A 144179-nucleotide genomic window follows, 5' to 3' on the forward strand; every position below is an offset into this window, starting at 1 on the left:
AGCATTTCTTCCTCTCTCCTCCACCTCCATGTGCAATATGTAACCCTCACTGTTCACCATCTCTTTCTCTTATTCCTTCAATTGCTGCAAAAGGAATGGGGAAAAAAGAGAGAGAGGGGGATCCAGGGTGCATCTTTCCCACCCTCTCTACTCCCACATCCAATATTTCTCCCTCTCTCACCCCCCAGACCATGTCCAGCATCTTTTGCTCCTGCCCACCAGCCCCATATACATTTCTCCTTCTGTCACCCCTCTTCAGCACCATGTCACATCTCTCCCTCCATTCCCTCCACCACTGTCCAACATTTCCCCCTCTTGCAACCCTTTCAATCTGTCCCACTGTTCCCTCTACACCACCATATCCAACATGTCTCCCCCATCTTTCTCTTCCTCATGCATCTCTACCTCACTCCTCTCCCACCATGTCCAATTCTCTCCCTCCCTATGCCTAATTATTTCTTCCTTTCCCCATGTGAATTATCTTTCTTTTCCTCTCATATACCCATGCCTAACAATTCTCTCCCCCACCTCAGCATCTTTTCCTCCCTCCATCTAATGTCCCAAGTTTGTGCCCACTTCCTCCCTCCTTTCTGTGTCCCAAGCTGGTGCCCTCTCCCTTTCTCCTTCCTTCCAGCCTTTGTTCCAATTTCGTGCCCCTCCCATGTCCAAATAAGTTCCTTTCCTTTGTACTAAATTCATGCCCCCTCTCTTCCTTTCTTGTCCCAATGTGCGTGCGCTCCCTCCCTTCTGTGTCCCAAGTTCGTGCTCCCCTCCTGCATGTGTGTACCAGAGCCATCCAAGTAAACCCACCTTCTTTCCTGTTTTCAGCCGCACTTGCTTTTTCAGATAGCTGCAGGTAGCAGTTCCTCCATACTGCACTTGGCTAACCAGGAAGCCTGTTTCTAAGTCAGCTGTGGGCAGCATACAGGAAATGCTGCACATGGCTTTGTGAAGAAGTGTGGTTGGAAGGCAGGAAAAAGGAGGCATTGCTTGGACGTGTGAGATAACACACCCACGGGAGCCCCTCAAGAAGTGCTCCAATCCCCATGTAATCCCTGTAGGATACAGTGGCATACCAAGGGAGGGGCGGGGGAGGGGCGGTCCGCCCCGGGTGAAGCCTTAGGGGGGGTGCACAGCCGGTCAGGTCCAGAAAATTCTACCGGGCCAATCAGCCTGCCTCTCCCCGACGTCAATTCTGCCGTCGGAGAAGAAGTTCGGGCCAGCCTATCGCTGCCTAGCTGGGCGGAACTTCCTCTCCGATGGCAGAATTGATGTCGGGGAGAGGAATGGTGGTCGGCCCAACGCAGGGAAGGAGAGCTTGGTGCGGCAGCGGCTTTGGGGCATGTTACCCGATGGCGTTGACTTGGGGGGCTGATCCCCGATGGCAGCGGCAATGGCTTGGGGGAGGGCAGGGAGAAAGAAAAAAAAGGGGGCAGGCAGGGAGACAGAAGGAAAGAAGGGAAACAGAAAAAACGAAAGGGAGAGAGGAAGAAAAAGTTGGGGGAGGGAATGAGGTCTGGAGGAGAGGAAGCATACAGGCTGAAAGAAGGGAAGAAATATTGGATGCACAGTCAGAAGAAGAAAGTGCAACCAGAGACTCATGAAATCACCAGACAAGGTAGAAAAAAATGATTTTATTTTAAATTTAGTGATCAAAATGTGTCTGAATTTATATCTGCTGTCTATATTTTGCACTATGGCCCCCCTTTTACTAAACCACAATAGCGTTTTTTAGCACAGGGAGCCTATGAGCGTCAAGAGCAGCCCTGGGCATTCAGCACAGCTCCCTGCACTAAAAACTGCTATTGTGGTTTAGTAAAAAGGGAGGGGGTATATTTGTCTATTTTTGTATGGTTGTTACTGAGGTGACAGTGCATAGAGTCATCTGTTTTGACCTCTTTGAAAAAAACACAGAATAGGAATGATAATTAACATTTTCTCAGCGTACAGTGTGCTTTGTGTTTTTTTTTTAAATTTTATTGTTGATAGATCATTTTGACTTGGTCATTTTAAAAGTAGCTCACAAGCCCAAAAGGTGTGGGCACTCCTGAGCTAGAGCGTTGTGTGTTTCTGCCGTAAAGGTCATCTCTGACGCAACCGGAAGTTGCATCAGAGATGACCTTTATGGCAGCCATATGCAACTACAACGCTCTGGCTGCTGTAAGAAGGCAGTTTAGACCATCGCCTGTTGTCCGGGCCGGGGGGGATGGGGGGAAGAAAGCGCCACAAAGGTAAGGGGCAGGGAGGGAGAAAAGGTGGGGTGGAGAGGAAAACACGGTAAAATAGAGGGGGGAGAAGGACGCTGAAAGCACATGGGGAAGACAGAGTGGGAAGAAGATACTGAATGGAAATGGGGAACAGAGAGTGGGGAGAAGATGCTGAAGGGAAATGAGGAACAGAGAGTGGGGAGAAGATGCTGCAGGAAAATGGGGAAGAGAGAGTGGGGAGAAGACACTGGCAGGGAAGAAGACAGAGATGCCAGACTATGGGAGGAGTGGAGGGAAGAAGATGGGTGCCAGACCAATTTGGAAGTAGGGAGAAAGGGAGAGGGACAGTAACAGAGCAAATGGAAGATGCAGAGAGAAGAGAGACAGTAGATGGAAGGAAGAGAGTAACAAGAAGATGAGGAAAGCAGAAACCAGAGACGACAAAGGTAGAACAAAAATTTTCTATTTATTTATTGCTTTAGGAGACATGTGTCACTGTTTCTGTGTTGCATTGTATGCAGAATCCAGCTTCTTGCTGGTTCAATTTAACCTTTGTCTATGTATTTCTATTTCATCCACCCTTTTACAAAACTGTGGAGCATTTTTTAGCGCCAGCTGTGGTGGTAGCAGCTCTGATGCTCAGAATTCTATAAGCGTCAGAGCTGTTACCACCGTGGCTAAAATCCACACTACAGTTTTGTAAAAGGGGGAAGGGTTAGTTTGTGACATATTCCATACTAGGCGAAGGTGTTTTCTGTGTTCTGTGTGTTCGAAAGACATGGTTTTCTGTTAGGATTGACGGTGTAGGATTGATCTGTACTAGTCTGGCTTGTTTAGTTTTACAATGGGTGTATTGATGTTGTACTGCTCACTGCAGTATGTAAGATGCTGCCTTTTCCTGTGACATGTGGCTTGTTACTAAAAATCATGTTTTTCGTACAGATGGGGGGGGGGGGTGCCAAAAAATGATGGGCCCCGGGTGTCACATATGCTAGGGAGCCATCTTCTGGACTTTTTTGAAGCGTTATTTTTCGCTTTCATTAAGACTGATCGGTCGGGTCACACCCTGATGTAGCCTGTCGGTGAAACGCTGGCCTCCGTTGGTGTGCCGATCAGCCCTAAGATAAGTGGGATTTTTTCCTCTATCAGAAATTTTGTATATGTGAAGCATAGTTTTCGCTCAAATGTTCATAATGCTCACTTTTAAATGAAGGTTTTGCCTGTGAGGTTACCGCTCAACCACCTTTATATCCACCTTTGTGGTGGTGGGAGGGCTCTTTCTAAGGCTTTTTCCTTCTTTTGGAGCAAACTTAGAGCTTTACTGGCTTCTCATTACTTCTGCAGAATTTTACAACTATAACATCTTTCTACTACACCAGTCTTCAATTGAAAGAGTTGTTTTCATATACATTGTTTTTCAATACATCTGAGTTGTTCACACATATGCTAGGTACACCACAGATTCAGGGGGATCCCCATTGACACTGCTCTCTAGTACACATCTCACCATTACTCTCTTAAGAATGTATGGGAAGCCCTCCCAAACCCATCAAAAACCTACTTGCTTACATATAAGTGATACCAGCTGGCATAAGGGCTGTTGTTATGGCGTAGAGTTGGAATATGGACCTGACCCCCTTTTCTATAGTCCACTTCACTGACCACTAGGCTACTCCAGGAACCAGGTTGCTGCTCTAATAGGACTGGCCATAACATTTGAAGCTGTGATACAGGCCGGTATGTACTGTTTCTTTCACATCTTTGGGGGTGGAAGGGGGTGACCATTGGGGAGGTAATGCTATACTCTTCCCAGTGGCCATCTGGTCACTTAGTTTTTGGGCACCTTTTTGGCCCTTATTCATTATTGAAACAGGTGTAGCCTCAAACATCCAACTTTTGCCCTGGACATTTTCTACAATATTCCATTATTGTAAAAAAAATAAAAATAAAAACATCCAAATCACAAGCCTGCCCTAATCCCACCCAAACCATGCCTCTAATATGCCCCCTTGGGATTTAGACGCACTGCATACAAACCTGTCTAAAAAAAATGGGTTTCAATAATATCAATTTGGATAGTTTGGAGAGAAAAAAAAGTTCATTTGCCACTTCATGACATTCTTTGGACATTTTTTTGTTTTGAAAGTGAGCCCCTTAGTAATTTGGAATAATTTTGTGTTTACAGCAAATTTTATCAACTCACTTGTCTTTCCCATTTCCAGATTATTTATATTTTTAGAAGTCCCAGTCCCAGTACAGAAACCTATTGCATGCCACTATGCACTTCCCTTCATGGAAAATTGCCCATTTAACCATATTCTCTGTTGTCTATTTTTTAACACAGGATATTGTCTATCCCTTTGCTTTCCCAGGCCTTTCATATAGTTTAGGCTAGTGTTTCTCAACTTTTTCAAGCCAAGTACCCCCTAAGCCTAACAAATACCAACAGAGTACCCCCACCCAAACTCCACCTGACCCACCCAAACCCCGCCTCTGACTCCACCCCCATAATAACAGTACTAATTGTAATGCTATTTCTTCTATTTATTTTTATAAACAACCAATCTCAAACTCAATGAGATTGGTTAATTGAGGAGGGGTGGAGACTGTTGAGTACAGGGTAATGGTCACTGATGTATTCTATGGTCTGCACTGTTTTATTGTTATAGTGATGTCTGTCGTTGATGCGAGCTGTATGTTTTATGTAATTTTATATTTTGTATTTAAGTGTATAACTAGCCATGGTTAAGGGCAGGAGATAAATAAACAAATAAATCTCAGCCAAAGTCTTGGTTTCTTATAAACTTCTTCCATTAATTTTTTTATATACAAACAATACCGTATAACCTTATTAACAATACAGAATAGTAACCACAAAATTAAACTACATATAAAAAAACCAGTTATGTTTCACTCCCATAAACTAAACTGTCTGGCCTCTTGCCAGCTGGTGTGTTCTTACTGATCATAGTGACTAGTCTGATTCCTTTTTACATTTTCCCAGAGAAATAAAAGATAAGTTGGTCGGTCACCATGGCCACATTCTCTATGACTGTAGGCCCACGTCTGTTCTTACAGTTTTAATGGGAGACCTGGGCTTGTTTGGATGAAATAAGCATTTTGAATCTTGGTTTCAATGTACTAATTCCCACAATCAGGTCACTTTCTGGACACAAGCGGTTTCTTATTTTAGATTTGAGAGCTGTTAAATGAGAGAAACTGGTTTCACATAAGTAAGTAGAAGCAAAAGGGAGAAGTTCAGTAAGAGCCAGTTTTCTTAGCTGTGGATATTCCCTTTTCTGTTTCTGCCAAAATGCTGCAGTATTTCTCAGGCCCTCATTTTGCACGGTTTTTAGTGTACTGTCAGAAGAAAGTTCAAACAGTTTTTCTTTTTGCTTCATCTGGAATCTCTGCTGCTTCAATAGCATGGCCATCAAAAGGATTCAGAATCCCAAATTCCACATCTCTCCCTCCATCACTATGTCCAATATTCCCCCACCTTGCATCCTCTTCAATCTGTACCTCTCCACCACCATATCCAACTCAATAAACAATCTGTGGAATTTATTGTCAAATTATCCACCCATACCATGCCCCCTAACACAAAAGGCACTTAAACCACAGCAGAACCAGGTTTGATTTCCACTGTGGCTCCTTGTGACTTTGGGCAAGACACTTAACCCTTCATTGCCCCAGATATAAAACTTGGATTGAAAGTCAACTAATGACAGAGGAAGTACCTTTATGTAATATAAATATGCAATAAAATAATAAATATAGGGATTAATATAATTTCCAATTGTAATAATAACTTAAATCACAGTTCTTCAACCGCCGGTCCGCGGACCGGTGTCGGTCCGCAAGAAATTTTTGCCGGTCCGCGCAGGGCCGGCAAGATTGACTTACTTCAACTTCCTGCCGGTCTGCGCAGGGCCGGCAAGATCAACATCTGAAGTCTGCGCTATATAGTTGCACGGGAACAGGGACGACGGGCATCCCGCGGGTTCCCCCTTCGGGTCACGGGGATACCATGGGGACGTCCCCTAGGGTCGCGGGGATCCCGTGGGGACGTCTCCGAGGGTCGTGGGGTTCCTGCGGGACTGGATATACTCAGTCGCGCGGCTTTTCTCCCTACCTGCTCTGCTTGCAGCACAGAGTCGAACGGAAGTCTTCCCACGTCAGCTCTAACGTCGGAGGAGAGGGAGGGCTTAAACAAAGCCCTCCCTCCGACATCAGCGCTGACGTCGGGAAGACTTCCGTTCGGCTCTGTGCTGCAGGAAAGGAGAAGAGTAGCCTCGCGGCTCGAGTGGCGTACCAAGGGAGGGGGGGCGGTCTGCCCCGCCCCAGGTGCAGCACAGCCGGCCAGGTCCCCTTACTTTTGTGGCGCTTCCCCGACCGACAGCCCCGGTCCGACAACTCTCTAGTCTGCGCTGGGCCGGAGAGATCTTGGGGAGCCTCCGAAAGTGGCTTTCTCCCCTCTCTGCAGCTCTCCTTTACTTCCCAGCGCAGCGATTCACGAAGGCAGCCTCGGGGCTTTTGCTGAGTCGCGGCTGCCTCTGATGATGCAACTTCCTCTTTCCTCAGAGGCGGCGCGACCCAACAAAGGACCTGAGGCTGCATTCCTGAATTGCTGCACTGGGAAGTAAGAAGAGCTGCTGGGAGGGGAGAAAGCCACTATCAGAAGCTGCTGGGCAAGGGAAAAAAAGGGCTGCTACTGGAGAGGGAGAAGGAGAGATGCTGCTTGGAGGGGAGGAGGGAAATGAATCTGGGAAGCTGCTGGGCAAGGGAAAAAAAGGGACAGCTGCTACTGGACCTAGAGGGAAGGAGAAGGAGAGATGCTGCTGGGAGGGGAGGAGGGAAAGGAGTCTGGGAAGCTGCTGGGCAAGGGAAAAAAGGGACAGTTGCTACTGGAGAGGGAGAAGGAGAGATGCTGCTGGGAGGGGAGGAAGGGAAGAGAGTTACTGCTGGACAGGAGGAGGAGGGAAGGGAGAATGAAAAAAGGAAGGAAACAGCTGGCAGAGAGATTAGAGGAGGGGAAGGGGAGACACAGACATGAGAAAGTAGAGAGATTGATGATAGGAAGGGGTCAGCAGAAAAATAAGCAGAGGGACAACGATGATAGATCTGGTGTAGGAGAGATAAAAATGAAGAGAGCAATGAAGCTGGAATGAATCATGTAAAAAGGAGAGAGGGGTACAAGCTGGATGGAAAGGGGAGAGGGGCATAGAAAGAAGACAGATACCATATGGAAGGGGGAGAGGACAGACAGTGGATGGAAGGGGCAGATGCTGGATTGAAGAGACAGAGAGGGCAGACGCTGGAAGGAAGAGAGTGAAAAGAAGATTGAAAGCAGAAACCAGAGACGACAAAAGGTAGAAAAAAATAATTTTATTTCTATTTTGTGATTAGAATACATCAGATTTGAAATATATATCCTGCTAGAGCTGGTGTTAGACATAACTGGGGACTGCAAAACCCAGGAAGTGCTTCTTTAGCTTCCAGCTGGCTTAGGGCGCTCTCTGACCAGGGGGCAGTTGCCCTAGTTGCACTCCCCTAAAACTATTCCTGTCATGTGTGACTGCAGTATTCTGTTAGCATGATATTTCTGTGTAGCATTCTGTAATAATTTGGCTTGTTCAGTTTTCTTGATAGTAGATGGGATATATGTGAAGGGGAGGGGAGACAGGGGTTTTGTTGATCCTTGCTCTGAATTATTTGTATTTATAAAATGACAATTGTACAGAATATTGTTTCTTTTTATACTTTAATAAAATACATTCAATATAAAATGATAACTGAGGCTTGTGTGGATGGGATCAGATGATTTGTGGGGACCGAGCTCGCGGAGATGGGGCGGAAACGGGGTTTTTAAATTTTAGTCCTAGTAGTTTGCCGGTCCACAGAATAATTCTTTTTTTTCTGCCGGTCCACGGGTGTAAAAAGGTTGAAGAACACTGACTTAAATAACTATATTCCTATCACATTTTTTTTAAATAGTTATATAAATATGCAAACCACGTCAGTTGCAATGTAACACAAAGCTCATTTCTAGTAGTACTAAGTCAATTATTATCGCACTCCAAATGGTCGCAAAACATCATGTTCCCCTTACTTGTCTGAACTGCAGTTGCTCCTCAGCCCCCACCAGCACTCCTGAAATGGAGCCCACACGCTGCACATGGCTGATGCATAAGCCTTCTCTCCGACGTCAACTCTGACGTCAGAGAGAAGGCTTCTGGGTCAGCCACTTACATGCAGCACCTGAATTGCTGCATGCACTGCCCACTGCAAGGAATGCTGCCAAGGGTCGAAGACTGAAGGAGCAAGTGCGGCTCCAAGAAGGTTGTTGCGGGAGCGGCAGGCCGGAACATGGGATCCTGGGTGGCGGCAGCGGCAGATGGATGGGCAGAAATTGGGGGCCAGACCATGTACCCCCAACAGACGGCCCGCGTACCTGTACCACGGCTTGAGAAACACTGGTTTAGGCAACATATCATTAGGTAATTTTTCTCAGTTATACTTTTTAGTCTCAAAGGCGGTTATTTTAATTCATTTTATTTTCTTGGCATGATTTATTAAAATTATTTTATTATGCAATTTTTGTTTCTTAGCTGCTTTGATGCCACTGGAACTTGCAGGATATCAATATATAAAATATAAAGAATATAGGGGTCCTTTTATTAAGATGCGTTAACCCATTTAGTGCGTGCTAAATGCTAAGACATCCATTATATTCCTATGGGCATCTTAGCATTTAGCACATGCTAAATTGGTTACCACACCTTAATAAAAGGACCCCACAGAGCAGGGGTAGGGAACTCCGGTCCTCGAGAGCCGTATTCCAGTCGGGTTTTCAGGATATCCCCAATGAATATGCATGAGATCTATTTGCATGCACTGCTTTCAATGCATATTCATTGGGGAAATCCAGAAAACCCGACTGGAATATGGCTCTCGAGGACCAGAGTTCCCTACCCCTGCCACAGAGAATCAAAGAACAGAGAAAGAAGAGGAAAACTGAAGGATCAGGAGAGGGTGAGGAAGAGAAATAACCGCCTCACAGTCCACACCTCCTCTCCTTCAATCCCTTATTTTCTTCCATGCACTGTGGGCAGAAGTTAGATCACTGCTTTCATTGATCCCTTCACTCATTTTGGTACCCTCACTGTTTCTTGCCCCCTCCTCCATCATTTTCAATCTTGTGAGGAAAAATATAACAGCAGTGCAGCTCCACAGGTCATGTCCACCCCTTCTATTGCCTGGGGCTCCTGTGCAGGTTTTGAACATTGGGCTAGATCAGAGGTAGGCAATATTAGTCCTCGAGCCACAGGCAGGTCAGGTTTTTAGGATATGTCTGTGTATGGCCGTTTGGTGGGGGATGGGCTGGGGAGGGCTTCAGTGGCTGGGAGGGTGTAGATGGGCTGGAGTATGTTTTAACAGAGATTTCGGCAGTTGGAACCCAAGCACAGTACCGGATAGAGCTTTGGATTCTTGCCCAGAAATAGCTAAGAAAAAAATAAAAAATTTAAATTGAATCATGTTGGGCAGACTGGATGGACCATTCGGGTCTTTATCTACTGTCATCTACTATGTTACTATGAATATGTATGAGATGGATTTGCATGCATTGCCTCCTTGAGATACAAATCTATCTCATGCCTATTTATTGTGGATATCCTGAAAACCTGACCTGCCTGTAGCTCTCGTGGACCGGAATTGCCTATCCCTGGGCTAGATGCACAAAACATGGTTAAGACTGTGCGGGTCACTGTGGGCCAATTTCTAAACAGCGATCGATGTTCAAATGGCTGCCCATGGAAATGAGCTTTGTGGAGGGCAGTAGTAATCCCATCACTTAGAAACCAGCCCGTTTGGGGAAGCCCGAACAGCTGAGTGGCAACGGAAGCCCCATAACAGTTTCCTGCCACTCAGATTTGGGGGCTTCTTTTTATGCCCCCCCCAACCAAAATAGAGGCAGGAGGGATGCCCACACCCTCCTGGTGCCGTGAACTCCCCCCTTGCCAAACCGCTCCCCCTGCAGGATCCCCTCCCTGTACTTCAGTAAAAATCAGGAGGGATGCCCACTCCCTCCTGCTGTTGCAAACCCTCCCCTGCCAGGACCAGCTGATCCAACCCCTCCCCAACTTTACAAAACATGAGGATGCTCCCCAAACCAACCCCCTGCACCTCTACATTAAGATGACAGCAGGAAAGATGCAGATTCCCTCTTGCTCACAGGCCCAACACTCTAAAATGGGCTTTCCCCTTCCCGGTGCAAACTGGGATGCATGGAAAGGGCCATAAGGCCCTGATTGGCTCAGACGCCTAAGGCTCCTCCTAGGGGAGGGGCCTTAATAATCTGAGCCAAGCAGGGCCTTAGGCTCCTCCCTCTGTATGTCAGCATGCAACAGGCAGGGGTCCTAAGGCCCATATTGGCTCAGATGCTTAAGGCCCCTCCCTGAGTGTGTTTGAGCCAATCAAGGCCTTAGGCCCTGCCCATTGCATCCTGGGATACAAAGGTAGGAGCATAATGGGGAGGGGCCTTAGGTGGGCTCATACACCTAAGGTCTCGCCCCTCGAAGGGTCTTAGGCATCTGAGCCAGTCAAGGTCTTAGGCCCTTCTCCATTCATCCCAGGATGCACCATGAAGGGGAAGGCCTGCTACTCTGGAGTGGCAGGCCTGCAAGCAGAAGAGACTGGGCATCCTTCCTGCTGTCATCTTAATGTAGAGGTATGGGGGTGGTTTAAGGGGTGTGGGGGCATTCAATGGCAGGAGGGAGTGGGCACCCCCTGCCAATTTTTTGTAAAGTCAGGAAGGGAAGGGGTTGGTTTCAGGTTCTTGGGGGAGATCAGTTCAGCGGGTGGGGGGGGAGGTAGTGACAGCAGGAGGATGTAGGCATTGCTCCTGCTGATTTTTATTGAAGTATGGGGAAGGGGTCCTGGTGGAGGGGGCAGTTCAGCTCGGCAGGGTTTGTAAAGGCAGGAGGTAGTGGGCATGCTTCATGCCACTATTTTGGTTATGGGGGTTGTCAGGGGCTCACATTTTTTTTTTTATAGGGGGCAGATATTGTGTGTGAAAAAAAAATGAAGAAACTGTCAGATGTCGTTTTTTTCAGGTCAGCATTAGCGACTCACTTATGGCATGCAATGTTAGGCCATCAATCGGATGGCTCATTTTAATAGTAATGAGGTCATTTGAATGCCAGAATTGGAGAATGTAAGACTGCACGAAAACCACTGTGAGCTGTTTTGAGAACTAGGTTGGCAAATTCCATTGGTCGCTAAACCAGTCAAACTGATATACAGTACTTCCCCGATATTCGCGGGGGTTCCGTTCTAGGAACCCCTGCGAATCTTGAAAAACCGCAAATACGGTTTTTCGTGGGCGAGACTGGAGAGGGCAGTGGGAGAGGCAGGAGAGAGCAGCAGCTGGAGCGCCGGTGAGTGAAGGAAATACTCACTGTATGCTCCAACCGCCTCTTCCTGCACTAAAATTAGGCCTTACCAATCAGGAGTTGCGTGTCAAGCAGCTCCTGATTGGTAAGGTCCAACTTTACTGCAGGAAGAGGTGGTTGGAGCATACGAGTGATTTCCTTCACTCACCGGCACTCCAGCTGTCCTATCCTGGTCGGTGGTTCATGTTAAAAAGTACCGTGAATGAGCAGGGCAACACTGTAGTGACCACTGATACATGATCTGAGAGTTTTGTGCATCCTGCCCATCATAGGTGCAGGGAGGAGTGAGAAATAGGAGACAACTGCTGCTGCCCAATTCCATTTCTAGTGGTGATTATGCAAAGATTCAGGAATTCAACGGTACAGCCTGGATTTGTTGCTTTTCCCACTGCTGTAGAACGTCTCTCTTACTACCAAGTGCAGAGTATGCATTATAATTAAAAACATGTATAGATGTCACCCTTGGCTTAGTTTCTACATTTCAATGCACTGTGTGCAGTAGAGAAGATTTTAGATTAAAGTACTGATGTACATGAATTCCAGGACATATCTGCTGTTTATTCCACTGCTAGAGTGAAGGATTGTCCTGAATGAATACCGACCTAGCCCCAGTTAAATTTACTGGCTTCATAAACTTTCTTCAGTAAAAACATAACACAGCTGTTTTGGCAGACCCCACTTTATAGTTTAATAAAAGGACTGTTCAACAAGTAATTTATAGGGATAGTTGTATGGCTAGCTAGTTTATCATAACAGCACTGGAGAAAAAGGGTCTGGCAAGTGTGAGAGTCTATATCTCCTTTCTAGCAGCGCACTGCAGGGCTGGATTTTGTGACAGTGACCAGGAAGTTGTGGTACTATCCTTCTTCCATGAAAGCAAATCATCAGTTTTAAATGTAAGTTTTAATGTACTACTAGAAGCTATGGGGCTCATTAAAAAAAAAGTCAAAAAGTGGCCTAAATCACTACTTGGACGATCAAAAAGCCAGATCGTCCAAGTACCGATAATCAAAGCTGGTTTTAGATGTATCTAAAACCAGCTTAGGCCTTTACCCTGCCTATAAATGCCTAGAGCAAAAAGAGGCATTTTTAGAGGAGGGGAAAGGGCGGGAGGTGGGCCGACCTAGACTGGTTAACAGGTTGCCCAGTCGGAACTTATAAGTTTTGACTTAGACCAATTCAAAACAGTTATAAGTTCCGAATAAGGGCCGCTGAGCTGATCACAGCTGCCATGATCAGCTCCGTAGCCCTGGCAACCTACTCACCCCCCACCGCAACAATCACAGCAGGAGAGATGGCTTATCTCCCCTGCTGCGATCCTCTCCCCTCCCAAACTGCCACAAATCACGGCAGGAGAGATGCCCAATCTCTCCTGCTGCAGTTCGCAGCAGTTCAGAGGGGGGAATCGCGATCGCAGTAGGGGAGATGGCTCATTTCTCCTGCCGCAATCCCCTCCGAACTGCCACGAATCACGGCAACAGAGATGCTCAATCTCTCCTGCTGCAGATCATGGCAGTTCTGGGGGGGGGGGGGGGGATCGCGATTGCGGCAGGGGAGATGAGGCATTTCTCCTGCCACGATCTTTGAGGGGTGGATTCTGTAACCGGTGTTGTTTTTGACAGACGCCAGTGACAGAATCCAGCTTTTAGGTGAAGGACTAGCCCCCTCCTTCGCCTAAAAGGTCTTGTTTTGGATGTTTGGGACTTGGGCTATTTTTGGGTTGATAATGTGTTCTAAGGTTAGACATAGTGGTGGTCTGGGCAATTAAACTGCTGAACATAGATGTTGTTTTTTTTTTGAGAATGAACATTTTCCTTGCTGCTACTTTCAGCGTTTAGTGCCTTATGCCAAAATGAGACTTATTAAGCCCCTCGACACATTCTGGCTAATGAGTTCAACTATGATAAATTCAAGAGCAGTGAGGGAGAGTATCTATCCTGGGAATTAACTGTAGGACAGTATGGTCGGCCTTTTCCCTATCTACTGTAATACTCTATATATCAAATATTTGCAAGCTATGGCCCACGAGCCAAAGCCCATCTATAGAATGTCTTCTCCACCCCAACCCCCCAGCTGTAGTAAACCTCCATGCATTTTGGGTAATTCCATGCTTCTCCAATCCTCCGTGCTGCTGGCCGCATGACCTGCTGCTCCTATGAATTTTGAAAAAGTTTACAGTGATGAAAAAATCAAAAGAATTTTTTAGAGAAGTAATTACAAGTCAGAAGGCAGCCATGTAAAGGAAAGACAAGTTACCATGCTCCTTTATCAGCCGCCCCTGCCCCAAGCAGAAGCTACACTTGGCTGTTTTCAGTTCTGTGGCCTGTGAACCCAAAAAAACACAGCAAGGTATACTAGCCATCAATCTGAATGAAAAAAAAAGCACAAAACAGAGGATGAGGTAGGGGGAGTTTTCCTGAGAAGATGGAGTGAGGAAATATGTGGACAGGTGCCAGCGAGAAGAATTTTCCCTCCTCAACTGTGCTGACCCCTATCCCCATTAGCTTCAAACATCATTCACTTTTCTAACCACTGTCAAAATCAATCAATTCTCTCATCTCTCTTCCAGACCTTTTGCTCTCCAGCTTTATCCTCATGGCCTACAGCTGTTTGTTTTCTCACCCCCACCTCTCCCATTAAAAACAAATACTTTGTTATGCGACAGTCTACTCATTCTAGCCTTCTATCGTGATCCCCTATCCCAGCTGAAAAATACTTGACTGTGCATGAGTTATAGTCTTGAAATATTTTTCTACTTACGTCACTTTCCCCTTATATGGATTTCCACTGTCAAATGCCACTTCCAAAACTAGAAAGTATACATGCAGTTAAGATGATGAAATACTTCACAGGAAGGGGATCTGGATGCAGATCACCATTACCTTGTTTCCCCCTTATATACCACAGCCTGGGCTTTCTGTACCTCACATTTATGACCAACTTTTTTTCCTTTATGCTGCTCAGCAGAGCAAAACAACCCCGTCCCTCCCTCTGACTTTGCAAACAACTCAGTCTTAAGTAGAAAGGGATATTCCAGCCAACTTAGAGACAATGGGGCTAAAATAATGGTAAGATTCCTGCAAATTGTTGGCTTGCATTGGTGGCATGGGCATTTGATAATCACTAGCCCCTTCAAAGAATAAACACACTATGGATAAAGTAGTCTCCCCCCCTCCTATTGAAAATCGAGTTGTTTTGCTCTGAAATGGAGTTTGTGTGGCCAGTGGAGGTTGGTGATCTTTACTGCAAGTAGAGAGGACCTCCAGTTCCCATCTCACGACCCCTGGCTCCCTAGGAAGCTCTTGCTCATGCTTCTGGAAATAGCCATATAGCAGTGATTGGCACCCATACCGAGTTGCTTAAATGAACAGCATTATACCAGCAAGAACTGGAAGACAGCCAAACACAACTCTGGAAATAACTCTGAGAAGCATCTTTTCCCAGAGGACAGGAGGTCCATTGCATAGCAGAACAAAATTTAAAAAAGTCTCTTATTTCTCTCCTCTCTGATAACCCAAATTCTTTTACCCATCTTGGTGTGCTGGGACTTTCAGCTTTGCATAGATCTATGCCACAATACTGTACATTCTTATGTTTTGCTCTGTGCAAATTCCAATCCCTTCCAGTGCTATCCAGGCAAGCCCGCTCAGCTTAATTAATTCTATGCTTTGGTAATGTCCCACTTTGATGATTGCAGTTATCTATTCTGGTTTTCACCTAGCTCAAGTGTTTACACAATCCATTCCAAACAGTCATACATATTTTCAGCCATGCATACAGGCCATTTCATGTAACACTGCTACTTTACTGCAAACACTGGCTCCCAGTACAAATGTGAATTAAATTTAAACTCATTCTCACATATTGGGCACTCTACTTAGGTCACCAACTCTACCCCAAGTTCGCTTCGATCCTCTTAGAACTTTCACTTAATCACTTCCGGATCTACTGTGCTTGTCTTGATAGTAACTGTTCCTGTGCTGGTTTTTTTTTATACCACACCTTTGCTATGGAATGGGCTCATTCATTGATTGGAGGTGTATTATATAGGGTCGTTCGAAACCTGAAAGACTCTCATATTCATCAGGACTACAGGAGACCATGATTCCGGGGCAATCCACTGGTTTGGGATGTTGTCTGTTTCCCTTTCTTTCTCCCCCTACCCTTTCCTGGTTGTCTATTCCTAGGCTTTCCCTAGCTATTCTTCCCCTGTTCCTCTAATGCTCTGTTCCACTTTACTGTCCTATTAATTTATTGGTGTTCCTTTCCTTGCTTTTGATTACAGCCTGTACGTATTAAATATGAATGAGAGAATGTGAAAACACAAACTAACAGAAGAAAACCTGGAATGTAAGATTATTTTTATTTAATCAGCATAATTTTTTAAGCTCCATTTCTAGCCTCAGTTTAAAACAGTGCACAGCGATTAAAAAAAAAAAAATTACAAGAGAATCATTGCAAGAAAAAAAGAATGATAAAAACCACACAAAGCAACATTTGAGCATAAGCATTGATGGCTTTCGGTGCAAGCAAAGTACTGCACACCTCCCCCCTCCTTATTCCCCATTAACAAGTTTAGCCAGTCGAGAACTGGAATTCATCACAATATATCCAAAAACATTTTAAAAAATGAAACACAAACTTACTGGTGCACAATCATTAAATGCACAGAAGAAAAACAGAAAAACAAGAAAGAATTTTACAGGTTACATAGTTTATATTTCCTAATATTACTTTTTCCTTCATTCTGTCCAGCATGGAAAATTAAAGACAAAAGAGACCTTTCCCAAGAGGGCTCTGGCAGTAGGAGTTTAAAGTCGACGCCGGCGACCAAGAACATTTTAAGCAAGGGAAGCCCTCTCCCTAAACAAAATGTTTGTCAAGACAGAACAGAGGGGAGGGGGACATTGCAAAAAAGAAAAGAAAAAAATCAAACACAGATTTGCAACAGAACCTTCACAATAAATATATTGTTCTTGATTTCTAGATCATCTTGTATCCACACAGGATCCAAAAGTGCTTTGTGGAATGAGCAATTACATTATTATACTGATCACATCAGAGTAAACTGAGGTATGGCTCTGCACGTGCTCTGCCCAGGCTCAAATGAGAGTTGACAGGCAGAAACAGGATCTAATCCCAGCAGTTCCTAAAATCGTCACCTTAAGTGCAAAGCAGTAGGCCACACCCACCCCTCCTGTCATCTGGTCAAGCAGGCCCATCATTAGGCCTTCTTGAGCCTCAAGTAATTTGGGGGGGGGGGGGGGAGGGTGTTAAAGCTGGTGGTGGAGGAAGGTGGCTAAGTGAGCAGGGATTTCAGCCTTAAACATACTCAAGTTAATTTTCAGATGACATCAGCAGCCAGCCCTCCGATGAGGCAGCCCTTTCGTAATGGCCATGTATTGGTGCTCAAAACAGTTACTGCTGCCAATGAAGTGGTGACATAACATGCTGGCATCCTGGCCCTAAAAAAAGGAATGTTGCCTTCCTCCCCACACCCAGGCATTCACTCCTAATCACAGTTAAGAACGAGCTACTTAGAACATAAGAGCATGGCAATTATGAGAGACACTGCCTTCTAATAGAATACTACCTCCCTCCGCCTGAAAACACCTAACTTCTCCTGCCATGTTTTGACAGTGGCTCCCTGTTTATCGTGGGAGAAGTGCTAGTGATAAGCTTAAAAACAGAAATGCAGCAACTCTTCCAATTTTGAGCTTAAACAAAAGATAAACTATTGCATACCCTGACTTTATAAGTACAGAGCGTTGCAAAATTGCACTGAGCATCTTTCTCAACATTTCCTCCAACTTGCACTGACTTTCCTGTAGCACCTGGTCATATCAGTAAGAGGTAAAATAAAAATAAAATCTCCCTGATGGCTATAGCCAACATAGGCACTCAGCACCAGTACACACACAAGTGGACTCCTAGAAAAGGCTACCAAACTTAAAAATACACATTTACACACTTGAAATGCATGACCACATACCTAGACAGGGAGGAACATCTTTCTATACAAATGTACCATGCTACTATACATGATAAATGATGAAATTTGAAATAACAAATGGTCACCTCATCTAAGAATGGTCACAACTTCCCTCTCCCCCAATAGCATCCTGCAGGCATGGAAAAGTCTTTGACAGCAAAAAATCAAGCACGCATACAGCTGTGACAAACTGCTTTCAGATTACAGAAAAATAAAAAAAAAACAAAAGCTGCTACAATAATCGCAACTACAAAAATATGTAAATATAGTGTCTCAAAGGCAGCCCGTTACTACTGACTATGTAAACTGTCTCACTGCACAGCAAGTTAGATTTTCCCCCCTGAAGCATCTGTTTTTTTATGGTGAAACAAGGCTTCTTGCTGTCGGGAGTTTCTTGGGAGTCAGATGACGACGATTAAAAAGATTTGAAATGTCCACAGCAATCTCTAGTGATTTCAGATAAGTTGCCTGTTTGTGCATGTCAGCAGCTGCTGTTTTCACTCAGAAACTAGCAGAGACATTCAGAATGGAGTTTTTTTGGCCCATGATAAGAACGGGCAGCTTTGTTTTACATGTTGTAAAGTGCTGCCGGGATATGTACTTGAGGTTTTTCTCTCTACTTAATTGCAATTCCTATAGTCACTAGTAATAGGCTGCCTATGAGACACTTATTGTATTTACATATTTTTAAGTTATGTTACTATTGCATTAGCATAGTATTATAAGCGCCTCAGCATTTCCCTGCCATACAGGTTAAAAATAATAATAATTTCCTCATTAACAAGTATGCTTCTGTTAGCTTACCCTCTTTACCAAAAAGCAGTAAACAAATAGTACTAATCACCCAGAAATTCACCTTTCACACAGAAGAGAGACAGAATGGTCAATGGTGTATAGTTTTAAACTGGGAATCCAAATCATGTTGATGATCACATGACAGGTGTGTATGTGCATGGGGGGAGGGGGAGATAAGGGGAGCAAGCGGTATCCTTATTACTTTCAGAAACACCACTAAGTGCAGTTGAGCACAAAAAGAAAACCACACACACCACAGAAAACAAGAGCAGGGCTGGTGCCCTTTTCACATCTGCTACTTTCACATTTAACACTCAGGTTTCTAAAAGCCTAGCTTGCTAGGCAAGAAAATGGTTTTAGATCTATCAAAAAGCTGCAACAAAAGCACTGCAGGGCTTTCACTTCTCACAGCAGCAACTTAGGGGTGGGTAAATATATATATATATAAATTGCTTCTAATTCTTCATTAATCAAGCAACCCCAACACCCTCTGCACCTGGAAATATAGCATGAGGAAACCACTGGAAACCTGTTTGCCACCCCTGTTTGCTCCTTGATAAAGGATGCCAAGCTGCTAGGAACTTGGTTGCAGTGCTATCTGCAAGCCCAGCAGTGACTGAGCTAATAAAGCTCTCTTTCTACTGCAGTGCACCCTCAGAGCTGCAAACGCAGATGTCTTTCTATGGCACACACAGTATTACCCTCCAGTGACAAATATGCTTACAAACACTCCACCCTTCTTTTTCAGGATGCGGTGTATACCATTTCTTTCACATCATCTGTTTCTGTTTTACAAGTACAGTACACAACATTTTAAAGCACAACCAAAGCAGCTTATTTAGCAAACAGAAAAATATATACCTTAAATCATCATATATATTTGTATTTCTAACATACTTTCTTTAGCTTAAAATAGCCTCTAATACTTTCAGCAAGTAATTCTATTCCAAATCAAAAAGATTTTGGGGTCCTTTTACTAAAAGTGTGATAAGCACTAGCACACTTGCCTACTCTGCAGGGGGGGGGGGGGGAAGTGATTGGGATTTGTATATCTCCTTTTTGTAGTTATACAAAAGTGGTTTATATAGAGGTACTTCAAGCATTTTCCTCATCTGTCCTGGTGGGTTCACAATCTACCTGGGGCAGCGGAGGATTAAGTGACTTGCCCATGGTCACAGGGAGCAGGGCTTTCCACATATTGGCATATGCTACCACGTACTAAAAAAGATTTAAATTTTGTGGTTACTTTGGCATGTCTGCACTAATCACCACCACATTACCGCACACTGGTTAGTACGGGATTACTACGTGAGCCCTTACTGCCTGCAAAATGGGTGATGCTCACACAGACATTTTCAATGGCTGCATGCTAAAGTCAACATTAGCGTATAGCCACTAAACTGAAGAAAAAAAAAAAAAAATAGAACGATTTGCCATTTTACTGGTGCAGTAAAAATGGCCTTAGCATGCAGAAAAAAATGTGTGCAAAACATTTAAAATAGGAATCCATTATTTTCTTTTAAGCCTTTCAAAGTCATAGGATATGAGCTTTCAAATCTACATAGGTCTCAATTTTCTTTCCTTTAGTTAACAGGTTAAGATCCAATTTCTCTATTTTTTAACACACTATTTATAACTTTTTATAGAGGATTTTGTAAAGGTATTAGTGGGTAACAGGTCTACATGTCAGATAGGCTTCCCACATGGAAAAAGCAAAATTATCCCCTTATTGTGCACTAAAAGAAAAGATACTTACCTAATATTCTCGCATGTGGGATTCCCAAGCTGCCAGGATCATGGCTCTGAAGTAGGATAACGAATATACGTATAAACATGAACCTGGTGAAACCCAAGAAGGTTGGAGAGAAAGTTGGTGTTATGAAAGTAAAAAAAATTGTGCAGAACCGCTTGTCCAAACTGGTGTGGTAAAATCCTTTCATGTACCTGGCTACAAAGGAATGAACAGAAAGAGATTTCTTGTCCAAGGGAGAGTGAAATGCACTGATAGTGCTGAGATGTAATCAAACTGAGCTGGTTCTTAGACCAGACACAGAGAGGTGAAGTGAAGAAGGTAGTCCAGGATGGATGGGAATAGATATGTGACTGGTTCAAGAGAATATTCCGCACACCAAGAAGGTAAGTGTTTTAGCAAAGCTACTTTATCAATGGTATAAATAGCTTTCTTAGCATCTTAGACATGGATCACATAAATCTGAATGCCAGCATAATAGAGAAGAGCCTTTTACTTTTTATTCTCTTCAGATGTGCGCTAAAAGATGTGCTTTGTCCTGTAAACTAAAGCTAAAAACAAATAAGACAAAAGTTTTATGGTTTAATAATCCGTTATCTTTGGTCCCTACATCAATTACTCTGGAATCTGCAGCTTCTCTTAAAGTTGAAAAAACAACCAAAGCATTAGGGGATATTTTGGACCCTTCCTTGACATACAAGGTAGAAAATGACATGGGGACAAATTCTTCCCCATCCTCACGGGAATTCACTTTCCCGTCCCAACGAGTTCTTTTCCTGTCCCTATCCCTTTCCTGCAAACTCTGTCCTCATCTGCACAAGCATCAAGCACTTTAAAATCATAAGTGTTCATGGCTTGTGCTGTTAAGGCAGAGCTTATAGGAATGGGGCAGGGATGAGGACAAATTTGTCACCATGTCATTCTCTAATACAAGGATCAAATCACAAATTTATGGAAGAAAACCATGTATGTAATGAGAGAATTGAGATTGGTGAAATTTTTTTAATCATCATTTTGCATTGGTGATTCAGATGTTGACATTAGACATTATCACAACTCAATTATTGTAATTCTTTGTATTTGAACTTAAACTAAAAAAAAAAAAAAAATGGTAAAAAAAAAATTGGAGGTGATTAAAAATACCGCAGCAAGATAGTGTTTCTATATTTTATAAGAAACTTCATTGGCTACCTATAGAGAAACGTACAAAGTTTAAAACTATTTGTCCGATTCATAATATTATATAGGCAAAGGCTTCTGATCATCACACTTTATTCTTTTCACATTTGCATTATTCATCTAATACATTAAAACATTTTTATTGCAGTTTTTCCCTTTTAGAGGTATACGTTTTAATGTCAATTTAATTCTTCTTTTACATATGCTACTATTGTCATTTGGAATGATTTACCTATACAAATAAGGACAGAAGTTAGTTATTGGAAATTTTGTAAAATGTTAAAAAACATTTTTATATGATAGATAGTAAAAATAGTACTTTAAGTTAAAGAATTGTAAGGATATCTTTTTATCCAAGGAATTGTATTTTCCCATAGAATTATTATGACTTCTTTTTGATGTACACTCCCTCCCTCTGTATTCGCGGTTTCATCACTCGTGATTTCGATTATTCGCGGTTTTTGGCATGCTGGCTCCTCCCCCCAGGACACATTTTATGTTACCAAGAATAATTCTTCACAGCCACATAACGAGAGAGGAGAGCCAAGGAGTGAACAAAGACAAAGACAGCAAGCCCCCTACTCGCCTGGTTTCCAGCAAGACGCCCGGCGGCTGCCACAAATCTGGTTATCACGCATGCCAAATCCACAGAGCCCCCACACGCTTCTGGGCCGAGAACCAGTCGAACGCCTACGGCTGTCCAATTAAAGATGAAGGAGGATGCTTATAGAGGCTTGAAACGCAGACATCGCCTAAGGGGTGGAGCACGTGCGGGAGGTGGGTTTGGCCTCAGGGCCCAGCCGTTGAGGATGGAGAGTTTTAATATGCAGTGCAGAGTGGGTGTGAATGGATGCGGGTGGCTGCCACAAAGGATAGCAAAGGAAGATAAAATGGGCTGATTGCACGCTTTTCATTTGTTTATAGTTTATGCCCTCTTTTCTCCTCTGATACTTATTTGCGGTTTTTCCATATTCGCGGGACTGTTCATCCCCCAATCACCGCGAATATGGAGGGAGAAGTGTAAATTAAATGGTTTTAGAGCACTTCAGATATCTTGCATTAGATTAGGCAAATCCATTTACTCCAGAGTTCAGCAAAAGTGAGAGAATCTACAAAGTCAAGTGGTAGGACGGCAAGAAACCCTGCCATCTACAAATAGTGCGATCCCTGTTGCAAAATGCATATCCTCTTTCGATTACACCAACAGTTTTCTATCATGCACTTAAAAAGCCAAATCATAATAGTATAACTCCACCTCTATGCCCTGCAATTTTCTGCTGCTAGCACATAGACATGAACCACCTCCCACTCAAAAATGACAGGATTTCCACTCATACACATATTCTACCACACAATCCAAATGATACCAGTGCCCCTCACCATCAGGCCTGGAGGTACTTGAGAATCTACAATACCATTTTCTTCTACCCTTAAGACAACACTAATCCAATTGCTTTTCTTACTCTATGGCAATGATTCCCAAACCTGGTCCTAGAAGCACCCTAGCCAATCAGGTTTTCAGAATAACCACAATGAATATTCATGAGAGAGATTTGCATGCAGTTGAGGCAGTACATACAAATCTTTCTCATACATATTCATTGTGGATATCCTGAAAACCTGATTGGCTAGGGTGTCTCCAGAACCAGGTTTGAGAACTAGGGTGTCACGTGGAAACTACCAGAACAAGTACACCAGTCTCACACTGCTGGTGAGTCAAGAGTGTCTGCAAGGAGAACTGGGCCTTCAAATCCAAAGCTGTATCACCAGCAGGCGGATAACTGTATTTTATAAAAGAGGCCCAGCAATTATCTGGAAGCAGTGGATAAGAAAACAAATTCTTATTTAGGAAGGTATGCACATTCCACGTCTATAATCTGAATTGAAGTGATAGATCACATCAGTGACCCCATGTGGTCTGTCTAAGTGGAATAGCCCTACATTTTCCAATTTTTTCTGCTACTGCTATGACTACTATCCTTTCAGTCGTGTCCGACCCTTGGATATTCTTGTAGGCCATGCTTTCCCGTTTTCCATGGCTTCTTTCAATTTCTTGATGATCATTCCCATGTCATTCTTGATGGTATCCAGCCAAAGGGCCTTTGGTCTCCCCTACTTTCTTTTACCATTGACCATTCTGAGTAGCACCTCCTTTTCTAGTGAATTCATTACATTACATTAGTGATTTTTATTCCACCATTACCTTGCGGTTCAAGGCGGATTACAGAAGAGGATTTCTGGACATGTCCAGAGATGTTACAGAGTAGAGCGGGTTGCTTCAGAAGACTGAAATGTTTCATACGGTTGTTAGTTAGTCTTCATGGATTTCTTGAATAGCAAGGTTTTTATTTCTTTTCTGAAAGTTTTGTAGTCTGGGGTCGCAATTAGTAGATTGGAGAGTTGGTGGTCTAGTTTTGCTGCCTATGTGGCTAGAAAGCCATCGTGCAGTTTTTTCCATTTGATGTCTCTGATTGGAGGGTATGTGAATGGTGTCTGGGTCTCCTGTGTCCAAAATAGATCAGTTTCTGTCTGGTAATCTTGCTTTCCAGGGACAACTCTGAGTTTATATGAGCGCATCCAGAGGGCTAATGACTGGCTGCGAGGATGGTGCAAGGAGATGAACTTCGGGTTTCTGCACCATGGAGAGACGCTACAAGGACTACAAGGATCAGACAGGCTACACCTGACCAGAAGAGGGAAGAACGTCCTTGGACACAGACTAGCCCGCCTACTTCACAGGGCTTTAAACTAGGTAAGTTGGGGGAGGGTACAGGCTCAATCAACCCACCTGGCGAGCTAGGCTGCCAACACTTTTTGAAGACTGGGGTAAGTGGACACCGAAATTCTGGGTCCGGGACTAGGGCGAGTACACACATTTCCGAGTCTGGGGTGGGTACATGTTGTGATTTGGGGGTCTAGGGAGGGTACACACCTTGCTAATTGTACCAAAAGAGTCCAAATAGCTCAAGCGGGAATTCCCCCACAGGGTACACACATTTCTGTGTCTGGGGTAGATACTCACAATAAAACTAGCACTAAAAGCGAACATGTGACATGGAAAGCCATGTACGTCAACGCCCACAGTTTGGGCAACAAGATTCTAGAATTAGAGACTGAAATGAGGAACGCTGACCTGGATGTGGTGGCGATATCTGAGACCTGGCTCACGGACTCCCACGGGTGGGATATGGTCATACCAGGCTACAATTTACTTCGCCGGGACAGGGAGGGCAAAATGGGAGGAGGTGTAGCACTATATACTAAAGATGACATTAAAGTCACCAGAATTGCAGATGTCAGGTACACAGGGGAATCCCTTTGGGTAAATTTGGCCAGGGGGAAAGACAAATGCCTGTATCTTGGCGTAATATACAGACCCCCAAGTCAACAGGAGGACCTGGATATGGAATTGATCGGAGACATAGAGAATATCACCTTGCGTGGGGATACAGTACTGTTAGGTGACTTCAATATGCCTGGTGTGGATTGGAACACACTTTCCTCTGCATCCAGCAGCAGCAGGAGGCTATTGAACTCTATAAAGGGAGCAAGACTGAAACAACTGGTACTGGAGCCAACATGGAAGCAGGCAATACTGGACCTGTTACTTACCAATGGCGAAAGTGTCACAGAGGTCTCAGTGGGCGAAGCGTTGGCCTCCAGTGACCACAATATGGTATGGTTCAATCTCAAAAAGGGGTTCGCCAAAGCTAACACATTGACCAAGGTCCTAAGCTTCAAGGACGCCAACTTTGAGGACATGGGGGAATTCATCCATCAAGCGCTACAAAACCAAGCGGTAACAGATAACGTAGAAGAAATGTGGTCAGCTCTGAAAGATACCATACAGGAGGCAACCAACCGATATATAAAATCAGTAAGTAAACAGCGAAGGAACAATAGGCCACAGTGGTTCTCTGTGGAGATCTCGGGCCTCATAAAAGAAAAGAAAAGAGCGTTCATTTCTTACAAACAATCAGGGAACCAGGACTCGAGAGAAGACTACCTGGCCAAGGCAAGAGCCGTCAAAACAGCAGTTAGAGAGGCCAAATTCCGAAACGAGGAGACGTTAGCGAAGAACATCAAGAAGGGCGATAAATCCTTCTTCAGGTATATTAGCGACAGAAACAGAAACACAGGCGGGATAGTACGCCTTAGGAAACCATGTAGAAGCGGACTCGGAAAAGGCTAAACTTTTAAACGAATACTTCTGCTCGGTCTTCACCCGCGAGGAGCCGGGATCTGGCCCTCTGCTACAGACAAGGGATTGTTCAGTAGACCCGTTTAGTAGCTTCGAGTTTACGCCAGGCAGTGTCTACTGTGAGCTGTCTAAACTCAAGGTTAACAAAGCGATGGGGCCAGACAACCTACACCCCAGAGTGCTCAGGGAGTTAAGTGATGTCTTGGTGGAACCACTATCCACGCTCTTCAATCTCTCCCTTAGTACGGGTATAGTCCCGTTGGACTGGAAAACGGCTAACGTTATTCCACTCCATAAAAAAGGTTGCAGAATGGAGGCTGCAAACTATAGACCGGTGAGTCTCACATCAATAGTGAGCAAGCTGATGGAAACTCTAATCAAACGTCAATTGGATACGATCATGAACGAGGAGAATCTACGGGATCCCCGTCAACATGGATTTACTATGGGGAAGATCCTGCCAATCCAACCTGATCAGCTTCTTTGACTGGGTGACGAGGAAGCTGGATGTTGGGGAGCCCCTGGACATCGTATACTTAGACTTCAGCAAAGCTTTCGATAGCATACCACACCGCAGGCTGTTGAACAAAATGAGTTCTATAGGATTGGGTGACACTTTGACAAAATGGGTTGAGAACTGGCTTGGAGGCAGGCTTCAGCGGGTGGTGGTGAATGGCACCCCCTCTGAAATGACAGAGGTGATCAGTGGAGTGCCGCAGGGATCAGTCTTGGGCCCGATCCTGTTCAATATCTTTATAAGAGACTTAGCAGAAGGGCTTCGAGGTAAAATAACGTTATTCGCAGATGACGCCAAACTATGCAATGTAGTAGAAAGGAGTGCAACGGTCAAAAACTCAATATCCGACAATATGACGCACGACCTACTCCTATTGGAGCGCTGGTCTAGGATCTGGCAACTAGGTTTCAATGCCAAAAAATGCAAGGTCATGCACCTTGGCAGCCAAATCCCATGCAGAAGTTACACCCTTAATGGCGAGATCCTAGCAAGGACTGTAGCAGAACGGGACTTAGGGGTGATCATCAGTGAAGACATGAAGACTGCCAATCAAGTGGAGCAGGCTTCATCTAAGGCTAGACAAATCATAGGGTGTATACATAGGGGTTTCGTCAATCATAAGCCTGAAGTCATTATGCCATTGTATAGATCCATGGTGAGACCCCATCTGGAATACTGTGTACAATTCTGGAGGCCTCATTACCGCAAAGATGTGCTGAGACTGGAGTCGGTCCAGCGAATGGCCACCCGGATGGCCTCAGGACTCAAGGACCTCCCGTACGAGGAACGGCTGGATAAGTTGCGGCTATACTCACTCGAGGAACGCAGAGAGAGGGGAGACATGATCGAGACGTTCAAATATCTCACGGGCCGCATCAAGGTGGAAGAAGATATCTTCTTTTTCAAAGATCCCACGGCTACAAGAGGGCATCTGTGGAAAATCAGGGGAGGGAAGCTGTACGGTGACACCAGAAAATACTTTTTCACCGAGAGAGTGGTAGATCGCTGGAATGGTCTTCCACTTCAGGTGATTGAGGCCAGCAGTGTGCCCGATTTTAAGACAAAATGGGATCGTCACGTGGGTTCTCTTCACAGAGAAAGGTAGGGGTGGGTCATTAAGGTGGGCAGACTGGATGGGCCGTGGCCCTTATCTGCCATCTATTTCTATGTTTCTATGTTTGTTGGTAATCCTAGCTGTCCATCGGATTTGTAGAAGTCTTCTCCAGCACCACAGCTCGAAGGTGTCGATTTTTCTTCTATCTGCTTTCGTGAATGTCCATGTCTTGACACAATGGCAGTGATCAGTCTGTTTGATGGTGACCGAGATGTCCTTGACTTCAACATTTGGACCATGCTTGCTATGGCTGCATGCCCCAATACAAGTTGATGCTTGATCTCTGCTTTCGAACTGCCACTGTGATCAATAAGGGACCCAAGGAAAATGAAGCTGTCAACCACTTCTATTTTCTGCTATAGTGACAGGTTAAAATGTCATTATTAGTACCCAGAGAAATCTGCTTTCTGAGATTAAAGATGAATTCTTTCTAGTCATGACACCTTCAATGAAGCTTCTGGCCATTACTTCTACTGCTGCCGTCATGGAATGGGGTGGGGTGGGGGTGCTGCTGCAGCAAAATTTTAAAAAATGATCAATGGTACATTGAATTAACCCGAACTATAAAGTCATATAATATGCAAATATAGGCTGCATCAACATTTTGCTTTAAAACAAAATGTATAAATAGTGGGGAAGGAATCCAGGCTTTTGATATGGAAATTGGGACTTCTTGGGAAGAAATGCATCTTGCAGGCATAGAACTCTGCAGATCCACCATCAGTTTGGAACTGTCGAGCACAGATTCATCAGTTGGTCGGCTAGAGATACAAGCCTCACCTACAAGCAGAAAAATATTTTTTGTTGGTATGAGACTCATATCTAGTTACTGCCCCAAAGAGCACACAGTTTAATTCTGAATACCCTGTGATGAATAGGAGAGGATCTCAGCTGGGAGAGATGTGGCCCTCACTATATGGTGTTTGGGGGCGGAGGGAGGTATTGTTGGAGTAGAGGTTATACGAGTCCAGACCTCAACCTTTATCTCGTCAGTATGTTCCAGAAGTCAACAGGAGAATTTGAGAGGAGAGAATGGGGAAAACTTGAGAAATAATTGATGATGGTACTTTTGTAATTGGTTCTGTGCCAGTTATAATGGATTTGATCATTACATGTTATTTTGTTGATCAAGTTTCATTGTACTTTGTCATCAATAAAACTGTTGAAATGTAAAATAAATGTCCTAGGACTGAGCCCCTATACAATGACATAGTTATAAGTACCTTAGCTATGTATTCTGTGCAATTTACTGCATTTTGTTTTTAAAACTAAATCTCTTTAAGAAATCTTTAAAACTTTTGCACTAAACTAGTGCTCTCTTATTCAACTCACAAGATGAAATTCAGAAGAACTGACACTGAAGAAATTTCATTTTCAGTTTGATGCTATGGAATATAAATACCAAAATATAAAAAGCAAAACTGAGGTGTATTACTGTTTTGAACTTGCTGATCCTGGGCAGAATGTATAGCTAATGTGCTAGCATGCAGGAGCTCTTGTTTTCTTCCTGTTCTCTGGTGGGCAACAGTAGCAGTGGAGCCGTCTAGTGATCACAGAACAAAAAGCAAAAATAATGCTGGGGAGAACAGAGCAGGCAAGCCCCTGATGGGCCGTCGCGGGAGCGGACCGCTGGGCAGGATGGACCTATGGTCTGCCTCAGCGGATGCAACTTCTTATGTTCTTAATTATGTCTGGTTTGTTGGAATCCGCCTAAAAATGTTGATAGTGTGAACGCCAATATTCTAAATAAATATTGCACTAGAAAAAGAGATTAGGTTCTTACCTTGCTAATATCTTTTCTAGTAGATAGGTGTGTCATTCTGCTCCTCATCATGACAGGAGTAGCCATGCAGCTGATAATGAAAAACTATTTTGAATGGCAGATCCATCAAGGACGCTTCTTGCAGTGGCTCGTGTGGAGCCTGACTGAGGCCTTGCAAAACCACATTAAGGTTCCATGAGGGAAACTGATGTTTTACTGGTGGCTGGACCAGTAACATTCCCTTTAGGAATCTGACAATGTCCGGATGACATGCCAATAAAGCTTTACATTCTCGAGTCCTGAAACAGGAGAATCCCGCCACTTGATCTCTGAGGGATGCTACTGTAAGACCCTTGTCAAGGTCAGCTTGGGAGAAAGCTACTACCATACCAAGACTGGAGCAGAGAACAGTTCCTTTCTCTTTAATGCACCAGAGCTGAACTGTTTCCCATGCCTTATCATAAGCACAGATTGTTGTAGACTTTTTTGGCTCTGAGCAATGACTACCTCTGAATGTCCCTTGTGCGCTAAAGCTACGCGCTCAAGAGTCATACTGTAAGGGCAAAGTGATCTAGATCTTCTGTGACCACTAGTCCAAGAAAAGAGATCTGGCTGTACTTGCACTCCTCTGAAGATGCACTAGGTCTGCATACCACGGCCTGTGTGGTCAATCTGGAGCCAGGAGAATGACTGTTTCCTGATGGATTGCAATTCTGTGGAGTATCTGGTCTATCACGGGCCACAGAGGAAACATGAACAAGAGCAGTGACCCCAGTGATGAACAATGGATTGGAAGGCTGCTGCAGACAGCATCCATTCTCCCAGATCCAGCGTCTGTCTGCTGAGAAAATTGGCTTGGATACTGTCTACTCCCATTACATGCGCCACTGAAAGAGCCTGAAGATGAAGCCCAGCCCACCTGAACAGTAAGCGAGCTTTCAGTGCCTCCCTGGTGATTGACATATGCCACCACAGTAGCATTGTCCAAGATGACTTGAACCACTTGTCCCTCCAGGCTTTTTTCCAGCCTCTGCAATGTCAATCAAATGGCTTGGAGTACTAATTTGTTAACCGACCACTTCCTTTGGGAGGCTGACCAATGTCCCTGGATCAGATGTCCTCTAGAGAGGACGCAAGTGAGCTTTTGCCCATAGGACCATGTCTATCGTGGCTACCACGGATCCTAGGACTTGTAGGTGGTGCCATGTGGACAGAGCTGGCTTGGCCAACAAGCTTGTTTTCTGGGTGCAAAGCTGTCTGCGTGCCTCTGGAAGATAGACATGACCTTCTGCTGTGTTGAAGGAGACTTCCAGGTATTCCAGGGATTGGGATGGCACCAGTCAACTCTTTTGGAAATTAACTATACAACCCAGGCTCTGTAGGACCTGGACCACGTCAGCCACTGCTTGTTCTCCTTCCGGGAATGATGGAGCTCTGATCAGCCAGTCGTTCAGGTATGGATGAACCTGCAAACCCCTTTTGCATAGATAGGCAGCTGCCACAACAATCACCTTGGTAAACATGTAAGGAGCTGTCACCAGCCCAAAGGGAAGGGCTGACTGGTAATGGTTCCCAGGACATGAAATATCAAGAAGTTTCTGTGTTCCAGAAAGATGGGAATGTGCAGGTAGGCCTCCGTCAAATTCAGAGAGGCCAGAAATTCCTCTGGTGACACTGCCATTATGACAGATCTTACTGTCTCCATGCAAAAGTGGGGAACCTTCAGGGATGCATTAACTTTTGTAAGATCTAGAATGGATCTCTAATTGTCTGAGACTTTCTTAGGTACTACAAAGTATATGATGTATCTGCCTGAGTCTGAATCTTCGGGCAGCACAGACTATGGCCTGAATATCTTACAGCCTCTGAACTGTAGCTGCAACCTTGCTTGCCTTTTTTGGTCATCCCGCCATGGAATCTACAAACCTGTCCACTAAGGGCTGGGCAAATTTGAGCTTGTAAATCGCTCTGAATGTTCTCCAGTACCCAATGGTCTGACGAGATCTGCGCCCAGGCCTCTGCATTCTCCGAAAGCTGTCTCCTTATCTTCAGGGGAACTGCTCCCAACCTGGCTTCATTGTGCTTTCTTGGAGGTTATAACAACATGAGAACTGGAGGCTTGGTTCCACCTGGGACCTGAGAATCTGTCTGGCTCCCTGGAATGATATCTTGAAAGAAGGCTTCACCTGAAAACTGTCGAAAGCACCTGAAGCCATGAAAATTAGACTGCCCAGAGCCTCTAAAGGCTGGTGGTCTGCTGTCAGGAAGAGATTTCGGCTGACAATCTGCCACACTGGACAAGAGATCATCCAGTCCCTTTCCAAACATTTGCCCTTTGAAAGGAAGTCTGCCGAGGGTATCCTTGGAGGAGGAATCTCCAAACTCATTGCCTGATTCAGAGCATTCTGTGGGCTGAGATCAAATAAGCCAAAACTTTGCTCATGACTTCTATTATGTTGTAGAAAGAATCAGCCATATAGTTCATTCCAGTTAATAGGAGCTGAGGCATAGGCTCGCCCTCAACCAACTCAAGCCTCCACAACCTGGTATGACAAGCGTGTATCACAAAAGAAGTTACTGAAGCTGCCTTGATTCCCAAGACTTGTGCTTCGAATTGTTTTTTAAGAATCACCTCCATTCTGCAATTCTGCAAATCCTTCCTCACTTAGTAGGGGCGTGTGCTTGGTTACTTGTGCTACCAAGAAATTGACCTTGGGCGAACAACTATTGATACTCCTGTGCCATCGGATAAAGCCAAGCCATTGTCTTGGCTACTTTAAGGGATCCTTCAGGAGCATCCCAAAGCTCTGTGACCAATACATTGATTGTCAGGAAAACAAAGACTGAGATCTCATTCCGCTCATTATAGAGCAGGGGGGACCTGCTGGGAGTCCAAGTTTAACTACCGCAGAGTCCTCAATAAGCTCTAGCAGAGTTGAGAGTCTGAACTGCCGATGCAAGTGTATTGGTGGGATCATCCGCTTGATCAAGGGACACCTCTGTATCTTGCACACTTGCAAAGGCCTGCAATCCTGCATCTCCCAACAGGGAGAGCTCACTCTGTGACAGTAAAGACACTGAAATAGGACTCATCATCTGAGTCTCCCTCAGAAAGGCCCACTGCATCCTGGTCAGGCTCTGACACTGAGGCAGATGCACCCTGGGAGCCCAAGCCCCTCGCACGCCTCTTGGTGTGCTGCCAGATGACCCCTGGGGATCTCGTTCATCCAGATAAGCTCTCCACATCAGATTGATAAATTCTGGAGAAAATGCCATATTAAGCAGTGCAGAATCTCCTTAAGATGACTCCAGATTGCGTCTCTTGGGCTCCACACTTCTGCATTTAGAATGACTGCCATTCTGGAGCTCTGGAAGGGAATTACTCCCAACCAATAAACACCCCCCCAAACCATTCTTCAGCCCTAGAGAGTAAATGGGAGGCTAAGCTGGCCACTTCCATCCCCTTTCACATTCTGTGCGACACATGGTGCAAGGGAGCTTTTTGGGTGCTCATCTGGTGGAAATCTGTTATGAATGGAGGGTAAAAAGGAATTAGAGAACTCCATCCCTAACCAGTTTTGAGGCAAAATGAGGTGATTTGAAATTTCTAGAGAACTTAAAAAAAAAAAAAAATCTGGAAATTCAAGATGGCCACCTGGCAGTTATTTGGCACCAAAAAAACAGCTCCATAACACTTTAACTAAAACAAACCAATGATTTTGGAGGTGGGAAAACCTAAGGGAAGGAGAAGAAACATGAAAAAATGGTTTTAGCCCCCCCCACCACCACCACCAATTGTCCTCACAGGCTGTAACAGCTTTACTCACTGTGACCTGTGCTGTAAATGTGCTGCAGCCTGCCTCAGTTCCTAAGGTAGCTGGATCTGGGAAAAGAAATCATTGCCTCAAATGGATCACTCCTCCAATGATGAATCTTCGGGCTGCCAGTCAGACTGGTGTCTGACTGAGCCTTGAACCCCTGCAGACACAAAAGGGGGGGTGGGGAAGGCAAAATACAGCCAGTACCAAGCAGAGCCCCGCTGAGCTCAAGCTCAAGTAGGCGAGCAATTGTACAAGGGGAATGGACCCCGAGCTCCAGAAAAATTTCTGCAGGCTGGCCAACAAGTACCACAGAGGGATTGGCCTGCCAGTTGCAGACCTTTGTTTGCTTCTTCTCCATGCAGAGCTGAACCCTCTAGGAGGGGAGATCTGAGCAACAAAAGCTGTTGAAATTTCACAAAAAAGAAACAAACAAAACAGAAAAAGATTTAAAAAAAAGAAATATATAGAGATCAGATAGTAGTAGTAGTAGTAGAAGAAAGACTCCTTCCAGCTCGCATGCATAAGGAAAAACTGAAGGGAGCAGCAGAGCCCTCTAGTGAAGGAGAAGGGATTCAAAAGCTGGAGAGGATTCCTTCTGCATGGGATCGTGAGCATGGGGATATTACACATCCGTCTAGAACAGCGGTTCTCAACCTGTGGGTCATAACCCTTTCACAGAGGTCGCCTAAGACCATCAGAAAACACATATTTCCAATGGTCTTAGGCAGTGTTCTTCAACCGCCGGTCCGCAGGGCCGGCATGTCCATCAGGCCCAAGACAGCGTTCTTCAGCTGCCAGTCCATAGTGCGATCAACGCTGCGTCTTCAGGCCAGTTCCGAGTGCTACAATGCACAAAGTCGTGGGAAAAGGCTCCTACGGCCTGCGCCTGAACCAGAAGCCTTCTCTCTGATGTCATAATGTCAGAGGGAAGGCTTCCAAATGAGGGGCGGACATGCACGAGGAGTCGCTGACCACAGCTTTGTGCAATGCAGCACTCAGGGAGCCGGCCCAAAGACGCTGCATTGATTGCACAGTGGGCCGGCCCAAAGCTAACACCGGGGGGCAGGCCAGAAGGCAAGGCACATGGAGGGAGAAAGACAACAACGGTAGGGGAAATGCTTTTATTTTTTTTATTTAGTGATTGTTTTGTCTGGTTTTTTAATTTAGTGATTGTTTTGTCTGTTCAGGAAGAAATGCATTTGTTTCTTTTCCTCTGGGGTTGTACTGCTTGCAGAGTCTTGTATCTTAGGGTTTGTTTGTAAATATTAGTACTTTTAGTTTTTGGTCCTGCATTTGCATGGGGTTATCTGTTTTCTGGTAGTAATGAATGTTAAAAAGCATAGTGTGCTTTGTGTATTTTAATTTTGTGGTTAACTATTATGTGTTGTTAATACAATTATATTGTGTGTATATATGAAAAATGAATGGAAAAAATGGTGTTACAATTAGAACTATTATGGGGGCATGGTCTGGGGCGGAGATTGAGTGGAGATGGGCATGACTTAGCCCAGTGTTCTTCAACTGCCAGGTCTGCGGACCGGTGCCAGTCCACAAAATAATTATTTTATTTCCACTGGTCCATAGGTGTCAAAAGGTTGAAGAACACTGGTCTTAGGAACTGAGACACCGCTCCGGTCCGCCCACATGCAGATACACCCACATACATTTATTTGTAATTAGAAATAAATATTTCACAATATATAATTACATATTGTTTTTGTGATTAATCACTATGCTTTAATTATGTTCAATTTGTAACAATGAAAATACATCCTGCATATCAGATATTTACATTATGATTCATAACAGTAGCAAAATTATAGCTATGAAGTAGCAACAAAAATAAGTTTATGGTTTTGGGTCACCACAACATGAGGAACTGTATTAAAGGGTCGGGCATTAGGAAGGTTGAGAACCACTGGTTTAGATTGACACACCTATTACACTAGAAAGTCCATTACAGAGGTCAATGATTTTGAAAGTTCTATCATCAGTTTGGGCATATTCACCTTAGAAAGCTGTCGCTAAGGTGGCCACTTTGTTAACTAATGTTAAGTTTGAAACTCTATTACTAAAGCTGAAAAAAAAAATGCCTTCTGCACATTTTTTTAAAATACAAATTCAATGATGCAAATGCGATTAGCTCAATTGTTTTCAAACTCTAGGAATATTCAGCAGATGTATTTGCGTGCATTCAATCTGAGAACCAGGTCAATTTGCATAGTGCAGTTGCCCTGACAACCAAGCCTCTCTGTAGTCCTCAAGGACCAGTCAAGAACCTCACCTCAAATAATTTCTCTGTTGTACTGAGTGATCTTGTTTTTAAATGTTACTCTTAACAGTTCTTACTATATTTGTTTATTAAGAACTAAAATAGAAGCTAATATAATTTTATTTATTAACTATACTAAGAAAAATAAGGAGTGTGTCTTTTAGCCACACAAGATATTTCATTTGAAGTTACTAAAACTCAACAAAAAGCATCCAATTAATAAAATTAAATGATACTACTAATAAAATCTATTCTTTACATTGCACATTCTCCGAGTTTAGTTCTGCTGCTACTGCTCTCAAATACTACACAGAGTCAACCCAGCTATAAAGAACACAAAGCTGTGTCCCACCCCTTTCACTTGCACTGCATACAAAAGACGCACGCCAATGGCAATACTGAGGAGTCCAAAAGCTTTCCACATGCTAAGATACATTGTGGAGAAATCCAGACCATGCTGGCTCCATTGCAGACATTCTGACATAAAGGAATCATGCAGGGGAGAGGCAAATGTTTGTCTCTCAGGCTGGTTAACCGCTACATAACATGTAAAGTGACACTTCTGAGAGGTAATGAGCTGGTATGCTGGCTACTATCACACCTTTTCGGGGGTAATGGTGTGGTGTACTGGTGCTTTAGAGATTAGCGTTGTACTCTGGAGCTTAGTCCTGACCATAGCCGAGTCGGGTCTTGGTGGGAAGAGTTAGTTTTTGGGTGGCCTGCAGCTTCTCCCCTCCCCTATCAGAACCAGTGCTGTGGTATCTGAGGGGCTGCTAATTTGGAGGCTAGAAATCACCTGATTTAGCTGCTCCTCATCTGACATGTTGATGGAGCACTAGCAAAAAGCTAAATGGCTTATTTTCTTTGTAGAAAAAACAGCTGCAATATGTCAAGTCACAGAAAAGCACTGACGGGTTCGGGCATGCCTGGTGCAGAAATACCCACGAATGCAGGCCACAAGGTCTTCCCTGCAGCTCCATGTGCAGGTTCATCTGGATGACATCACCATTGTGTGCTTGTCAATGGAGAACAGACTATGCAGGGCAGATTAAGGAATAGGCAAACTAGGAATGTGCCGAAGGCTGAAACATTTAGGAAGGGCCCTTTTGAATGTGTTAATTGAATGGGTTTGAAAGTGAATATACCAAGTCAGATGGTTGCAGAAAGAAGTGTATGTGTGTGTGTATATATATATATATATATCTGCAGAAAGAAGTGTGTGTGTATATCTATTTATCTATCTATATACATATGCATACTGTATATACACACACACACATGGTCAAGCCATTATGACTACCACCTACCTCTGATGTCAGGGACATGCAGTCAATGAACGAATGCATGTGTCACACGTATATAAAATGGGATGCTAGCAAATTGCCAACATAGCAACCGTGGCTGTCATGGGGAAAAAGCATGATTTATCAGACATTGAAAAAGCCATGATCATCAGTTACCAGGCTAAGGATTGCAGCATTTCAGAAACAGGGGAGTTTGTGGACTGTTCATGGGCTACTGTGGTTAAAGTGTACCGTGATTGGATGAATGGAACCTTTTTGACAACCCAATGTGGTAACTTTGGGCAGCACGAGCCATCGATGTGAGAGGTGAACGTCGGATACACAAGTTGGTACAGGCAGATCAGCACGCTACCATGAAGCAACTCACTATCTAAACAAACCAGGGAGCTTCCATATGTGAATCCAAAATGACTGTGCAGCAAACCCTATTGTGAATGTGGCTTCAGAGCAGATGGTTGGTGGCTGCACCTATGCTCACAACTGTTCAATGCGAAAAAAAACAGCTGCAATTTGCACGAGTACCAATGCTAGACTTGACCTGACTAGCAGAGGGGTTTGCCTTCTCCAATGAGTCGCATTTTGAGCTCCATCGAATGGATGGATATTGGCATGCCAGGCATGAAACCACTGAGAACAAACACCCAGCAACCATTGTTGGACGTACACAAGCTAGTGGCGGCAGCGTTATGGTCTGGGGAATATTTTCTTGGTATGGGCTGGGTCCCTTGATACCTCTCTCGAAGGCACTCTCAACCAATATATCCATCCTTGCAGATTAAATACACCGGTACATGTTCACTGTATTCCCTAAGAGCCGATGGGATCTTTCATCAGGGCAATGAGACATGTCATTCCGCCAGAATTGTTCGCAACTGGTTCACAGAGCACAAGACTTCCAGTTCTTTTCCTGGCCTCCGAATTCCTCAGACTTTAACCCAAGAAAGCCCATTTGGGATCACCTTGATTGACATGTTCAACAACTGGATCTACCACCACGTACCCATCAGCAACTGTTGGACATACTGTAGTCTGCATGGCTCCAGATACCTCTAGCAATCACCCAGCATCTTATTGAGTCACTCCTATGGCATCTTGCTGCTGTCCATGCTGCCAGAGGAAGTTATTCTGAATATTGTCCAGTATCCAGCTTGTGTTTTTCCTTGTGTTGTGCCCACCTTGAGAAAATGACATGGTGACAGAATTTGTCATTGTCCCCACGGATAACTGCAGAAAACCATCCCGTGCCATTCTTTAGTTTCTATTTCAACCTCAGTCCTTCTACATCAGCATTCTTCAATGCAAGGCTTGTGTGTCAGTGGTGGCTGTGCCCATTCATACTCTGATTCTTCCCTCTGTCCTTGAAGAATGACATGGGGATGGTTTCCTGTGGTTCTGCCATTCTCTATAAGTTGTCACCTCCAGAGCAGCCATGCAACATGCCGTCCACCACCCACCAAACTGGGACAGCAAAGCTCTTCAGAAACACCTTGCAGCAGGAGTAGTAGGTGCCCTGGAAGGCACATTACAGTGAGATACAGCTCAGATACAACCTACAGTACCATCATCTCTTCATACAATCCACCATTAAACTTGAGTGACTCACTAACACCACAAAGATGTGGCAACAAATAGTACCGGTACATCTAGGATCAAAAAAGGGGGGATTAGGCAAATTTAGGAAAGACACATTAGCCACATGTTACTCAGCACAACCTTGAACTATCACTACTGGGAAATGAAATGGGCCAAGGGCACAGACAGCTCTACACAAGTTTAGAGTCTTATAACTTGCCCCAAACATTCATTACCAACCCCGCTCAGGAGAAAAGCTAGCTCCCTGATGCAACCCGCTCCAGGAGTTCTCACAGTCATCAGCCAAAATGGGGTAAAAATGTGAAACTTAAATGGATTTTCATTTTACTGTTTAACAGTCTGTTTTCAAGTTCAGACTGTATGTACTACTAATTGCCAAGTGGAATTCTCTTTAGATTACTTACTACTACCGCTACTACTTATCACTTATATACCACTGAAAAGGCGTATGCAGCGCTGTACATTTTGACATTTATAGACGGTCCCTACTTGGAAGAGCTTACAATCTAACTTGGTCAGACAGACATGACATATAGGGTTTGGGATGCAGAACCCAAGGTGAGATGAAAGCACTCTCAAAGAGGTGGGATTTTAACTGGGCCTTGAACACTGCCAGAGACAAAGCCCACCATAGGGATTCGGGAAGCTTGTTCCATGCATTCGGTGCAGCATGGTAGAAGGGACGGAGTCTGGAGTTGGCAGCTGAATAGAAGGGCACATATAGGAGGGACTTACCTACTTCTCATTTATTATTAATTATTGTATTTCTATCCTTGCCTTCCCTAGTGGTCCTGTTTGTCTTGTAAGTTTTGTCTATGGTATTTGTATTATTCCCTTCTATGTTGTATAAATTATTTTAGCATTGTACATCGCCTTGAATACATGATTAAGCGATTAATCAAATTTTTAAATAAACTTAAACTTGAAACTTCTCCCCTCCCTTCCTGCTTTCTTAGAAAGACTGTTAATATCAACGCTATTTACAGAAGAAACGAAGCAGCCACAAATAGTGACCCTTTGGTTAAAAAAAGTTGAATTGAGAGCATCTCTCTCTCGCAGCTACCTTGCAAGTGTAGAAGCAACTAGGGATCGTCCCTGCCCGAACCCACTAAGGACCAGAGATCTTAGGCCTGAGGTACTCCCCTTGAATTAGATGGGTGGGGGAATCCGCTGTTTGACCAACTCCTTTAAGAGTTATAGTATGGGAGCACCAGCCTGCAGCATTTTGCTTTGGTTATTTTCCAGCTGCATTGGCATTCACTGCAAGCTATGTTTTAGACTGAAAAAGGAAAAAAAAAAAAAAAAGAGGCATTTTGCAGGCATCTCATTACTGTATACCCTTTGGCAACCTAAATAATGTTGTATTTGGGCAGCTCGATAACTACCCTCCCTCCACCATCATTCAGGGTTAACAGCTGGTCAAAAGTATTTCACCAAACAAAAAAAAATTACCACCACTTTTCACAGATTTGGTCAACAGACCAAACCTATAGAATCAAGTGTAACCTGATTTCTCTATATATGCAACACTACAAAAACACAACAGAGTGAACAAGAGTATTTATGAGCATCACTCAGTGGCCAGTGTCAGATACCCAAATAGCATCTCTTGCACTGCCACTTTCTTTCTGTTCCTCTCTAGCTACCAGAAGCAAGAGTTTTCATTCAGGTTATGGCAAAGAATACATTTTCTCACAAAGGTCTAATATAGCAACAGTGAAAATGAGCTCCCATTTCAATCATCAGTAACACCCCCCCACACTCAACTACAAAAATCTCCTTTCCCTCTATCCTCCAGATGCCATATTTTAATGGAACAGATTTATTAAAAGGGCTGTGTCAATACCTCAGTGAGCATAGACATAGGACAGGCACACATGGAGGGGAGCTTACCGGAATTGCAGACAGACACAGCCCAAGGGATAAGCAGTAAAGGGTCCGAGCATCTTGATATAAATATGGTTATTTTGAGAGAAGGCTTGCAATAGACTATTAAATGCCCTGAGGCAGGGGCTAACCCCCCAAAGAGAGACAGCATGCTATCACTGGTTGCTAACTATAACATTAAAAATGCCCTTAATATTATTAGGGATTTGCAGAAACAAAACATTTTCAGTTCATTTTGGACTTACATTTTTGGGCATGTTTTTCTAATCTGCTTCAGACACTTGTTTAGCAATTTTTTAAATTATGCTTTAGAAGTTTTTAGCACACATTAACTCATTGATTAATGCAAATTAAATTGATTTTGGAAAGCACTAAATTATTTAAAAGGCATGCTAATTAATGTTTAACCCTACTAAAATGTTAACCCCTGTAAGTCTACCTTTGTGTGTCTGTTCAACGTTTAGTTATTAAAAAAACAACAAACAAACCGACGCACAAAACTTACTGACCAGGGAGGGCAACAATCACCAGATGATGGAGGATGAGGGGAGGGAAAAAAGAATCCAAATCCCCATCATCTTATATTGTCATTGCAAAGGAACCAACAGTTAAAAACAAAACCTAACTAAAACAACAAAAATCAGACAGCACCCAAAAGGTCAAAAAGCAACTGTGTAAATGGATCTTTTGCAGCCAAGGGATTAATTTAAGGCAGCCAGGGCCCACAAATTCTCTTTGTTTTTGGTGAGTTTGTAGAGTGCCTCAGGAACCCTACAAAGTCCCAAGAGGAAACCAAGAGACTGTTGCTTGGGGAGAAGGTGTGTTCCTGCTGGAAGCAATGGACGTGACAAGAGAAAATTCTAAAGCTGAAAAAGGTATGATTGGATCAAGCAATAGTTATCTTTTAGCACCATTGGTTCTTGGCCACAAAGGAGTAACCTCAGACTCATGAAACTTTACTGTAAGTACCCTCCAAACAGTGGGACACTGAGGACTTTTAACTCAGGAGACATAAGTGCTAGGGCACTAGCATTCAGCATGGGATTTGGCAATTGTATTTTCTTGCTGTGTGTGTAAACAGCAGAATAAATCTCAAACACTGATGCAATCTGCTTTCAGTGTAAAGGAAGGACTATAAGCATATAGGCAAGGGGGAGGGGAGCCAGTTTTAGCTTACAAGTTCTTTCCTACTTCATTTTTAGGTTTTCCAAAAAAAAAAAAAATAAAAAACCAAACCAATCAACCAATCACAGCATAAACACATTTCTGAGGAAATTTCTGCAGACTTCAAGGTTTTCAACTTCCTGTGTTTGAACCCTTTCCTTCCGCAGTAGCTAGCACCATTGAACAAGCATCATAGAACATAGAAGCGTGGAGCAGGCCCACATTTTGGGTGTGGGATACCAAGTTAAAAAAAACAAACAAACCTGCTCTGGTTACAGTACTGTCTTGTTGCAGACCTTTGCCCTCTGACCTTTTGTTTGCCTCTTCTGCTGAGCACAGAAGAGATGGAGGATGCATTTCAGTAGTGGAGTGCAGTCTGAACAAGAGCTGTGTACTTAAGGCATCTGTATTTGTGAAGGAAAACAACAACAGGTCAGAGAACAAGGTCACTGGTTAGCACCATGGATGTACTAGGAAAGCATGGGCTTGGAGAGAGGAAAGTAATAAGGAGGCTGTTGCAACAATAGCTTCCCTGCACTTATTTGCTTAACATCTCTCCTAATACACACACACACACCCATTTTCCCAATCTGGCTGTAGTTTCTTCTTCAGAGAGACTCTGCACATGGAAGGATTACTGAAAAGGAGATAAGTTGTGTCAATTAGTCACTTGGGTCATGTGTCATGTTGTGAAAATGCAAACAGCTTCAGGCTCTCTTGTTATGTGCTGGTTCTTATTTCCTGCCTGTTTCTGCTCAGAGGGGGAACCAGCTCATGATCTGATGGAATCCATTCACCACATTAAGGGGGCAGCTAGGGAAAGCCCATCCCCCACTAAGCACTGCGCAGACACAACTGTTAATACACTCAGTGGACAATGCAGCTGCACGGCCACAGAAGCTCTTCACTTTCTACACCATGACACCTTCCACAGGACAAACAGCGAGATTTCATTTTCGGGGTTTCAGTTTTTTTAAATCACAGCCGAGTTTTCAGTCATTTTCTGTTCCCTCTCAAATGCACCAGAAGCAAAAGAGTAGTTCTGTCATGAACCACAAAAGGACCACAAACATAGTGCCTGAACTTTAACTGCTAGTGGTACATGCTCTGTGCATCTTGGCATAGCTGCTGCCCACAAATGTTTGCCCATTCTTGCAACTCAGTCTTGCATTAATTTGACCTGGGTCACTGACTTCACATAGAGCCATACTTTTACATTGGTGCTACATGATTCCACTTTGACCTCCCAACCCAGCATAAATCTGTTTAAAATAGAAAATAGGCAATGTTGATTTCATTCTGGGAACTCACATGATAATAAAACCCGAAAATGAACATCTTGCAGCATTCCTTCCACAGTACAGTGCCCACAGAGGGAAACTCCAATGTCTTTATCTTCCCTGTACTACTATCAGCCCTCCCCTATCAGAACAATACACTCACAAAGAGAGGTGTTCTCAGCGAGAACACTACATCTCCCTCCCATTATTCCTCAGGCAAATGAAAGGATATGCAATGGGCACTCAGCATCAGTGAGCTGCTCAAAATCCCAAGTTCCAGGGGATAGGGGAGAGGGGGGATTGGTCCCTTATTTGCTGGCAGTTGCCACTTTCTCGAAATCCTCAGCATTGCAGAATTCCTTGATGGTGACGGTCAGCAAGTTGCTGGTGACATCGGTGACCACCACATTGGAGCATGGCGACATATCTGGGCGCCAGTCTCCAGCCTCCTCAGACTCAGAAGGTGGGCTCTGGCCCCCACCAGGTGGGGTCCGCTTGCTAGCCGCAGACTCTGGAGGGATGGACAGGTCAAGTGCCTCAGACTCACGCCAGTCGGGAACAGCAGGGCTGGGTGCTTCAGGCAGCAGTTTGGGGGGTGGGTCATCAGGGTCATCTGAGCGAGGTGGTGAGGGGCAGTCAGATGCAGAAGAACTGGAACTGTGGGTATAGGCCCGGTTGGTGCCTGTGCTCAGAGCCAGGGCCAGGCCACAGGTCCCCCTGCCCTGTGAGCTCTCCTCTTCCCCCTGCCCTCGTTCCCCTTGCTGGCTGGCGAGGGAAGGCTTGTTATAAACAGGAAAGGAACCGTACTTCATGTGCCGGATCTGGGTACGCAGAATGCTTTCACTGAACTTCTTGCTCTTGCCAATGACCCTGTTGCGGGAAGGGATCTTTGACCGGGCCAGGGATGACTTACTGCCTTTGTCAATGACCTTCAGGTTCAGAATAATGCGGCCACGCTTCGGCTCCCTTGGCTTTACTTTGCGGTTGAGGATGCGCACCGTCTCCGAGAAGGGAGAGACTGGGGGTCGTAGGCTGGTGCCACTCTGCCCAGACTGGGGGTCCACTGGACGAGGCAGAGGCCTTCTGGACATGCGATGGCAACGGCGGATGTCCTTCTTGAGACGATGTGCTGCTGCACTTGAATGCAGCTTTGGCGAGACACTTGACCCAGGCTTAACCGCAAAGTGCACATCTCCAATACGCAGCGCTTCTGCCTGGGCACGTGCCTACAAGGCAAAAATGGAGAAAAACACAAAACAAAACATAAAATGAAATTATAACCAAACTCCCTTCTGGCTGGTGTCCTATTCCATAGTCTGAAGCATTTTACAACTGCCAAATTTCTTTATGGTGCTAAACGCTCTGATCTGTATATCATAGCCAGCACTGGCTCTCTGTAATTTGCCACATAAAATTCAAAAGTCTTGCTATAGCCCCATTAGGCTTTTTATACAGCCTTTCCATTTCCTGGGTGTTGCCTATTGCCCTCTGCATTTGTTGAGGTCTTCACAAGACAATTTTCTAGCTATCCTCCCTTTGTCAAGGTGGAGACTCAAACAAACTTGCCAGTCCATTTAGCTTCTTGTAGCCCTCTTTGTGCAATTATTTACCTACTGATCTTTGTCCTGACCTGCATCTGTAAGAGTTCACTCAAGAGGGGGAGTTTATTCTGAAAGGATGGACTCCACCTTAACCGGGATGGAACCAGGCTGCTGCTGCTAATGTTTAAAAAGGAAATAGAGCAGCTTTTAAACTAAGATGGGGGGAAAGCAGACAATTGCCCAGGGGCAGATGGTTTGGTGTGGAGTATTCTTGAAGGATATTCTAGAATCAGAACATTTAGGGAGTCCCAATAGAGAGGTTTCAAAAATGGTGAAAGAAAGCCAAAAGTGCTTAAGATGGAAGCAGAGTAAAGATATCAAGGTAACCCTGTCATCTTCTCAGCAGCCTGTAGAAACATGAACAAAACACAATTTGAAGTGTCTGTATACAAATGCTAGAAGTCTAAAAAATAAAGTAGGAGATTTAGAGTATAAAGCACCGAATGATGAGGTAGATATAATAGGCATCTCACAGACCTGATGGAAGGAGGACAATCAATTGGACACTGTGTTACCTGGGTACAAATTATATTGCAATGATAGAATAGATCAAATTGAAGGGGGGATTGTGCTATATGTTAAAGAGGGAATTGAATCAAACAAAACAAACGTTCTGTGTGACACAGATAGTAGTCTGGAATCCATATGGATAGAAACTTCATGTGTGAAGGAAAAGAATAAATGGATAGGGTTATACTAACTGTCCCCCAGGACAGAATGAGTAGACAGATGAAGAAATGTTTTCAGAGATTAGGAAAGCTGGTAAATTGGGCAACAGTATAATAATGGGTGATTTCAACGATTCTAACATTGACTGGATAAATGTTACATCAGAGAGTGCTAGGGAGGTAAATTCCTAAACGTCATAAATTACTGCTTCTTGGAGCAACTAGTCCAAGAACAAATAAGGAGGAGGAGCTATTTTAGATTTGGTCCATAGTGGCATGTAGGACAAAATACGGGAGATAACTGTCGGGTCCGCTGGGAAACAGTGATCATAACATGATCAAATTTGAGCTGATATCTGGGGTGACATTGCTAAAGAAATCTACCATAGCAGAAATTAAATTTTCAGCAAGGGCGACTACAATAAAATGAGGGAAATGGTTAAAAAGAAGCTAAAGGGTGTGTGGCAAAGGTCAGAAGTGTAAACCAGGCATGGATGTTGTTTAACAATACCATCATGAAGTCCAGACCAGATGTATTCCACGTATTAGAAAAGATAGAAAGAAGAGAAAACGAGAGCTGGCATGGTTAAAAGGTGAAATGAAAGAGGCTATTACAGCCAAGGAAAAACATCCTTTAAAGAATGGAAAATGGATCCCAATGAAGACAATAAGGAGGGACATAAGGACTGGTAAGTTACATGCAAAGAACTGAAAGCTAAAAGAAGAATATAAAGAACAACTTTCTAAAGAGGCAAATACACTTCCCCCTCCGAATCCGCAGTTTCAGCATCCGCGGATTCAGTTATTCGCGATTTTAAAACCAAACAAAAATTTTAATTTTTCGGGCTATTTTAAGCCTTACTTGGTGGTCTTGAGAGACTACGGGAGCTCAAGGCAGCCATTTCCTGTGAGCAATCTGCACAGGGCAGGAGTGTGGGAAGATTGCTTCTACCCCGAAAACCTGCTAGACTACCAGGTAAGGCTTAAGGGGGGCTTACAGGGCTTAAAATAGCCGGGGGGAAGCGGGGGTTAGGAGCAGAACTGGCCCGAATATTAATCGCGTTTTTTAAAAAAATATTTACGGGCCGGCTCTGTCCATAACCCCCGTGGATAAGGAGGGAGAAATGTACTCATAGTAATTTTTTTTTTAGGTATATCAAAAGCAGAAAACCTATGAAGGAATCTGTGGGACCTTTGGATGATCAAGGAGTAAAAGAGGTGTGCTCAGGGAGTATAAGGCCATAGTGGTGAGAGTGAATTAATTCTTTGCTTCAGTTATTATGGAAGATGATGTAAGAAATCTTCCTGAACCAGAAATGGTTTTCAAGGGTGATGTGGCAGAGGAATTGAAAGAAATCTTGGTGAATCTGGAAGATGCGGCTGTACTCACTTGAGGAAAGAAGAGAACGGGGAGATATGATTGAAACATATAAGTACATCACGGGACGCATCGAGTCAGAAGATGATATCTTCTGGCTCATGGGACCCTCGACCACCAGAGGGCATCCGCTGAAGATCAGGGGAGGGAAGTTTCATTGCGACTCCAGGAAGTACTTCTTCACCGAAAGAGTAGTGGATCATTGGAACAGACTCCCACTCCAGGTGATAAAGGCCAGCAGCGTGACGGATTTTAAGAGAAAATGGGATACTCACGTGGGATCTCTAAGGGAGTAAATTCAGGGGAGGGGATACTTGGAATGGGCAGACTTGGTGGGCTATAGCCCTTTTCTGCTGCTTTTTTCTATGTTTCTATGTTTCTATGTACTAAGCCAAATCGACAAGTTAAAGGGTGATAGATCACCTGGACCTGATCAAAGGGTACTGAAAAAACTCAAACATGAAATTGCTGATCTGTTGTTAGTGATCTGTAACCTGTTGCTAAAATCGTCTGTAGTACCTGAAGATTGGAGAGTGGCCAATGTTACGCCAATTTTTTAAAAATGTTCCAGGGGAGATTCAGGGAATTACAGACCAGTAAGCCTGATCTCAGTGCAGGGCAAAATAGTGGAAACAATTATAAAAAATAAAATTGTGAAACATGTAGTCAAACATGATTTAATGAGACAGAGTCAGCATGGCGTTTGACAAGGTCCTGCATGAAAGACTACTTTGAAAAATTGCAAACCATGGAATCGAGGGTGAAATACTCACGTGGATTAAAAACTGGTTGGCGGATAGGAAACAGAGAGTGGGAGTAAATGGACAATACTTGGACTGGAAAAGCGTCACGAGTGGCGTGCCGCAGGGTTCGGTGCTTGGACCCGTGCTCTTCAACATATTTATAAACAACCTGGAAACTGGTACAACGAGCGAGGTGATTAAATTTGCAGAGAAGTGAAGACACAGACGGATTGCGAAGACCTGCAACATGAGAAACACGCTCAAGAAATGGGCGGCGACATGGCATATGAGGTTTAATGTGGATAAGTGTAAGGTGATGCATGTCGGTAACAAATCTTATACACGAATACAGGATGTCCGGTGCAGTACTCGGAGAGATCCCCCCAGGAAAGAGACTTGGGAATACTGGTAGACAAGACAATTAAGCCATCTGGGCGGCGGCGAAAAGGGCAACAAAATGCTAGGAATGATTAAGAAGGGGATCAAAAACAGATCAGAGAAGGTTATCATGCTGCTGTACGCTCCCACCTAGAATACTGCGTCCAGCACTGGTCGCCGTACATGAAGGACATAGTACTAACTCAAAAGGGTCCAGAGAAGAGTGACTAAAATGGTTAAGAGATTGGAAGAGTTGCCGTACAGTGAGAGATTAGAGAAACTGGGTCTCTTCTCCCTTGAAAAGAGGAAACCGAGAGGGAACATGATCGAAACGTTCAAGATAATGAAGGAAATAGACTTAGTAGATAAAGACAGGTTGTTCACCCTCTTCAAGGTAGAGAAAATGAGAGGGCACTCTCTAATTTAAAAAGGGATAGATTACATACAAACGTAAGGAAGTTCTTCTTCACCCAGAGAGTGGTAGAAATCTGGAACGCTCTTCTGGAGGCTGTTTAGGGGAAAACACCCTCCAAGAATTCAAGACAAAGTTAGACAAGTTCCTGCTGAGCCAGAACGTACACAGGTAAGGCTAGGCTCAGGGCACTGGTCTTTGACTTAAGGGCCGCCGCGTGAGCGGACTGCTGGGCACGATGGACCACTGGTCTGGCCCAGCAGCGGCAACTCAAACATTTTACAATACATTTACAGGGGTAGGCCAACATAAAAGAAGCACCCAACCCCCTTGTTTCATCTCTCAAGGCTAGAAACTGTCTTCGTCTATCCTGTATAGTTTTAGTTACATCAGGATAGAAACATAGAAAAAAGCAGCAGAAAAGGGCTATAGCCCACCAAGTCTGCCCATTCCAAGTATCCCCTCCCCTGAATTTACTCCCTTAAAGATCCCACGTGAGTATCCCATTTTCTCTTAAAACCCGTCACGCTGCTGGCCTTTATCACCTGGAGTGGGAGTCTGTTCCAATGATCCACTACTCTTTCGGTGAAGAAGTACTTCCTGGAGTCGCCATGAAACTTCCCTCCCCTGATTTTCAGCAGATGCCCTCTGGTGGTCGAGGGTCCCATGAGCCAGAAGATATCATCTTCTGACTCAATGCATCCCGTGATGTACTTACATGTTTCAATCATATCTCCCCGTTCTCTTCTTTCCTCAAGTGAGTACAGCCGCAATTTTTTAAATCTTTCTTCATACATGAGATCCTTGAGCCCCAAGACCATCCTGGTGGCCGTTCGCTGAACCGACTCGATCCTCAGCACATCCTTTTGGTAGTGTGGTCTCCAAAACTGAACACAGTACTCCAAGTGAGGCCTCACCATGGCTCTGTACAACGGCATCATAACTTCAGGTCTCCTGCTGACGAAACCTCTGCGGATACACCCCATCATTTGTCTTGCCCTGGAGGAAGCCTTCTCTACTTGACTGGCAACCTTCATGTCCTCACTAATGATCACCCCTATATCCAAATGCGTTGTCCACGAAAAATAGTTGCAGATTTTCTTAAGAACAGTCTCAAAATAGCATTGAGGTCTTGTTCAAAGATGAAATTTACTATCAAGGTAGCTCTCTCCTTGACATCAGTAAAAATTCTCCAGGACAGCCGTCAAATTTTGTAACTCATTTTCAGTAACTACTTTCTCACCAAGAGGAATACCATTAGGTGTGGAATTCTTTTTTGAAACCGATAAGAAGTATGCTTTATTTATTGGTGGAATCTGGTCTGGAGGAAAATTCAAATTTTCTATCAAGAGTTTTTTTAAAAGACCTCTATTGGTGTCTCCGCTGGTATTTTTGGACAGTTTAAAAAGCACAGTTACTTACCGTAACAGTTATCATCCAGGGACAGCAGGCAGATATTCTCAACAGTGGGTAACGTCACCGACGGAGCCCCGCAGCGGACAGCCTTGCAAGCAAACTTGCTTGAAGATCTTTATAAGAGCTTAAGAGTGCTGCACTGCGCATGCGCGAGTGCCTTCCCGCCCGAGTCAGGGTGTGCGTCTCCTGTGAGGTACCTCAGTTCAGATAACTAGCTAAGTAGCCAACCAGGAGAGGAGGGTGGGTTGTGAGAATATCTGCCTGCTGTCCCTGGATAACAACTATTACAGTAAGTAACTGTGCTTTATCCCAGAACAAGCAGGCAGTATATTCTCAACAGTGGGTGACCTCCAAGCTAAGCATAGTGGGATGGAGGGAGTGTTGGCAAGTTATGAAAAAAAATTTTGTAAAACAGACTGACCAAAATGGCCATCCCTTCTGGAGAAAGTATCCAGACAGTAATGAGAGGTGAATGTATGAACCGAGGACCAAGTGGCAGCCTTGCAGATTTCCTCAATAGGAGTTGATCTGAGGAAAGCTACAGATGCCGCCATTGCTCTAACTCTGTGGCCCGTGACTCGACCCTGCAGAGGGAGACCAGCCTGAGCATAGCAGAAAGAGATGCAAGCAGCCATCCAGTTAGATATGGTTCGCTTCGAGACAGGATGCCCCAACTTATTTGGATCGAAGGAGATGAAAAGTTGTGGGGCTGTTCTGTGAGGTTGAGTGCGTTGCAAGTAGAAAGCCAAGGCACGCTTACAGTCCAAAGTATGGAGCGCCACTTCTCCAGGGTGAGAATGAGGCTTTGGAAAAAATACTGGAAGAACAATAGATTGATTGATGTGAAATTCTGAAACAACTTTAGGCAAGAATTTTGGATGAGTTCGGAGGACCACCTTGTCATGGTGGAAAACTGTGAAAGGTGGATCTGCAACCAAAGCTTGTAACTCACTGACTCTTCGAGCAGACGTGAGAACAATCAGGAAAACTACTTTCCAAGTAAGATACTTGAGATGAGCCTTATCAATTGGTTCAAATGGAGATTTCATCAATTGAGCCAGGACAACATTGAGATCCCAGACCACTGGAGGTGGTTTGAGCGGTGGATGAACATTAAAAAGTCCTTTCATGAAGCGGGAAACCACATGGTGTGCAGACAGAGGTTTCCCCTCAAGAGGCTGATGAAAAGCAGCAATCGCACTGAGATGGACATGGATAGATGCAGACTGGAGTCCAGATTGTGATAAGTGAAGTAAATAATCCAAAACCGAAGCCAAGAAACATAGAAACATAGAAGATGACGGCAGAAAAGGGCTATAGCCCATCTAGTCTGCCCACTTTAACAATCCCACCCCCTGAATTTACCCCCCTAGAGATACCACATGTGTATCCCCTCTACATTTTATTACCTCCCTAGAGATCCCACATGTGTATCCCATTTCCTTTTAAAATCTGGCACGCTGCTGGCCTGAATCACCTGAAGCGGAAGTTCATTCCAATGATCGACCACTCTTTCGGTGAAGAAGAACTTCCTGGTGTCACCATGAAATTTCCCACCCCTGATTTTCAGCGGATGTCCTCTTGTGGCCGAGGGACCTTTAAAAAAGAAGATATCATCCTCCACCTCAATACGGCCGGTGATCTATTTAAACGTCTCTATCATGTCTCCTCTCTCTCTACGTTCTTCGAGTGAGTATAGCTGCAATTTATTCAGCCTTCCCTCATACGGGAGGTCTTTGAGTCCCGAGACCATCCTGGTGGCCATTCTCTGAACCGACTCAACTCTCAGTACATCTTTTTGGTAATGTGGCCTCCAGAATTGTATACAATATTCCAGATGAGGCCTCACCATGGATCTGTACAACGGCATAATAACTTCGCGCTTCCGGCTGATAAAGCTTCTTCGGATACAACCCATCATTTGTCTTGCCTTTGAAGAAGCCTTCTCCACTTGATTGGCAGTCTTCATGTCTTCACTAATGATCACCCCCAAATCACGTTCCGCCTTGGTCCTAACTAAGGTTTCACCATTAAGTGTATAAGTTTTGCATGGATTCCTGCTGCCGAGGTGCATGACCTTACATTTTCTAGCGTTAAAGTTTAGCTGCCAAGTTGAGGACCAGTGTTCCAATAGAAGTAGGTCCTGCGTCATACTATCTGGTAAAGTGTTCTCACTTACAATGTTGCATAGTTTGGCGTCATCGGCAAATAATGTGATTTTACCCTGAAGCCCCTGAGTCAGATCTCCCACAAATATGTTGAAGAGAATCAGGCCCAAGACCGAGCCCTGCGGCACTCCACTGATCACCTCTGACATTTTGGAAGGGGCACCATTCCCCACCACTCTCTGAAGTCTACCGTTTAGCCAATCGCTGACATTGGCTCCATTTGGCGAGTAGAACATCAAGTAGAAAATCTAGTCCATTTCTGGCTGTAACACTGCCTAGTGGACGGCTTTCTGGAAGCTACAAAAATGTCCTGTACAGATTGAGAAAACTGTAGAGAGTCAGTTAGGTTGAAAGGTACCAAGCTGTTAAGTGTAGAGACTGCAGATTGGAATGAAGTAAGGATCCTTGACTCTGAGTAAATAGAGAGGGAAAAACTGGTAGAAGAGGCAAGGGGAGAGCCAGGGAAGAGCGTATCCAGAGGACTAACGAGTGGCTACACGGATGGTGCAAGGAGATGAACTTCGGATTCCTGAACAATGGAGAGGCACTGCAGGGACTTCAGGGACCAGACGGACTCCACCTGACCAGAAGAGGTAAGAACGTCTTCGGACATCGACTAGCCCGCCTACTTCGTAGGGCTTTAAACCACGTAAGTTGGGGGAGGGTACCCACTCAAATACCAGTGCAGTAAGTAACTATCCTGGAGAGGTAAGTCGAAACTCCATTTCTGAGTCTGAGGTAAGTACACACATTGAAAACAATACTACAGGAGTCACACTAACTCAGGCGGGAAATTCTCCACAGGGACTTAGCAAACACAAGTTATGGAGGGCTATGTATGTTAATGCACACAGTTTAGGCAATAAAATTCTGGAATTGGAGACGGAAATAATGAACGTTGACCTAGACGTGGTGGCGATATCCGAGACTTGGTTCACGGACTCACATGGGTGGGACATGGCTATACTAGGTTACAACTTACTTCGTCGAGACAGAGAGGGCAAGTTAGGAGGAGGGGAAGCACTATACACTAAAGAAGACATCAAAGTTACCAGAATCACAGATGTCAAGTACACCGGGGAATCCCTCTGGGTGAACCTGGCCAGGGGAAACGACAAATGCCTGTATCTTGGTGTGGTATACAGACCTCCAAGACAACAGGAAGACAAGGATATAGAATTAATTTAAGACATAGAGAACATCACTTTGTGTGGGGACACAGTACTGTTAGGGGACTTCAACATGCCCGATGTAGATTGGAACACACTTTCCGCTACAACCAGTGGCAGCAGAAGGCTATTAACCTCCATAAAGGGAGCACGACTCAAACAAATGGTATTGGAGCCCACTAGGGATCAGGCGATACTGGACCTGGTACTCACCAATGGAGAAAGCATCTCGTAGGTTTCGGTAGGCGATACGCTAGCCTCCAGCGACCACAACATGGTATGGTTCAACCTCAGGAAAGGTTTCACTAGATCAAACACAGCAACAAAGATCCTCAACTTTCAGGGCACTGACTTCAAACGCATGGGAGATTTCGTTCATCGGGCGCTGCAAAACCAAGCTGAAACCGATAATGTAGAGGCTATGTGGTCAACCTTGAAATCTACCCTACACGAAGCAACAAACCGCTATATAAAAACAGTAAGCAAACGACGGAGAAACAATAAACCCCAGTGGTTCACTGCGGAGATCTCGGACCTCGTTAAAGAAAAGAAAAAAGCATTTATTTCCTGCAAACGATCAATCAGGAAAAAAGGAGGCAAAAAAGACTATCTGGCCAGGTCTAAAGCTGTCAAAACAGCAGTCAGAGAGGCCAAACTTCAAATAGAAGAGAATCTAGCAAAGAACATTAAGAAAGGGGATAAATCCTTCTTCAGGTACATTAGTGATAGAAAAAGAAACACAGATGGGATAGTACGCCTTAAGAAACCGGACGGGAATTATGTAGAATCGGATTCCGATAAAGCCGAACTACTAAATGAATACTTCTGCTCAGTCTTTACCTGCGAGGCGCCAGGGTCCAGTCCACAGTTGCAGGCAAGGCAAAGCTCGGAAGACCCATTTCAGAATTTCGAGTTTACACCCAGCAGCGTCTACTGTGAGCTTTCAAAACTCAAAGTGAACAAAGCCATGGGACCGTACAATCTACACCCAGGGTGCTTAGAGAGTTGTGTGATGTCCTGGCGGAACCGTTATCCGTGCTCTTCAATCTTTCCCTGAGTACAGGAAGAGTCCCGTTGGATTGGAAGACAGCTAACGTCATTCCACTCCACAAAAAGGGATGCAGGACGGAGGCTACGAATTACAGACCGGTGAGTCTCACATCAATAGTGAGTAAACTCATGGAAACACTAATTAAGCATAAATTAGATACGATCCTGAACGAGGAGAATCTACGGGATCCCCATCAACATGGATTTATAAAGGGAAGGTCCTGCCAATCCAATCTAATCAGCTGCTTTGACTGGATAACAAGAAAGCTGGATATGGGGGAGTCCCTGGACGTCGTGTACTTGGACTTCAGTAAAGCTTTTGATAGCGTCCCACACCTCAGGTTATTGAGCAAGATGAATTCGATGGGATGAGGAGAAACATTAACTGCATGGGTCAATGACTGGCTAAGCGGTAGACTTCAGAGAGTGGTGGTTAACGGTACCCTCTCCGAAACGTCGAGGGTGACCAGTGGAGTGCCGCAGGGCTCAGTCTTGGGCCCAATCCTCTTTAACATATTCATAGGAGACCTGAACTCAGGGGCTTCAAGGTAAAATAACATTATTCGCCGATGATGCCAAACTATGCAACATAGTAGGTAAAAGCACTTTGCCCGACAGTGTGACGCGGGACCTACTTCTTACTGGAACATTGGTCCTCGACTTGGCAGCTAAGCTTCAATGCTAAAAAATGTAAGGTCACATGCACCTTGGCAGCAGAAATCCGTGCAGAACTTACACCCTAAATGGTGAGACCTTAGCTAGGACTACAGCAGAACGAGATTTAGGAGTGATCATTAGTGAAGATATGAAAACTGCCAATCAAGTGGAGAAGGCTTCATCCAAGGCTAGACAAATGATGGGTTGTATCCGCAGAAGTTTCGTCAGCCGGAAGCCTGAAGTCATAATGCCGTTGTACAGATCCATGGTGAGACCTCATCTGGAATTGTGTACAATTCTGGAGGCCACCAGGATGGTCTCGGGACTCAAGGATCTCCCATATGAGGAAAGGCTGAGTAAATTGCAGCTATACTCACTCGAGGAACGTAGAGAGAGAGGAGACATGATTGAGACATTATATCACGGGCCGTATCAAGGTGGAAGATGATATCTTCTTTCTTAAAGGTCCCACGGCCACAAGAGGGCATCCGCTGAAAATCAGGGGCGGGAAATTTCATGGTGACATCAGGAAGTATTTCTTCACCGAAAGGGTGGTTGATCATTGGAATGAACTTCCACTGCACGTGATTGAGGCCAGCAGCGTGCCAGATTTTAAGAAAAAATGGGATAGGCATGTGGGATCTCTTGGGGGGGTGAAGTTGGGGGGTGGTCATTAGAGTGGGCAGACTTGATGGGCTGAGGCCCTTTTCTGCCATCGTTTTCTATGTTTCTAAGTAAAGGCTCCCTGGTGCTGAGTTGAAGTAGAAGGGAGTACCACAGTTGTCTGGGCCACCGAGGAGCTATCAGAATCATGGTGGCATGTTCTGTCTTGAGTTTGACAAGAGTATTGAGAATCAGAGGGAAGGCATAGAGAAACTGACCCGTTCAGTCCAGGAGGAAAGCATTTGCCTCGAGACGCTGGGGAGAGTAAATCCGGGAGCAAAACTGAGGCAGTTTGTTGTTGAGGGGAGACGTAAAGAGGTCTATCTGAGGGGTCCCCCATTGAGCAAATACCTGACGGAGAGGCGAGGAGTTGAGTGTCCATCCGTGAGGTTGCAGAAGACGACTCAACTTGTCCACCAGACCGTTGTGCTGACCTTGAATGTAGACAGCTCTGAGAAAGATGTTTTGATGGATTGCCCAATCCCACAGCTTCAGAGCTTTTTGACAAAGGGAGTGAGATCCTGTACCTCCCTGTTTGTTGACATAGTACATGGCGACTTGGTTGTCCGTCCGGACGAGGACTACGTTGTCATGAAGAAGGTGTTGAAAAGCTTTGAGAGCATTGAAAATCGCTCTGAGTTCCAAAAGATTGATGTGACAAAGACGATCCGCGGGAGACCAATGGCCTTGGGTACGAAGACCATCTAGATGGGCTCCCCATGCATAGGTTGACGAGTCTGTTGTGAGAACTTTCTGATGAGGGAGAGTGTGGAACACAAACCTCTGGAAAGATTGGAAGAGAGCATCCACCAGTGGAGAGACTGCTTCAACAAAGGAGTTACTGTAATTTGTTGAGAAAGCGGGTCGGTAGCTGTTGCCTCTGAGATGCCAGGGTCCACTAAGGTATGCGAAGGTGAAGTATGGCAAAAGGTGTCACATGAACTGTAGTGTAAGCCTCTTTGAGATCCAGAGAGCAAAGCCAATCTCCCTGATTCATCAGAGAATATAAGGTTGGTAAAGAAAGCATCCAAAACTTCTATTTGACTAGAAATTTGTTGAGGGCTCTGAGATCTAGAATGGGTCGCAAATCCCCCGTCTTCTTTGGGACTAGAAAATAACGGGAATAAAAGCCCATGTCCCGTTGGTTTAAGGGAACTTCCTCGACAGCTCGAAGGTGAAGAAGAGCCTGAGCTTCCTGAAGAAGAAGGGGAAGTTGCGACAAATTTGAAGGACACTCTATTGGAGGGCGATCTGGAGGTACCTGAAGAAAGTGAAGTGAGTATCCGTCCCGAAGGATGGTGAGAACCTAGAGATCTGAGGTGATCATCTCCCTCTGGTGATAAAAATGGTGAAGACGACCTCCTATTGGCAGAAGAGAAGTCTGATGAAGGGCGGTTGGTATGCTCAGACTGGGAATGTCAAAAAGACTGAGCTGGTTTAGCCACAGCAGGAGTCTGAACTTTCTGCTGTCATTGTTGCTGTGGTGGCCTTCTAGGCAGAGGCCTGGAGAAAGCTGGCGTCGTTTTTTGAGGATAACGACGTGGTGGTTGTTTGTATGGCTGAGCAGGAGGAGTCTTAGGCTTCGGCCGAATTAAGGAAGCAAAAGAGTGCTCATGTTCAGAGAGACGCTTTGTAGCAGCTTCAATAGAATCATCAAAAAGTTCATTTCCCTGGCAAGGCAAGTTGGCTAGACGGTCCTGCAAATTGGGATACATATCAACAATGCGGAGCCAAGTGAGGCAACGCATGGCTACTGCAAAAGCAGAAACTCTGGAAGAGAGCTCAAAGGCATCATATGTGTCTTGCAGCATGAAGAGTCGATGTTGAGACAGAGTCCGAATAATTTGTTTAAATTCCGGAAGACTGTGTTCCTCAAGAGCCGGGTAGAACTTAGGCATCAATTTGAGGAAATAGTTAAAATAAGCAGTGAAAGTGTAATTGTAATTGAAAATTCTGTTAGCCATCATGGAATTCTGATATAGCCTATGGCCAAACTTGTCCATGGTACGGCCCTCCCTGCCTGGAGGGACCGCAGCGTAGAGCTTAGATGGTTGAGCTTTCTTTAAAGAAGATTCCACAACCAATTGAGATTTCTCAAATCCTTTGCAAGGTAAGGTGCGATACCTGGATTCCAGCTTGGATGGAATGGCTGTAATGGAATAAGGAGTTTCCATATTCCTGAAGAAAGTTTGCTTTAACACATGAGTCATAGGAAGCCTCAAGGTCTCCTTGGGTGGATGAGGTAACTCCATGTCAGCCAAGTACTCAGGAGTGTATTTGGAATCAGAATGGAGATCCAGCTGAAGAGCTTTCCCCCATGTCAAAGACAAACCTCGCAAAAGAGGCAGACTTCGAGGTAGAAGGAGTGCGAGACTTAGGAACCACCGAATAGGAAGGAGAAGCCTCTCTGGAATATTGAGAAGGAGGCTCAGAATCCAGGCGCACAGTGATTGAAGAAACTCCACTACCTATGACAGGAGGAGTCAGAGAGTGCTTGCGCTTCAGAAGCCTTGATGGTGAAGTCCCCGGGGTTCGAGGAACAGAGTGGGTCGAGACTGGAGGAGAAGGCTCCCTCGGAGGCGGTCTTGAAGGAGGAGTCTTTGACCTCGATGGACTTCGAGGAGAAGCAGCCAGTGTAATAGCTTTGCGAGACTTATGTTTAGATTTTGTAGAAGTCTCGACAGCCTTGGATAAACGAGGCATAGAAAACTCAGTATCCGGAGAAGGAGAGGACTGCTGCTGAAGAAAAGACTCCTGACTGCGCTTGGAAGCAAGATGCTTCGAATGCCTCGAGCGATGCCTCGATTGAGGTGGAGGAGACTATGTCCCAGGAGGAGGCGGAGTCACTGGATAAGTGACGAGACTTCCGAGACTTGCCTCGAGGTGCTTCATGAGGAGGTTCCAGCTGATGCTCAGGCTGGCTCGCAGGAAGCAGGGTCGAGGCCAGGAGGAGCTGAGCCACGACCGAAGAAACCTGAGTGGCTTTCAACATGTCCTTGAACATGGGCACCGAGACGAAGGGATCGGGTCTCAAAGGTGCAGCAGTGCGCTCCAAAGAGGGCGACCTCGAGAATGAGTATTCCCTATGTTTGGAGGCATGCTTAGCTGGAGGTCTCGAAGAGGCTGGCAGGACCTTAGGCACGGCCTGGGATGCCTGAGACTCTGGAGGCTTCTTAGGAAGGGTACCTGAAGGAGAAACAGGAGACTTACTCAAAGAAGACTTCGCAGGAACTGCAGGTGAGGCCTTCGAGACCGAAGGTGTCGAGGTCGAGGCCTTAGTTGAAGCAGTCACGGGCGTCGGGGTCGAGGCTTTGGAAGTCGAGGCCAAGACGCGTTCAGTACACTGTTCCATCGTGCCAAAGAGTTGAAGAATATTAGCATGGCATCTACGAAGGTCTTGAGGCTGAAGAGTAGCACAGCGCGAACAAGAATCGGGGCAAAGAGCGGGACCCAGGCAAGTGATGCGCCAACGATGAAGGTCAGTGAGTGAAATAACCTTGCCGCACTGGCTACACTTCTTGAACCCGGTAAGAGGCCGGGACAAGGGTCAGCGGCCAGGCCTAGGCCAAAAGGCTGCTGGCCGGAAAAGAAAAATTAAAATTTTTTTTTTAAAGAATGGGAACGCGAGCACAGCGACTTAGAAAAAATAACAAAGCCGCGGTGTTGAGAAGGCAACAAAGGGCTGCAGAGCTGAAGTGAAGAGGACTTTCGGCTCCACGGAAAACGTTGAATTGAGGTACCTCACAGGAGACACGCGCCCTGACTCGGGTGGGAAGGCACTTGTGCATGCGCAGTGCAGCACTTATAAGCTCTTTTAAAGATCTTCAAGCAAGTCTGCTTGCAAGGTTGTCCGCTGCAGGGCTCCGTCGGTAACGTCACCCACTGTTGAGAATATGCTGCCTGCTTAACCTGGGATAACGCTAAGATTCAAACGATGGTTGACATTCTCAATCTGTTCAATCTTGCGTGCAAACAAATTTTGTTCCTTAACAACTGAAAAAATAGAGTTTTTTAAAGTAATAGACTCAGTCTGAATCTTATCTAGACATTCCTGTTTAACTGTCTTGAGCTGTTTTCCCGAGTTTCTCATCCATTTTCTTTATGGCCTCAAAGAGTATATCAAGTGTAATACCAGGACTCGCTGTAGGCACTCCAAGTCCCACAGAGCTCTTCTTCGGGTCTTGGTCTCCAGCAGAGGGTATAGTTCCTCCCAGACTCAGCTCCGGGGTTTCCTCCTCCTCTGTCCCGGGGCTGTAGTCTCCGCTCTGCATCCCTGCTGGACATGGGGGTAAAGAAATCGTCGGTGGAGACAAAGATATCAAAAGTTCTATTGATTCAAGCGCTCCCTCGCTTGAATCTTCAGCGTAAGTCAATCCATGCTGGGGTGACTGAGGTTCAGTAGAGGTCTGCCGCCCAAAGAAATGCTGGAGCATCGGCCGAGCTGGAGAAGAAGTGAGAGCAGAAGTTTACATGGCTCTCAGTTCCCTTCCTCTTCATATGAGGCATACTGGCTAGTGGCAAAAGAACAAAGAAGCAAAGAGAAACAGGACAGCCAGAGCGTCACTGAAAAGTTGAGGTAATCAGGCAAGGAAATCGGAGCGATCTGAGCTCTGCTAACTGCCGTCCACCATCTTGATTCTCCTCTCTCAGCAGCGGCAATTCTTATATTTTTATGGGTCAGCCAAGGGAGGTCTTGTCTCACCGATTTTCTCGACTTCTTTGAAGGTATGAATAAACATATGGATAAAGGCGAGTCAGTTGATGTAGTATATCTAGATTTCCAGAAAGCTTTTGACAAAGTTCCTCATGAGAAGCTCCTGAGAAAATTAAAGTGTCATGGGATAGGAGGCAATGTTCAATGTGGATTAAGAATTGGTTATTGGACAGAAAACAAAGGATAGGGTTAAATGACCATTTTTCTCAATAGAGGAGAGTAAATGGTGGTGTGCCACAGGGATCTGTACTGGGACCGGTGCTATTTAACTTATTTATAAATGATCTGGAAATTGGAACATGTGGACTGTGAAAAACTGCAGGAAGACCTTAGGAAATTGGAAGACTGGGTGTCCAAATGGAAGATGAAATTTAATGTGGACCAATGCAAAGTGATGCACATTGGGAAGAATAATCAAAATCATAACTACCGGATGCTTGGGTCCACCTTGGGGATCAGCACTCAGAAAAAGATCTGGGTGTCATTGTGGACAATACACTGAAACCTTTCTCCCAATGTGCGGCGGCAGCCAAGAAAGTAAACAAGATGCTAGGAATTATTAGAAAAGGGATGGTAAATAAGACTAGGAATGTTATAATGCCTCTTTATCACTCAATGGTGCGACCTCAACATGAGTACTGCATTCGGTTTTAGTCTGCTTATTTCAAAAATTATATAGTAGCAATAGAAAAGGTTCACAGAAGAGCGACCAAGAAGATAATGGGTATGGAGCTCCTTTTCTATGAGGAAAGACTAAAGAGGTTATGGCTCTTCAGCTTGGAAAAGAGACAGCTGAAGGGAGATATGATTGAAATCTACAAAATCCTGAGTAGTGAAGAATGGAGGGGAGCTTACAGGAACAGTGGATCAAATTTTTACTGCATCAAGATTTACAAAGACTAGGGGACACTCAATGAAGTTACAGAGTAATACTTTTAAAACCAATAGAAGGAAATATTTTTTCACTCAAAGAATAGTTAAGCTCTGGAATGAGTTGCCAGAGGATGTGGCAACGTTTAAAAAAGGTTTGGACAAGTTCCTGGAGGAAAAGTCCATAGTCTGTTGTTGAGACAAACATGGGAGAAGCCACTGCTTGTCCTGGATTGGTGGCATGGAATGTTGCTCCTATTTGGTTTTTTGCCAGGTACTTGTGACTTGGATTAGCCAAAAAGTGTTGACCCAGCACGGTACTGTTTTTGGCCGACCTCAAAAGCAGCTTTGTGAAGTTAGAACTGTGGGGTGGGGAAAGCTTTAACCTGGCTGGTGGTGTTACACCAACAAGATCCACAGACCTTTCTTTAAACACACTGTTGATGGTAACAGAGAAATCACCACACAGTATATTTTGACTCCTGAAGCAGGCGTTCTGATACGCAAAAACATGGTACAGTGTTGGGTCAACACCCCATTTTCCAGTAGCATCTAGAGTAGGGGTGCCCAACGCGTTGATCGCGATCGACAGGTTGTTCGCTCAGGCGACCCCAGTCGATCGCACAGCAGGTTCCCTTCTTCCCTTCTCTTTTTTTCCCCTCCTGACTGGCCCGCCTCTTAAAGAACGCTGGCCAATCAGAGAGCTGGAAGGGCGGGGTGAAGGTCGGTGGGGGACGGAGCTCAGCGCATCACAAGAAATAGAAGCGCCTGTAATGATTGAGGTAAGAGCGAGGCCTAATGCTGCCCGATATACAATTTAAAAAACCCCAAAATCGGCCTCCCAATCAGTGGTGTACCGAGGTGGGGCGGTACGCCCCCGCCCCGGGTGCACGGCTTGGAGGGATGCACAGCCGTCCGGGTCCTCCTGCCCTTCCTTTCCACCGGTCTGCGCACGGAGCTTGCACCCGCCGCCCAAATGGTGCTGTTGGTTATCGCGAGACTCGCGGGAGTTGACGGCACCATTCGAGCGTCGGAGCGGGACCAGGCAGGCGCGAGCCCCGAGCGCGGACCGGGGGAAAAGAAAGGCAGGATGACCCGGACCTGGCCAGCTGTGCACCCCTCCAAGCCGTGCACCCGGGCGGATCGTCCCCCTTCTAAATCCATTGTACTTGTCTTTTATTCAGTTCCACTAATGAGCATTGTGACAGGCAGTTCTTATGGGGCAGTTCTTGGAGGTATTTCTTTGTTTTTCTGTGCCTATGTATTCTATTAATTTAACTTCCTTATTCCTGTGGGGATCTCCAAAGGGGACGAATGGGAGACGGCCGGTGGCAGGTGGTACTTTAGCAATTCTTACAGGTTGCCATAGGCCTCAGGAGCTGTCTTCCCTCTGCCGTGGTCCTGCCCCTCCTCTAAGTCAGAGACAGGCTTGGGGCAGAGGGAAGACAGCTCCTGAGGCCTATGGCAACCTGCAAGGATCGCTAAAGTACCAGCGATCCTCTCTGCAGACTGCTCCCTGCTGGAATTAGGTAAATGGATGTGGGGAGGGTAGGCCTTCGGGGGAGGGGGGGTGCAGTCCTTCAAGGGGTAGTGCAGGCCTTCAGGGGGGGAGTCAACCTTTGAGGGGGGAATGTGCAGACCTTCAGGGGGGGTCAGGCCTTCGGGGGAGGGGGGCTGTATAATAAAAAAATATTTGGACATAAATACAAAGTACACTCGGTGTGTATATATATATATGTTTAGCATTTTTATTGTTGGTAGATCATTTTGACTTGGTCATTTTAAAAGCTCGCAAGCCCAAAAAGTGTGGGCACCCCTGATCTAGAGCAAGTACAGTATATGGGCTGCAGCAACATGCTTAGGCCGACCACACAAACCGCCCTGACCAATGTGCTTTTGGGATCATTTGGGTGATGCTGGGGCTTCCTCAGCTCAGTCTGTGCCTTTTCCTTCCCTTTTTTCGATTACCATTAATCTGGTCCCTCTCTTCACTGCTTTTGCTTTCCTATAGTTTTCTGGAGTTCATTTATTTTACTTTTTATTATTTTACTTTTTATTATTTTGATTGAACAAAGTGGTTTATAGATTCTGGTAAAGAGAGAATATCAAGTTTAATACACAAACATTCTAGTACAAGAGTAGATACTCATTCAAGCCTCTACCTCTTCCGAGGCTACCAAAGAGGATACAAAAACTGCTCACATCTCTATTAATTCAATCTGCTAGGTATTGAGGAGGGATGGTTTTACCATTTACCTTCAGCAGGAACGTTTTGGGTTTAGGGCCCCTCTTCTTTGGTCCATATAGTTCTCGTTCCCTCTCCCTGAGTAGAAAAAACAAAAATTTAAGCAGCAATATTTTCTAGATAGTGAAAAATCTGCAGGAATAACATTCAGCTCATAGTGGTTAGCTGTTGTTAAGCCGCTGACTACTGTGGGCAGAACTGAACCTCGTTATTCAATAGGCTGGCCACGTCGATACCTCAACATTGAATATCTGGTTATGTGTAGTCACTTGGAAGTTAGCCAGGTACCAGATGATAGCTAAACTGGTGTCCTGTTAGCTCAGAAGATAAAGTTGACAGCTCTTTTGCTATCTTAAATTTATCCACTTACATATCAATGCCACCCGTCTGCAAACTGCTTTGCCCACAGACCACCCCTGTACTAACCAGAGAATACAGGGGCAGTTAGTTCTAGTGATATCCGATTCACATATTCTTTTTTGAAACAAATCAAGTTGTTCATCTCCAGCTGTGCCACACTGCAGAACAAAAGGCCTGCTACCTGCCATCACACATTCCCCTTCTCTCATACAGGAGCCCTGTCTCCTTCCCTTAGGAGCCTAGCCCCTCCACTCCATCACCTTCCCCCATGGCACTCCTCCTTCCCAAACCTTTTGACAGCGTTTGGAATCCACTCTTGGATGTGCCCTGTCATAGAATTGGTTAGGTAATGGGCAGCACTCTGGATCCCACTGCCTTGTGAAGGACACACACGGGACCTGTTTGGGCCACGAGTGTCAGTGTCAGCAGGCACTGTCGGGAGAGTAAGCTCCTACTCTATATGCTGTCAAGGTTTGCTCTTTTGGAAACACAAAGGCATTCTCACATTTTGGCTTGGATTTTCTAAATGGTGCCGGTAGGTACCCAAACTCAGTAAAGAATGCTGTTGAAACAATGTTTTTAACCGAGTTTCAAGACTGGCACCTCTGTAGGCGTGATTCGCATCATAGCGCCGGAAACGTATGCCAAGAAAACCCTTGCCTACATTTCCGGTGCCTACCTTTACTGGAGGAGTGATTCTGCACCCAGCGACATCACGATTGACACACAATTGGAATCCGCTTTTATGGCAGCTGCCAACAATGGCGCCGGTTACAGAATCTGGGCTTTTGTGTCTAAGGGGAAAATACTGGGCAAATAAGGACTCTAATGAGAAACAAGATTTATTTTAATTAGCTCCATTATTTAAATGTTCATCTTTCCAATATATACTGTGGTTTTGCTGGTGAGGCTGAGAGGGCAAGTAATAAACTAGAGGCTGACCCAATTTTGGTGACAATGCTGAAACTGGCCTGAAACCCTTTCTGCCTGATTTTGGTTTCAGTTTCAGCTGAAACTAACTGGTTTCGGTGGTAGCTGAAAATTGTGTGCTTCCCTTCCCTCTGAATAGCTGTTGCTTCCCCCTGCCCACCTATAGATGTCCCCCTCAGGCCTATCTTACCATTCCTAGCAATCTAGGGGTGTAGTCAGGGCAGGAGTGATCCCCAGGCACTCCTGCCCTTGATGACTCTGCTCTCAAAATGGCTGCCATTACCTGTAGTGGCAATTTAGCTACACTGCTGCAAGAAGTCACAGCAGCCAGCTGACATGGGCAAGAGCGACCAGGAATCACTCCTGCTCTGACACCACTAGGGACTGCAAAGTAATGAGGAGTGTGTCTGTGTGTATGTTTGCAAATAATGCAGTTATGAGCTTGCATAGTAGTTTATATGATAAAAACAGGCTCCAAATAAATGATTTTGACACAAATGTTTAACAGGAATTTAAGTCTGTTTATATCTGCTGGCACTCCAAATATGCCACAAAATTAGCCACTGTAAAAACACTATAGCTTTTTGTTAGCCGAGGTCCATGCATGCAAAGGCTATTTTGCTTGGAGGTAAAATATGGGTTTTCATTATTTACAAGAATTATGAATGTCTGGCTAGCATACTATCTAAAGAATTTTCATGCTCTGTTGGGTTTTGATGAAGATACAGAAGCTAAATTCTATAAGAAAAGAACCCCCAATGTTTGTTTTCAAGCACAAGTATTGATCAAGCTTATAGTGTTAGTATGGAAATTACAGTGAAATGTAGTTTATATTAGAAAATAAGAACATAAGAATTGCCGCTGCTGGGTCAGACCATAATTTGAGAAACGTATTGCTCTTGATTGTACTTTTTCAGAGCATATAGTCCTAGTATGCAGTAACATCAATGGGCTTTTTTTATTCTGGACTGTACATCAGGTGTCTAGACTCTTACCCTATTTTAGTAAGAATCTATAGGCTCAGTTTTATAAATACAAAATAGGAAACATCTCAGTGCTACTTTCTCTCGATACCTTTGCACAGTGGGTAAGCAAAAAAAAAATTGCTAGCTTTAACATATTCTCACAAAGTTCCTATATCAGAGGATATTTAACTGTCAGCACTGGTTTGTTGAGAAGTGGCTCTCCTAGTTGTCAGCCTGTGCTTGTAGTTCCTGAGACTGGAGAGTAATCTCCTGTGGGTTTAGCAGAGGGCTGATGAGTGCAAGCTCTGACATTCCTCAGGGGGTCTCACTGGCTCTCATTCATACAACTAAACTTCAGCTTTGGCCAAAACTGAAAAAGGCAGTTTTAGTCGACCTATATAATAAATTTTTTTGTTGTGCAATTTTTTTTTTTTTATAATTTGTATTGATAATGCAACCAACACTAAAACTAGAAAACAGAATCTAAAGCACAAAAAATAGTCAATAACATTGCAAACTATCCAGGTAGGATAATAGAAGGATACAGTCACCTATGAGCAGAAGTAAAATACTAGCAAATGGGGTAGGCACACAATACAAAGAGCATCATCATTGTTGTTCACGAGCAGTGCAAAGCTCCCCAGAGAGGGGAACAGAGTATATGCATGAAGAAGGCATCCTCCTGGAGAACTGGCCAGAACTGCAATAACCTTTTTTGAAAAATTGACCCCATACCCAATCACCACCAAAACCATTCCAACAGACACTCAACAGCCAGCAACACATACTATACTAATCACACCAAACAGACTCCCGGCAAACCCCCATATGCACCCCAACCACACACAGCCCATTCATACCGGTTCGAGAGAAGAGACACAGCCTCTGTCCCCTTAGATCTAGGACAGCAAAAATCATGGCAAGGCAGGAGAAACAACTACCTCAGCCGCTATCTGGAATGCCCTCCACAGCGAAACATAAAGGCGTTTGTCGCTGGAAAGGGCAGAATGATAGGAGCGAATCTCATAAGAGGCAACCTCCTTCATCCTTTATAACCACTGTGAAAAAGATGCAGAAGTCAAATCCACCCAATGCTGTAACAAGAGCTTTTTTACCAATAGGAGCGCAGTATATAGAAACTTCCGATATGGGAGAGCAAATTCCCCCTGGAGAAGCTCTCTCTGGTCCCCCAATAGCAGCAAACCATAATCCCAGGGTACTCGTCACCCAACCAACCCATCGAGGAAGGGGAGGACCTGGAGCCAAAAAGCCACGAGGGCATTCCTAGAACAGATGGACCAAGGTTCCATGGACTTCAGGCAGTGGGAACAAGTGGCATCATCCCACAGCCCTATAACCCTACCCTGAGGTCTGGAAATATAAGCCCTATGAAGATTTTAAATTGCATTTCTCTAAGGTCAATAGAGCCTACTAGAAGAGAGATAATAGCAAAAAGGTCCAGAAAGTGGGCTCTGGTGTAGTCAGTTGCCAAATCTTTGGACCACAGACGAGCCACGTGGCCAATTTGTTCATCTGTGAAGGAACCAACACTAATTGCGCATCCAATCTGTCGAGGAGCCATTGCTCCCCCCACTGGCGTACTAAGGAAGAATAGTAATGTCGCACTAGTAGATAGGCCCAAAATTGAGTAGCAGGGAGTGCCCATTTGGATTGTAGCTATGCAAAGTGGGGAAGTCCCCCATATCCCCCTCAAAAGATGCTGCAGGCTGACACAGCCCCGCCACTCCCACAATTGGAACCCTTAGGTGCTCATCCCTGGAGTAAAGTCAACATTCCCACCAAAGAGAGGAAAGGAGAGGCTCGAGGGGAACGCTTCTGTCTCTGTCGCTATCACTGCCATGCTAGGCGCAGGGGGTGCAAAAATTGAAGCCGAGAGCCAGCTCCCGATATCTGCTGCGGCAATGCATGCAATAAGGAGAAAAAGGAATAGGGAGCGCACCAGGCCATCATCCACCCAGTGGGGAAAATTTGTAGATTCCCGTGATGTCCTCATGTACAAACCTCATCAGGGCTACCACATTATACAATCTAATATCTGGTAAGTTCAATCTGCCCAACCGTGCGTCCAGGGACAAGGTTGTTGATCCGGGCTGCTTTGTTTCACCAGATAAGAGAGCAGGATAGATTTAAAGGCCCTTTCGTCTTTAGTAGTAATCCACAGAGGAACAGTCTGTAAGGGGTACAGAAGTTTGGGCAGTAAGACCATCTTAAACAAGGCTACCCGGCCCCAAAGAGAAAGCGGCAGGACCTTCCACTTGATAAAAAGGGCACGGATAGTCTCGATGTGGTTAAGGACATTACATCGATACAGAAGGGCAGGTTGGATACTCAAATAAACCCCCAAGTAGCGCATCGGTTTCTGTATAGGGGGGATAGGAAGATCATCATGCCAGCGCTCATGCTTCTCGGAGGCCAGGGGTAACAATTCAGATTTAGCACAGTTGACACATAGGCCTGATAAAATCCCAAAAGCCTGTACAATAGTAAAAGCCCGTGGCAGGTGTGAGTGGGCATCGTCAAGATACAAGAGGATATAGTCAGTGAATAAGTTAAGGCGATTCTCCTGGGCTCCTATCTTGATACCAAATAGAACAAGGTCCAATCTTATCTTAGCCGCCAAAGGCTCGATAGTGAGAAGGAAAAGAAGCGGGGACAATGGGCAACCTTGGTGCGTACCCCGTTCCAAAGGGAAGGCGGCAGTGAAATGTCCATTTACAATGAGTCTAGCCTGAGGGGCAAGATATAAACTACGTACCCACTCCAAGAAAGTGCCCTCCAAGCCATAGCGTCCCATGATCCAGAATAGATAGGACCAGGATATGCTACCGAACACCTTTTCCATATCCAAGCCCACGTTAGCCACTCTGCTGTCGTCCCCCCCCCCCTCAGAGAATAGATAGCCATCAATGCTCTGGTTAGATTCATAGAAGCGTATCTGCCAGGCACAAAGCCCACTTGGTCTTCATGGATTAAGGAGATGCAGAAAGGCATTCAAGTGCTTCGCGAGTAACGCAGCCAGCAGTTTCGCATCCTGGTTAAGAAGTGATATGGGCCTGTAAGAGCCAACCTGAGCTGGGTCCTTGCCCGGTTTGGGGAGCAAGACAACATGGGCCACGTTATAACAGTCCAGACCTCTCTGGGAGTGCACTCAGGGAGGGTGAGATAATATCCGAAAGGATCTTGAAATATTCAGGTCCATAACCATCAGGACCTGGGGATTTAGTTAGTTTAAGCCCTTTAATACCAGTTTCCACCTCCAAGCGCGTGATGGGAGCACTCAGAACCTGGAGCTGATCCTGCGTAAGCTTAGGAAGTACGATGTCCCTAAAAAACATATCCCAATCCTTCCCTGCATAGGGTCTGTGAGCATACAACTCTTTGTAGTAGGTCACAAATTGCTGATGAATAGTAGCTTCTGTGGTGTGCTTATGACCCTGTGAGTCCATAATAGACGTAATCACTTGGCGCTTACGATGTGGACGGACCAAGCTAGCCAGCAGGCTTACCTGTGTTCCCCCCTCCCCCCATCAATGGAGTCTATGGCGATGAAAATAGATATCGTATTCAGCCCGGGCTGTAAGAATAGCATCGACCTGCTACCGTAGCTCGTGCAGTCTAGATCCGTCTGCGCTGGTGCTGCCTACGCAACTGTTGCAGCTCCCCAGATAATACCTGCAATTCCGTCTCCTGTTGCTTATGCTATGATAAAGCCCCGCAATACTGCTTTTGAGGCCTCCCAAAAGAGGCCAGAGTCGAGATCAGGGGTATAATTGTCGCCATAGTACTCCAACCATTTGTCCCACAAGTACCTATGGAAAGCAAGGGAATCGCCAAATCCTTTCCGTAGGATCTGCTGTGATCTGGAGAGAAAGCAACACAACGGAGTGATCCGAGAGGGGAACCTCCACAATATCTGTGTCAGCTACTACCGGTAGTAAAAAAGAGGACAATAGAAAGTAGTCTAATCGGGTATAAAGATTGTGAGGATTAGAGAAAAAGGTATAAATATGTTCCGTAGGTGCAGCAAACGCCAGATATCCAAAAGCCCGAGCTGGTGGGATCAGAAAGTTTACCCCTTTACCGCCATGGCCTCGGGGAAAGCTCTTTGGAGCAGCACAGTCCTGAGTGGGATCAGCCGTGATATTAAAGTCCCTGCCCAGAATGAGTTGGTAGCCTGGGTACTATGTCAGCCTGGCCAGCAGCCCTGAAAAGAAATGATGGTTGTAAATATTAGGGGCATACTCATTGCACAGCAACAGCTTGTGTCCCCATAGCTCCTCAAGGAACAGTACAAACCTACCCTCTGTATCTTGAAGGACTTTATGCATGTGAAAGGGACCAAAGTGGACCAAAATAGCCACCCCATGTTGACGCTGCTATAAGAGGAGGAATACACCTCTCCAACCCAGTCTCTTTAGTTTCTCATGTTCTACTGTGGTGAAGTGTGTTTCCTGTATGACAGCAATATCAACCTGCTCCCTAAGAAACCAAGTCAATACCTTTTTTCATTTGATAGGGGAATGGATCTCATTCATGTTTCAAGTTTATTAAATTTTTACTATACCGACTATCAGCAAATATCTAGCCGGTTTACAAGTTAAAATAAGATAAAAAATAAAATTAATACAATATATAAAATAATTGAAAAGAAAAAGTAGAGGGGATTGTGAACATTTAGACTTTAACTGGACATACTGGAAGCATGGAAAGTTTCAGTTTAACCATACTTTACTTGCCCATCAGTGTGAATGAAAAACCACTTCCGTCCCATAGGTGGTGGGAAAAGGACCCTCCAGCCAGGTCCCCCCTCCAGTCAAATAGGGAAGAAGGCACCCCAGAGAACCCTAAGGTCCGCAAAGTAGGGTAACATGCCAAGTGCCGCTCCTCCCTCTTGAGCCGCCACACTCACACCCCACACTCACTCCCCCAGCCTTACATCCTGTACTCCTACCCGACTCCCCCCATCTGCTCCCAACCAAGACACTCTCCCAAGAACCCATCCACTATGAAGCCCCCAATCTACGTGGGATCTCTACGTGGGTCGAGCAGCACTCTGACTTAATGGGGTGGGACAGTAGAGTGGGCAGACTTGATGGGCTATAGCCCTTTTCTGCTGTCATCTTTCTATGTTTCTATACTGAAACACAGCTAGAAACCCCCAAGCCTCCCCTCTCCCAACAATCAAAAGGAAGTACAGACAAGGTGTCCCAACTTGTCAGCAAACAATTATATCATTCAAAGAAAGATCTACAGACGGAACCAAGTGAGGATAGGGCCCTCCATGCACACCGGCCAGATCCACTCAAAGAGCCAAGATATCTTGTGTAAGGAGGCCGGTCACCCCCAAAGCAGCCAGAATTAGAGGAGCCCAGGCTTAATGAGGAATGCCCATAACACCCAGTCCTGAAAGGTGCCATAGTCAAGGGCTACTGGAAATCACAGGTCCAGTGAGCTAATCTCCATAAAAAGTACTTTCCAGGTCCCTCCACCCAGCCGCAGCGTAAGCTCATCCAGCTACCACAACCCGTAGGCTCTGCGGGGTCGCCCCCTCAGGGCGCAGGCAACTTGTCCAGGAAGGATTGGAGGTCCGCTGGGTAATGCAAACCTTTGCAGGGTATTGAAGGATGAATTTTATTCCTTAGGAGTGCAGCTGGGTGCAGTATGGGGCAAGGGCTCGGCGCCTTTCCGACAGCTGAGCTGAAAAGTCCTGGAAAAGCAGTAGCTTATTGCCCTGGTAATCCAGAGTGCGGGTCTGTCTGTAAGCCTCCAGGATTTTTGCCTTGGTAGCATAATTGAGGAAATGAGCTATCACCGGTCACGGCTGGGCACCCTCTGCACGTGCACCCTCCATGCACACCAGGCCCAGAGAGGTTGCCACTACCAGAGTCTTGGGCAGCCAGTTGGCCACCAGGTCTTCCAGGTCCACATCTTTCACGGACTCTGGCAGCCTTTTGAATCTGAGATTATTGCTGCAACCATGGTTTTTGGCATCTTCCACCCATTCTGCCAAAGTTTTAACTTAACTCTCCAATGCTGCAATGCGCTGGTCTGCCATCTCCGCCCGATCGTCTTGCGCCGATATCCGCTCCTCAGCCTGCTGGATACACGCTGCATGGCTGGCGATGCTGTCCTTGACCTCGAGCACTGCATGGAGCTTGGACAGATTTTCGTCCGGCAGGGTAGACAGATGGTGGACAGAGACCTGCATGTCGTCCACGTGTTGGGGCATGGCACTAGGTGGTGGGATTGGAAGTCGCTATCGCAGAGATCCTGACAGATTTTTCTTTACCAGGCCTTGCCGCTTTTATGGGCATAACTGCCGGATCGCTGCGAGTTAAGCTCCGGGAGACCCCTCGGGAGAAAGTCATTGCAGAGCAGGAGATGATGATGCTTCAACAACATAGAAACATAGACTGATGGCAGAAAAGGGCCACCGGCCCAACAAGTCTGCCCACTCTAAGGATCCTCCCCCCTAAGCACTTCCTCGAAGTGAACCCAAATGCTTATCCCATTTTTTCTTAAAATCGAGCACGTTGCTTGCCTCAATTACCTGAAATGGAAGATCATTCCAACCATCAACCACCCTTTCGGTGAAGAAATGCTTCCTAGTGTCGCTATGAAATCTCCCACCCCTGATTTTCAACAGATGCCCTCTTGTTGCCGTAGGTCCTGTAAGGAAAAAGATATCTTCTTCTACCTCAATATGGCCAGTAACATATTTGAACATCTCTATCATGTCTCCCCTCTCTCTGCGTTCCTCGAGTATAGCTGCAACTTACCTAGACGTTCATAGTAACATACATAGTAACATAGTAGATGACGGCAGATAAAGACCCGAATGGTCCATCCAGTCTGCCCAACCTGATTCAATTTAAATTTTTTTTTTTTTTTTTTTAATTTTTTCTTCTTAGCTATTTCTGGGCAAGAATCTAAAGCTTTACCCGGTACTGTGCTTGAGTTCCAACTGCCGAAATCTCTGTTAAGACTTACTCCAGCCTATCTACACCCTCCCAGCCATTGAAGCCCTCCCCTGCCCATCCTCCACCAAACGGCCATACACAGACACAGATCATGCAAGTCTGCCCAGTAACTGGCCTAGTTCAATATTTAATATTCCTCATACAGGAGATCCTTGAGTCCTGAGACCATCCTGGTGGCCATTCACTGAACCGACTCCACTCTCAGCACATCCTTTTGATAATGTGGCCTCCAAAACTGAACACAATATTCCAGATGAGGTCTCACCATGGACCTGTACCATGGCATTACAACTTTGGGCTTTCGGCTGACAAAACTTCTTCGGATGCAACCCACTATTTGCCTAGCCTTGGATGAAACTTTCTCTACTTGATTGGCAGTCTTCATATCTTCACTAATGATTACTCCTAGATCCTGTTCTGCAGTAGTTCTTGCTAAGGTCTCACCATTCAGAGTGTAAGTACTGCATGGATTTCTGCTGCCAAGGTGCATAATCTTACATTTTTTGGCATTAAAACTCAGTTGCCAAGTTGTTGACCATTGTTCCAGTAAGAGTAGGTCCTGCGTCACACTGTCGGGCACTGTGCTTTTGCCCACTGTTGCACAGTTTAGTGTCATCAGAAATAATGCAATTTTACCTCGCAGTCCCTGAGGCAGGTCCCATACAAAGATATTAAACAGGATAGGACCCAAGACCAAGCCCTGCAGCACTCCACTGATCACTTAGAATGTTTCGGAGGGAGTACCATTTACCAACACCCTCTGAAGTCTGCCGCTGAGACAGTCTTTAACCCATGCCGTCAATGTTTCCCCTAATCCCAATGAACTCATCTTGTTCAATAACCTATGGTGTGGGACACTATCAAAAGCCTTAATAAAGTCCAAGTACACGACATCCAGAGACTCTCCCATATCTAGCTTTTTCATTACCCAGTCAAAGAAACTGATTAGATTGCACTGGCAGGACCTTCCCTTTGTAAATCCATGTTGGTGGGGATCCCTTAGTCTCTCATCGTTCAGGATCGTATCTAATTTATGTTTAATCAATGTTTCCATAAGTTTACACATTATCGATGTGAGACTTACCGGTCTGTAATTTGCAGCCTCCGTTCTGCATCCCTTTTTGTGCAGCGGAATGATGTTAGCTGTTTTCCAGTCCAATGGGACTCTTCCTGTACTCATGGAAAGATTGAAGAGCGTAGCTAACGGATCCACAAGGACATCTCTCAACTCCCTAAGCACTCTGGGATGTAGTTTATCTGGTCCAATGGCTTTGTTCACTTTGAGCCTTGATAAGACTTGGTAGACGCTGCCGGTGGTAAACTCAAAATTCCAGAACGGGTCTTCTGAACTCTCCCTTGCTTACAGCTGTGGACCGGATCCCGGCGCCTTGCAGGTAAAGACTGAGCAGAAGTATTCATTGAGTAGTTCGGCTTTGTCGGAGTCCAATTCTACATAATTACCGTCGGTTTCCTAAGGCGCACTATGCCATCTGTGTTCCTTTTTCAATCACTAACATACCTGAAAAAGGATTTATCCACATTTTTAATATTCTTTGCTAGATTCTTTTCCATCTGAAGTTTGGCATCTCTGACTACTGTTTTAACAATTCTAGATTTTGCCAGATAGTCTTCTTTAGCTTGTAGTCTTTCTGATTGCTTGTAGGATACAAATGCTCTTTTCTTCTGTTTCACGAGTTCCGAGATCTCCGCAGAGAACCACTGAGGTTTATTATTTCTCTGCTGTTTGCTCACTGTTTTTATATAGAGGTTGGTTGCTTCCTGTAGGGTAGATTTTAGAGTAGACCACAGTACCTCCACACTATCTACTGTGTCCTGGTTTTTCAGTGCCTCAGACAAAATTTCCCATGCTCCTGAAGTTAGTACCCTTAAAGCTAAGGACCTTTGTGGATGTGGGGAATAAATGCTGACAAGCGCTATGTGGGGGGGGGGGGGGTTTGTTTGTGGAGGAACCATGGAGCTCAAACAGGAGGAGTCCGATCAAGGTGCTGTCATCACATAACCCCCTGTTGTGCTATTTTAATGAGTACTAGCAGTTGCTCTTTTAAATAGTAAATATTTTACATAATAATTAGTGACATTTTGTGTGTTCTTTCTAAAGCAACTGAATGGTCAACCTATGGATTATAAGCCAAAGTACATTTTTGAATAAATTTGTCCATTTTTCCTAATTTTTTTTCAGTTTTGAAGTTTATTAGTGTCAAGAAGGTGCCTATCTGTAACCTATTCTATAATTAAAGATTATAGAATGCTAAAAAAATGTGCAAATAGCAATTTATGCAAGACATGTTTTAGCTTATTTTCTTAATTACTTTTTGACCATTTCTATAATTTTACACCTTTACATTGAAAAAGTATAGCATGTCTTGTAGATCAATGAAAACAAACTCTTACTTTAATGCATTTTGAATTCTAACAGCAGAATATGAAAAAAAAATACAAGAGTGTGAAAACTTTCACAGGACAGTGCAAAATGACCCAGATCCTGTATGAGAAGGTCCGGACAATGAGTGGCTATTCTCAATAGGGGCTTCTTGGATCTTATGGTCTTCTTAATCCAAATGTCAAAAAAACAGAGGGGGGGAAAAAAAGTCAAACTAGACGAAGAACTTCAATTCCTTAAGGAAAACAACATGTGTTTTGATATTGAGAAAGACATGGGGGAAAGCCACTGCTTGCCCTGGATCAGTAGCATGGAATATTGCTACTCCTTGGGTTTTGGCCAGGTTCTAGTGATCTGGATTGGCCACCGTTTTGAACGGGCTACTGGGCTTGATGGACCATTTGTCTGACCCAGTAAGACTATTCTTATGATATACTGTATGACTGGGGTCCTCAAATCCAGCCCCCGATGTCCATGATCCAGCCTGGGTTTCAGGACATCAACAATGAATAATAATGTCATTTATTTACATTCACTGCTTCCATTGCTTGCAAACAGATCTCAAATACAGTCCTTGAGGTCCATGACTCATTGACCCAACTTGGACTTCAGGACTTCCACAATGAATAATTTATTTAATTCATTTTCTATCCCGTGTTCCCCAACTAGCTCAGAACGGGTTACAGGTTAGCATACATAATATACAGTTAACGGGTTATAATTTGCCTTGTTACAGTGCAAGATTTTATCCCAACTTGACACATACCGAGGGATCTAGTACCAATATACATTTCTTTATAATCTATCAATCATGGGCAGGGGAGCTAGGTGAAGAGGTATGTTTTTATTACTTTCCTAAAGTTCCGGAGTCCTTCAAGGGATCTGATCTGTAGAGGCAGTTGATTCCAGTGGCTCGGTATGAAGTGGAAGTGGGAACATCGTTTGGCAGTTTATAGTTGAAGGAAACGACCAGGGGGCGCTTTAAGGATATTTCATCATGGGAGCATAGGGACCTGTTCGGCACGTACAAAGGAAGATTGGTCATCCTGTAGCCCAGCACCATGTTGTGCAAGGATGTGAACACTAGCATCAGGTCCTTGACGTTTGGCTACAGGCAGTCGTGAATCGATTATAAAGCATGGGAGACAGGGTCACGGGCATGGAGGTTTTCTAGAAGTCTGAGTGCTGCATTTTGTACACGCTGGAGACCCCCTGCTATACGAGTATAAAAAGTATCTGGATCAATTTCATAAAGGAACTGAAGCTCAATAAATATGAGAAATTTAGAAGAAATTAGGTTTTCATAAGCAAGGTTATATCTATCCATAGGATAAAACCAGCAATCACCATAAGTAGTATGTCAATCAAGAGTCTTAAAAATACTAGGATTAGGTTAGACAGAATCCCAAGAGAAAAGAAGCATTACTACTCTAACACAAAACAGGGACAGGAAGAAAATATGCAGTGATTCAGGAGAAGTATTTGAGCCCTCAGTCTCACTTTACATCTCTCCTCCCTATACAAGCATCAACCACCAATCAACATAGAGATACCAAGTTACTCAGTTCCAGGCTTAGTCCTAGTTTTGAAACTTATATTCCAAAAGAATGTGGGGATTTGTAGTGCTTAATTCTGCAAGTCCCATAACACACAGGATGGGGGCAATCAGAAATCCTGAAACATCCCAAAATATCCAGCCTGGAACTGGGTAACTTGGCCTCTCTGTCAACAGGTTTTTCAGTTAAGACAATTATGGAAGGGCAGCTCTATAAGAGACAGACAGTTCAGTAATAGAGAGAGTGCAGCTCCAAACAGAGAAGAGGAAGGAGGACAGGGAAAATAAAAATATTCCAACACAAAACAAAATCCAACCCAGAGATATTATAAAGTATACAGTTTATTAACAGGAGTAGTCAACATATCAAATCATGAACTATTACAAAATGACTATTTTCCTTCATACCAACCAAACCCACACACTTGAATGGTAAGAGTGAATGTGGTAAGAGCGGTTAATGTAGATGGTTAAAAAAAAAAGTTTGGACAAATTCCTGGAGGAAAAGTCCTTAAGCTGCTGTTAAGAGACATGGGAGAAACCACTGCTTGCCCTGGATTGGTGGCTTGGAATGCTGATACTATTTAGGTTTTTGCCAGGTACTTGTGACTTGAAGACAGGATACTATGCTAGATGGACCTAGTAAGCTATTCTTCTGTTTTTATAGTGCTATTTCAAAGCAATCTGCTGGTGGAAAGCAAAAGACACTGCCATGGGTGCCATTATGGCACCCTTGGTGGCAAGTCTACTGTATATGTAGCAGATTTTTATTTATTTATTCAGTTTTCTATACCATTCTCCCAGGAGAGCTCAGAGCAGTTCACATGAATTTAATTCAGGTACTTGAAGAAATTTTCTTTATATTGATGTTTAATCATAAAGTTATCACATGGAAATAGTACATAGATGACACTTTCATGACATGGAAAGGCGCACAGGAATTAGATAATTTCTCTAACTGGCAATCTAAAATTCCAGATGAAATTTGACCACCACAAAATCCCATTTCTTGATATAGTATATTGATAATACATACAGAGAACAAATTTGTCACAGATTTATACAGATTGCCCAGAGATGTTAATAAAGTATTAGACTTTAAGAACTATCGCAATATATCATTGAAGAACAATCTTCCATACAGGCAATATTTGAGATTAAAAAGGTTTTTGTTCAGACGCAAATACTTTTGAGAAAAGAACAGTGGAAATTAAAAAAAGAAGACTTAAGAATAAGGGTTACCCTATACACTGCATCAATGATGGATGCAGATGTGCAGCTTCTAAGGATAGATAAATGCATTAATCACTATGAATATTACTGAAGTGGAATTTACAAATGAGAAAATGGTGAATAGTTTGAAGGGATTTAAAAAACTGAAATTATGAAGAATGGAGTGCACAGACATCAGAATAAGCTGAAATGTCAGTACTATCAGAGGGTCCTAAAATTTTTTCAATATATATATTAGTCTGCGTTTAGGATTAGTTTATTATAACACTGGTCAACAAAAAAAGTTTTTATTTGCTATTGAGAACTTAAGAAGTGTTCTTAGTTAATTTAATGATGCCGATTTCAGATCTGTAATTGAAATTCAGCTAGTACGTCAGGTTTCTGAGACAGTTTGTCATATCGGCACAAGTCAGGATAGTATGATGATCAAGGTAAAAAAAAGATATTTTGGTGTCCTGCCTTAAAAGATGCCATTTCTTCAGCCTTGAACCCAATTCTGCTTTCTCCTTTGACAGTGACAAGTCTCTAACACATCATTAAGATCTTCTCCAGTTAACAGGTGAGGTTGGTTTTCATCCACTTCAGGTTCATACAACTTCTCCACAACAGCAGAGGCAGATTCTTCATCTGAACTTTCGGCATATTGTGCTGCAGATGTGGAAGGAGGAATTGGAACTGGATTCTCCGAGTCATGAGGAACGGGTTTTTAATTGTTGAAGGGCAATCAGGATACACAATTTTTGATTTATTCCTCTTTGTGAATCCAGCAATTTTTGTCATGCAAAAATAACAGTCCGAGTGATGATTTGTTGGTTCACGCCACACTGTTTCCCATTCAGCCACTGTATTAATCCGGAATAGCAGACAGTGCAGCACACGAGGTGCCCACGCTTTATCTTGGTTGCCAACTTTACAGCCAAAATAATGCTTGTATACACTTTGAAGTCTGCTAGATAGATTCTTTCGCTGATCTTGTCCAGTAAATTGTCCGCAGACATAACAGAAATTATCAGGATGGTTAATGCAACATCATCTATTCATAATAATTATAATATCTTAGACAAAAAGTAACAAAATATAAAAATTCACAGGTAGAAAAAGTAGCACAATCACTTTTTAGTATAAACTTTCAAATAACTGCTATATGTGATCGATGAGCTGTCCTAAAATACAATATTGTGTTACAGAAACAGTAAAATACAGACGCTTTACAGTAGCTTTCTGATGAAAATGATAGAAACTCAAACTGACGCATAACTTAAAAACAAGATGTGATAGATGAAAACTGTTTTCACATTTAGAGTCAGCATGTGGCCCTTGTTAAGGTACAGGTGACAACTCCAGTAGCAAAATGCTTGTTGACCAGTATTATTAGTTTTGTGCTTTGCCTACTTTCTGTTCATAATTTGGGTACATTGAGCCTCTAAGGATAAAGCACAGATCCTCAATTCAACAAAGTAAATCCCAGAAGACAGAACTATATGTGCCATACCTTTCAAGCATTTCTCCAAAGACATTCATGTGCTTGAAAAACACCGATACATTACCTAGATTATAGAGTATTTCTCTAATAAAAGACTGATGATTGCACCCAAGAGACAAAAATCTATGAGACTACTATTGGTTCTGCTCTACCAGGACCTAAGAAACAAGATAACTGGGCTTCTTCTCCCTTGAAAAGAGGAGACTGAGAGGGGACATGATCGAAACATTCAAGATAATGAAGGGAATAGACTTAGTAGATAAAAACAGGTTGTTCATCCTCTTCAAGGTAGAGAGAACGAGAGGGCACTCTCTAAAGCTAACAGGGGATAGATTCCGTACAAACGTAAGGAAGTTCTTCTTAACCTAGAGAGTGGTGGAAAACTGGAACGCTCTTTCGGAGGCTGTTATAGGAGAAAACACCCTCCAGGGAGTCAAGACAAAGACAAGTTCCAGCTGAACCGGAACGTGCACAGGTAGGGCGGGTCTCGGTTAGCGCACTAGTCTTTGACCTAGGGGTTGCCGTGTGAGCGGACTGCTGAGCACGATGGACCACTGGTCTGACCCAGCAGCAGCAATTCTTATGTCCTTATAAGCTACCATTTGGCCATTATAAATGTGGGAACTGTTCTGTTTCTAAAGTGAATATTAAGTCCCACACCATCAATCCCAGTTTGGGTACACCTTACAAGCTAAAACAATTCTTCAATTGTAAGAGTGTTGGAGTGGTTTACATGGCTGTGTACCCTTGCAGACTCTGAACATATGCAAAACTACACAAGAAAATCAATAAAAGAATAAGAGTGCTATTGAACATTAAGGCACATGGGAAAAATCACTGGCAGACCACTCATTGGAGATGAAATATTATTTTTAAAGGACTACAAATTTTGGGCCTCTCTTACAAAGCCATGGAAGCATTTGCTGTGCTGGAATCGCTACAGTGGCTTGGTAAAAGGAACCCTATGTCACATTTGCTGGGCAAGAATCGCTACTGTGGCTTTGTTAAAGGGGCCTTTTGTGTGCTGGTTCAACCTAAACCATCTTGGAGAGAGGGAAATAGACATTTTTGTTCTGACTTTAAAAAAAAAGTACATGTTTTGAGTTCAGTACTGGTCACCTTATATGGTCTAAACTCAGGAACTAGACCTGTCTTTTATAAATTGTACAGTCTCCTCCTGTCTTTTTATGATTTTTGATGGTCTATATTAAGTTTATTTATGATTTGTGGCCGCTTTTAATAATTGATTTTATATACATATTAATCAGATGTGTATTTATGCTTTAAATGTTTTGATTAGTCTGCCTTTGTTCTATTTTTTTGTGGATGTTTTATATTATATACCTTTTCCCAAATTAAGGATACCATATCTGAATTTATAGTAACTCAAAATGAGTAAATTTAAAGTTGATTTTAATAAGTTTCTTTGCTCCCCTTTTCTTCCTGGAATACTCCAACAGTCTACCGTGGTGAATAAACATTGTGATGTCAAACGAACTGCATGACCCTGAGTGGAATGCATAACAAACACTTAGGGCTCCTTTTACAAAGGGGGCACTAGTGTTTTTAGTGCACACAAAAGATTAGCGTGCGCTAGCCGAAAAATTATTGCCTGCTTAAAAGGAGGCAGTAGTGACTAGCATGCGCTAAAACCGCTAGCGCACATTTGTAAAAGGAGCCCTTAGTGTGTGTGTGTGTGTGTTTTTTAAACATCTTCACTCCTGACCAAAGAATAAATACAAAAGCAGTTTGAATTTGCTCATTTGGATCTTTACTAGCTAGAATCATGATTTTAAGTTTGTTTTTTGCTAGAGTGTGCCTTTTTTGCTATTTACATAACAAATGGATTTAAAAATTTTTTTTTTGATTGGGTCACGTGACCACAAACTAGCACTTGAGGTGTCAACAAAACACGCTTGGCTGATGCCAGAATACAAGCTGAACTGAGGCATTCCTGCAACTCTTTTTCTGTTTGGTTTTTAAATAGACATCGTTTTAAAATTAGAGATTCATGCATTCTTGTTTTGTTATAGCTGTCGCCAGATTACATCGTTCCAAGTATGTATAGTTTTAAATCTATGTAATGCCCATGTTAGTTTTTATATGTTCAAGTTTAGATTTCTTTAAACGTTTTTAACTGTTGCTATATTGGATAACAGCCTCTCTTATTTTACCTAAGTTGATTTACGTTATATATTTTTATGATTTTACTAATAATTATTTGCATGATTTCTGTTTTATTTATACAATTATGATTTTAGAACATAAGAACATAAGAAATGCCTCTGCTGGGTCAGACCCTAGGTCCATCGTGCCCAGCAGTCCGCTCACGCGGTGGCCCAGCAGGTCCAGGACCTGTGCAGTAATCTATCTATACCCCTCTATCCTCTTTTCCAGTAGGAATTTGTCTAATCCTTTCTTGAACCCCAGTACCGTACTCTGCCCAATCACGTCCTCTGGAAGCGCATTCCAGGTGTCCACCACACGTTGGGTAAAAAAGAACTTCCTAGTATTTGTTTTGAATCTGTCTCCTATCAACTTTTCCGAGTGCCCTCTTGTTCTTTTATTATTCGAAAGTTTGAAGAATCTGTCCCTTTCTACTCTCTCTATGCCCTTCATGATCTTATAAGTCTCTATCATATCCCCTCTAAGTCTCCTCTTCTCCAGGGAAAAGAGACCCAGCTTCTCCAATCTCTCAGCATATGACAGGTTTTCCATCCCTTTTATCAGACGCGTCGCTCTCCTCTGAACCCTCTCGACTAACGCCATATCCTTCTTAAGGTACGGCGACCAATATTGGACGCAGTACTCCAAATGCGGGCGCACCATTGCCCGATACAACGGCAGGATAACCTCTTTCATTCTGGCTGTAATACCCTTTTTGATTATACCAAGCATTCTATTCGCTCTCTTAGCGGCCGCTGCACACTGTGCCGTCGGCTTCATTGTCATGTCCACCAATACCCCCAAGTCCCTTTCCTGGGTACTCTTATTCAATAATATCCCTCCCATTGTATAGTTGTACCTTGAGTTTCTGCTCCCCACATGTAATACCTTACATTTCTCAACGTTGAACTTCATCTGCCATCTCGTCGCCCAATCTTCTAGTTTGTTCAAGTCCCTTTGCAATTCTTCACATTCCTCTGTAGTCCGAGCTCCATTAAATAGTTTAGTGTCGTCCGCAAATTTTATTATCTCGCACTTCGTCCCTGTTTCTAGATCATTTATGAAGATATTAAATAGTAGCGGCCCGAGCACCGAGCCCTGCGGGACACCACTCGTGACCCTCCTCCAGTCGGAGTAGTGGCCCTTCACTCCTACCCTTTGTTTTCTACCCTCCAACCAGTTTCTGATCCATCTATGTACGTCTCCTTCCACCCCATGGTTCTTTAGTTTCCGGAGTAGGCGTTCATGGGGCACCTTGTCAAAGGCTTTTTGGAAATCTAGATATATAATGTCAATGGGGTCTCCTTTGTCCATCTGTTTGTTAATCCCTTCAAAGAAGTGCAATAAGTTTGTTTGGCACGATCGTCCCTTGCAGAAACCATGCTGGCTATCAGAAGTTCATGCTTTTCAAAATGTTGATCAATGCTTTCTTTTATCAGTGCTTCTGCCATTTTACTAATGTTGATCTTATTTATATTGCTTTTGTTTATATAATACAATTTCTCCTGAGGCAGCTCCAAATGAGGTAAAACTTGGCCAAGTTGAGCATCATCTTGCAATAACTACTACCTAATCCACTGCTGCTTGTGTAGTGGAAGTCGGTCTTATTCTGGTCTATTGTGCTGTGCGGCCATAGTCTACATCAGTCACAGAAAGGTAAGGATTGCCATCAGCAAACCGACCCTGGATGGGATACTAGGGTGGTCCAAAATATTAATTAACACATTTCATTTGTCCACAAGGCTAATTTTATTCCTATATAAAAATGAAACATACACAAAAGTTTACTTAAAATAAAGTTTAGGGGTCACCCCACCTCACTGGGGTTTTTTTTAACTAATCAACTGAATAAGGAAAAAACTCAGAAATGTTCAGTAAATTAACTTGACTAGAATAGAGAACAAACTCATATCAAGTAAAATTTTATTACCAGACCTCAAACACCCAAGGAACTACTTCTTAATTTTTTTGTGCCCTTGATGGGGTGATGTGTTCATCACCGGACTTGGTAAAGTGACATGTGCAAATTTATTTTTAACAGGCTCTATAAAATTATGAAGTGCTTAAAGTGCTGTAAAAGGAAAGCACTTATCTTTATCTTTCGATGGCTAGCCACTAATCAAAAAACAAATTGCTTCTGTTCTTCATCTTTTGTCAAAGTATCATTTTATTTTTCAGTGAGGCTTATCCCTCACTCTGCTGCATCGTTAACAGTCAATTTGGATGCCCAATTCCAAAGTTCCTTTAAAACTGATTGTCAGTCCATTCTGTGGGATGTTTCTTCAGGAATATGTTCACTTTTGTGGATCCTCTTCCAATTAAGAGATTAAAAAAAAAAAAGGACTGTGTTCCCTGTTACAAGACTTATGTAACAGGTTCTGTTTAATCTATACACATGAGATGTCATGCAATGTCTAGCAATGGTGGATGCTGTAAGTTTTGTACCATTCGTAGCTTTGTTTCTGGTGTGATTCTGTCATCAAAAAAGACAAGTGCCTCTAGGTAAGGGGTGTCAAAGTCCCTCCTCGAGGACAGCAATCCAGTCGAGTTTTCAGAATTTCCCCAATGAATATGCATGAGATCTATATGTGTTGAGAGCAGACAGCATCTGAATGTAATGCATGGAGCCCTAATTTCCATGGCGATTCATCCCATTGCCAAACGTACACAAGACTGACAAAGCCAGGTCAGTTACATTTCTTCATTCTATCTATCAACTTCATTGATGGGTTCTGTGTTTCTTTAGGGACAAATATTCTTCGTGTAGTTTCTTCAATTTCCTAACTCAAAAGTCTATGCGTTGTGTTGGTACCATGGTTTGATCCTTTATCACAATTGCAATGTATAGCTTTCCAGTAAAAGGTTTTCGAGTGCAGATTGCAAGGCTAGACAATGCCATACAAACTAATTATGCATAATCACCTACTTATATAACACATGCTGGGGTGACCTCTAAATATTGTCTAATCAACCTGAAATTTGATACACAAGTAAGACATACCAAGTGGACAAAAATAAGCCTTGTGGAGACAAGATTTGACAAGGTTACGGTAATTTTTTTTTTTTTTTTTGCATACTACCATGGGACATGAACAGAGCTGTATTCTCTTCTAACCTCTAAAATAGAGGTGCTAGGACTGTCCTAGCAATCTACCCCCAGAGCAGACAAAATATGATGGAAGGAGGGTATCTTGATGGGGAAAAGCATATGCATGTCTAATATTGCCTGATAATCCAATATGAATAATTTGCAAGGCATCAAACTAACATTTTGTTTTTCAATACATTGCTGTCCAATTTTTTGAACTCTTCTATTGCATATCATTGTTCTATGGGAAGCATGTATTGCAAACTGCACAGAATCCAACTATTTCATACTGAACATCAGAAGTGACAGTACAAACGTGTAAGAAATCTAAGCAGGGTTGTGCTTTAGGAAGGGATTAAATTTTTAAAAAAGGTACATATTTTAGCCATCTAACTACATATTTAATCTTGCTATTAGTACAGCTTCAATACCATAATATTGGAGCAAATTTTTCTTTTCTAGTAGCACAGGAGTCAGTGCTGTAGGTGCTTTAACACCCCTAATATTTAGCAAATTCCTTTATATCAAGGGATGGGGCAATTTCAATAGGTTTAGCACCCCCAATTATAAAAAAAAAAAATTGGCTCCTATGTCCAGTACATAAGTTGAAGATATTTCTGCATTAGAAGTACAAGACACTTAGGCAAGCCTACAGATTTTATTTAATAAAAGAAGCAATTGGCTGTTGTTATATACAGGATAGGTCAAACTGATTCTGCCATGCTGTCCCACTAAAAAACTAGATTCCTAAGTGCTTTCATCTAAAAATAAAAGGCATCCTCAACAGCACCTTCAAATGTAAGTGTTCTGCTGTTAAGCAGACTGCCACTATCCATGTTGGCAGTGGAAAAAGCACAGCTCCCCCTGTAACAGGGGCCAGGGGGCCTAAGGCTGGGGGAACTACTTACTTTTGCTCAAAGGCTGCAATGAGTCTGGAATCCAGAATGTTCTCTTCGGGTTCCCAAGTGCTGTACCTGTCAGAGAGGGGGAAGAGGAAGGATGAAAATTTAAAAGCAAAGAGAAGACAACAGGGAACAATAAGAATACAAATTAAAAAGAGAAATAAACACAGCTATATACATATAAATATAAAAAAACCGGTATTCACTGCAATGCAAAAAGACAAACCCTTCTTTCCTCTTACACATAAAACCTAGCTCGCTCTCTCAATTTTTTTTTTTTTTTTTTTAGTAAAATGCACTCACTTTATGGCCCAGCCTTTCCATTTCACCAGGTACTCAATGCGTCCCTGCAAAACGCAAAGAAAAAAAGTAAAATGCAGCGCCATTGCAATACAAGAGGGGAAAAAAAGGCCGTGCACATATAAAGCTCCCCGGGTGTTATCATTGTCTTGTTTTCCCCCCTACTGCAATGCTTTCGCCAGGGCTTGTCGAGACAGGGGTGAGTGCAAGGTGTAAACTACTCCCCCTCGCCTAAGCCCCTGACCTGGCCTTACCTTGCGAATTCGCCGTTTGATGATGGATTCAGCGGCGAACACTCGCTCTCCTACCGCAGACAGCTCCATCTTAACAGCGCCAGCTGCTCGGGCACAGCGGCAACCCCTCGTCAACGCGCGCGCGCCCTCTGCCTGCTCTCTCGCTCGAGCTCCAAACTTCGCGTGCACCCACGTGACCAGCACCGTTAGCAGAGAAGCTTCTTGCTCCTTCCAATCCACCGAAAAAGGGGAGGGGGCGCGCGCCTGCTAAAGAAGAGTGCGCGCGCTGCCCTCCAGGGAGAGGTTGGGAAGGAGTGGGAAGCGGAAGGGGAGAGGAGCTGGTGATATACGTCCCAGACACAGAACTGGGAAAACGTTTTAGCAGATGTGGCGAACTGTTGGGCTGTCTCTCTCTCGCTATATTTTTCCCCCTTTCGAGGGGGTGGGAGCAAGTGGTATAGTCTGCTTTCACGTTATTTTATTATTATTATTTTTTTTTTAATTTTCAAACTTACTCTGGCTTTTGCAAAGCTGCGGTAGAGGTTTCTACTACGGGCTGTCAAGGTAAATGCTCTGAAACTCAGAATTCTTATGAGTGTTGGAGCATTTACCTTGCTGGCTCTCCGAAAAAAACATCTACTGTGGCTTTGTAAAAGGAGCCCTTCCACCTCAATAAGAAACAAGGACCCTTTTATCCAGGGCTGTGGAGTCAGAGAATTGTGGGTACCAGAAATTGAGGAGTTGGAATTGAAGGATTTATCTACCAACGGCACAGCCCTGCTTTTATCAAGCTGCAGGAGTATAGCAAGGATGAGAGGTGCCCGGGGCGGTGGCACCCCTTCCCCACCCTCTGTGCTGCTTCCCTTCCCCATACCTCTAACATTCCCAGCATGAGCAACAACTCAAAGCTGCTGCTTGTGTTGGCTCTTCCTCTGATATCACTTCCTAGGCGCAGATCCAGGAAGTGACATCAGAGGAAGAGCCAATGCTGACATGAGCAGCAGGTTGGAGTTGCAGCTCACACCACAAACATCAAAGAGGTACGAGGGGAAGGAAGGAAGGAAGAAGCGAATGCACACGTGTGGTAGCAGGGGATGGAGAGGAGGACAGGTGCCAGTGCGTTCACCAAGATGGCACTGAGGGCAAACTGCTCCCCTTATTATGCCATTGCTAAGCTGTGCTAAAAAAAATAGCTACTGCTAGCCCCAGAGCTGGTATTTCCCCGCACGCTGAGGCCACTTTTAGCATGTCCTGTTTTTAGAGAACTGTCCAGGCTTCTGTCTGGGTTTTGAAAACCATTCAAGCTAAGGGCCACATCTGGAGGGCATCTGTGTGTGTGACATCATTGCATCACATCGGTGAAAGTGCAGATGCTCTCAAGAGATGGGGTTGGGGGGGGGGGGCGAACAGGGTGGAGCTGGAGGTGGAACAGGACAGGTCCACATGTCCTTTTTTTTTTTTATTAGGACAAAATCTGGTAACCCTAAGCATAGCAGTAAAACAGCCCCATTTTCCATTATTCCTATTAAGAGTTATATGCTAATTTCCCCATTAGCACATCAGCACTTCCCGACACCTATTTTTTAGGATTTATAATGGCTGTGAAGTGCCTACTACTTCAGTACCTCTTTTTGGTAAATTATTCACTATAGTTAATTCCTTTAAATACTTAGGTGTGACATTTAATGCTATAATAATATTTTCAGATCATGTAAAAAATGTAGTAAAATAGGGTTTTTATACTTTATGAAAATTTAAAGTAGTACAGGATTTGATTGATAAGGATTATCATGATGAGATTACATTACATTATATTACTGACTTCTATTCCGCCCGTACCTTGCAGTTCTGGGCGGATTACAAAAGAGACATCTGGACATTTCCAGGAGATATTACAAGAAGATAGGTGAATTACAGTTTTGGGAATGGGATATAGCAAGGAAGATTGGGCTATTCCAGTAGATTTACAATTTGGGGAGATGTACAAATTGGAGATAGTGCAGTTCCAGTATATATACAGTTTGGGAAGCAGTTGATATGCTTGAGGCTTTGAAGAGTAAGGATAACTGGAGAGGGGGAGAGGTTGAGGGAATTACACGGAGGGGAATCCAGGGTTAGAGTTAAGACATCTGGATAAATTTTTTGAATAGTTGAGTTTAGATTTCTTTACGAAAAGATTAGATTATGCAAATGTAATATTACTTGATCTTTCACAACAACATTTGAGAAAATTACAAACACAAAATGTAGCTATTAAAATAACAAGTAAAGTAGGTAGACATGAACATGTCTGCCATACGGTGACAGATTAGAGAAACTGGGCCTCTTCTCCCTAGAACAGAGGAGATTGAGAGGGGACATGATCGAAAAATTCAAGATACTAAAGGGGATAGACTTAGTAGATAAGGACAGGTTGTTCACCCTCTCCAAGGTAGGGAGAACAAGAGGACACTCTTTAAAGTTGAAAGGGGATAGATTCCATACAAACGTAAGGAAGTTCTTCTTCAACCAGAGAGTGGTGGAAAACTGGAACGCTCTCCCGGAGGCTATCATAGGGGAAAATAATCTCCAGGGATTCAAGACAAAGTTAGACAAGTTCCTACTGAATAAGGCCATACGCTGGTAAGGCTAGTCTCAGGGCACTGGTCTTTGACCAAAAGGGCTGCCACGTGAGCGGACTGCTGGGCGCGATGGACCACTGGTCTGACCCAGCACCGGCATCTCTTATGTTCTTATGTTCCAGTATATGAGTGTACTACTGCATACAATTTAAGATTTTGATTACCATACCATATTGTTTCTTATATCCCACAGTTGTCTACTGGGAATTATTGTGGCTTATATAAGATTTTGATTAACCCTTATGTTCTTTCTCATACGCTACGTTCAAGTCAGGCCTCTTTATTCTAGGTGTCAGCGGTAAAAGAGGCTCATTTGACTGGTACTCGCAATTCTGTCTTTTATCATTTAGCTCCAACTTTGTGAAACAACCTTCCCCAGGAATTAAGAAAAGAACTATCTGTAGTTTACTTTAGAAAATATTTGAAAGCTGCTTATTTTTGGTTGGCTTCTGGGGATGAAATGGGATAGATGGTTAGTGTGATGAATGGTGAAGTCTGCAAAAGCAAAGAAGTTACATACTGAATAAATTTTTAGGGTATGTATCTTTGGGGTGGGCTTGAGCTTTTATTTATGTAGTTCCTTATTGTTTGTACTGTCCTATTACAATTCGATCTCTCTGCAGCTTTCGATGTTGTCCACCATGACATACTACTTTATCAACTTTCCAAGATAGGAATTGAATCCACCGTCCTAAAGTGGTTCTCAAACTTCCTACGCTCCCGCTCCTACACTGTCAACACAAATGGCACCATGTCCATTCCTTGGACACCATCTTGCGGTGTCCCTCAGGGATCACCCCTATCCCCTATTCTCTTTAACATTTATATGTCCTCCCTGAAACTCCTCCAATTATCCCCCCTTGAAACAATCTACACATACGCTGATGACATCCTTGTCCTCCTTGAGACAGACCAGAACCTCACCAACCTCCATGAGAACATTACAGCTTGCATAATGAGACTCCATTCCTGATCCTTCTCGGTACAGATGAAATTGAATGAATCAAAAACAAAATTACTCTGGCTCGGCCCAAAATTAGAACATCTGCCCACCCTCTTCGCACTACCCTCAGGCGCTGCACTGCAGCTTGAGTTCTCAAGCAAGGTCCTTCGCATCATTATCGATTCTTTTCTCTCCCTCAATGACCACCTCAACTCCTTGGCTAAATCATGCTTTTTCAGCCTCCACATGCTGAGGAAAGTAAGATCCTATTTTCGCCAACAACATTTCGCCATCCTTGTCCAATCCATCAACCTCTCCAAATTAGACTACTGCAATGCCATCTACTTAAGCCTATCAAAAAAATAGTCTTCAAAGACTCCAGCTAATCCAGAATACTGCAGCCAAGTTGATCTTTGCAAAACGCAAGTCTGACCATGTCTCCCCACTCCTAGCCAAACTTCACTGGCTCCCAGTGATTTCCAGAATCCATTTCAAATGCTCCTGCCTGGCTTTTAAGATCATTCATGGCATCCTTCCTTCCTTAATCCCACTATCTTATAACTCCTCGAGTCCTGAATCTACCAGACCCACCCAAAGGTATAAATTATCCTTCCCCTCTCTACACAGTATTCGCTATGCAGGCAAACTGGGAAAATCCCTTCTCTTCAGAATCACAGGTCTTTGGAACGACCTTACTACCCTGCTGCGGAACTTAGGCTCCCTCCAATTATTCCACAAGCAACTGAAAACCTGGCTTTTCACTAAAATGTAATTCTATCCCCCCTTACTCTTCTCTTCTATATATAAGTTCATGTAAACCTTTTTTTTTTTTTTTTCCTTCTCTTCCTATATTTTAAGTTCTTGTAAACCGTGCCGAGCTCCACAACACCCGTGGAGATGATGCGGTATATAAACTTAAGGTTTAGTTTAGTTTAGTGTAAACCGTTGCATGAGCTTGGCCTTACAAGCGGTATATCAAGTATACCCCCCCCACCCATCTTTTAGAAAACCACGTGGCAAAATCCCCAAAGCTCTTTAAATCCCTATGGGCTTCAGGGCAGTTACCGCAGTGGCAGCTGCTAGCATGGCTTTGTAAAAAAGAGGGGGGGGGGGGTGGAATAATAAGAACATAAGAATTGCTGCTGCTGGGTCAGACCAGTGGTCCATCGTGCCCAGCAGTCCGCTCCTGCGGCGGTCCTTAGGTCAAACACCAGTGCCCTAACTGAGTCTATCCTTACTTGCTTATGTTCTGGTTCAGCAGGAACTTGTCTAACTTTGTCTTGAATCCTTGGAGGGTGTTTTCCCCCATAACAGCCTCCAGAAGAGCATTCCATATTTCTACCACTCTCTGGATGAAGAAAATCTTCCTTACGTTTGTACGGAATCTATCCCCTTTTAACTTTAGAGAGTGCCCTCTCGTTCTCCCTCCCTTGGAAAGGGTGAACAATCTGTCTTTATCTACTAAGTCTATTCCCTTCAGTATCTTGAACGTTTCAATCATGTCCCCTCTCAGTCTCCTCTTCTCAAGGGAGAAGAGGCCCAGTTTCTCTAATCTCTCACTGTACGGCAACTCTTCCAGCCCCTTAACCATTTTTTTTTTTTTAAATTATTTATTTATAAATTTTCAATATAACAATCAAGTATAAACTTGTACAGAAAAGCAAAATTCAAGAAGTATAAAATTTCCAAACATAATAATAAAAAGGAAAATAAATTGTATCTTAAATCTCACTCAAGTCCTCTTATATTGGATCCAAGATTAAAAATAAACGGAATTTAAGTAATCAATTAAAGAAGAAAAACAGTTATAGGTATAACTGTGCTAACAGTCATCATCTCTATCTCTATCCCTATCCCTCTTGAGCTTTCTCCAGTCTTGACAGTGTTAGGAATGTTGTCAGTTGAGACGGTTCAAAGAAAACAAATTTATGCAACTTATAATGGACTATGCATTTATAAGGATACCGAAGGAAAAAAGTAGCACCCAGGGCTATAACTGCTGGTCTCATAAAAAGAAATTCTTTTCTCCGCTTCTGTGTGTCTCTGGCTAGATCAGGAAACATTTGAACTCTCAGTCCCAAAAATTCTTTATGTTTATTTTTGAAGTATAATTTCAGTAACCATATTTTATCCATTGTAAGAGCTACTGAGAGAAGCAGAGTTGCCGGTATGGCTACTTCCCTATCTGAGGATTCTAATAAAGCTGTAACATCCAAAGGCTCTTGATTTACTTCTTGTGAGTTCATTTAATCTTTAATATCTTTAGCAGGAAGGTAATACACCTGAGTGAAGGTGGTATAGAAGGTTCAGAAATTCCCAATATTTCCGTTAGATAACGATTAATCATTTCTCTAGGAGTTACTGTTGTAATCTTAGGAAAATTAATTAATCTAAGATTATTACTTCTTGACGAATTTTCAAGTGACTCAAGTTTTCTTCTTAAGTTTGTATTATCTTTAATTAAAGCCTCCTGTATTATTTTTTGGGAATTAATATTCTGTTGTTGATTTTCAATCTGTGATTTATTTTCAGTGTTAATTTTCTGTATTTCTAAATGTACTTATCATACAATTTAAACCGTTCTTCCACTTGATTTAGTTGGGATGCTATAGTTTTAGGAATAGTAGCTACCAGGTCCCACAGGGCGTCCAATGTTACCTCCTGGGGTTTTGTTAACTGAGGAAATTGAAAATGTAAAGTCATGTGCTCACCCACTGGCAAGTCTTCCAATGTCTGTTCAGGCTGGGCTAATCCATCTCCCGCAGTTGTTGAAGCCTCGAATTCCATATTCAGATTTCCTGGAAAAGACTGGGAAACCGAATCTCTGTCCCCCGGACTGATCTCCACTGCCTCCAGAGGAGGAGACACTCCGATTCCCGGAAGTTCCCCCTCCCTCGGGGAACTAGCCGTTCGTGAATGCGGGGGAGGTGCTCGCATGTCAGGGCTGAAGGTGGTTTCAAGCCCCAGGGAGGACTGCTGCGTGCCGTTCTCCTGCAGCGTCTCCAGCGGGGGTAGCCCTGATCCTGTCGATGTTCCCTGCATGCGCCGGATAATTTCTTCAATGTTGCCAACCACGGAGGTCTTGGGGCGCCGCGAGGCCCCAGCGGCGCTTCTCCCTCTCCATTTGGGCATCTCAGAGGTAGGAAATCACACTCTATTACGGAAATAATGTCCAGTTTGAAAAAGCTATCGGGAGCAATCGCACAGCGTTCCTATGCCGTCGCCATCTTGGATCCATAAGCACCCCCTTAACCATTTTAGTCGCTCTTCTCTGGACCCTTTCAAGTAGTACTGTGGTAAAGAAGCTGCCAGTGCTGCAAGCGCTGTTCTACCTACTGCCAAGTAAGGGGCACCAACTGGTTCCAGGAGCAGGCCAATACCAACTGGGTAGGAGTGAAAGCCAGCTTACAAAACAGGGATTCTCCCAATTCAAGATCCAACTGATGCCAAAACAGGAGGGCATGACGCCAATCCATCAGGACCGGCTTACATAGAATCCGAGATATGTGAGAAAAAACCTCAGCCCAAAAGTCCCGCACTAAAATGGTGCATGGTCTTCGTCATATGGCATATGGGGCCAAACTTAAAGATCTCATTGTGTATACTTTAGAGGAAAGGCAGGAGAGGGAAGATATGATAGAGATGTTTAAATACCTACATGGCGTAAATGTGCATGAGTACAGTCTCATTTGAAAGGAAGCTCTAGAATGAGAGGTCAGAGGATGAAGTTAAGAGGTGATAGGCTCAGGAGTAATCTAAGGAAATATTTTTTTACAGAAAGGGTGTTAGATGCATGGAACAGTCTCACTGAATCGGGAGGCCGATTTTTTTGTTTTGTTTATTTGTTTGTTTGTTTTAAATTGTATCGATTCACCTGAAGTGAATCGATTTGAATTGGGCAGCACTATTCCCAACCTGGATAAAAAGATTAAGCTGCAAACAGCACAATACCAACTCTCGTACCAGTGCATTTATCTGTAAGCAGTGTGCCACCTGACTATTAATGACCTCCATGACCCCCATGTTGTCACATCAAAACACCACTTACTTGTCCCGCAGCCGGTCAGCCCAAAGCTCACACACCACAAGCAAGGAGAAGAGTTCCAGCAAGGTCACATTTTGCGTACACCCATGAGTTCTCCAGGTTTCCGGCCAAGGGGCTGTGCACCAATCTGACTGGCAATAAAGGCTGAAACCCACTCCCCTGGTTGCGTTGGATTGCAAATTTAGGTCAAAATTGGACATTGGGTGCTGCATGGGAAGTGTCCCATTAAAATCCTGCAGGAAACGCTCCCACATCAGCAGGTCCTTCCTTACTCTTGTGGTGAGTCTCATAAAGTGCCTCCGATCCCGCAGTCCTACTCGACCCATAGGCAGGGCGCGCCAAGTGAAGTTCAAGAAACCCAGCAGCGACTGAATATCCCTGAGTGTAGACTTTTTAGCCCCCAACACCTGGGAAATTCGGCCCTGAAATTGTACAACCTTAACCCTGGCAAGCCTGGTCACCATGGCTGTAGTGTCCAACTGAATACCTAGGAAAGTGAGCACGATAACTTGACCCTCTGATTTCTTTCCCGCCAGGGGAACCCCAAATTCCACTGCCAACTGCTCGAACGCCGAGTTCAACGCCAAACAGTCCCCCATCCCAGCAGCTCCCATAAACAGAAAAATTAGCGAGGTAGTGAACTACCAAATCCAGGTGAGCTCAGTGAACCACCACCCAATGCAGAAAGATGCTGAAGAGTTCAAAATATGCGCAGATTGAACAACCCTTAGGGAAACAGCGATCATACATAGTAAAACTCCCTTTCAAAGCGAAAGCCCAAGAGCAGATAAGATGTATGAACCGTCAGGAACCGAAAGGCTGACTCGATATCAACTTTAGCCAGAAGGGCTCCCGGCTCCACTCCCAGAATCATTCGGACCATCCCATCGAAGCAGTCCCATAAAACAGGAATGTGCCTAGTACCAGGGAGAGCAGAATAGGGGGGTGAGGCAGTTCAGCAAGAGACCTATTAGAAGTAGATTGCAGTAGTCTAAGCCTGAGGGTATTAGAATGTGGACAAGGGTCCAAGTAGTGTGCTTAGAGAAGAAGGGGTGAATTTTGGTAATGTAGAGATAGAATCAAATACACAGGATTCAGCAAATAGGCTATAAGCTTTATCCCTTAAGTTTCTCAATGACGTTTGCTTTAGTCCTCAGAGGCAACACCACGGACTCAATTTATTTTTATAGTCCCTGGCTTTATGTGTCAGTTTGTCATCGGACTCATAAACTTCAATAATTTTTTTAATTTTTAACTTCAATTTTTAATTTAATTTGCAATAAATAGTGAAAGCATTTTTGAACCAACTGGCCATTTGGTTAATAACACAAAATTATTTTGAATACAATCAGGAGTTTTACAAACAGATACAGGGGGTAGCTATGAGAGCTTCCCTAGCCCCCTCTGTGGCTACCCTTTATGTGGGTAAATTTGAAGAATTTTACTCATATTTCTTTGTGGAAATAGTTTCTTGATGATGTGATCTTCCTCTGGGAAGGAACAAAATAAGAGTTGGATCAATTTCTAGAATGGATTAACACTTGTGACCAATGCCTTCAGTTCACAGCTACTTGTGATTTAAACACTTTTTTTTAAATATCTTTATTCATTTTAAAGCCAAAAATAAGTGCAACATATTATACAGACATTTTACACTTTAACAGCACTTAAATTCTATCAAATTACATTTTATGACAAATACATATATCATCCCCTCCTTTAAACACTCTTAAATTTCTGGATATTCTGATTAAAAAACAGGACCTTCAATTAACTACAACTTTATTTAGAAAACCTATAGCCTGGAATACTTTACTCCACTTCTCCAGTTACCATCCCTACCGTTTGAAATTTAGCTTACCTATAAGCCAGTTTCTAAGAGCTAGAAGGGTATGTTCCACTCTGGAAGAATTTAAGATAGTGGCTAAGGATTTAGAAAAGCGGTTTACAGAAAGAGGTTACCCTAAAAATTCTATTCTTCAAGCATTTTTGAGAGCAAAGTATGCTCAGAGGAACTTGTTATTACAAGAAAAAGTGGAAAAATGTGACACGGACAATCTTGTGTGTGCTACCCTATTCGGAAGCCTCTAAGGTGATGATAAACTCCATTAAAAAATATTGGCATATTTTAAATCTACATAAGGGATTTGACCAGTTCCCTATGTTTGCCTTTAGCAGAGGGAGGATGATAAATCAATTTTTGAATCAGAAAAGATTACATGATAAAGGAGAATCTGGGGAAGCAGTCCATACATCGTGCCAACATTGTCAATGGTGTAAACAGACAATTGGAGGAAGACAGTGGCAGGATCCACAAACGGGGCAAATTATTAGGGCTTGTACTTCTACTAATTGCAAATCCTGTAGAGTGATTTACATCATAGTATATCTGTGTAATCTAGTTTATGTGGGACAAACCAAACGGGCCATTCATATTCGTCTGAACGAGCACAAATCCTGCATATTTACAGGTGTTTTATAGGCTCCTCTGACACAGCATTAGATTGAACATCAGCATACAATAACTCAGACATGGTGGAGGGTGATTGATAGTTTACAATCAGGGAAGGAGGAAGGGAACTGGGAGGAGAGATTGAATTATTTGGAGCAAAGATGGATCTATACTTTGAAACAGTCACCCCTATGGGTCTAAATTTGGAATTAGAATGGTCCACTTTATTATGATGGGCGGGGAGTCTGCAGATGTAGGTTCTCTATTAACTTTTATATAAAATAACTAGTCTTTAAGCCCATTACATTGACGGGTGCTAGAATAGATGTGTGTGTCTGTCTTTCTTTCTCTCTCTCCTTGGACGCTGTCTGTCTGCCTTTTTTTCTTTGTCTCTACTTGGCTAGCTGGCTGTCTCTCTGGCTCCCCTATCATTCCCCTTTCCCTCTCCCCATGGCCCCCTGTTGTGCTATGCCTGCCTGCTCTGTGGCTCCCTTCTGTTCCCCCCTCCCAGAGCAAAGCATGATTGCTGTCTGGCCCCCCAGCACACCCCTCCCCCCAAAGCAGCCCCCTTTCCCTCTCCCCCTGGCCCCCTGCATTGCTTCCTGTTCTGGTCCACCGGTCTGAACCACTGCTGCTGCTCCTCTTCAAAGCAGCCTGCTGAGGATCGCGGGCCAGCTGTAGCAAACTTCGCAGGCCGCTCTCCACCTCAGTAACACGTTCCCTGTGATGCACGGGATCGCGTCAGAGGGAATGTGCTACCGAGGTGGAGAGCAGCCTGCGAGGTTCGTTACAGCTGGCCAGCGATCCTCAGCAGGCTGTTTTGAAGAGGAGCAGCAGCAGCGGCGGCAGCGGTTGGTGAGTAAGGGCGGGAGGGTGGAGTTGTTGGCGTGTTCTCCTTGCCTCCATGTTTGGAAATCGAATTCGGCTTGGATGCAGACACCACGGTGGCAGGGATCACAAAACCCTAAGTGCGCATGCGCGCTTAGGGTTTTATTATAGAGGATATTAGTGGATTAGGTTGTAGTCATAAGAACATTGCTGCTTGGAGTCACTCACGTGATGTTCGTGTGATCGCTGAAGCAGGATATTTAAACTTCCATTAAGAACACTGCTGCCATCTTTTGATGGTAGTTGTGGTCTATTAAGCTATGGCTAAGCAGTAAGGTAAGAACCTTTAATCGTTGATATAAAGTCTAACTAAACTTCTGGCTGAATCTTTAGGTTCTTAGCTAAAGAGGGAATCTAGATCTTAATATATATTTTATTTCATAGGGATTGTTGCCTTGAAGAAACTGTAAAGGTGAAACATGTCGGCTTGATATCCCCAAAACAGACCACTAAGCTAAGTACTTTCACTATTTATTACAAATTAAATTAAAAATTTAAGTTAAAAATTAAAAAAAAATCAATGAAGTTTATGAGTCCGATGACGAACTGATACAAAGCCAGGGACTATGAAAATAAATTGAGTCCGTGGTGTTGCCTCTGAGGACTAAAGCAAACATCACTGAGAAACTTAAGGGGTAAAGCTTAAAGTCTATTTGCTGAATCCTGTGTATGTGATTTTAAACAGTTTCTCTATGTCTTGATTTGAAATTAAGCTGCCTGTTAGATAATTAGTTGTAGAGATAGAAGCACAAAAACAAACACTCACATTTGAAAAATAATTGCTTTCTTACAAAAAGATACAAAATAACCAAACAGGTTCAGGCTGTAAACTTGTAACCATTCAACACATATACTGTAACAAATTTAAATGGGGGAGGAAGAGACTTCATAAGCTCAGAGAGACAAGACTTTGGAACGCAACAGTATTCCTATCCTGCTTCCATACTAGCAAGCCATCATTAGTCACAAAAACCTCCCCCCTTTTTTGGGTATTTTACTTTTCATTTTTTATTTTCTGTATATGTACTTCAGTGTTCAGTGGTATTCTTATTCAGACCCACAGTTCAAGCACAGGCCCCCCCCCCCCCAAAAAAAAAAAAATAAAAAAAAAAGAAAAGAAGAAATTCAAAAAAAGCACAGCTTGGATGTTAGTTGAGCAGATCCAGTACTGTGTAATTCCTGTTCGTTCTGATGGCACACAAAGCTCAGCACTGAATGGAGCATCTCCGTTTCACTTAGTGAAATAGCTTCTTCAGGATCCTAACATTTGCTTGTTGTTGGACATATCACAATAAACATAATTTTCTGCGGGAACAGTAGCAAAAATTTCTTATGTGTATGTATTTACAGAAGAAATTGGGGGAGGTAGATCCTAGTGAATCTAAGGGAGGGGAATGTTTGGAGAACGATGCTGTTGAGCTAAGTGTGGTATGGCGATCATTTAAGACAGTAAGTAGAGAAGGGATCTGCCATTTTATTACACATATGTCACCAACACATGCGGTTTTGGATCTATGTAATTCTAGTATACTTCGGCAGATACCTTCGGTCTTGAGTACTTTTGTTATCTCATTTGTTAATAAATCCTTGGTGGGGGAACAACTCCCTATGGGATGTAAGGAATCTACAGTTACCCCAATACTGAAGAAAAAAGGATTGGATGTTGAGAACTTGAAAAAATTTCGCCCTATTTCTGTCGTACCTTTTTTGGGTAAGGTGATTGAGAAAATAGTGTTAAACCAACTGAATGAATACATATTACAAAATATTTACTTTGATGCATCTCAATTTGGGTTCCATCAGGCACATAGTGTAGAATTGTTGCTGCTCTCTGTGATGGAGGTTTTACAAGAGGGAATTGATAAACGGAAGAAATATCTTATGATATCACTTGATGTTTCAGGTGCATTCGACACAGTAAATTTGGATAAGTTGCTGTTGAAATTGAAGTATTTAGGTTTAGTGGGGAGGTTTTACATTGGTTCACATCATATCTAAAAGATAGAGCTTTGCAGGTAAGGGGTGGGCAATCTGTCTTCAGAATTGTGGAGTTTATAAGGGGAGTATCTCAGGGTTCTGCTCTTTCTGCAATTCTGTTTAATATTTATATGTCTACTTTGGGGGCAAAGTTTCAGGAGATGGAAGTGCAATACCGAATATACGCCGATGATATTTTATTCTTTTTTCCAGTGAGCGATGCACCCACTGCTGAGCAATGTTTGCAACAATATATGGAAATGATTGTGGGGGTGGATGGATGAACATGATTTCAAATTAAATGTTAATAAAACAGAGGTGATGGTGGTGAAAAGTCAAAGGGATAACTTTGAATTAGAAAGTGTCGATATGATGGGTGAGAAATTGTTAGTCAAAAAAGAGATGATGGTATTGGGAGTATGTTTGGATAGCTGTTTGACTATGGAAAACCAAATATTGAAAACGATTCAGATAGGCTATATGCAATTGCAATTGTTATATAGATTAAAACCTATGTTGCCAGCATATGATTTCCATAGTGTGGTGCAAGCAGTAATACTAAGTAAAGTGGACTATTGCAATTCTCTTTATTTGGGAGTTACTAAAGTGAAGATGAGGGCACTGCAGATGTTAATTAACTCTGCCACAAGATTGATTACTGGGGTTTCAGGAATGACTCATAAAACCCCAGTGTTGAAACAATTGCATTGGTTACCTAAGCAGCAGAGAGTACAGTTTAAGATTCTTTCAGTCATACAGCAAATCTTATATCAAGTTTCTCCAATGGCACTAAAAGAGTCTTTTTAAATCCATCAACCCAGAAAATGTTTGAGATCTGAAAATAGTATGAAGTTGAGTTTGGAGGGTAAGATGTTAGTCTCTCATGTTAAAAGACTGGGGCAACGATGCTGTCTGTAGCAGGTGCCAAGCTCTGGAATGCGTTGCCTGGTATTCTGTGATGGGAGACTGAACTTTAAGAAATGTTGAAAATGCAATTATTTGTCAGTGCCTTCATGTGCTAATGCTATTTTCTGTTAGTGCTTTCCCGTCCTGTAAATGTTTTTATGGGATTTTGTCTTTCCATCTTGTAGGATGAATTTGAAAGTTTTTAATAATGATATCATTAGTTAATGTTTTATTGTGTTTGTCTTGTTTAAACATGTTTAGCATTTTTAATTTGTATGCATGTAATTTTGTAAACCGCATAGTTTTTAATGTGATATATAAATTTTTAAATAAATACATAATAATAATAAATAAATTTAAAATATACACTGTGTAGCTAATAATTCGCATGATTTCAATTTCTAAAAACTTTATAACTACAGATCCTAAATTAAAATTTTGAGAGGGATATCTAAGTTAAATGTTTAATTATAAATTATAACTTATAAACAGCTATCCATGTCCTGGGTAACAACTACGTTCCCCAAGCATGAATACATTTATAAATTGGTATACTCACTATCCAGTCAGTTGTATAAAAAATTCAGCAATATCCAAAATAGATTTACATTGGCAGGAGGATTTTACTCTCTGCTCCCCACAGTACCGCCAGCAGAATCCAAATAGCAGCACATTTACAAAATGGCACCATAACGTTCTGTATCCAAAAAGGCAGCAAAAAGCGATCATTGACATCAGCATGTATTTTTCCCCCCACATCAACTTTATTGACTAGAACAGTGGTGACAGGTTTGTGAAACAGTGCCGCTGAACATCAGACACTCTAATCTTTCTGGAAGAGAAACTAAAGTTTTTCTTCAAAAGAGGTACAATACAGATCCTATGCTTAATATGGATTTGTAACAAATTTCATGTTATCAAGAAAATATATATCCGTTCTTTTCACTTCGTTCATTTTCATTTTCTTTCTCTTTTTGTAAACCTGGTTGTACTTATTCAAAAATATACCTTCCAATTGATGGTCATGTTCAATCCATGAGGATGCCAACTTTTAAAATGATATATCCAATATTGTTCTAATTGAATCAATTTTTTACCCTATCACCACCTTATAGATTTCCTGGACCATATCAATAACAAAACAACACAATTGATCAAAGGTGTTTGGCCCAGCATTGTTTAGAACAGGGGTGCTCACACTTTTTTGACTCGCGAGCTACTTTTAAAATGACCAAGTCAAAATGATATACCAACAATAAAATTAAAAAAAAACACAACGCACACTGTACGCATAGAATTGTTAATTATCATTCCTATTCCGGGGTTTTTTCAAAGAGGTCAAAGCAGATGACTCTATGCACTGTCACCTCAGTAACAACCATACAAAAATAGACATATACCCACCCCCTCCCTTTTTACTAAACCACAATAGCAGTTTTTAGCACAGGGAGCTGCACTGAATGCACAGCGCTGCTCTCGACGCTCATAGGCTCCCTACGCTAAAAACCACTATTGCGGTTTAGTAAAAGGGGACCATATTGTAAAATATAGACAGCAGATATAAATTCAGACACATTTTGATCACTAAATTTAAAATAAAATCATTTTTACTACCTTGTCTGGTGATTTCATGAGTCTCTGGTTGCACTTTCTTCTTCTGACTGTGCATCCAATCTTTCTTTCAGCCTGTATGCTTCCTCTCCTCCACACCTCATTCCCTCCCCAAACTTTTTCTTCCTCTCTCCCTGACCTTTCTTTCTTTCTCTCTTCATGCCCCCTTTCTTTTTTTCTGTTTCTCTTCTTTCCTTCTGTCTCCCTGCCTGCCCCCTTTTTTTCTTTCTCCCTGCCCTTCCTCAAGCCACTGCCACTGCCTCTGCCATCGGGGAACAGGAGCCAAAACGCCACCAATGGATAACAGGCCCCAAAGCTGATGCCGCCGCCGCCCCATGCTCTTCCTGCTTCGGGCCAACCAGCATTCCTCTCCCCAACGTCAATTCTGCCGTCGGAGAGGAAGTTCCGCCCAGCCAGGCAGCGATTGGCTGGCCCGAACTTCTTCTCCGACGGCAGAATTGACGTCGGGGAGAGGAAGACTGATCGGCCCGATAGATCGCCAAGGCAAAGTGAGTCCTGGGTGATCGACTCACTTTGCTTTGGCGAGCTACCGGTCAATCACGATCGACCTATTGGGCACCCCTGGTTTAGAACATGGAGCAGGATAGGAATGCTGTTGTGTTCCAAAGTCTTGTCTGAGCTCTTGAAGTCTTTTCCTCCATCCATTTAAATTTGTTACAGTATAGGTGTTGAATGGTTACAAGTTTACAGCCTGAACCTGTTTGGTTATTTTATATCTTTTTGTAGCGATAGAAGAAAAAAGTAAGAAATCTTTTTCAATATGAATAAAAATGAGAACTAGCGTTGAATTCACATAATGATCCTGCTTATACATACCTACTTGTACAAACTTATACCTATATAAAATATATCATATATTCATATTCTTATATACACATATAAATATATCCATAGATACATCCATATTTAGTATCATGTACTGTGTTCATACTACTCATTTCAATTCGCACTTGGCGTCTGTATCATGATCTATATTCATTTTGGAAGTACAGTCAAACCTCGGATTGCAAGTAACGCGGTTTGTGAGTGTTTTGCAAGATGAGCAAAACACTCAAGGAAATCATGCCTTGCAAACTGAGCGTTGACTCAAATTGCGAGCCCTGCTGCCCGCAAACCAGCATCGCCCCCCTGCCCGCGAATACCCCCCCACACACACACACGAGAACCGGCATTGCCTGCCCCCTAAACCCAAACCCTTACCCTGATTTGACACCGGCACGCAGCACCAACCCACAGGACATGCCGGTGTTTGAAGATCCTACAGATCTTGCCTCTTGCCACTGGGCTGGGCATTGAGCAGCTGCGCATGTATATATAAGCAGGTAGATTGATTCTATATTATAGGCAGAAATAAGTAAGAGGATTGAATTTCTTAAAACCACTTGGTATCCTTGACATGCAGGGAAAATGAATTGACACAATGTCAAAAGGTTCAGTGGTCCGAGGAGCTGAAAAACTGGTATACTGAAAGTAGTCAATTAAAAAATGTCCTCAAGGGTCCTGAAGGCCTGAAAACTGCAAATCTTTAAAAATTTAACAAAATTTTAAAACACAAAATTTAGGAAAAAAATAGAGATTAAAGAAGAAAATGAGGAAAAAAGGAAAACAAGAAGGCACCAAAAGGCAACCCCACTAAAAAAAAGCCCCAACCCATTTGATGTGCAGGAAAGGGTTGTGAGAATCATCTATGATATTTAACAGCCCCCACCCATATGGTTTTACCATATACATGCTCCAATTAAATTTTCTGGCATATATCCTTAAATTTTGTTCCTTATCTTGCCAAATTTTACATTGAAACACTTGACTCATGTGTGATACTTTTTCCCTATCACCAGAAAAGTTTTGCTACTTTGTTCTGTGATTTCTTGGCCGCCTTCCTCTTCTGGAATGTTTTTCCAGCTACATCACTAATTACAGTTTTGATGTCATGCCATCAGAGCAGGATTAACTCTTTGAGGGCCCCTAGGCACACAAGTGCACTGGGTCCCCTAGCCCTGCCCTACCCATGCCCCACCCCCATTTATTTACTTCTTTATTTCTACTTGTATTTTTTTTTCTTTTATTATAAAATTCAAAACAAACAACAAAGATGACCATACCAGTGCCAGTGTACAGTTTTAGTTCTATTCAAGCCCCAAACATCTCTGAACAAATCTCCCCTTCCTTCCTGTCCCACCTACTTGCCCAGGACTTTAACTCGCAACCCTTTCCATACGTATATAAAAGTGTTCAAATGCATTGTAAAGCAGTAATACTATCTGAAACATAAGTCTATATTAATAACCAAGTTTGCAACTCCTCTCAACTGCCTCACTTTGTCGTCCAACTTTAACCCATATCCTATATAATAAAACCCTAAGCGCACATGCGCACTTAGGATTTCGTGTTCCCTGCCGCTGTGGTGTGTGATCATTGGCAGCCAACCCAGCGGCAGGAAACATTCTGGCCACTCCCCTCCTCCCGCTCTCACTCACCCTGGAAGCCAGGCAAGCTCTCTCCCTGCCCGTGTCCTCGACAGAGAACACACCTCGGCCCTCACTCGCCGCCGCCGCCGCTGCTGATCCTCCTGTAAAGAGCAGCCTGCATGGTGGCTGGCTTTAGCGAACCTCGCAGGCCGCTCTCCAACTCGGTAGCACGTTCCCTCTGACGCGATCCCGTGCATCAGAGGGAACATGCTACCGAGGCTGGAGAGCGGCCTGCGAGGTTCGCTAAAGCCAGCCACCATCGCAGGCTGCTCTTTACAGGAGAATCAGCAGCGTGAGAGGAGCCACCGCCGGCACTTTTAAAACTTGAAACAAAAACCTTCGGCCGCAGCAGGCCAGCCTGCGGGAAGGGAAGGGGGAGGGGCCGAACGGAGCAGGACAGCTCACAGTAAGAGAAGGGAATTGCTTCACAGGGACCTGGAGGGGAAGGGAAAAACCGCTACTGCTTCTGCAAAGGAAAGTGGGGGGGGGAGGAGAGACAGAAAGAAATACAGACAGACAAAGGAGGCCAGGGAGAGAGGCAGACAGAAATAAAGACAGACAGGGGACCAGAGAGACAGACAGACAGACAAAGGGTGCCAGGGAGAGAGAGAGAAAAATAGCAGGAGGGAGAGAGACAGAAAGAAAGGAAGAAAGAGACAGGAGCAGGGAGAGAGACATAAAGAAAGAAAGACAGACAGGCATATATTCTAGCGCCCGTTAATGTAACGGGCTTAAACACTAGTGTATGTATAAACAACCAAACCTGTAACTCCTCCGGTACGTTCCACTCCCTGTATGTTAATTTGTAACAAAACAACAAGGCAAGCGGTCCACCAAAGAATCCAACGTGGAACAAAAGAAAATCGGCAGACAATAAGGAGATTCAAATCAGGTTTATTCAAGGTGCTCCCAGGAACCATGCCTGATGCATTTCACTAAACAAGGCTGGTCAATGCTAATAGAAAAACATGTCTTTCAAACACACAGGACACAGAACCACACCACCATCATCCAGTATGGAATAAGTAACCACAACCCCACCCCCCTTTTTTTTTTTTTTTTACAAAAGCACGGAAGAGGTTTTTAGCAATGGCTGGTGGGCTGAATGTTCTGCACTGTTCTGACGATCATAGGACCTATGGATCTATGATCATCGGAGCAGTGCAGAGCATTCAGCATGCTGGTTTGTGCTACAAACCGAAGGAACGGTAGGTACAGTTTAGGGGGTGAAGAAACAGTGGTGCATATCCCCCAATACTGAGCAAAATATAAAGATAGCAGATGTAAATTTGAAAAAAGAGAAATAAATCACTTTACAAATTAACAAATAAAAATAAAACAAAAAATGGAAAATAAGATAATACCATTTATTGGACTAATACATTTTTTGATTAGCTTTCAAAAGTCAAACCCTCTTTCCTTAGGTCAGTAAAGTATACTGCTGTTACAGTATCCTGTCCTGAGAAAAGAGAATTTGATCTCTGAAATTAAGTAAAAAATGTATTAAAATTAGTCCAATAAAATGATCACCACATTTCCATTTTCTATTTATAAACATTTATCAACACAGCTACAATACTACTTTATCCTAAAGCAAAAAAATTTTAAAAATATAATTTTTTTTCTACCTTTGCCATCTTGATTTTCATATAGGCTCTCTATCAGCTGAATTATGTGTTTGGGTTTTTCCATTTGCTCTAGAGTTTTCCATAGTTTATTGTAATCCACACAGTCAAAAGCTTTGCTGTAGTCAATGAAGCAAAGTTATAGGGGGTTTTGGTATTCTATGCTCTTCTCCAATATTCATCTAACATTGGACTAGGACTCGAGCATGAGTTGATGGCACCTAACAACCTTTGTCTCTCAGTTTCTGCTTTCCTCATCTTGTCATCCACTATCTGCCTCTTCCAGAAACTGTCTGCCAACCTCCTTCCATCTTTCCATTTCTCCTCCTGCCCTCCCCCTGGTCTGGCATCCATCTTCTTCCCTCTGTTCCCCTCATGGTCTGGCATCTCTCTCCTTCCTTCCCCTTCTCTCTTCTAATTTCCTCCACTCAGATCTGATATTTCTGTCACTTTCTCCCTCCCCCCCCCCCCCCCCACCATGCTCTGGCATCTCTCTCTTCTCTATTTTCTTCTTCTGTCTAAATTAAATTCTCTCTTACTATTCAGTCCTCAGTTTCCCTCTTTTCACTGTGTCTACCCAGATTGCTACCCCTTTCCTTCACCCCTCTACTATCTCACTCTCTTCTTCCCCCCATCCAGCATGTCTTTTTTCTTTATCCCCTCCTTCCATCCAGTATGTGTTCTCTTTCTTTACTTCCATTCAGCATCTGCTCTCCCTTCTCAACTGACTGCCATAATCTGCCCCTTCTCTTCCTCCACCCCTATTCCATCGTGTTATCCCGCCCCCTCAACTCCTCACCGCTGCTGCTGCTTTCCCACATGCTCCTGATGCTGACAGCACAAGTTCTCCCCAGTTCCATCATCTGTCCCCTTCTCCCCACTTCTGTCATCTGCCCTGCCCTCTTCTCTCTCTCCCTTGTCCCCACTTCTATCATCTGCCCGACTGCCCCCTTCTCTCTCTCCTGCTCTGAGCTTCCGCCTGGCCCATCTCCCTTCCTTCCCCTCACCTAAACAGTGATGATGGCCCCCAGCACCGAGAGCAAGATGAGGCCCCCCCCCTGCTGGCATAGGCAGCAAGATGAGGCCCTCCCCCTGCTGGCATAGGCAGCAAGATGAGGGCCCCCCCCCCCCACCAGCATAGACAGCAAGATCGGCAATGGCAACTGCAAGTGGTGCTCAGCCCAAAGATTCCCTCTGACGTGAACTGTCCAGGCGGAAACAAGAAGCTGCATCAGACGGAAGCATTGGGCTGAGCACCGCTTGCAGTTGCCATTGCTGATCTTGCTGCCTATGCCAGCAGGGGGCCTGATCTTGCTCTCTATACCGGGGTGGGGTGGGGGGCTGGATCTTGCTGTCAGCCATACGACTCTCCCTCAGTTGCCATTTGGGGAAAAAATTAGAAAAGTGACGGTGAGTGTTAGCCCTTCTTCAGCGGGCCCCCCTCACAATTTCAGGCCCTAGGCATGTGCCTACTGGACCTCTCCTTTAATCCGGCCCTGCATGCCATAGCTCTTCAGGCTCTCTTTTGCCTTATCAAGAAAGGCAAATCTTTTGTTTAATGTTATCCAATGATCTTGTGGAATATTTCAGTATCTAATTTTGGAAGAATTCTAATGATCTTCTTATGGAGCTTTAGCTTGATCTTACATGTCAAAAACTTGTAGTCACTTCCACAATCAGCTCCTGGTTTAGTCCTTGCCATCAAAACTGCAGATTTCAATCTTTGTCTTATGCAGATATAATCAATTTACATAGAAACATGATGGCAGATAAAGGCCAAATGGCCCATCTAGTCTGTTCATCCGCAGTAATCGTTATCTCTTTCTCTCTCCGAGAGATCCCACGTGCCTCTCCCAGGCCCTTTTGAATTCAGACACAGTCAAAGTATATATGCCATTCGAAGAGGTCCATGTGTATTGCCAACGTTTATGATGTTGAAAATGCATATTCATAATTGATAGTCGATTGGTCTTGCAAAAGTGTACTAAATTATCGCCAGTTTCATTTCTTTCTCCTATATCGTGCTTTCCCACCACTGCTTCTTCAGGTGTACCTCCTACTTTTGATTCCCCCATAATGACCAGTAGGACTTGTTTCAGCATTTGATCTATTACATTTTGAGTTGTTAATATAACAATTCCACATCTTCATCTACTGCATCTGTTGTTGGAGCATATAGGTATAACATTGATTGGTTTTCCCTGTAGACAGCTTGACATAACTCCACCACTGATAACATTACACTTTTGCACCATCTTTTAAAATTTATTGTTGAGGATGAATGTCATACCATTTTTTCCTGTGTATTTCATGATAAGAATAGCAAATCCAATGCTCATCTGATTGAAAATGGCCCTGTCCTGTTAATTTAAGTTCACTGACCCCATCAAATTGATTTTAACTTTTTCCATTTTTGATCTTTATCAATTTCCAATTTTTCTTGATTCACACTTTATACATTCCATGTCCCTACATTGAGAATAACTTTGCAGCTTCAAATCCTCCTTTTCTGTCCAGCAACAACAGCATTAGGATGACCTAGCAGCCTTATTCTACCAGCTTCACAAACAGGCATACTCTGGGTGACCATCAACTCTTCCCTAGTAGCATGGCGAGTGCCTTCTGACCTGGAGGACCATCTTCTAGCACTATAAACTAAACTAAACTATATACCGCACCATCTCCGCAAGCGCAGAGCTCGGCACGGTTTATAGAGGTTGAGAGGAAAGAACTACAAAGAAGGGATATAGGAGAGGGACTGAGAAGATAGAGAGGGACAGGGTACTAGAGAACGGGAGGTGATTAGATTTTTGAAAAGAGCCAAGTTTTCAAGTGTTTGCGGAAGGATTGGAAGGAGCTAGAATTTCTGAGCGGGGATGAGAGGTTGTTCCAGAGTTCTGTGGTTCTAAAGGGGAGGGATGTTCCAAGTTTTCCTGCGCGGGATATACCTTTTATAGATGGGAAAGATAGTTTCAATTTTTGGGAGGGTCTAGTGGAGAGTGGGTTTGAGGAATTCCAAAAGAGTGGGATAACGGGAGGAAGGACGCCATGTAGAATCTTGAAGGCTATGCAGGCACATTTATAGAGGACTCTGGAGTATACTGGGAGCCAATGAAGTTTGGAGAGGAGTGGGGAGACATGATCGAACTTGCCTTTTGCGAAAATAAGCTTGGCCGCGGCATTCTGAATTAGCTGAAGTCTATGGAGGTTTTTCTTAGCTAGGCTTATATAGATGGAGTTGCAGTAGTCCAGTCTAGAGAGGATGGTGGATTGAACAAGGATGGCGAAATGAGAATGATGAAAGCAGGATCTTACTTTCCTCAACATATGGAGGCTAAAGAAGCATTTTTTTACCAGGGAGTTGAGGTGATCATTGAAGGAGAGAGAGGAGTCTAAGATGATGCCTAGGACTTTGCTTGAAAACTCGAGCTGAAGAGTGGGGCCGGAAGGTAGTGGGATGGAGGTGGGTAAATGATCTGAAATTGGGCCGAGCCAAAGTAGTTTTGTTTTGGACTCATTTAATTTCATTTGTACAGATTGGGCCCAGGATTGGAGGTTCGTAATACATGTGGATATGGAGGTCACGTGACGCTATGAGCCGCTGAGGACGTGCTCCGCATCGGCTCCGGGCCCCGATCCTCTCTCCTGAATGCTAACCTTTTCAAATTTCATCCTGGCCGGCTCTGTTAGCTCAGCGCAGCGACGGGCACGTATGGATAAATACCTGACCCGATCGCAAGAAGCGGCACGATCCACAGAGGCGCGGGCTAGCGTGCTGAAACAAAACTCGGGCACACACAAAATGGCGGCCGCCTCGAGCACGGCGGTATCCGAGTTCACGGATGCGGCGCTGGCGGACATAAAGTCGGCGGTGGCTCAAGTGTTGGGCCCGCAAATGGAGGTGCTCACCAATACTATGGCTCGCCTTGAACAGCTGCTCACGGACACAGCGGCGCGCACAACAGAATTGGAGCAGAGAGTCTCCACAACAGAGGACACTGTGAATTCTCACGAGCTGGATATAGCTGCATTACAGGAAACTGTGCACAGGCAAGCCGAAAAGATTGACGACCTGGAAAATAGGTCGCGTCGCAGCAACCTTCGCTTTATGGGTGTTCCGGAATCAATCCCTGATGCTCGATTACCGGCAGAATTGGAGCATTGGCTTGAAACAGAATTTCCGGATGCCATGAGCTCCAGCTCCCTCTGCTTAGAACGGGCCCATAGAATGGGAGCGAGACCCGCGCATGATGCCAGGCCACGAGTGGTGATAGCAAAATTTCTGAACTATCAACATAAGGCGGCCATTCTACGCCAGTACCGGGCAAAAATGGATTCTCCAACACTCCATGGGTCAACTATCAGAATCAGCCAGGATTACTCGATGGCCCTCACAGACAAGAGAAAAGAATTCTATCCTCTCTGCAAGCGTTTGGTGGCACTCAAGCAGCGATTTCTGTTTGTCTACCCAGCTCTGTTGAAAATACACCATGAGGGTGCTTGGCACCTATTCTCACAAGCGTCGGAGGCAGCTGAATTCATCAACACTCGCCTTAAGTCTTTGGGAGACCCTCCTTGAGTATCCCTGGGTCAATCAATTTTCACTTCGGGCTGGGATGGACATTTCACTGTTTATGGTTCAAAGCTCAAAGAACACTTCAGATTAAGGTTCATTGAGGGGATTGGGGCCCCGTTTGGTGTCCTACGGGCCTCTGGCATATTCCGGACGGGATATGCTTAGTAAGGTATCTGGGATTGTTCAGGTAGGGATTGGGGGGAGGGGGGGGGAATGGGAACAGCCAATGGAGCTACAAATTGTTATAGCAATGTTTTTCATTTGGGTTTGTTTTGCTAATTTCATGCTATATTATTGTTTGTTTTTTCTGCGTACTGCCTGGCATTGTGTTATCCACGCTCGGGTAAGGCTGGGAGCCTGGGTGTGGTATTGGAATGTATATTTCTATGTACATGGTTTTTTGAGGGATCCTGGGTGACAGCGTACTTCGAATAGTCTCCTGGAATGTTTCCGGAATATCATCACCAGTGAAAAGATCAAAATTTTTACAACAATTGAAACGTCACCGTGCAGATTTGGCCTGTTTGCAGGAGACTAAACTGACTGCCGCTGAATCAGAAAAATTGAGGAGAGGCTGGGTGGGTTCAGTCTACTACGCCTCCTCTTCGGGTAAACGTGCTGGAGTGTGTTTACTGATCCGTAAGGGTTTGAAGTGCGCTGTCACCTCCTGCCATGCAGATACACAGGGTAGGACTCTACTACTACACATTTCACTACAGGGAACAGAATTTAGACTGTTGATCACGTATGGGCCCAATGGCTATTCGCAATCCTATCTTACCTCATTAATTTCTCTGGGACTCCAAGATACTTCCATTCCCTTATTGGTAGTGGGGGATTTTAATCAAGTAATGGATGCTACGGTAGACCGTTCGGGCCATTCCACTTCTACCTCGACAGCTAATACTAAGGGGTTACCCTTCCTTTGTAAGTCCCTGGGCCTAGTAGATTCCTGGCGCTTGCTGCATCCATTTGAGCGGGACTATACCCACCAATCTAGGGCACATGGGACTTTTTCCCGTTTAGACTATATCTTCATATCTGAATCTCTATTCTCTCGGGTAACTGAGGCCACCATTGGGCCGTTGGCGATATCTGATCATTGTCCTGTTTGGCTAGATGTGTCCTGGGGATTGCCTCCTTCGGGTAGCCGTCGTTGGCGATTTCCTTCCTACTTAAAGGATGATCCCTCTTTTCTGACATGCTTGGGTTCTTGTTGGGAGGAGTTCCTGATAACTAATGGACAACATCAATCCACTCCAGATCTCTTTTGGGACACGGCCAAAGCCGTGCTCAGAGGAGCTATAATTTCCTTTGTCGCTGCTCGTCGCAAACGTATTTCCCACGGCATTATTAGATTGGAAAATCAATATACTCGCCTGAAAGCACGTTATATTCTTCATCCCACTCGGCTACTGGGTGAGGAGATGCACTCAGCACAAGTAGCGTTAAATGCATTATTGCATGATCGGGCAAAGCGCTCCCTCTTTTATAGGAAATATAAGTTCCATCGTTTCGGCAACAGAACAGGTAAATTATTAGCCACATTGACCAAAAATTGGCAGGACGACCGTTATATTCCTCGAATTAAATTGGGCCCCAATACTTACTGTACTAAACCGGCGGACATTGCAGAGACATTTTACCAACATTTCTCTAACTTTTACAAAAGTCCTGGAGCTTATGTAGGCCCTGATGTTTGTGATTTTTTGGAAGATGCGGGCATGCCAAAGTTCACGGACCTGCAGAGATCGGTATTAAATAGACCTATTCAGGGTACGGAGATCCAGACAGCGATTAAAAATTTACGATCTGGTACAGCTCCGGGCCCTGATGGGTTTTCTACTGAATTTTACAAAGCCATGTCACTGCAGGTGTGCGAACCTCTTCTCCGTTATTATGTGGCGGCATTGGAGAAAGGGACGTTTCCATCTCATATTAATACCGCCACCATTACACTACTCCATAAACCGGGCAAATCAAAAGAAGAGGTCGACTCTTTTCGACCCATATCCCTTCTTAATGTTGACATAAAAATTCTAGCTCGCTTACTGGCTAACGGATTGGCTCCCATCCTGCCACGTGTAATTTCGCATGCGCAGGCGGGATTTGTCCGGGGTCGGCATTCTGTGGTAAATGTCCGGAGAGTATTATTGGCAATGTCTAGAGCGCAAGCGACATCTACACCAGGAATTCTGGTCAGTTTAGACGCGGCAAAGGCATTTGACCAAGTTAACTGGAATTATCTCTTTGGGGTGTTGTCCTATATGGGGGTGGAAGGCTGGTTTTGGTCAGCTTTGAGGGTGTTATACACGAATCCAACTGCTTCCCTATTAGTGAATGGTATCCTGACACGGACTTTTACTGTAGGCCGGGGAACTCGTCAGGGTTGCCCTTTGTCCCCTCTACTGTTCTTGATTTATTTGGAACCACTATTACGTACAATACAGAGGGATGATATTATGGTGGGATTGTCGGAAGGGAACTCCCAACTCAAGAGTGCTGGCGTTTGCGGACGATATTTTACTAACACTGGCTCAACCGCACCGTTCCTTGACACGCGCCTTAGAGATATTGGATGAATTCCATTTATATTCTGGACTGACATTGAATAAGCAGAAATCTATAGTACTCCCGTTACAACCTATAATTAGGGACACTTGACCGGAACCTTTTCCACTCGTATGGGCCACTTCATCCATTAGGTATCTGGGGGTCCTCATTCCCGAGAACTTAGCCACTATTTATTCCATGAATGTGTTGCCTTTACTTTCTCGAACTGAACGGCGTCTGCAGGCATGGCGAGCGTATCCATTGACATTAATGGGTAGGATTGCTTTATATAATATGATGGTGATCCCACAATGGCTTTACATTCTACAAACATTACCTATACTAATATCGCACGCCCACCTCAGACAACATCATAGATCAGTATCACGATTTCTTTGGGGGGGTAGGAGGTCACGGATCCCTTTACATACCTTATCATTACCAACCGCCCACGGGGGTCTGGGTCTCTTGCATATAGGTAGATTCAATGAGGCATGTCAACTTCGACATTTAAATGACTGGTTTTGTAGTACGTCACATTTTACAGCTACCGAGGTGGAATGTTCAGCATTTACTCCCTACCACTTTAGTTACTTATTGCATGTTGGTTGCTTACCTACAAGGGAGGTGACTTACGGGGACTTGTTTTTGTTCCCTTTGAGAAAACTTTGGAGGACTCTCTGCCGGCGACTGGCTGTTCGTTATGAAGTTACCCCGTGTCTTCCGGTCGCCGGCAATGGAGCCTTTGCCCCAGGTATGCCTTTGACTGCTAGCATTTGGTGGAAGGGGAGGGGAATGTATTATTTGTGGAATGTGTTGCAATCCAATGGGTCTCTCCAATCTTTTCAATCTTTATGTGATTCTTCTATGCTGGAGCCTGGTGATTGGTTTTCTTATAACCAATTACATCATTATATCAACACGTTGCCCAAATCAGACTTGACAAAGGAAGTTCAAGAAAAACTGTCCGAAGCCCTTTGTTTGACGGCACAAGAACCTATACCGTTACGTTTTCATCACCACTTTTTACAAGACCTAGCCGGTGACCTGGATTATGCTTCTTTGGCTAGTCAATGGACTCAGGACTTACATATTACTGTTACACAAGAGGTACTTAAACGAAGTTTTTCATTGGGAATGAGACTGTTGGTATCTCCTGCTGAAAAAGAACGCTACTACAAGTTCCTAGCCCGGGCATACTTTGCCCCAGTTCGGGCTTACAGGGCGCAGGTGAGTGCTACCGACTGCTGTCCGAGATGTGCGGCCCCGAGGGCCTCCCTAGGTCACATGTTTTGGCTATGTCCGGGAATTCAGGCATATTGGAAGAGACTTTGTCTACATGTTCAATCCATTTGGAACTGTACTTGGTCGCCCACAAACACTTTTCTTTTCACGTTGAAACTTACTCTAATGCCCAAACGTCCAGGAGCGGCAGCATTTGTTCAAAAGACAATATTCATGGGCATTAAAACTATTCTTCAGTGCTGGTTGTCATCGCACACCCCAACATTAGCACATTGGCGTGCCCAGATGATCCAACTGGCGGGTTATGAACGACTGGCCATTACTGATATGAACTCTAAATTAGGAGCATCATACTTACGTTGTTGGCTGCCCTTTTGCGATACTCTGACCCCAGTAGTACGCAGTAGACTGCTTAATTGATGTATTACTCTGGCTGTTCCCATGGGTGGGAGTGGGTGGGTGGGTGGGTGGGAGGATGGCTCATTGGGGGGTTGCCTTACTGGTGCTGGAAGTCTCGTTTGACTGTGTTGCTGGATTATTTGTTCTGATATTGTTATTTCATAAAATAATAAAAAAGATTTAACCATACATGTGGATATGTTCTCAGCGAGGTTCGAGAGGTTCGAGTCGGTCTCGAGGAGGATGAGGATGTCGTCAGCGTAGGAGTAGAGAGTTTCTAGGGGGGATAGATGAAGGAGTTTCAGAGAGGACATGTAGATGTTGAAAAGGATAGGGGAGAGGGGTGAGCCTTGCGAGACTCCACATTTCGGCTTCCGGGGGAGGATGTTTGTGTTAACGGTGTAGGAGCGGAAGCGTAGGAATTTCGAGAACCAATCTAGGACTGTGGAGCTTATGCCTATTTCGGAGAGTTGGAAGATTAGGATGTCGTGGTGGACGACATCGAAGGCTGCGGAGAGGTCGAATTGAAGAACAGCAAATTTGTTGCGAGAATGGAGTTGTTGCACCTTAGAGATTAGTGAGGCCAAGAGGGATTCGGTGCTGAAGTTGGGTCTGAAGCCGAATTGGATAGAGGATAGAGAATCTTTCTAGGTAGGATGAGAGTTGGGTGGATATGATGGATTCTAATAACTTGGTTAAGAGAGGGATATTTGCTATAGGACGGTAATTTGATGGAATGGAGGGGTCAAGGTCGGCCTTTTTCAGTAGAGGGGACAGTGAAATGTGTCCCATGTCGGGGGAGAAAAGGCCCGATGTTAGGGCAGAGTTTATGAGTTCGGTGAGGGAAGCAATGGCCTGTGTAGGGATATTCTCGAATAGGTAGGAGGGGAAAGGATCCAAAGTGCACTTGCAAGTTTTTAGTTTGAGGAGAGTTTGGAGACTTGTGGTTCGGAGACACGCTCGAAGGCGGTCCAGGATCTGTCGGCAGGAATGGGGGTGGATACAGGTAAGGTAAGGTTGGGGTCAGTAGAGGTCAGGGAATTGTAGGAGACTGTGGGAGGGAAGGAGCATCTTAGGGTGGTAACCTTTTCATTAAAGAAATTTGCAAGGGCATCGGCTGATAGAGATGGTGGGAGCAAAGATGGGTCTTTTTTTGTAGTTAGGGAGCGCCAGATATTGAACAGCGCACTGATCTGGTTGTTGGATCTAGAGATCTTGTCTCCGAAGAAGTTTTTCCTGGCTTTTTTTAGTGTTGAGTTGTAAAATTTAATATTAACCCTCCAGATCTGTCTATCAGAGGGGGATTTAGATTTTTTCCATTTGCGCTCCAAAGCGCGACATTTCTGTTTCAATTCTCTGTGAAGGGGTAGGTACTAGGAGGCCTTTCGGGGGTAGGAGATGGTTTTAGTGGATAATGGAGCAAGGGAGTGGTAGGTGGACTCGGAGAGGGCGGTCCAATTGCGCCAATGTGATTCGGGGTCTGTAGGTCTAGGGTTGGAGGAGAGTTTGTTGAGGAATTTGGACCAGAATAGGTTGCTCGAGGTTTTTTTGCGGAAGGTTATGGAATGAGAGGAGTGGGGTGGGGAGTCAAGATGTGTCATGAAGATGGGGAGGCAGGTAGTCCCTAAGAAGTGGTCAGGCCAAGGGACTTGTTCCCAGCGAGTGTCGTCGGTTGAGGTTTTGAAGGCGGTAAGATCAATGAAAGTGGTGAAGTCTAGAGTGTGCCCTTTTTCATGGGTTGGGGATGGGGTGGGTGAGGGGAAGCCTAGAGAGGTAAGGAAGTTGTTGAATTCAGACGTGTCATTGTTATTGGTGTCGTCGAGGTGGAGATTGATATCACCAACGATCAGAAGTCTTTGAAATTTAAGGAAGGCATTTGTTATGGTCTCATAGACGAGATTGGAGGATTTGGTCCAAGGGGTGGGTGGTCGGTAACATAGTAACATAGTAGATGACGGCAGATAAAGACCCGAATGGTCCATCCAGTCTGCCCAACCTGATTCAATTTAAAAATTTTTTTTTTTTTTTTTTTTTTTTCTTCTTAGCTATTTCTGGGCGAGAATCCAAAGCTTTACCCGGTACTGTGCTTGGGTTCCAACTGCCGAAATCTCTGTTAAGACTTACTCCAGCCCATCTACACCCTCCCAGCCATTGAAGCCCTCCCCTGCCCATCCTCCTCCAAACGGCCATACACAGACACAGACCGTACAAGTCTGCCCAGTAACTGGCCTAGTTCAATCTTTAATATTATTTTCTGATTCTAAATCTTCTGTGTTCATCCCACGCTTCTTTGAACTCAGTCACAGTTTTACTCTCCACCACCTCTCCCGGGAGCGCATTCCAGGCATCCACCACCCTCTCCGTAAAGTAGAATTTCCTAACATTGCCCCTGAATCTACCACCCCTCAACCTCAAATTATGTCCTCTGGTTTTACCATTTTCCTTTCTCTGGAAAAGATTTTGTTCTACGTTAATACCCTTTAAGTATTTGAACGTCTGAATCATATCTCCCCTGTCTCTCCTTTCCTCTAGGGTATACATATTCAGGGCTTCCAGTCTCTCCTCATATGTCTTCTGGTGCAAGCCTCCTATCATTTTCGTCGCCCTCCTCTGGACCGCCTCAAGTCTTCTTACGTCTTTCGCCAGATACGGTCTCCAAAACTGAACACAATACTCCAAGTGGGGCCTCACCAATGACCTGTACAGGGGCATCAACACCTTCTTTCTTCTACTGACTACGCCTCTCTTTATACAGCCCAGAATCCTTCTGGCAGCAGCCACTGCCTTGTCACACTGTTTTTTCGCCTTTAGATCTTCGGACACTATCACCCCGAGGTCCCTCTCCCCGTCCGTGCATATCAGCTTCTCTCCTCCCAGCATATACGGTTCCTTCCTATTATTAATCCCCAAATGCATTACTCTGCATTTCTTTGCATTGAATTTTAGTTGCCAGGCATTAGACCATTCCTCTAACTTTTGCAGATCCTTTTTCATATTTTCCACTCCCTCTTCGGTGTCTACTCTGTTACAAATCTTGGTATCATCTGCAAAAAGGCACACTTTTCCTTCTAACCCTTCAGCAATGTCACTTACATACATATTGAACAGGATTGGCCCCAGCACCGAACCCTGAGGGACTCCACTAGTCACCTTTCCTTCCTTCGAGCGACTTCCATTAACCACCACCCTCTGGCGTCTGTCCGACAGCCAGTTTCTGACCCAGTTCACCACTTTGGGTCCTAACTTTATTATATTTTTATTATTTTCAACTTAAATTTCAAGTATTACACTTGTACAGAAAGCAAGAATAGAATGGATATCAAATACAATAGTAATATAATTCCTAAGTTAACAATTATACTATTTATGCTCAAGTCCACAAATTAAGATCCAAGAATTAAAGAAACTTGGCGAAGAAAAAAAAAAAAAAAAGAACAGTAATAATAACAGAAAACTGAGAGCTATAGCATTGAGATAGGGGTCACAATATCTAAATTATAGGGCTCAAAGATTGTTAACATTCAGACGAGACATAGCCACGAAGTTAGTCAGTTGTGATGGTTCAAAAAACACATATTTAAACGTACGATAATATACAATACACTTACACGGATGTCTCAAATAAAAAGTTGCCCCCAAAGATAAAACCCCAGGTTTCAAAAGAAGAAATTCACGGCGGCGCCTTTGCGTCTCCCGTGCCAGATCTGGGAACATTAATATTTTATAACCAAGAAAGCTTTTTTGTCTATTTTTAAAGTAAAGTTTTAACAACCATGTTTTGTCAATTGGCAAAGCTAAGGTGATAATCATAGTGGCTGGTGATGCTAAATCCTTCTCAGATGTTTCTAAAACCTGTGAAATATTTAAAGGTTCTTGATCTGAAGATTTTACTTTTGGTTGTTGATTTTGTTCTTTATCAGGCAAGTAATAAACCCTTGAAAATGGTGGTAATGAATCCTCGGATATCTCTAAATTTTCCATTAAATATCTCTTAAGCATATCTCTAGGTGTTACTAACTCGAGTCTTGGAAAATTAATTAACCTTAAATTATTGCTACGTGAGTTATTCTCAAGCATTTCAATCTTCTTCCTTAGGTTAATATTGTCTTTAACTAAGATCTCTTGAATTTGTTTTGATGATTCAATTTCTTTTTCTATTTTTTGAATTGATGAATTAGAAGTATTTGTTTCTTCTCTTAAGTTCTTCAGTTCCTTATCATGTTCCTTAATTTTCTCTTCAATTTGTTGAAATGTAGGAGTAATATTTTTAACAAAACCAGCCATTAAGTCCCAGATAGAGTCTAAAGTCACTACTGCAGGTTTAATCAGTACAATTGGAGTTTGTGTAAGTGTAAATTGCTCACCGTCCTGAAGTCCTTCGAGGGGAGTCTTCTGTCCTTCCCCCTCAGATTGAGATGGTGTTCCCCCAGACATCTCCATGGGGGCCCTGGAAAAGTGGGCCCCAACCTCCAAGCTCTCCAGTAAATCCTTCCTTGCCTCTGGAGAGGAGAAAACCATTGAATCCGGGGTTTCCCCGCCCCTGGGAGAGCTGGTCGTTTGGGGCTGCGGGGGCGGTGCCCTAACGTCAGGGCTCAGCGTGGTATCGGGCCCAGGAGTATCCACAACGGGTTCGCCTCCCTGTGTCCTCTGCGGGCCGCCATCCGACGTCGCTGTGGCCTCTTGCATGCGCCTCAGGAGATCTTGTATGTTTCCGAGACCCGGGGCTCCAGGACGCCGCGAGGCAGAAGCGGCACTCCGGCCCCGTCTCTTCGGCATCGCGGTAAGTAAAAACCGCTAGGAAAAATTCAAACGAATACGATCCTGGGACACGCAGCTCAGCGCGTCCTGCTCTCAGATCGCCATCTTGGATCCCCTTGGGGGTCCTAACTTTAGCCCTTCAAGTTTGTTCAACAGCCTCCTATGAGGAACTGTATCGAAGGCTTTGCTGAAATCCAAATAAATTACATCTAGCATATGTCCTCGATCCAGCTCTCTGGTCACCCAATCAAAAAATTCAATCAGGTTCGTTTGGCACGATTTACCTTTTGTAAAGCCATGTTGCCTCGGATCCTGTAACCCATTAGATTCAAGGAAATACACTATCCTTTCTTTCAGCAACACTTCCATTATTTTTCCAACAACTGAAGTGAGGCTCACCGGCCTGTAGTTTCCTGCTTCATCCCTGTGACCACTTTTATGAATAGGGACCACATCCGCTCTCCTCCAATCCCCAGGAATCACTCCCGTCTCCAGAGATTTGTTGAACAAGTCTTTAATAGGACTCCCAATGGGTGGATGTGGAGTTCGTCATTGACTGAGGCAAGCAAATATTCTAGAGAAGCATGGGTGCCCGTCTCAAGGAGCTGGACGTCAAAGAAAGATTTGTAGTGGAGTGCCAGACCACCTCCTTTTCGATTGGGTCTGGGGGAGAAGAGGCCTTGGTAACCGTGGGGGAGGAGTTCGTTTTGTGTGAATAGATTGCCTTTGGCGATCCATGATTCTGTGATGCACAGGAATCCAGGGTCAAGCTCGTCTAGAAGGTCTTTCAAGATTTGGGTCTTATTGCACGCGGATCTGGCATTGCAATAAAGTGTCGGGACTGGGGTGAGAAAGTCCGGGGCAGTGTTGGGAAGATTGGCAGGGGGCAGGGGCTTTAGAGAATCTTGGTTGACTTTTCGGGGGTTTTTCTTGGGAGGGGGATTTCTGGTGCGTATCAGTGTGGGGATTCTGAGTCCAGGGCAGATGGCATTAGTGTTAGTGGGGTCGAGTAGGTTGGGGGAGGGAGTTTTCAGACAGAGGGAAGGATAGAGAGGTGAGCAGAGTAGGAGGAGAAGGATCCAGAAAGATGGGTTCATGGTGGGGTGGTTGGTGTGTGAGAGTCTGCAGCAGGGGGGAATAGAGTTGGTTGAGGAAGGAGCAGGGGAACTTAAATTAAGCTGGCTGAATGCAGGGCCGAGAGTAGGGAGGAGAGCCTTATTTTTTTTTTTTGGTAGGTCAAAAGGGCGGCTATATCAGTGAGGACAATTAGCGGCTAAGTGCTTTCCATGTGGTGTCTAGAACGGAGAGACTTGGGGCAGTAAATGGGTAACAAGGGAGATTGCACAGTTAAGGTATGTATGTAGCCCAGGATGTGCTAGGGGAAGCGGGGCAACCGAAAATTGAGAGACTGGTAAAAACCTTTGGCAGAGAATACAGTTTGGTTCTGAACTAAGCAAAAACAGAGAAAAGTTTAGCATCTAAACAGGAGCAAAGACAATAATAAAATATGGTACAGAAACAGGAATATAAACAGTGGTAAACTTTGACAACGGGCAGAATCCGGGTTGGATAAGGGGAGCTGAGAGTCTGGAGGCCCTCAGTGGACCTCGATAAGTCAAGGAGGGGGGAGGGCGGTGAGGTGAGGCAGAGAGGAGCCCAAGTGTGCTAGTACTGTCTTGCAGGGACTTCGGCAGCTCTTGGGTGGGCTGAGGGGGCAAAATTCTTTAGTCTTATCTTCATCAACATCATCAAGTTTTCTTGGCAGAATCCAGAAGTAAATTGTCGGGTTTTTCTTCTGCGCAGTGTAAATTCAATGCCACCATTGCTGCGTCAAATGCAATACTCTGCCTCTAACACTGCCCGTCTGTTGCTGCCCAGATGGGTAGTCTATCGTTAGTTTGGCCTTTCCACTGAAACCTGTCCACCTAGAGAGACCCAACTGGTAATAAGACTACCAACAGCATAGCTTTTAACTTCTTAAGATGCATGCAAGCCACAGTGGCACAAGCCCATGTACCATTTCCAGGGGCAGACATTCCAATCTCAATTGTGAATGCTTAAAGATGCCAATGGAATGATATTGAACAATCCAAAAAGCATTAAAAAAGAGATGGAAAGAATATACAGAAATTTTATGCAAGGAAAAAAGTGAGGGAAGCATTGGAGAAATTACTGACACTGAAGAACCAGATATTTTAAAAGAGGTTAAAGTAGCAATTGAAGCTTTATCAAACAACCAGTCACCTGGCATCGACGGTATTCCAACTGAATTAATTAAAGGATCAGAAGGTGCTAGCTTTGCTCTCTTCACTGTGTCAAGATTTGGAAGGAAATAATTTGACCAACAGATTGAATATCACTTTTTATACTTATACCAAAGGTGATGCAAAAGATTGTAACAACTATAGGATGATTGCAGTACTTCTGCACACTTGCAAAATATTGCTGAAAATAATATAACAAAGGTTAGAGTCATACGTTGAGCAAGAACTACATGAAGTTCAGGCTGGTTTCAGAAAAGGTAGAGGATCTAGAGATACTACTGCCAATATTAGATGGATATTAGAGAAGCAAAAGTCTGTATACTTTTGTTTCATTGATTATAGCAAAAAAGAGAGTGTTGCTTTTAAAGTAGGTGGTCAAAATATAAACAACCTGCATTAGGCAGATGACAACGCTGATTGCCAGTAGTAAAGAAAACCTAAAGTATTTCTGAGAGGCAGAGGACATATCTTTCAGAGTAGAGGAGACAGGATATTTCTCTGGGTTAGTATACTTTATTTTGCTCTGAGCTTTGCTAATTTGGGGGATAAAAGCTAAACTTTAGGTTTCTTTCTAAAGATAGTTATAGATCTTAAAAGAGAAAGCTTTACATTGCTAGCTTCCATAAAATAAAAGCCTTTTATAGTTTTTAAACTTGAACTTTCTGCTAGATAGCCTCTGGCAGGCAGGGTCTGGCTTAGTCTATCCATTCCCTCCCATCCACCCCACATCTAGCTCATTTCCTTTACTTATAGTCTTCATTAAAATTTGGGAACCATTAACGTCCTTTTGTCATGATTGATGCCATTTTCCTAATATTTCTATATTTAATATGTAAGATAAGGGTGGGGTGGGGGGAGGGTTTCTATTATATGAAAAATAAAAATTACTAAAAGGATTTCAGGATGGGAGAGGGAGGGTTATATTTACAACTATAAGTTATAATGATAAGATGTACAAGTGGTTAAATCTATGTTATTGTGTTGCAATTTTTGTACACTTGATGAAAGTTTTAAAATGAATAAAGAATTATAAAAAAAAAACCAAAAAAAAACGTATAGTCTTAATTTAAATAGTCAATTATCCTACTTAGGACAACCAGTGAACTAGTTATTACATATTCTTATTACATTTCATTACTTGCTAAGACTCAAACACTAAATAAAGCACACAAATTATCTTAAGGCTTTCTATACCAGTCTAACATGCCCAGTACCTTAACATGATTTAATTAAGCAGCTTAATAATAAGATGCAGATAGTAGTCCAGCAGAAAGAGGGGAGTTATTCAGTCTTTTGCACTGAGTGTCACATGTATGATTATCTTCCAGTTGGCGAGACATTATATACGTGTGCTTTCTACAAAGAGCTCCTGGCTCTCATAGAATGAGTCTGTTCCCTTGAGGCTAGAGTTGCAAACTTGTAGAAGCTGAGGGAGACATAGGTACATAGAGGAGACCTACAAGGATGTTGTAGAAAAGTCCCACCTCTAGTCTGGCAGCCACTGTGCTGCATTGATGGAGGGAAGTCTCCTAAAAGAAGATTACTATCTTGGTGATGCAGGAAATGACCACCAGGAGATGCAATATCCTCTTGCACCAAGAATCTATCTCTAGGGGCTTCTGCCTAGATGGCTGTTGTAGTGGGAGATTCAATTATTAGGCATGGAGATATCTTATGGTATTTATCTAAGATAAGTTATTATATTCCTATGCTGGGTAGAGAATAAGCCATTTAAATTTTGAAAGAAAATAAGCAGCAATTTTAAAACAAGGATGCACTATAAGAGAAGCAATAAAGAATTTATATAAAAAATTTATATAATGGTTGGAGGGAGGTTTTGAGAATCAATGATGCAAATGAGGAACTTGTAAGTCTTGGTTGATAATTTTTATTCTATTTGTCCAAGCTAGTTTCTGAGATTCTCTACCACCTTATCTTAACATTTCATACTACCGTCCCCCAGGACAGAATGAGCAGATAGATGAAGAAATGTTTTCAGAGATTAGGAAAGCTGGCAAATTGAGCAACAGTATAATAATGGGTGATTTCAACTACCCAACATTGACTGAAATTACATCAGGGAGTGCTAGGAAAAGAGTTTATCTTCCAATCATCGCTTGATTAATGTTAAAAGCGAGACCAGCTCAAAGGTGTGAAAATAATTCAATTATGTATATATTTCTTAATTGGAATACTGTATGCACTTGAATCAAAAGAAACTTCTTGCATTCAGGTTGCCACTAATAATTTTAACTGCACTTAGCTAGGTTGTAAAGCAAAAACTCATCAGGGTCCCGACGCGGTCCCGTTTCGGTGTCTGCTTCAGGAGACCCAGCCAAAAATGAGATTCATTCTGCTAAAGAGTAACAACCATGACAAGGTTCAAAGGTGATCTGAAATGCAAAAAACACAAAAATCAAAAAGGCTATAGATACGGGCTATGGAATTCAAAAGGCCACATACCTAAGCTAAATATAATAAGGCTTGCAGCTGACATGACAAATAGGAGCACAATGGTGTACATACCGTGCAAAATGTAGAAAGATTTCCATGCAACAAAGAACGCTGGTACCCGCTCCAATATTTAAACCAGAGGGGGGAAGGAAACCGGACGTGATAAACGTAATGATGTCATAGAAAACACTGACGGGAGCAAAAAACTTCAAAAAATACACTGCTGAAGCCAGACATGATTAGAGGAAAGCAACCCATTCAATCTCGTTGTTAAGGCCATCTGGGTGGAGAGTGTTGAGGTCGAAGATCCACTTCTGCTCTCTTCTCCACAGCATGCGCGCTGTGTCACCACCCCTAATGTTACAGTATCGGTCCAATACTGTAAATCTTAAATCAGCCGTAGCATGATTCTTGCTGTGCCAATGTTGCACAAGGGGGGCTTCTTGCACTGCAGTGCGTATGCGACTCATATGTTCTCCGATACGGAGCTTCAAACTACGGGTAGTGCTTCCCACGTACACAAGCTGGCAAGGGCAAGATATAGCATAAACTACATGGTGTGAGTCGCAGTTGGTCACATGCTGAGTGTTCTTATGTCGAGGTGGCAATGACATTTGTTGAATGGTAACACTGAATTGACAGACTTTGCAATGTCCACATGGGGAATGCTGACCCCTCACAGGCTTAGAGACCCCTGGTCTTAAAAACTGAGAGTGTGTCAGTTGTTGTCTCAAGTTAGGAGATTTCGAAAAAGCAAATCTGGGAACTGCTTGGAAGGCCTCATGATACTGCATGATAGGCCAGTGACGTTTGATGATTTTCTTTATTTGAAAGGCATGGATGGAATAAGGTAACACACAAACCAATGAGCTGACTTCTGGTGTATGATGAGATTGCAACAGCAGAGACCGGTTGGCATATAAGCCCCGTTTGTTTGACTTCATCCACTCTGTGAACATATTCTTCCACTGTGGAACAGAGCCTTCTAAGACGTAAAAATTGTCCGGTTGGTATGTTGGCAACCTGAATGCAAGAAGTTTCTTTTGATTCAAGTGCATACAGTATTCCAATTAAGAGATATATACATAATTGAATTATTTTCACACCTTTGAGCTGGTCTCGCTTTTAACATTAATCAAGCGATGATTGGAAGATAAACTCTTTTCCTAAGAGGGGGTTACCTCCCCCTCTTCAGAGTTTTATTTCTCTGAGCTGAGTTTTTGTACAGCGAGCCCTCCTCTCAGGTTGTGTAGAATACAGAGTCAGTCTGTGTCTTTTCATAGTTCAGTGCTTTTTCTGACTCATAGTTACTTTGTCCCTGCTGAAGTGGAAACAAAGATGGATGCAAGGCAGAAAGTGAAGATGGAGAGAAAACCAGTCAAAGGACAAGAAGACCCTGGAAACATAGTTAAATGCACAGAAAAATAAAGTCACCAGACAACAAAGGTAGGGAAAATGATTTTATTTTCAATATAGTGATTGAAATGTGTCAGTTTTGAGAAAGGAAAGATATTAAACTTTAAATGTGAGGGCTGCAGAAAAAAATAGGGTACTTGGAGGGCCACAGAAAAAATAGGTAATGACAATTTTGCATAACATAAAACTCATGCAAAGTTGTCATTTCTTTAATAAGACATTAACTATTTTTTCTGCGGCCCTCCAAGTATCTACAAATCCAAAATGTGGCCCCACTAAGGGTTTGAGTTTGAGACCACTGCTCTATAATGAAGGCTCTTGATAAGGTATTTAATGGCAAGAAAATAACAGTTAAAAGATCAGACTGGTCCATACACTCATTTTCTCAGTAGTAAATTATGGATGCAAAAGCTGGACATTACAGAAACAAGACAAAAACTCTGGTGCTGGAGAAGGATTCTATGTGTCCCATGGACCACAAGGAGAACTAACAAATTGATTTTAGAAGAGATCAGACCAGATATGTTACTCAAAGCCTGCATGATGAAGTTACGACTATCTTATTTTGTTCACAATATCAGAAGAGAGAGATCACTGGATTAGGATATCATGTTTGGGATGACTGAAGGACCTAGGTAAAGAGGGCAACCTGCAACCAGGATGCTGGAGGACCTCATCAGACCAGCACTTGACAGACTTCTTTTTGGATGTTTTAATGCATCAAGTTGCTAGGACTCAAAGCCGAGTTGATGGCACCTAACACCCTCCCCCCTTGTGAGGAGATGGGTAGAAACAATGGCCTCTAGCTCAAATAGGGAATTTGAAGGTGATGGTGTTAGGTGATACACTTAAAGGAAAATCTACAGATGATGAAAAACCTGAAGGTTTCAGTATTAACATTAGGGCTTCAAACTTATAGCCATAGAATGTATTTTAACTAAGCCACCTCTTTTCCTTCCAGGAGAGGCCTGAACCAAATATGTAATATCTGTATCTGTCAGCCATGTTTCCATTAAACACAATAAATCTAACTGATAAGTTAAAACAGTGTCCTTAATTAAATTGTTTCCCCTGTGGGGATCATGTATTTAAGCAGACCTATGCAAAGGTCAGGACCTAACAGATTAGATAATGGTTTAGCCTGAATAGCAGAAGAAATACATTTTACAGTGACATGATAAGGTTTAAATGGAATTTCTAGGAAGCCACATCATTCCCCAAGCACTGGAATAGGCATAATATTTATCATAGCCATGTCCAAATTAGTTGCAAGAAATTAAAAGCAAAGACAAGAAACATCGTAATGAATCACACACACTAGCGATCACAAGGTGTTAGCCACAAATGAATTAGAAGTATTTGTGCATATTTTGTTTGTATATTTGTTATATTGTTAACAATCATCAATGAAATCAAAGCAGTGAACAGTGTGGGCAGTTCACTAAGATAAAAATTCCATAAAGATACAAAAACCACACACACACAAAACTCAAAATCAAAGCAACAGCATAGGTATTATTTGTACTGCCATGCACCATCACATTCCTGCCATCCTAATGCACTGCCGTGCTCTGTTATGTACTGCCTCACATGCTTCGTACTGTCAGGCACTCCAAAGTACTGTCAAGCTCAATTAAGTACTGCAATGTCATAGCAAACTTATAACTCTTGAAAATTCTTCCAACATGAACTAGGTGAGCAGATATACCAAACAATGTAGAAAAACTACATTCAAAACACTCCAAAAGGACAATGTGAAAATGAAGAATATAATAAAGAAAATGTAATATTTTATGAATAGAGAGTCTTCAGTTTTCACAACTCCCCAAGGGATATTACCCTGCACATAAGAGTTGTTTTAGTTGTCATTAACCCATATGGGTTATTTTTCTGTGAAACATCCCAGGATGCTCTGCTCTGGTGCTGAAATAGTGAGAAAAATCAAACAAATGTCCAAATGAGTGAAAAAAACAGTTAAGTTTCCAGTGTAATGAGGGCGGTTACAACCCCCAAACCTTCCACAACGCCGCCGCGATCTGTATTAAGTAAAGTGGGTGGGGTTCCCCAACAAAACCCCTCATCGGAGCCCCTAAAAACACTCTTTTTCTTCGGCGCACACTTCCGTCTTGCGCTCAGTTGTCGGTGCGCGCCTTTGTTTTCCGCGGTTTTGTCTATGAACCCACCTGGTTGATCGCATTGTTTAGAAGACTGAATTGCTTCAATGTTTTTTTAACCGGATAACTGGATGGAGGGTTACCTTTTTTCCTCCATTTTAGGTAGATTGGATCTGTTTTGTTGTATTTTGATCAAAACAGGTGGAGATGAATTTTGTGTTTTTCTTTTCTCTGTTGTTGGATTGCATACAGAATTTTGCTTTTCTTTTTCTTTATATTAAGATTTCTAGATATCATACAGTAGTTAGAAATCACAAGAAATAACAGAAAATATCATTGTCACACAAAAAAAATATGAAATTAAAACAATTATCAAGCCCACATCATGGGGAAAGTGGGTAGTCAACAAGCATACAGGACATTTATACGTAAACCTGTTTAATCCACATAACAAAAACAATCTAAGCACAACATTGTTTAACTCTGAAGTGCAGTTTTAGCAGAAAAGAAAGTTTCCAATTGTAATGGTTCAAAGAAAACATACGATTTTGTTTCCCACATTACCAGACATTTGCAGGGAAATTTTAAGAAAAAGGTTCCACCTCCAGCTATCACCTTAGGCTTAGCCTTAGGTCTAATATGAGTTTGTCTGGAAATGTCTGGGAAAATAGATACCATTTGACCATAACACAAAATAGACTTTTTAGCAAAATATACTTTCATAATTGTCTTTTTCCTTTCCAGTGCGTCGAACGGCTGTGCGCCATTAGGGCTGTGTTTTAAGTGGTTTGGAGGGTTGTAGCATCGGGGAGGGGTGGAGTGTGCTCCCACGCCCGATGAAGTCCTCCAGACTGCTATCAGCGAAAGGCAGATAGAAATTCAGACTGTCCTGTTGGACCTTCCAACTGGCTCAGTGGGTTGTAGCGTCGAGGAGGGGCGGAGTGTGCTCCCACGCCTGATGAAGTCTTCCCAACTGCTACCAGAGGAAGGCAGGTAGAAGTTCAAACTGTCCCGTTGAGCCTTCCAACTGGCTCAGCGGGTTGTATCATCGGGGAGGGGCGGAGTGTGCTCCCATGCCCGATTAAGTCCTCCCGACTGCTACTGGAGAAACGCAGGTAGAAGTTCAATCTGTCTCGCTTAGCCTTCCAACTGGTTCAGCGTGTTGTAGCATAGGGGAGTGGCGGAGTGTGCTCCCACGCCCGATTAAGTCCTCCCAACTGCTACTGGAGAAAGGCAGGTAGAAATTCAGACTGTCCTGTTAGGCCTTCCAACTGGCTCAGTGGGTTGTAGCGTCTGGGAGGGGCGAAGTGTGCTCCCACGCCTGATGAAGTCTTCCTGACTGCTACCAGAGAAAGGCAGGTAGAAGTTCAAACTGTCCCGTTGAGACTTCCAACTGGCTCAGCGGGTTGTAGCTTCAGGGAGGGACAGAGTGTGCTTCCATGCCTGATGAAGTCCTCCAGATTGCTATCAGCGAAAGGCAGATAGAAATTCAGACTGTCCTGTTGGGCCTTCCAACTGGCTCAGTGGGTTGTAGCATCAGGGAGGGGCGGAGTGTGCTTCCCACGCCTGATGAAGTCCTCCCGACTGCTACCAGAGAAAGGCAGGTAGAAGTTCAAACTGTCCCGTTGAGCCTTCCAACTGGCTCAGCGGGTTGTATCGTCGTGGAGGGGCAGAGTGTGCTCCCACCCCGATGAAGTCTTCCTGACTGCTACCGGAGAAAGGCAGGTAGAAGTTCAAACTGTCCCGCTGAGCCTTCCAACTGGGTCAGCGGGTTGTAGTGTCGGTGAGTGGCAGAGTGCTCTCCCATGCCTGAGGGTTTCTCAGACTCACCAGCGGCAGGCAGAAAAGAATGGTGTAACCCAAGGAGAGTGGAAGATTTGTTTAAAGATTGGAGAGTTTTTCTGTTGAGCTTTCCACATTTGCTAAATCCCGAGCAGGTAAACCATCTGACATTTCTGCCATCAAGCCATGAGGGGATATATGATACAGAAAATTTGCTTAAAGCCCAAGTAGATTAGCCATCGGTCTATCGTTCCAGTGGGTTGCTCTCCCAAATCGCCTTTCTTTCTTCCGAGGGCCGGTCACGAGTCAGTAGCGTGGTTCCCACGGTGCTCAGGCTCTAGGTGGCCATTCCCAGTTCCGTACATGTGTCTCACGGTCCCAGTTCTTGCGGCTCCACTGGCGGTGGTGAAGTTTTAGTTTCTAGATTCAGGACGTCAGCCCGCACGGCTCCTCAGGTTGTTCACCTTGGCGTACACATGAGCCCCACTTCTGGCGGCCGGGAACGTTGGGAGGCTGGAGCAGTAGACAGATAGGGGCAGCAAGGGGAGTTCTTCATGCTTCGGGTCATAAAAAGATAAAAAGAAAAATTGTGCTCGAGATAGGCGAGTATTTAGATTCGTTGGCGCAGCAGGAGCCTCTCTCTATGCGACTTGTGCCGCCACCAGCATCTTGTACAAAAAAAGATAAAAATAAGTTTACAAATACAGAGTGGATTCAGAGACTGCTTGTGTGTGTGTGTGAGAGAGAGAGAGGACAGTTTTCCTGCATTAACGTGTCTGGATAGGTGAGAGGCTGTCTGAGAAACAGGGAGATGAGCCAGAGTACAGAGGAAAGAAAGAGAGAGAGATGGGGGGGGGGGGTCCAGATTGTTCCACACAGCTCTTGCATGCGGGCATTGTCTGAGTCCGTGGGGTGGGAGTCTGGGGGTCTTTCCCTTGGCGGACTGTTAACTCGGGAGCAAGTTGGGGGGAGTACACACCTGTGGCTCAGTGCTCAAGGGCATTGCTTCCCTCCCAACGGGCATGAATTTAGAAACCTAGGTTGGTCAGATTCCTAAGCACATTTTCCTGTTTTGAAGGGGCAGGGGTCCGGCTGGGGTGGGAGATGGCTGGAGGGGGGACAGTAGTTGGGGCTAAGGCCAGGACATGGGTGTTCCATCTGGTGCGTGTGCTTTGGGAGCAGGTCTGAGGCGCTACTGGCCAGTTGCTGCTGTTCTTTGGTTTTGTTTCAGGTCCGGTGGTGGCTGTCTCAGAGGATCATCTCTGCTTTTCTGCTGGTCAATGGACAGAAATGTCAGATCCATCTGTGACAGTGACCCTGGACAGAGCAGTATGCGGCAGGGGTCTGTGGCCATAGTGGTTGCTGTGAATGGCACCATTCTTGCTTCTGGTTCTGGGATTGGCTGTCTCAGTAGATCATTTTGGCTTCGCTGCTGAGCAACGGCCAGGAACATCAGAGCCGTCGGTGACAGTGACCATGAATGGAGCAGCGTGCAGCGAGGATCTGCAGACACAGTGGTTGCTGCGGATGGTGCCATTATTTATTCCGGTTCAGGGATTGGCGAGGGCATGGTGGTTGCTACCAGGGCGCCACTATTTCGGTGGCACGCCCTTTTGCCAGCTGACCGCAGGACATGGGGAATGTTCTGTGGCAGCAAAATGTGGCTTGGCTGGTGGCATGGTACTGTGGACCCCCTGAGGGCAGGACAAGGGTGGTTCTCTGCCCCTGTCTGTCTACTGCTCCAGCCTTTCAACGTTCCCGGCCACCAGAAGTGAGGCAGGACCGGGGGTGGTTCTCTGCCCCTGTCTGTCTACTGCTCCAGCCTTTCAACGTTCCCGGCCGCCAGAAGTGAGGCAGGACCGGGGGTGGTTCTGTGGACTCCCCGAGGGGGGCAGGACCAGGGGTGGTTCTGTGGACTCCCCATGGGGGGCAGGACCAGTGGTGGTTCTGTGGACTCCCCATGAGGGGCAGGACCAGATTGTTCTGTGGACTTTCAGGGGGGCAGAACCGGTTTGGTTTGGCAGATTTCCTGGGGGATGGACCAGGGTGGTTCTGTGGTATCCCTGGGAGGGGTAGGACTAGGGAGGTTTTGGGAGAGTAAGGGATAGTCTCCCTGAGGGAACTGGACTCGGTAGGTCCGGGGTTCCTCCGGAGTAGGCCTAGGTTGGTTGAGGGGCCTCGGTGGTGCTGGTGGCATGCCAGTAGTAGGAGAGATTTGTGGGGCAGCTGTCAGGACACCACAGGTTTGCGGTGCCCTCCCCCTACTGGCTAGGGGCGGTTCTATTGCCGCATCTGATGGTTGGACCGGATGGTCCATGATTGTCAAGGATGGGGCTGGGTGCTCCTGGTTTTGTGGGGGTACTGTGGTTCAGTGGGCATCTGGGGGGAGGTGGCAGCGGTTCGGGTGCTGGGGCTTGTTTCTCCCCTCGTTGTCTGCTAAGGGCTGACCTGCCGCTGAACATGGGGCTGTTTTGCGGGTGCAGCAGTGGCTGGTTGTGGTGGGACTGGGTGTTTTGGTAGGTTTAGAGTGGGGTGACTAGGTGGTGTTTGGGCATGTTGGTGGCTGGAGTGAGTTGCGGGGTTGCTGTCAGGGCGCCTCGGGTCAGTGCCACCCCCCTCCTCAGGGGTAGCATGCTGAAGAATGTGGGGGGCTGGGCTGCAGCTATGTCTGGTAGTGGCAGAACCAGGTGGTTCTGGTTCTTGGAGGACTGGGCAGTGTGAGGGCCTGCTGGAGCGGGATGTGGGATGCTGTCCGGGTGCCTCAGTCTGCGATACCCTTCCTCTGGCCGGCGTGCCACTGAACGTGGCACTGTTCTGTGGATGAATCAGGTCAGCAGGGCTGGGGTGGTCCTGCAGTATCTTGTTAGGTCCAGGTAGTTCTGTCGGTTATATGATGGCGGGTCCCAAGGGGCCCATGAGTGAAGGGTTGGAGCGGGTGGTGGGGCTGCTGTCCGGGCGCCACGAGTTCGTAACCCTCCCCTTTTTTCTTGTTTTGGGAGGTTTTCTGTGTGCCTGGGGTAGTATTTGGTTGCGCCATGCGGTAGTAGTTGGGGGCAGCATCGGGGGAGGTGCGGTTTTATATTTGGCAAGTGGTGGACGGTTCCTTCGGGGAGTCCTGGGGTAGGACTCGCGTGCTGGATATGGGGATTGGGGGAGCATGGTATTCCTTGACAGTCCTTTGGTGTATAGGTGCTAGCAAGGATAGGGATACTTGACCTGGGCAGTGTGGTGACTTGGTGCCTAGATGGTGGGGTTGTGGTTGGTCGATTGTCGGCTACAGGCGGGTTTGGTCCCCTTTTCACCTAGTGACTTTGAGAGATGTGTCTGGGAGTGGGATGGCCACGCAATCCAGGGGATTCTCTGCGGTTATGTTCTGTGGTGCCTTCCATTCGGTCTTTCACAACTGCTATACCGGGCAGTCGGCTAGGCGGCACGGCACCTCGTGTTGCAGTCTGGAGATGGATGGACAGGGTGGAGCTGTTCTGGTGGTCGGGGGTCCTAGGGGTGTTGACTTGGTTTTTCCCGATTGGGCTTAGCAGAGTGACCGGTGGGGGGGAGGGGTCCTCCGTGGCGGAGGTGGGGTGCAGTGTGCTCTATGGTTCAGCGTGTTCTGGCTGGGTGCCCCTTACCCACCTGGTGATTGGGTGGGTTCTGCCATGCTTGCACGTTGAGGCCCATAGGTGTGTGATGGGGTTTGTGACTTGTCCGTAGGGGTTCAATTAATGGGTTATGGGGTTTTAGGTTGGGCATGGATGTCGGCTGGTCCGGAGTGGGGGCCTTGTGGGGGGCTCCTTCTTGGTAGCAAGCTAGTGGTAGGATGGTGGGGTGTTCCATTCTTATGGCTGGTGGGGCAGGTTTGCCTGTAGAGAGACGTGAGTTCAGGTGAGGGTTTTCCTGTGGGGTATGGATAGGTTTTGGGGCCTTGGATGGTGAGAGGGTTACTTGTGAAGCGGCGGCAGGCGACTCCTTCCAAGGGGGGTTTCCAGGAGAGTAGGCACCTCGGAGTGCGAGTTGGTGGGTGTGTTCGGTGGCAGTTCAAGTACAGGGTACCACGGGCTGGCCTCATCTTGGGGAGGTCAGTGCTGCTTCTGGCCATTCTGATGACCGTTCTAGTGGGTCAGTGTTCTTTCCGGGCCCTGGGACACATGGGGTCCGTGAGTCAGGCCCAGGATTTGGTGATGGATATGGGTGGGCGGTGATCTTAGAAACATAGAAACATAGAAATTGACGGCAGAAAAGGGCCATAGCCCATCGAGTCTGCCCATACCAATGATTCACTCCCTGATTCTTACTCTCCTAGAGATCCCACATGAATATCCCATTTTCTCTTGAAATCTAACGCGCTGCTGGCCTCAATCACTCGCTGAGGCAGCTCGTTCCAATGATCTACCACCCTTTCAGTGAAGAAGTACTTCCTAGCATCACCCTGAAATTTCCCTCCCCTGATTTTCAGCGAGTGTCCTCTGGTTACCGAGGGCCCTGTAAGACTGAAGATATCATCTTTCACCTCTATACGCCCAGTAATATACTTAAAGGTCTCAATCATGTCCCCTCTCTCTCTTCGCTCCTCCAGTGAGTACATCCGCAGTTTTTTTAACCTTTCTTCATACGTGAGATCCTTGAGCCCCAAGACCATCTTGGTAGCCATTCGCTGAACCGACTCAATTCTCAACACATCTTTTCGGTAGTGTGGTCTCCAGAATTGAACACAATATTCGAGATGAGGTCTCACCATGGATCTGTACAATGGCATTATGACTTCAGGTTTTCTGCTGACAAAACCCCTACGGATACAGCCTATCATTTGTCTTGCCTTGGACGTAGCCTTCTCCACTTGATTGGCAGCCTTCATGTCGTCGCTAATGATCACTCCTAAATCACGTTCCACCGTGGTCCTGGACAAGGTTTCACCATTTAGTGTGTAAGTTCTGTGTGGATTTTTTTTGCCTAGGTGCATTACTTTACATTTTTTAGCATTAAAGCCTAGCTGCCAAGTTGATGACCACTGTTCAAGCTGTTTTAGGTCCTGCGTCATAAAGTCAGGCACACTGCTTTTGTTAACTATGTTGCATAGTTTGGCATCGTCGGCAAACAGTGATACTTTTCCTCTAAGTCCTAGGGTCAAATCTCCTATGAATAAATTGAATAGAATCGGCCCTAAGACGGAGCCCTGAGGTACTCCACTCATCACTGCTGACATTTTGGAGGGGGTACCGTTTACCATCACCCTTTGAAGCCTACCATCTAGCCAATTCCCTACCCATGTAGTGAATGTATCTCCTAATCCCATCGATTTTAGTTTGTTCAACAGCCTGCGGTGTGGGACGCTATCAAAAGCTTTGCTGAAGTCCAAATATATCACGTCAAGGGACTCACCGGCATCCAGATGATTGGTCACCCAATCAAAGAAGTCAATCAGATTAGATTGGCAGGACCTTCCCCTGGTAAATCCGTGTTGATGTGGATCACGTAAATTTTCTTCGTCTAGAATTTTGTCAAGTTCCTGTTTGATCAGTGTTTCCATGAGTTTACACACTATGGATGTGAGACTCACCGGTCTATAATTTCCTGTCTCTGTTCTGCAGCCCTTTTTGTGGAGTGGAATTACGTTAGCTGTTTTCCAGTCTAGGGGTACTTTTCCCGTGCGCATGGAAAGATTGAAGAGTACGGATAGTGGTTCAGCCAGAACTTCACTCAGCTCTCTGAGTACCCTGGGGTGTAGATTGTCTGGCCCCATGGCTTTGTCTACTTTGAGTCTTGAAAGTTCGTGGTAGACGCTACTAGGTGTAAACTCGTAATCACGAAACAGGTCATTTTGGCTGTCTCTTATTTGCAGTTGTGGACCATTTCCCGGTGCTTGCGGTAGGAAGCTTGAGTTTGGTGGGTACAGTTGCTTGCTTGCTGTCGGTGGCGTATTTGGCTGCACCCTTCTGGTGGGGTGACAGCTTAGCATGTTGCTTAGTTGCAGAGATGGGTTGGGGACATTTCAGTGCCTCGAGCGCATGAGGTCACAGCTTTGTTTTTGGGTGGGGGTGGGGGGCCTGTAGGTTACAGGCTTGTGGTGGTGATCCCGATCTACAAGGTTTGGCTCAGATGAGCGGTTATATGGTAGTGTGATCAGCTGAAGGGTGATGTCACGGGTCATGTGACCCGGCATGGGGGGGCATGGAGGTACATGCCTTACTCCCCGCAGGCTCATCTGAGGATGAGCTGTTAGGGGGAAGTGAGATCAGGGGAGCTAATAGGCTTTTAGGCATGTGTCACGGAAAAGGGGCATGGTGGTCCATGCCACCCCCTAGACTCTTGCTCTCATGGTGGGGTCAGGTGGAATATAATTTTGATTTGTCATATTGCAATGTTTTGTAGCTCGGGAGGTGAAACAATTGTTAATTGCTTATTTACTTGTTGTCCCAATAAACAAAGCTGGGGCCTGACCATCAATAAAGAGTTTGTGGTTTATTTATGGTTGTCATTATTGTTGAGGTTATATGAGATTTGATAAACAGGAAAGTGAGGAGGTTTGGTGTACATAAGAACATAAGAAATGCCTTCACCAAATCAGACCCTTGGTCCATCCAGTCCGGTTACCCGCACACACGGAAGCCCAACTAGGTGCTTCATAATGAGACCTTGTTTACCTGTATCCCTCAATGTGATTTGCAAGGAGGTATACATCCACCTTCCCTTGAATCCTATAATGGAGGTCTCCGTCACAACCTCCTCCGGGAGAGCGTTCCAAGCGTCCATCACTCGCTGTGCGAAACAGAACTTCCTGACATTTGTCCTTGGCCTGTCGCCTCTCAATTTCAGTACATGACCTCTCGTCCGAGTCACATTTGACAACGTGAATAACGATGCATCTTGCTGGATTTTATCTAGTGTACAAGAAGGTAAGGTGGTGATGGGGGAGGCTGGGCGACAACGGGATCATTCCAGATCCATATGTTATTGATTCTTTTAGGTACCTTAGTAACTAAATTTATTACAGTAAATTTCAAGGGTCATGGACTTGATATACTACCTTTCTGTAGTACATATTCTATGTTGGTTTCTCTATTGGGCTCTCAATCTGTATTAAAGGAAATATTATGGCAACTGCATTATGTGAAAGGTTTACTAGAAAAGGATACTTTACACTTATTAATTCATGTTACTTATTTCTTGACTGGATTATGGTATGGCAATGTGATTTATGTTAGTTATCTAATTATAGTTTTAAGCTGTTGTAGATTCTGCAAAACACAGTGGTTAGATTATTAGATAATGCAAGCACTATTCCCTAATGGTTAGTGGAGTGGATTTTGATTCTGGAAAACTGGGTTTAATTCCCATTGTAGCTCCTTGTGACCCTTGTGCAAGTCACTTAACCTTTCATTGCCCTAGGTGCAAAACTTAGATTGTGAGCCCAGTAGGGACAGAGAAAGTACCTGCATGTAACGAGTACAGCATTGAATACATTTAGTAGCACTATGGAAATGATTACTAGTAATAGCATGGTGGATGGAAGCAGAGAGGAAAGAAGATGCTGGATGGAAGTAGGGAATGGCCAGCATATTTGTATTTCACAGAACAAATTTTACTGCCTGTCCTTTCAGTGCCATGGATGGTCATTTTTGATATAATGTCTAAGTCCGAATTTGGATGTTTCCCACAAGACATCCAAAGCCAGAAGCGGAGAAACATCCATTTTCGAACAGGATGTCCAAATAATTTGAAAAATTGCATATTTGGACATCTAGACCACCAGGACGTCTAACTTTATTTGCCATTTTCGACCACAGAAACGTCCAAGTTAGAAATGTCCAAATCAGCATCATTTAGATGTACGAGGGGGTCACCATTCTAATGGACTGGCTACATGGACATGCCAATAGAGCAGCAGAGCACTGCTGTAAACTTCACATAAAACATAGAAACATGATGGCACATAAAGACCAAATGGCCCATCTAGTTTGCCCATCCGCAGTAACCATTATCTCTTTCTCTCTCCGAGAGATCCCACGTGCCTATCCCAGGCCCTTTTGAATTCAGACACAGTCTCTGTCTCCACCACCTCTTCTGGGAGACTGTTCCATGCATCTACCACCCTTTCTGTAAAAAAGTATTTCCTTAGATTATTCCTGAGCCTATCACCTCTTACCTTTATCCTATGCCCTCTCATTGCAGAGTTTCCTTTCTTTTTCCTACTGGCCATACCTTTCCCTATGCAACCTAGCATCCTTCTAGCTTTCACCGTCACCTTTTGTTCATGCCAACTCAGTCCTTAAAGAGGGAATATTGAATGCAAGACATGGGAACTATGAACTCATGTGTACATTTTTTGGGTTACAACAAAACAAAGAATCCAACAGAACTGCAGTAAAATGTCCTGCACTGCATAGGAGCTTTCGTAGTTTGTTCAGCCATTTGTTGCTGATTCCAGTTGTTTCCATTAGGTTTCCTGTATATGATACCATTTAGAACAGTGGTCTCAAACTCAAACCCTTTGCGGGGCCACATTTTGGATTTGTAGGTACTTGGAGGGCCGCAGAAAAAATAGTTAATGTCTTATTAAAGAAATGACAATTTTGCATGAGGTTAAACTCTTTATAGTTTATAAAACTTTCCTTTAACAGTTTTACCTTATGCAAAATTGTCATTTCTTTAATAAGACATTAACTATTTTTTCTGCGGCCCTCCAAGTACTGTATTTTTTCTGCAGCACTCACATTTAAAGTTTAATATCTTTTCTTTCTCAAAACTGGCACATTTCTATTACTAAATTGAAAATAAAATCATTTTCCTACCTTTGTTTGGTAATTTCATCAGTCTCTGGTTGCACTTTATTCTTCCGACTGTGCATCCAATATTTCTTCTCTTCTTTCAGCCTCCTGTATGCTTTCTCTCCTCCAGACCTCATTCCCTCCCCCAACTTTTTCTTTCATTTTCTATGTCTGTCTTTCTCTGATTCCTTGTCCCCCCCCTTCTTTCTTTTTTCCTTCTGGCTCCCTGTCCCCTCCCCCCCTTCTTTCTTTTTTCCTTCTGGCTCCCTTCCCCCCCTTCTTTCTTTCTTCCTTCCTTCCTGCCCTCCCCATGCCACCGCCGCCGGGGAATAGGCTGCTGCTGCTGACGCCATCGGGAACAGGCCGAGATCTCCACGGGGCCGACCAACTCTCGCTGCCCGACGTCAATTCTTACGTCGGAAAGGATGTTCCGGGCAGCCAGGTAGTGATTGGCTAGCCAGAACGTCCTCTCGACGTCAGAATTGAGGTCGGGCGGCGAGAGAAGCAGGGAGATCAAAGAGCATGGTGCCGGCGGTGAGAAGGGAAGGGAAGCAGTTGGGCACCCCTGCTCTAGACGAGCCGCGAGCCGCACTCTATGAAGAACAGTGGAGGGTGACCAGTTGTGCGGACCGCCCCCCCCCTTGGTACGCCACTGGAGCAGCAGCGTGTCTGGCCGGCTCATTCCATTCAAAGCCGCGGGTGGCGGCTCCTTGCGAGATCGGCGCCTGCGTCTGAAGCCTCTCTGATGTTGTGATGTCAGAGAGGCTTCCGATGCAGGAGCGAATAGCGCAAGGAGCCGTCAACCCGCTGCTTTGAACGGAACGAACCGGCCAGACCCGCTGCTGCTCCAAAAGGAAGGAATTATCAAGTACAGACCGCGGGCCGCAAATAAAACTTGGAGAACCACATGTGGCCAGCGGGCCGCGTGTTTGAGACCGCTGATTTAGAACCCCTGAGGAAGGAGTGTTTCTTAGAAACACAGACCGTGTCAGGTCCGGGTTTATCAATCCTTTTGGATACAAACTGTTTTATGACTATATTTATCTTTTTTTGATTGTTTATTAAAAACTTGGCATCTTGTACATCACCACTGCAGTTTTTGCCTTTCGACTCTACATTTTTTGGATTGCCAATTAAATATGGGATTTATTTTAAGGTATTGGTGTTAGCACATACACTAACTTCTTTGGTTGCTTTAGCAATACTCTAGACTCCGCGTAGTGCCTTTAAGATTTTTTGCTAATTGCAGAATGGTACTCTCTTCAGCACCAAAAGCATATTGGGTAAACATGCATACACGTGCATTTTTTATGGTTGCCTCCTTTTTTTATGGAATCAACTTCTTGTTGTCATTCATTGTCGACGAGGTTGTTGAAAACCCATTTTTTAAAATTTACCATTCTGGGTTAATGCTTGATGGGATAGGGTGGAAATCCACTGGGTATCTGGCCACATAGATTGTGGTATATTAGATTACTCTTTAGCACATGTGGATGAATTACAAGTACCAGTAGTTGCTTTTCTATCAAAACAATGGAATTCTTTTCCTTTTAATCTATTAAGCCAGGCAGTATATCAAACTAACAAAACCATTCCAGTTTTCATTCTTAGGTTTCTAATATTAGTCTCTTTTTCTGTATTAGGTAAAGGTCCATCTTCATTTTGTGTGTGTATGTGACAGAGGAAATTCTATTTTCCAGTATGACATATATTGGTGGTGTACTGCCTGTAGCAATACTTGCTTTGAAGCCTTTCATTGGTAAGGTTATTGCTGTTTGAGTCCTGGTAGTTAGTTTGTTGAAGTATGGCAGTCTTGCTATAGTTATGTGGAAAAGTTTATGCACCCTTGGTAAAACTGTGTATTTCATCGACTGCCTAAGTCAGGGGTAGGCAATTCTGGTCCTCGAGAGCCAGAGCCAGATCAGGTTTTCAGGATATCCACCATGAATATGTATGAGATGGATTTGCATGCACTGCCTCCTTGAGATGCAAATCTATCTCATGCATATTTATTGTGGATATCCTGAAAATCTGACCTGGCTCTGGCTCTCGAAGACCGGAATTGCCTACCCCTAGCCTAAGTGAACAGATACTGATATATCCTAAAAAGCATTCCATCTTTTTGCAAATTTTAATACATAATTACTATTTTGTTGATTTTTACAAATTGAAAATTACTTGTTCTGTCTCTTATGCAGCTGTGTGAGTCTTTTAAAAATTTAAACAATTCCCTCTTATGAAGCAGGGGCAGGTTATAAAAAAGCTCTAAACAATATAACTAGCAATTTCAACTGGCAGAAACATTGTTAAGAAATGGAAGACACATGAAACTCTGATGTAACTGCCCCAAAACTTGTCAGATTTGCAAAAATGAGATTTTGCTGACACTACTGTAGTTGTCCACAGATTCACAGTACGGCATTGCTTTAAAACCAGTGCTCTACATAGGACTTAGGAGAAAACCGTTTGTATAACCTCATCACAAAAGTCATTGTCTAAAAGTATGGAAAAGTTAAAAAAAAAAAAAAAAGTTAGAGACTTGTCGAGGTTAATTCTATGTTTTGGACTGAAATAATGAAAACTGAACTGTTTGACCAGAACCATAGAAGACACATTCAAAGAAAAATGGGTTTTAAGCATTTGAAAAACACCTTGCCTATTGTTAAACATGAGGTTCAATCTATCACACTTTTGGGGTTATTTTACAGGCAGTGGCACAGAAAATTTTGTGCCAGTGAAAGAATTCGTTTTAACTAAATAACTTATCTACCTAAGTATAACTACAGTATTTCAGGCTCCAATACAACCTTTGTTGGGATTATTGCTGTGCCATTTATCATGGTCTTTCTGCTTTCACATTGAAGTTGTTGCAAATTGCACAAAATATGGCTATCAGGTTGTTATTGCAGCAACCAAAACTCTCTCACATAACCCTACTGTTAGTCCAGCTTCATCAGCTCTCTGGAGGCAAGAATGAAAGATTACGTTCTTACCTGGATAATCTTCTTTCAGTTAGTCTACTATAGATTCCATATGTGAGGTGATTTATCCCTTCCCACAAACTGACTTGCATAGAGAATAGTTACAGCTTTGAACACTTCTCCTATAGAGGCAGAGCCACAGTCCACACCTTGGTTTAGTTTTTAAGCAATCACACTCTCCTGGAACAAAAGACAAGAGAGGATGGGAACAGGAAAATCCCCGCAAACAACAAGCAATTCTGGTCTGCTCTGTAACTTAAACAAGAATTAGAAGAAAACATCATAACAACTGAAACATGACCATAGAGAAAGAACTTGCTGTGTGCAACTGGCACTAACATTAAGGGAGCCAGAGGCTAAGGAATATACTTATACATACCAGGTTTCTTGGGGTTTAGCCATCTGGCTGACAGGAGAATTCCAGGCCTGGAACACAAATACTTGAGGTAAAAGCAGGTGATACAGGAAAGACAGAGAGTGGGTTGTATGGAATACGTAGATTAGGTTCTTACCTGGAAAATCTTCTTTCAGTTATCTTTCATTCAGTTACATCTACTCTGAATTCTATACTGAGGCAATGTACCAAAGCAGTGGCTGACGTCTAGGGAGCGACAGAAGAGCTTGCCTTCAAGACTGAGAACCCAAAAGCAGCATCCTCCTGAGCCGCGACATCCACTCTGTAAAATTTGGAAAAGGTATGAAGAGTAGACCAAGTAGTTGCCTGACAGATCTTCACAGAAGGAACTGCCTGAGACTCTGCCCAGGAAGAGGCGACGCTCCTGGTCAAGTGTGTCTTGAGAGAGACTGGTAGCTGCTTCTCACAGACACTGTACACAAAAGAGATTTCCATGCAAATCCATCTAGCAATAAAGGCCTTAGATGCCTGTCTGTCAAGCCGAGAGTGGCTGCTAAGCATGAACAAGTGGTCAGAAATGTGCAAGTCATTTGTACTTTCCAAGTACAGGAGCAAAGCTCTACAGATGTCCAATTTCTTCAAAACTCTATCTTGTTTGTCAGACCCTGTGGACTGAAAAGCAGGCAGATGAATCTCCTGGTTGATATGGAAATCCAATACCACCTTTTGGGAGAAAGGAGGGCACAGCACGGAGAGTGACATCCCCTTCTGTGATTGGGAGGAAAGGTTCTCTGCAGGAAAGCATCTGCAGCTCTGAGATGTCATGCCAAAACAGTTGCCACCAGAAACACAGTCTTAACTGTGAGGTCCAAAAGAGACGCATCCTTGAAGAGCTTATATGGAGCCTTAGAGAGAGACCCTTCCAAACAATGTTAAGGTTCCAGATTGGAAAGGGACATCACAGAGAAGGCCTTAACTGGAGAGCTCCCCAGTGGAATCTGGTCACATCAGGATGAATAGTCAGAGAAGATCTATAATTATGAGCCAGGAAGCAAGAGAGACCAGCTACCTGCACTTTAAGAGAAGCCACAGCCAGGTCTGAATGAAAGCCAGAATGACAAAGGGAGTCTGACATAGCGCCACCTGGTTGTTAGCACACCATTGCTGAAAAGCCCGCCAGGCCTTCACATAGGCCGCCAGGGTAGAGGGTCTCTTAGCCCAAAGCAGTGTGGCAATAACCACGTCAGAATATCCCTTACAAACTAGCTTTGAGTGCTCGAGAGCCATGCCTTAAGACCAATGCATTGTGGATTCTCCAAGGGGACTGGCCCCAGACTGATAAGACCGTGATGAGAGGCAGTCTGAGACCTTCATCCTGCTGAAGACATACCAGGTCTGCATATCAAAGCCGGCGAGGCCAATCTAGAACCACTAGGATCACAAGGCCTGGATGAAATGCAATCCAGTGGATGACCCTGCCCACCATGGGCCAAGGAGGGAAGATGCAAAGGAGACTGACGAGTGGCTATGTTTGGAACAATACATCCAATTCCGAGCTTCCCATTCCCTTCACGACTGAAGAATTATCTGGCTTTCGTGTTCTTGGCCGAAGCTATCAAATTCCATCACTGGTCTGCCCCAGCTCTGCACAATTAGATCAAATGCCCTGTGTGAGAGCAACTATTCTCCCAGATCCAGGAACTGTCAACTTAGAAAGTTGGTCTGAACATTTTCCACTTCAGCCATGTGAGCTGTGGAAAGAACCTGAAGGTGGACTTCTGCCCACTGAAAGAGCAATTGACCTTCCAGATGCAAGGGGGTGCTCCTTGTGCCTCCTGCCTGTTCATGTACACCACTGCTGTGGTGTTGCATATTTCCCTCTAGGACACTTCTAAGAGCCTGCAGAGCAAGATGAATGGCTCTGAGCTCTAGACAATTTATGGACAAGTTATTTTGATGGGAAGACCACTGGCCCTGAGCCAAGCGATCCCCACAATGGGCTCCCCAGCTGAAGAGGCTGCCATTGGTCAAGAGTCATCTAGTCTGAGATATTAAGAGGCATGCCCTTCAAAAAGGGCACATCCTGAAGCAACCAGTGGAGGCTGAGCCTCGCAGCCCTGGTCCAAGGGAGCTACAACTGAAGAGGATACTTCTGTGGAGACCACCAGGACAGAAGAGTAGAGGCTGCATATGGGCTTTGGCCCAGGGGACAACTTCCAGTGTGACTGCCATGGAGCCCAGCACCAGTCAAGAACGGTCTTACCCTTCCCTGTCCCATAACAATAAAATCAGTTTCAATTCAGATAGTCACCACTATTAAACTTCTTGGTGTTACTCTCATTCCATGAACAAATAAGTTCAGTAGTTAAGAAATGTTTCTACCGTCTTCAAATGATTAGATCTCTTGCCACCTTATTAGATCAATCTTCATTAAATATTCTTATTCATTCGCTCGTTATTTCATGTTTAGATTAAAGTAATGCACTATACAAAGGAATCACTAAGAAAGAAATAAAATGTCTTCAAATTATTCAAAATACTGCTATTAAAATTATTTCAAAAGCACGAAAATACGATCATGTCACACCTCTTTTGATCAATGCTCACTGGCTGCCTATAGATCATCGAATTTCCTATAAAATAATGTTACTGACATACAAGACCATAACTTCCTGCCAACCTGATTTTATTAACAGGCTACTTATCCCCAATACCCCCCATCGTACATTACGATAATCTAATCAAAACTTGCTATCCATCCCCTCTTTAAGATACATTAACACTATGCGTACTAGCATTTTTTCTGTTACGGCCCCTACTATCTGGAATTCAGCACCAAATTATATAAGAGAAATTACACCCCTTGATAAATTTAAAAGTAACTTGAAAGCCTTTCTTTTTAAAGATGCTTTCGGTGTATAATAGTCCTTCTAAGGACGGTAAAGGAAACCTGTTCTATGCCATTTTTTAATCATTTTAGCCTATTTTACAAAATACTAGAGTATTTATTTTATTGTTCCCCTTCCTTTTGTTCTGGTCCTTCTCCCCCTGCTTTCTCTTTTTACAAATTGTATTTCTGCCCTTTTCCATCCTTTATTGGTAAGTCAATGTTTGTCAGTGCGTTTGATTATTTATAGCATTATTTGTAAGTTGTTTTTAACGTACACTCTTTTTATACTTTGTTTTCATATTATGTAAAACCACTTTGAAATTTGATAAGGCGGTATATTAAATTTTTAAATAAACAGGAAACCTGTAATGCCATGCAGTCGGAGATTGCATTTCTAATAGAGACCGGATTTGGATCTGGAACTTACATTTGCGTGGTTTGGGAAGAAAACAGTTGGCCGCAAGCTGTGTCGAAGAGAATGCTCAGGTACTCCAGCCTCTGGGTGGGTTCCAGATGGCTCTTCCTGAAGTTAACAATCCAGCCCAAATGCAGGAGCTGATCCACAACTTGATGCACCACCAGCTCGCACTCATGTCTGGACGGAGCACTGATTAGCCAGTCATGCAGATAGGGATGAACCTGAATCCCCATCTGCCAGAGGCAAGCTGCCACCACCACTACCATAAACTTGTTGATCGTGTGGGGGGCTATCGCTAGTCTGAATAGGAGAGCTGCAAAATGGTATGATGCTGAAATGGAACTGCAGATATTTTCTGTGGTCTAGAAAGATGGGAATATGCAGATATATTTCCGTGATGTTATAAACTTTCCTGGAGACACAGCCATGATGACCGAACGGGCTGTCTTCATGTGGAAACGTGAGGCCCTCAGAAACACATTCACTGCCTTGAGATCCAAAATGGGCCTCCAGACCTTTGTTTTTCTTTGGCACGAAGTATCTGGAGTGTTGCTCAGACCCTGATCTCCTTCAGCCATTTGGCAGGAGAGATAAGGTAGGGTGTTAAAACTCA

General features: G+C 44.1%; 1 protein-coding gene across 1 annotated transcript; it reads right to left on the reverse strand.

Annotated features, from left to right (window-relative positions):
- Nucleotides 1–41285: 41285 nt before the first annotated feature.
- Nucleotides 41286–85269, reverse strand: CBX6 (chromobox 6). Its single transcript, XM_033929466.1, has 5 exons — nt 85064–85269; nt 84813–84856; nt 84516–84581; nt 62437–62503; nt 41286–43519 (listed from the first exon to the last, which is right to left on the reverse strand). The coding sequence occupies exons 1-5, from the start codon at nt 85130–85132 to the stop codon at nt 42602–42604; spliced, it is 1164 nt and encodes a 387-aa protein (XP_033785357.1). The 5' UTR covers nt 85133–85269; the 3' UTR covers nt 41286–42601.
- Nucleotides 85270–144179: the final 58910 nt, after the last annotated feature.

This window comes from Geotrypetes seraphini, chromosome 2, assembly GCF_902459505.1.
Source record: "Geotrypetes seraphini chromosome 2, aGeoSer1.1, whole genome shotgun sequence".
NCBI classification, from domain to species: Eukaryota; Metazoa; Chordata; class Amphibia; order Gymnophiona; family Dermophiidae; genus Geotrypetes; species Geotrypetes seraphini.

What these genes read in the sequence shown, in the direction of transcription:
- CBX6 (XM_033929466.1), bottom strand. Translation starts at nt 85,132, where the DNA reads ATGGAGCTGTCTGCGGTAGGAGAGCGAGTGTTCGCCGCTGAATCCATC. An exon ending in TCAAACGGCGAATTCGCAAG is followed by an intron (nt 84,857 to 85,063) that starts GTAAGGCCAGGT and finishes TGCGTTTTGCAG; the next exon opens with GGACGCATTGAGTACCTGGT. An exon ending in CCAAAACGTTCCTGCTGAAG is followed by an intron (nt 43,520 to 62,436) that starts GTAAATGGTAAA and finishes TTTGCCTTGTAG; the next exon opens with GCACGTGCCCAGGCAGAAGC.